Below are 109,553 nucleotides of genomic sequence, written 5' to 3'. Positions count from 1 at the left end.
TAGTAGTAGTAGTAGTAGTAGTAGTAGTAGTAGTAGTAGTAGTAGTAGTAGTAGTAGTAGTAGTAGTAGTAGTAGTAGTAGTAGTAGTAGTAGTAGTAGTAGTAGTAGTAGTAGTAGTAGTAGTAGTAGTAGTAGTAGTAGTAGTAGTAGTAGTAGTAGTAGTAGTAGTAGTAGTAGTAGTAGTAGTAGTAGTAGTAGTAGTAGTAGTAGTAGTAGTAGTAGTAGTAGTAGTAGTAGTAGTAGTAGTAGTAGTAGTAGTAGTAGTAGTAGTAGTAGTAGTAGTAGTAGTAGTAGTAGTAGTAGTAGTAGTAGTAGTAGTAGTAGTAGTAGTAGTAGTAGTAGTAGTAGTAGTAGTAGTAGTAGTAGTAGTAGTAGTAGTAGTAGTAGTAGTAGTAGTAGTAGTAGTAGTAGTAGTAGTAGTAGTAGTAGTAGTAGTAGTAGTAGTAGTAGTAGTAGTAGTAGTAGTAGTAGTAGTAGTAGGGTTACATTTTCCTCTAGCCACCAAGATAATTCTCCTCTGATATGTCATTTTCTTACATTTTCATATTAGGAGCACAGCAGCAGAGTATAAAGCGGAGATGCCTCAGATCATGGAGATCGTAGCGGATCACAAAGCAAATCTTATCCCTGGTACACCGCAGCTCAACATGTGTGATAATGCTGTCATGGTATGTACAGTCAAACCTGTTATAGCCACCACCTGTATAGAAAGACCACCTGTCTTTAAAGACCACATGTTCTGTTTCCCTTGAAAATGGTTTCTCATTGAAACATATAATAAAGGAAACTGTACATAGAGACCACACCTGCCTATAAAGACCACTTTTCTTGTCTTCCTTGAGTGGTCTTTATATACAGGTTGTACTCTATATACTAGAGAGAAATATTTCAAAGTGTGCTGATAATTATTGTTGATTTGCAGACAAACATTTTACATTTTTTTTGTTCTTTGTCATTGGCTCAATTTCAAAGCAGAGCACAAACTAAGATAATTGAAACATAAGAGTGGTGAAGCTCTTAGCTTCAATCTGACTACTGATAATTTTTAAATCTCAGGTAATCTTGATGGACCATAATCTAAATAATCCTTGTATGCATCTTAGTCTTTCAATCCTCTCTGTTCTGAAGTTACAATATTTGCCATAGTCAAAGTTCTAAGCCATGGTCTCGTAACACAAATGTTTGTAATCATTTGCAAAATGACAATGGCCAATGAAGATCATCGTTGCATGCCCATATTGTTCAATGGGCTGACCATTAACCAATCATAATCGTTGTTATAAATTTGCTATTGATCACTAACAGGCTTTGTGCTACAGGACCAGGAACTAATAGAAGTGTAAATGCTGTTCTTGCCTTGGACATTTGTTTGACTCACATTTTGATTAAGGGACTTTTTACTTTATTTACCGGTACTTAATTAACAGTACATTACCTCTGTACTACTGGTGGGATTTGACTTGTGTGAATTACAATTAACCAGTTTCTTGTTTGTTTCTCCACCCCCTTCCTTTTTAAATTTTTTTAATACAGAATTGGTCCCCTCCTGGTTGTGAGAAGCTCAACAAATGTCTGAAAGGACCTGCATCCGAACCACAAAAATGTTCTTGGCCTCATTAGCCTTTTTTCCAGACATCTAAACCTGGCTCCCGTCTTATAAAGAGTTGCGATTGATTCGCAAGTCTTCCAATCAATCACAAGTTTGCACTCTCATATCTGTTATGTACATAGTTGCGATTGATATAAATTGTAAAATTAGTTGCAATTAAATCACAACTGTTAATAAGATGGGGCCCTGGATTACCACTTTACATGGTGACTCTTGAATGGTTTTCTTGTAATTAGTGTTGTTGTCACTAAAATAGAATTTATTATACATGTGGTTTCTGGTAATCTTTATGAAACCCAATTGTCTGAAGACAAATTACTGTAAAATGATTGGCCTTTATTTTTGTCTTTTAATGTGTGCTTTCTCATTAAAAACATATTAATGTGGTATTTAGAAGTGTAATGTATATTGACAAATTATATTTTTCAAAATGTCTACTTCTATATTGTATTGACAATTGTATGTACAAGTCTTCTCTAATTTTATTATTTACATCAGAGCAAAAGCGAAGTTACAGTCTGTGATAGTCTTGTGATTTCATCAAAATTCATATTTCCCTCCTTTTCTTTAAGATCCTGAATGTAATATCCATCTGCTAACTAATAACGACTGTAAAAGGAGTCACAAAGTATGTGCTTACAATAATCTAAAAGTCTGTAAGTTACTGTACTTATATTGTATATTTCCCATGTTCCATTTTAAAAACAGTATTTTTGAACTCTAATCATATACTTGGAGATACCAAAGAGTACATTAATTGCTGCATATTGTTGTTCCTCTATGAATGGATAGATTCCATATCTATGCTGATATTGTAAAATGGGCTCGTGGTGACATATATTTATACTCAAATGTTGTTTTCAATCATTATGAACAAGTGTGTATTTTTTATCTCATTTACTGAGCAATTTACAATTGAATTATTATTATGATATAACATTCATAGATTTAAAGAATGATCAACTATCACTGTCATTTAAGAAAAATTTGAGGGTTATGAATATACAGTATTTGTAGAATTATATATTCTACCAAAAATATGTGTTATTTAAGAGGCTCATAAAATGTCAATTGAAAGAATTTCATGAATATATTTATTTAACAAAGCTATTATGATATCAGATTTTATAGAGTAGATATTCAATTGGCGAAGAACTGTTTCACATGAAAGCCAATTATCTTTGGCAGTATGTGATCAAAGTATACTTATTTTAAGAGTAATTATGTATGTAACATTAAGGTGGTGATATAGTAACTGACACTAGAAGTAGTAGGTATGAATATAGAAGTGTAGTGACCACTGGTTGATTCAGGGGGTGAGGGGGGGGGGGGGGACGGGGGCTAAACGGTAGCCCCCACCCCTTGATGCAAAATAAGTATACTAGGGTTGGAAAAAGTTTAAATCTTGTGGACCCCCCCCCCCCCCCACCCCCACTGACAGAGCATAGAACGAGCCAGCAGGATCTCCAAAGTCATGTTCCTGTGAAAATTGAATGGGGGCGGTTGTATTTTACCTGCAATAAGTTACAAATATCATTCCAGCTGTTTATCTGTTCGTTGGGTACGGACAAAGGAACTGAAATGGCAATAAATTTGGATAAAAAGTGAATAGTTACTTGTTTATTAAATTAGAGTGACCATTAGGAAGAGAGAGAGAAAGAGATATAGAGGGGGGACTGGGAGAGAGAGAGAGAGAGAGAGAGTCATAAAGAGAAAGAGGGGGAGGGTGGATAAGGGGAGTGGGTGGGGATAAACCCAATCTCATTCTATGTGAAACGAGGAAAAAGTGAGACGGTGGAAAGAAAAGCTCATTTTGCAAATCGAACAGGATAGCAACTTAACCAAGAGAGAGAGAGATAAAGGTATATATATATATATATATATATATTAGAGAGAGAGATAGGGGCGGGGATCGAGGTGGGGGATAAACACAATCTCCCAATTATCTAAATGACAAAGAATCAGATATTAACAGTGGTAAAGTAGAGCTAAATTTGCAAATCTACTATGAACAAGAAAGCAATTTAAGGGGAAGAGAAGAGATATGTATATATTGAGAGAGAGAGGGGGAGGGGCGGGGCGGGGCGGGGAAGGGGCGGGGGACCCCCCCCCCCTCAAAAAAAAAATGTACTCTCCCCCCCCCCCCTTTATTCAGCGGCTGGCTAAGTCTTTGCGAAATTTTTGGGATCAAAACAAATATATATGTTCTCCTGTTCTCTTACCCCCCCCCCCCCCCCCACTTATTCAGCGGCTGGCTGAGTCGTTGCGAAATTTTCGGCATAATTTTCAAATTTTAACCCCCCCCCCCCCCACCCTTGAAAAATCCTGCGTACGCGCCTGGGTTTCAAAGATTTTAATATCAATTTACATTCGGACTGTCAACGGCAGGCTTGGATGAAGGAGCGAACCGCGGCGGGAAGGGCATATGAGGAAAAGTAGGGGCTATAAATATAATGTGACTACCATAATTTAAATTTCCATGAGTTGATTGATACTAATTTTAATTATATAAAAAAAAGGGGCTTGGGCTATAAAACTATTGAAGTCATTTAATTATTGTACTGTTTCATAAATGGTTGTATCATAGTGTCTGAAGTAGCTAGCTAGAGCTTATTGGCTTTATTTGAATGTTTATTCACAGATAATACAGTCAACAGGTTGTTTTTTTTATCTCTGCTGACGGTATGTACGCTGTATGCCGTCTACTGCTCGACCAAAAACAAATACAATACCTTGGATGTCTACAGACTATATAGCAGATCGATCCACAGACGAGTATACATCTCATATGTTGCGTTTATAATTCTTCGAGCTGTAGATTAAATCAGAAATTGGACAATGTAGTGATTAGCCTGTGTTGAAGAAAAAAACTGAGATTGAAGAAAAATGGAGTTCGTCATGAGATTCAGACATGTGGGAATGGCCCTTCTTTTCCTCGTAACTTTGCACCTTAAAGATACTCGGTCATCAGAAACATTTCCCAATATTATCATCATGCTCATGGACGATGTAAGTCATAAATATTTCATAATATTCATCTATATTATATCCATTAGGCATTTAGACTTATACAAGTGTTACTAATACACTTGATCAAAATTGTCTGACATAATATACATTTTTTTTTTTTTTTAACGGAAAACGGAAGAAAAACAAAACGTAGGAGAAATGAGGAAGACGAAGAAGAAGAAGAAGAAGAAGAAGAAGAAGAAGAAGAAAAAGAAGAAGAGGAGGAGGAGGACCGAGAAGGAACAAATAATTAGAAGAAGAAGAGAATGAAGAAAGAAGGGGAATTATACGAAAAAAGGAGAATGAATATAAAGAAGAGAAGGAGGAATTAAAAGGAGGAAGAATGGTAGGAATAAATAAGAAGAAATAATGAAAAGAAGAAGAAGAAGAAGAAATACATGATACTATCACCCTTCAACCCTTGTACCATATTACCGTCATTACTATGCATTTTGAACATGTATTATTGTTAATGTACCTGGGTATCAATTTTTGTAAACATACATCATTTCATTTCTATACATATCATTAATATAATTAATTACATAGATTTCTTGTTCTATCGCTGAATTTGCTGATGTGTTTCAAAGAGTCATACAATATCTTGCAGATGGGATGGGGAGATCTTGGTATCTATGGTAACCCAGCTAAAGAGACTCCAAACTTGGATCAGATGGCAGCGGAAGGCATCCTTCTACCAGACTTTTATGCCGCTAACCCCCTGGGCTCCCCTTGTTAGTATAATTGATTAAATTATTGTGAATATATATTGTTGTTGTATGAGCTAATATCAACTGTTTGACTAATTTCAATTAATTACAGCTTACTCTGCTTGTAATCCAAGTGATACTCATTATAATCCTGCCGATATTGGTTCTAAAATGTCCGTGGTGGATCTTTTTTTTGTGGGGGGGGGGGGGGAATACCCCCGCCAAACTTTACTGTTAAAATACCGACATGAGGATAAACGTGGAAAAAACGTTTAAGACTTTTAGATCAAACTGCATGTCCCTACACAAGCTACATATGAGACCCCCCCCCCCCCCCACCTCTGTATTTTTGGTCATAATGTCGCTCCGTTAAAAATATGATAAGATTAGGATTGTTGGTTTTTGCAACATTTCTTTATTTCTTCAATACAACATTAAAACATATTCTTAATATATAAATGACGAGTAGTCAATATATATATATATATATATATATATGACAAACAATAAATTGCAGAATATAAAGCACAACAATTCAATTTGAATTAATTACTTCAGGAACAAAAATTGAGTCACACTAACAAGAAAAAAATAGTTAAACCAAATACTTAATCATGAAGAAGAAGGTGTAGAACACATTCAATGTACTTCTTACCATAAGAAGATTTTCTTTTTCGTCAAAAACTTTTTGATACCTGCTGCGTCTCCCCTTCTAAGAATATTGGATCTGCCAACAAAATGTACAACTGTCTCTGGAAGGGTTTTGACAGAAATTTTGAAGTCGGTTGGCCCAGGTCGGAAGGAGGGGGGTGTCACATCCAACCCTCTCTGATGTAAAAAAACGGAACAAAAAACGGCCCTGTTGAGTCAAAATATATATCCCCCATCTCTGTCTTTCTCCCCCTCTCTCTCCGCCCAATCACTCTCTGCCCCCCCCCCTCTCTCTCTCTCTCTCTCTCTCTCTCCCTCTTTCTACAACCCCTTGCATATATAGCTCGAGCCGCGCTGTTAACGGGTCGCCTACCAATCCGCAACGGTTTCTACACCACCAACGGCCACGCCCATAATGCTTGGAGTCAACAGATAGTAAAGGGAGGCATCCCCGATAGTGAAATACTCTTGCCTAAATTGCTCAAGTTGTCTGGATATAAGAGCAAGATTGTCGGAAAATGGTAAGTGAATGGACGATATTATATTATGCACAGCTAGTGGCTGCCCGAACCCAAAAATGCCCTCACCCCTCCCCCTGTTTTAACTTTTAATTCTTTAAATATACTTTTTAATGCGCATTGAAACCCTTTAATGTCACTTAACTACATTCATCATTAATTTTGTTTGCATTGCATTTACAGTTCATCTACCCTATCTTTTGTCTATATCTCTTTTTCTTTCTATCATTATATATATTCATCTTTCTTTCTTTCACCATCTCCCTATCCAACTCTCATTATTCCTGCCTATCTCAGTATCACCTATGTATCTAAATATCTCTCTATTATTTCTTTAATGACGAAAGTATTGAGTTTCCGGATTAAATAAAACGATGTCAACTTCGTTTCTTTAGATTTTAGAGCAATAGGGCGTCATATTCTTTTTTTTTAAATATTTATGTAATAGGGCGTTATATTCTTAAGGTATTTACGTGAATTTCGATTCCTCTGCCTTTGTCCCCTTCCCCTCTCACCTCCTATTATACTCCTCTTCTTCTTCTACTCCATCTGCCCCTTCTCAAACACACATCGTCCTCCTCCTCCCTTTTCTCCTTCCCATCTCCATGCAACCTCCTCTTACTCCTCCTCTTCTTTTACTCCACCTGCCCCTTCTCATGCATCCTCCTCCTCCTTTCTTTCTCGTTGCATCCTCCTCTTCTACCTCCTCTTCCCCCTATCCCTCAAATTGGTAGGCACCTCGGTCACCTCCCTCAGTACCTACCCCTCAAACACGGGTTCGACGAGTGGTTCGGAGCACCCAACTGTCACATCAAGAGCCTGCCTAACATACCAGTCTATAGAGATTCTGAGATGATAGGCAGATACTTTGAGCAGTTCATCATCGAAAAGAATGGGGAATCAAATCTTACTCAACTCTACATAAAGGTAAAAATGGCCATATATAACATTGCTAATAATGTTTTTTCTACTTTTTGTCAAAGCATACACAACGACACAATGCAAGTCCTTTACTTTTCTTATTTATGTTCCATATCGTGTTCTTATTTGTTTACAGGCCCCCGATCACAAGGAGAGTTCCGTCTTTTAGGGGTTCCAAAGATTTGAATTGAATTGAACGAAATAAAAGTTCAGTGTTTAACCTTATTGTCCCCCAAAACACAGTATTGCTTCCTTAAAGAAGCTATCATTTCGACATCTTTAAGGTCAAAAGTTGATTCTAAGCGTGCATTTCATGCTTTTATGCTTCCTTCTACAAAAGACGCAGCTACTAATGTTTTGTTTAGGCATATAGAAATTACTTTCAATACATACCTCTATTCGTAAAAAATTGCAGTAAGAGTTTAACATTTATACAGAATGAAAAACATGGGAATAAAAATTATATTATGCTTGAGTTTCAAGAAAGACTCTAGTCTTATCTAAAAGCAATTTTTTTTAAACATCTACTTTAAAAAGGATCACATCTATATTTTAAAGAAACATTTGATTCATCGTTTACAGGAAGGATTGAATTTCATAGAGAAGTCAGCTGAAGCCAAGCAACCATTCTTTCTATACTGGACCCCCGATGCGACCCATGAACCCGTCTACGCCTCCAAGCCCTTTTTGGGGCGTAGCCAGAGAGGACTGTATGGAGATGCCGTGATAGAGTTGGACGAGGGCGTCGGGCAAATCTTGGGCAAACTCAAGGAGCTTCAAATCGATACTAATACTTTTGTTGTCTTTACGTCTGACAATGGAGCAGCAACGTATGCCAAAGAAAATGGTGAATACATCATAGTTTAGTATTGTTAAGATGAAAGAGAGAGACAGAGTGTGTGTGCGAGTGAGAGAGAAAGAGAGAGAGAGAGAAAGAGAGAGAGAGAGAAATAGCGAGAGAGAGAGAGAGAGAGAGAGAAAGAGAGAGAGAGAGAAAGAGAGAGAGAGAGAAATAGCGAGAGAGAGAGAGAGAGAGAGAGAGAGAGATGCAGTTCAGTAACCCAGACTTTTAACATAAACTCTCCTAGTGTGAACACGTTTCCGGGGGGGGGGGGGGTATTAATAGGGTGGCCCTGCTTTCTTCCTCCTGGTAATTTGAATTTGAAAAAGTATAAAAACTTTCCCAGACTCGCTCAGTGGGGGGGGGGGGGGGGGGGATAGGAGAATGTTTTTTCCATAACCTTCATATTTGTTTGTCTTTTGTCAATTTAAATAGGCACGTGGCCCCTTCCACTTCAACCATTGCCTAGTCTCAAGGCTTCTGTAGTTTATAATAAATAAATAAATAGATGAATAAATTATCAAAACGGTTAAGAGTATATAGATCCGAGGTTTCACAGGAAGTATATTTCGTTCTCTTTTGTTGTATTCATTCAACTTCACCAGGTGGGACAAATGGGCCTTATTTATGTGGAAAGAGGACAACCTATGAAGGAGGAATGAGAGTACCAACTATAGCCTGGTGGCCAACACACATCAAACCTGGAAGAGTAAGCAGTAGCGATTCAAGGGGGTGGGGGTAGGGGAGCTCAATCCTCCCCCCCCCCCAAAAAAAAAAAATTGCCAAGGAACATGCAGAAAATGAATGCAAAACCCTGCAGGCACCCCCTCCCCCCGATAGCCTCCCACCCCACAAGAATTCATCTAGAACCACTCCTGAGAGAACGTTCTTTTTTTATATATGAGAAAACAGAATACTTCTCTGTCTACACTATGATATTCTTGTTTTGATATATACTACAATGCACTTCTTTCTTTTCTTTTTTTTGGGGGATATTTTGGACCTTCAAGGATCAAACTTTTTTCGTATAATTTGAAAGAAAAGAATTTATGAAGAATCTAAGAATTCAATTAGAACACAAACTACAACAAACAAATGTATGTTTTTTCACAATTACAGTGGACATAACAATACCCCATATATTACTTAAATAATCCAACATTGGATATTCATGTATTCAACTTGATAAGTTTTTGGAATTTAACTTTGGGCAAATTCAGAAAGAGCTACTAGCAGAGGCTGACTTTGGGGCCACTTCTTCTTGTGTTGCAAGATGAGAGTTTTCTGTAATTGTCCAATACTATTCGATGCTTCTTAATCATGTGTTGGCTCAGTCAGTAGAGCGTCCGCCTCACAACCAGGAGGTCGTGGGTTCGAACCCCGACCGCGTCATACCAAAAGACGTTAAAAGACGGGAGTTGCTGCTACCTTGTTTGGCGGTCAACAATAAAGGGATAGAGCAACATTGACCTGGCGCTGCTCAGTGGATGCCGGGCTCACGATCAATTGGGCAAAAGGAATTTCCATTTTCGGTTTAATATAATTTGGAGTGGACTTTGAAAGATTATTATTATTTTTATTATATCAAAAAGGTAACCCATCAAATTGGCAATATCATGGACCTGTTCACGACAGCCCTTAACCTGGCACACATCCGACCCCCTAGTGACCGCTTCATAGATGGTCAGAGCTTACTACCAGCCCTGCTCAACGGAGAAGAGGATGTGAATAGGACCATGTTCTATTACCGTGGCAACCAGATGATGGCTGTGAGGCTAGGCGAGTACAAGGCTCACTACTGGACATGGACAGACCCTCTTTCACAAGTTTTGCTTGTAAGTATGATCAAAGGAACTTGATGTTGTCTTAATTTCAATAGCAGCAGTAGTTCTAACAACTTGGACGGTTGGATAAGCTAAAAACCTTGGTTATCACTAATTAGTCTGAAAAAAGAAGACTCAGACATGTTGGAGTACTGTGTGTTAATCATTTATGGTAAAGAACTTTTATAAAATTGAGGACTGTTGTCTTTTGTAAGCATACCGTAGTTTATCAACAATACAGATATTCTCTCCACTCCAATAATTTTACAGGTACTTGACAAGAAAAAAATACCTCAAGCTCATAGTTCACAAATTCCATCAATGAAACTAAGAACACATGTTTCTCTCTTGAGAAGCTAGTAGAAAGGAGACTGGTGGTGGGGGGTGGGTGGGGGGGGGGGGGGGGGTGGAGGTGATTTACCATCCTTAAACAAAAATACATTTAACCTTCTAGGGATCGGATGTGTGCCCTGGGCAGGATGTCACAGGGGTCATGACCCATGACCAGGTTAACCACACCCTCTCTCCGCTTCTCTTCCATCTTGGACGTGACCCTGGTGAGAAGTACCCCATCAAGTAAGAAATATTCTCTGTGCATTATCAGATGCCGTCAGCATAATAGTTGTTCTTATTATATTTAGGAAGGCCATTTTGTGTTTGCTATAGCATATGGAATTGGGAGAGGTGCAATTCGGCAATATGAAAATAAAAAGGCGCATAAGTATAGGTTTCAAATTTACTAAGAATTAGGAATTTACCAAGAGAAATTTACCAAGAGAAATTTGTCATAAACTTGATCAGTTTTTGAAAAAGATATGATGAGCAATTATGTCTCCTATATCACACTTGAAATCAAATCTGTAAGGGAATTTTGTGCTATGTTCTTTACATGAGGGCAAGAACAGCTTTCTATAATAATCTCATTCTCAGTAAAGTTACACCAGCATGTTCTTCAGACATAATCCTGTATCATGGACATGGATACTACAGTTCATGATGTTTATTTAAGGCATTTACCCAATTTCCAATTTAGATTTCCAATTTAGATTTTCAATTTTCAATATTCCATATTCAATTTACAATTTTGATTTCAATTGTAATTTGATTCCTTTCTTCAGGAACACAACGGCAGAGTACAAAGCAGTGATGCCTAAAATTGGACAGGTCGTAGCAGATCACAAGACCTATCTTATCCCTGGTACACCACAACTTAACATGTGTGATGATGCAATAAAGGTAAGCTAAAAAAAGGTTATGATAGCGATGACAATTAAAAAAGACTACCTGGTACAACAGATGTTGTCTAAGAGTAGCAACACAAAATAGGAAGGCATATATCATAGTGTACTGCAGTTGGAAATTTACTTTGCCATGAATACAAGATAGTGGTAATTAATGTGAAAACATGACTACCTATAACAGCACCAGTTAACACATCAATAAAAAGACAAGGAGAGGGAGAGAGAGAGAGAGAGAGAGAGAGAGAATAAGAAGGAAGGAGGGGGAGATAGAGATCCTTGCCTTGTACATTCCTGACCAACTTTCTCCTGTACTTTTTTAATCTTTCCTCAGAACTGGTCACCGCCTGGATGCGAAAAACTCAACATGTGTCAGGAAGCCCCTCCATCGTACCCCTACAAGTGTATATGGCCTTTCTGAATATGAGCTTATCAAACCTCACACATACTCCAGAGTTCAGCCATGCTGGTTGACATTCTTCTCTTATAGACGTTCAAAATTTGTAATACCCTGCTCAGAAATAATATCACTACATCCCGAGTTACAGTACTCACTCACACATCAATTGCCACTATAAATATGAGTGATGGTTGAAATACAAATATATATTTTGGATATATTTCAATAAAGAAAAACTCAAATGAACAAACTCATTGATTTGAATCATTATCATTCTTAACATAATTTAATAATAATCTTGCAGATATATACCTTCAAAACACATTTAAAATCAAATTACAACCAGAATGATCATTCTTTTATAAAAGGGCATGATGCAGATGTGAGAACTAGTGTATAACATAATATTTGCTGATTATAACAACCTAAGGAAATTTGCTTTAAAGTTAGTACTCATTTTTCATTCATCTTTCGAATGGACAAAAAAATGAAAATGAAAATATTACACAGAGCTTCCTTTTCTTCCACTCTTTATATAATAGGAAAGAGAAATCAAAATTTAGTCTGATATTTGTTTTTTCTGTAAAACCACAGGAGTCCTGAAATATGAGTCCAAGCAAATACTGAGAATAAAAATTGTTGTTACTGAACAAATTAATTGCATTTAAAATACTGACCGGCAAAAGAAGACAAAGAAAAAAAACATCATTTGCCACTGTTGAACTAAATGTACAAACAAAATGTTCAGTACTGTACAATTCTCGTAAACACAGAAAAATATTTTCCTCAAAATAAATTCAAAACTAATGAATCAAGCATGCGATGCACACATAACTTATTTTTCAATGGTAATGACCTTAGTACCTGTGAAGGAAATTTTCAGGAAAGGCATTATCCTATGCTCTCTAACCTTTCAGTAATATATCCTTCTGCAAATGAATTATAAAATGACATGAATATATATATATTCTCTCTGCTCAAATGCTGACCTTATTACCTTTATCATTATGTATTTACATTATCATAACATACCTAAATTATCATTAAATATCTAAATTATCAGTAAACATGTATAATAGTTTTTTAAAAATAAAATGTGGATAACAAAGATGTGCGAGTAATACCGAAATCCCTTTCTCTGAATAATGGGATATGGACATGTCAAACGTACTTGACCAGTGTCGGCGATTGTAAGGCATCTGATCAAGTCTGCTCATTGACAAGATTTTCTCTAATGGTCTAAAGACTTGAATGCCTAGTTTCAATTAGAACATGTCGAGTATATTAAACTGGTGATAGAGTCTGGTATACAAGATGAAGGATCAGACGAAGGTTACTTTGCAGAGGTAGGGCAATGCTTGGGACTTTTTTTGTTGGGGTCCAGATTGAAATTTTGGGTTCTATATGCATTGAGTCCTGTGTAGACATGTTGAAATTTTGGGGATCCATACCTAGACTTTGGGCACCAACTTGTCCCGGGCACATGGTGGTGTCGAGCCTCGGGTAAGGACATGTTGGTCAACATCCATGGTCTTTGAGGATGCGATTGAAGACAAGAGATCATGCATCTGCCTGTTTGAGGACAAGATCCATCTAGATCTGAAGACTGGCAGATCAATATACAGTGTAGGTACATGTTGAATAATACACATGGGGCGGTGATAATGCTATGTAGATGTAATGGTCAGGCGTCTGGATTTAGTTGCCACTCGACAACCAAATTTTCTCGCCAGGTTTTGAAGGCCGGCCTACCATGGTACAGACTGTTCTTTCACGTAATGCACTGGTGTTGGAGGCTGGTGTAGAAAGAAGGTAATGATATCAGGCATCGGCGTTGAGTTGCCTACTCGACAACGCAATTTTCTCTCCAGATTTGAAGGCCGGCATACCGAGGTAGGGACACGTTGAACACCTGAACGCATCTCCCAAGTAGCACTGCATGTAAAGCAAAAGAACAAGTATTAACATGCATGGTTGGGTAAACACTGGTCATGCTGAAATGGTGCAGAAAAGGAAGAAGGGGGCATTCCGGTGAAAAACATAAAATCTACTGACTGAATCTACTTCCTACTTCAAGTTATAAGAGCAGAGCATTTATAATTCCTTGAAAAAATTAATTGATGTGGTCGCTGCTTCTTAATACTGTATCAATACCAAAGTAAGAATGGTCTCCTATAGCATTTGAACTTGTTCTCAATATCCCTTTGACACAGAAAGAAAATGCTAGTCTCAGTTTTAATAACATTGTTTTTAAACAATATTTCAAATTAAGAGGCCTTTAAATCCGTTCTTGAATCCCCGCGTCCTTACACATGGTTAGTAAACACGAATAGGAGTAAGAATGACAAACAGCTAAAGACAAAATATGAAATTCTTGATAACAATATCAGAGGAATACTTACACTGCCACATGATGATGTAACAGACTTTGCCTTGGCAGGTTTGCCTTGCTCTAACTCCTCAGCAAAACCACATGAACTGTGAAGCAAACAAAGCAATAAAACTCTGGTTTATAAAAAGGCAAGACTGTGCTATTTGTCCCATACGTGACTGACCACATCTAAGATTCTGGGGGCTGTTCCAAATTGTCTTACTTCTTGGACATCCCATTCAAACGTTTGTTATAGAATTAACATGCGTTTCTATGGGATGTCCACAAACTTAGACATACAACGGTTTCTAGAAACTGGCCCCGGGTCTATCTAATGATTGTATTAATTTGCAAGCCCTTTGAGTGGAGCTTGGATCAGATAAAAAAATATCAAGTAAAATTATTCATTAGGTGTCGTCTTATGTTCATAAAACCATACATTATGGCATTTCAGATGACAAAATATCTTGGACTTTATCTTATGATACCAAGAGTAAACTAAATAAATTTCTTTTGTTGTTGTTCTTGTTGTTTCTGTTATTGCTATTGTTGTTGATGCTGATGTTGTTGTACTTCCCTGCTAGTAAAAAAAATGCATCTTAGAGAACCCTGCCCTTTAAAATCTAGATGTTAAACTTTCCAAAACCATAAGCTAGGAGAGAATGTGTGGTAAACTAACAAAGTATCTACAGTAATTTGAAGAAAAATTACATCAAGTATAAATGGAAATACATGTATTATAGGAAATATAAAATGATATATAAATTAAGTATACATACCAGTTTTTGCAAGCTTTCCTCTTGCCAGAATTTGGACCACACGTGGCTGTACAGAAAGAAAAGAAGCACAATATGATAATGGCACGTCACAATCTAAGCAGTTCACTTTCAATCCATATATATTATTCTACTGCAAACAGCGACATCCAACTTCTCTTCATGAAGTCTGGAATTGGAGTAATAAAAAAAGAGAGAGATGATGTGAGAAAGGAGTTTAAAGACTGAGCCCCTCCCTCTTATGAATCTCAAAATCAGCCATTACACTTACTTAGCTTTGTTCAAAATCATTCTTGTCATCTCAACCAACTCATTCTAAATGAAAACGAAAACAAATCTTGTAGCTGCAGAACTTATTGATTTATGAAATATAGTTTAAAGCCACACTGTCCTGGTAGCTACTTGCTCCCTCTATATAGAAAAAATGCCTAATTGGTGACCATTGGTTTCCCATGATCCTCTTTTTCTTATGTTAATTGAGAGCTGAGTTGATGAGATAACCACCTGTCCAGTAACCTTGCAGGGCGGTCTAATCCCTCCTATAAACCAGTACAGATAAGCTTTAAAAGACTACGGTACATATTTTCACTTTTTAGTTTTACAAAAGACTTCATGTTTGGAATAATACCTTTTAAAGATTCTGGGTCTGGTTTCATCAAGTCCTCTTCCTCCAGAAGGGCATCAGAATCAATGATGTCCTATTAGGATACAAACAGTAACAAATAATAATACAAGAATTGAGAATAAGAGGACATATATATAAACTGGACCTATATGTATACTCTAAAATACTGATGATGATAAGTAGACGTACATGTGTACTCCAAAAATGTGGTTACAAAAACTTTTAAAAAGCAAAAATAGTTTTTTTTTCAAATCCTCTTAAAACCAACTTTAAAATTTCAATGAATGATAGAAGATAGTTCTGCATTTGTTGATGATTTTCTTTAAGGCGTGGCGTCAAAAATATCGATACCAGCAGACTGCCGCCTCACGTATTGGCGCATCGAGGCTGCAATTACGGCCGAAGCCTGGCTGGGGCAATTATTTTTCACTTATTAGCCCAGCCGGCTTGCGCCAAGCTGGGATCTGAGGCTCGGTTTCCATTCGAAAGGCGGCAGCCGGCGCATGCTTTTGAATGCCATTTCCTACCGCCAGCGGTAGCCGGCTGAGCTAATTTAAAAAATGCAGCCAGGACGCACAAGTGCAGTTAGCTGCCACTGGCTGGTATATTTATTTTTAACGCCTCGCCTAAACAAACTTGTCTTACAGAAATCTTTACAAAACTGCTTTCATTCAATCAAACAATGTTTTGAGGTAAAAAAAAAAGAAAATGAGACAACACATTTACTCAGATAATACTTTACCCATTCTAGACAATTTGATTATAGTTTGAAATAGATTTTTAAGTGGGTTTGAGTTTAATCCCTAGCTATTTTAGGTCTAGTTGTGTTTGTAGATTAGCACAACACAACAAATGATGTGCATATACCTGATCAAGTAACAAATGTGAAGCAATTGATATGCTTCAAGTTAATTTAATACCTCAATGCATCTATATACAATGTTTATTTTGCTTCAAATTCAATGTCTACCTACCACATCATCATCGGCCATATCGAAAGCCGACAGGGTCCAGACCTTTGCTACATCATTGCTCTTCTTTGCTGGCTCTGGAAGAAATACAAAAATCATAATCCTTAATGACATAGATAACTGCTAACTAGTGTACGATACAAAGTTATGGTACATGTCCCTTATTACCAGGATACCAGATGCCACAAAGCATCCTACCCCCCCCCCCTCCCCCCTAGTAACTGGTGAAAATCCCATTTGAATTGACAAATCTCATGTGGCTTTTGAGCCCCTTTGACTGACGAAAGTAGAATGCCTCGAAAACTTGCTTTATCATACTGAATGAACTACAAGTGTAAACGTGAAAAAATTATTCAAGATATCATGACAAGAAACTTAACGATGCTATCAAAGGCGATGTCACATGAACTCCTGTCTTTATTTACCTGTGACTTGAAAAGCATAGGGCAAATTCTGTGAAAATGGATAATTTGTGTGAATTTGAGCTAAAGTTAGGCTTATACTTAAAAGCCATTTTGTACTTGCTTTTAGGCTAAAATGGGGCATATTCTGTGGAATTTTGTTGTTGAAAATCTGCAAATTGAATCAAATTGAATTGAATATGAAGTGACCTCATCATAACGGTTTCGTGAAACTCTGCCATGAGGAACTAGAAGGATTCAAACCCCAAGTGTTAGATCATGCATTTAGTTGCATAGTGATTCAAGACAAAGTTTGATATGAATAAAGGTCAAAGGAGAGAGGTCAAAGGTGAGAGGTCATCATAGTAACATCTCATTCTTACCGGGTTTTGCTTTGGGGGCAAACGAGAGAGGTAATGCAGCAGTTGAGCCCACCTCAAAGTCTGGTTTACTGCAGGATACTTCAACCATCCTCAAACCATCGACCTCGGTCATATTTCTACTCTGGGCTATCGAAGCCAGCTCTGCGTCCTCCACTGCATTCTGTTCATTGAAATAACAAGATTAAAATAATATTATATAATATATTAATAATAACTTGACATATATAAAGCCCCTTTTCATTAGATACAAACCTCAAAGATTTAAATTCTTTTCATAAGGCATGTGCATACAGACTTTAGAAATCTAAATCCAGACCCCCTCCCATAAAGTTAGTGTGGAACCATGGATAAAGAGATAATAAAGAGATGATAAAAATAATCAATTATTAAATTAATAAAAACAACAAATATTTTACAAGTCAACTAATGCTCAATTTTCAGGTGGCATAGTTTTTTGTTTTACTTGCAACTATTAGGCAAAGCTATTATTCTTGAAACTATTACAAGACAGGTAAAACTACAGCCTTGTATAAAGAATGAATGATGGAAAAAATACATCAGTAGATCATTTAACATACATACAATTTCAAACATTAATAATTTTCAAATATTAACTACCTGATTAACGTTTATAAATCCACTGAGCTTTAATGCTGATCCAAGCTTGGCTGCTGTTCTGATTCCATTTCCATTCTCTATTACAAAACAAGAAAAATACATAGATATGTTTATAATGTATTCTTATGAAACTGAGGAATATATGTCTTGTATAATGTACAATGGTCTAGATATTTTTGGTCTATACCTTTATTTATCTTTTATACTAAAATGAAAAAGAAAGACAAAAGTAGAGAATGATGCTATATTGGGGTCTCAGTGATCACTAGAGAAGTATGCCACAATTTAGTCATTTTTCCATGTACATAATTATAGTCATATTTTAAGGTTTATATCCTATGCCATGTTGATATTTGATACTTTAAAATTATCTCATCCTTTCTTGAACATTAATGATGATGAATGCTAATAGCAGGGATACCAACCTCTTGACACAAAAAAACACAGATTGAGTATCCTAAAAAATCAGATTTTGGAGAGAAAAATTAGGCCAGGAAAAGAACGGTCAAGTAAAATGTTTGCTCTTCATTAGAATTTAAGGAGAAAATTGTAAAGCAAGTTTTTGCTGGGGTTGCGAGGGTTTACTTGTACTTTTTAAATATTATTTTAAAAAGCTTTTTTTAAAGATTAAAAAAAAAAAAAAAAGATTTTGAGAGGTGATATCGTATTATTGTATTTCACTCTTATTATCGCACTTAATACGATTTAATCATACTGGTTTGGCATCTCTGTAATAGTATCAGATTATCACCACAACCATGACCACCACCACCATAACACCTCAATTTCTACTTCTACTTCTACTACTACTACGACGAAAACTACACCTATTACTCCTACTACTTAAACTACAGTTAAGTCACATTCTTGAGCTTTTGATTTTGAACTGTTCATTGTTGGGCCTACTAATGGTTGTACACCGACCCTTCAAATCTATTAGAAAATGACTTTTGAAAAAAGGGGGGTGGGGGGTGTATACCTGACTCTGTGACAGGTTCACGTAAGAGCAACTGTCCCTTGGGCTTGAGGATTCTGGCTATCTCTGCGAGAGTCTCGAAGGAGTTAGTCTGCGATGAGGGCTTGATTGCTCCTACCAGTGCCACGTCAAAGGACGACGCTGCATGTGAGGCTAAGGGTCCGAGAAGAAAATAATCATGGCTCGTACAGATATTGACTCTATTTTATTTCTGCATTTTTCCAAATATATTTAAATAAATGAATAACAAAGAACATATAAATGTAAGGTATAATACAAATATACAAACAATAATAACTTCAAGTCACAATGTTTTTTTTTTACATATATACATATAATAACGAACTTAATATTTGTATAACATATTATCATAATTTAAAGTATTATCCGAACAATCTGTGGAAAAGTGCAGATGACTGCAATCATAAGCGATGCTTGACTAGGAAGGCAGTCTCAAAAGAAAAATCTTAAGGTGAAATTTAAAATGAAAATATAAACAATCTTTGTGTATGAGTTCGTGAGTGTGATGTGTGAGTGTGTATTGTGTAAAGTGGAAGTAAAGCTCACTTCTGTGTGCAATGCATAAGATTTTTCAGCAAGACCTAAATCCTTGTCATTTTGGTCACTCCAAAACCTAACAGCATACATTAATTCTTATTTAAGTACTACACAATCAACCTTTTTCCCTGGAGACGGTTTCAAACAGTTTCCTTCACGATGTAATCACATGACCTTTGGGTGGTATTCTGGAAAGCGGATTAAATTTATTCCATGGTTTGATCCTCTGACTAAATATGGAATGCCAATTGTCGGTATGAATATATTTTTGAATAATTTGATATGTAACTAAATTACCATGACAACATGATTATTTCATAGTTATATTGTTGTAATTAACTATTTCATTGCAAAATATTTCTTTAATGAAAACATATTAAATTATTAAACAACATATTAAATTATTAAACAACATATTCATATGGACACTTGGCATTCCATACTTAGTAGGAGGGTTAAACCATGGACTAAATTTAGTCCACTTTCGAGAATACCACCCTTTATCTTTAAATGGCCATATAAAAGATAACCAAAGGATTCCCATAAAGACGTCTTCATGTACGCGAAAATGAATACTTACACATGGTTATTCTCTCGTCATTCTCCACCTGGACGCGCCCACTCTGACTGACCTTACTGCTCAGTCTCTCGACTACTTCTTTGATTTGTTCCGGGGACTGTCCTTGACTCCATACGACCAACACTCTTTGCCCCGTTGAAACTTTGTCCTCCATCTTGGAACTGGCTTCAGGGTGATAAGTGAGAGAAAAAAAATAAGTTTAATTAAGTTAATTGAATTTAGGAATACTCGTAACTTTGGAGTTTGGAGTTCTTTTTAGAAGAGCAGGCAAATACATTGGGCAAAGGATCAAAATAGATAAGATATAGAAGAATGAAGAGGAGAAGGAGAAAAAGGAGGAGAAAAAGGAGGAGAAAAAGGAGGAGAAAAAGGAGGAGAAAGAGAAGAAATGAAGGAAGAAGAAGTGGAAGAAGATGGCAGATAATGATGTTGATGAAGCACTCAAAGCAGCATTACAATACTTTGTGTTTAAAAAATCTATCCTCCTCTAAATTGATTCTCAGAAGTTTCCAACACAAATGTACAAAAGTCATTAAAATACACTAAAAATTGGCACTTTAGTAAGTTTAGTTACAAATTATGACACTTAAATTTCAGGGGAAGAAAAGAGATAATTTGTAATTTTTTTGCGTCACCATACACACACCTATGATAAATCAAGGTCCAAATTCTCAATCCCTATCGCAAACACTAGATAAGGCAAGATTTTTGGAAGTGCGATATGGACAAAAAAAAATTTTGTGGGCAAAATTATTTTATTGACCAAACCTATTGCAAGTAAAAAAAAAATATATAAAAGACACATGACTGCAAAAATAATCAGTCAGAAAATGATTTTTTCAGTGATTTAATAAGTAGTCTAGAGTCTAGGCCTATTTAAAATAATTGTATTGCAATTTATCCCGTCTAGTTTGTACGATGGTCGATGGTAATGTGACAAATCACCAAAATGCACTGCACAGCATTGGACAACAAGGGTTTATATTCCATTACCTGATGTTAAAAAAAAAAAATGAAAAAAAACAAGTTGAAGATAGGAGGTGAAGAAAAAGAAAAAGAAGAAAGAAGAGGAACGGGAAGAAGAGAAGAGGGGAGAAGCTCGAAGAATTAAGAGTAGGAGGAGGAGAAAAAGGAGGAGGAGAAAAAGGAGGAGGAGGAGGAGGAGAAAAAGGAGGAGGAGGAGGAGAAAAAGGAGGAAGAAGAGGAGGAGAAAGAGGAGGAGTGCCACGAGTGACATTGTTTTAATAAAATTTCATTCAGAGTCAAGCTTCATCATCACTCCTTCATTCAGTTTCTCATCACATCAAAATTAGCTTGTTCTACTGCTAGTCTAGGATAGTTCAAATTTTGATGAAGAGTCTTAATGTACCTAATCTTTATGATATTAGAAATAAAACGAATTTATTAAAGAAAAGATTGGACCCCTACAAACAATATTTAGGATGGGTCGCCGCCGGTCGCCGACTTTGCTTCCCAGCGATCATTCATTGCCCACGTACGGTACATAAAACAATACATGTGGGACCAAACTGTACAAATTTGTCCTTTTGTTCACAGAAAAATCTGTCTTTGAAATTTGAGAAAGTGAAATGAACTACATTAATTTAAAATGTCTCTTAGCAAAGAAATCCCCTACACATTTTCAATTATTATAGAACTTACCTTGGACTTGTCTGACTGTTAAATTACGTAGTAGTAGTGCTTCAGATTCAGAGTTCATTTATAACACGACCACTCGTACTGGCACTGGTATTCGTAATCGTGTTGATCACATCGAGATGACGCAGCGCTGGCAGCCTGCAATGATGACGAAGCGAAAAATAGGGTCAATATAGTCATATCTAGGTCTAGGTTTTCTAAGTTTCTGTTATTGTTTATATAAGCGGATGTCCAGCGGTGGGTTAAAGCAGGGAGGTTGGAGATATTTTTAATGTTTTTTCCCCTCCCATCAATTATATGTAGTAGGCCTATACAATGAGTATAAGGGCAGTACAAGGACTTTAATTGGAAATGGGGATCGAATTTCGTTTTTGTAGGCGTCACCCCCCCCCCCCCCCCCCCGGCCCCCAAGAGGAAGCAAGGCCTGTGCGGGATTTTGATGACGTAATTGCCCGATGGCGATGTATATATTCAATTGATCATGTATATATTATAAGAACTATATCATATCGATGAAAATACAACAAAACTGGTATAGAGATAACCATCATGACAATTAAGATAACGACATTACTACTAATAAGAAGAAATATAATGATGAGTGATGATTAATGATGATGATTATGATGGTCGATGATGATAATAATGATAATAATATTAATAAACATAATGATAATACTGATAATAATAATAATCATCATAATTATACGACTACTATACTACTAATACTTCTGACACTATATACTATGACTACTAATAATAGAGTTATAAAATTGTATTACCTTCGCCTTTTTTCAACTAAAATTGTTAATGTACTATCGTTATTGATCCATTTATTACGTTTCTCTTTGTCATTTTGTTTTGATTATAATATATATATATATATGTTTTCCTTTAGCATAAAAACAAGACGAATCTCCATATATATGGGCCATAAGATTATAATGTTAAATTACTTTTACAACGAGGCTTTTATACACAACAGAAACTCGTATGTGTCTCCATCATTGGATAGAGCCCCCCCCCCCCCCCCCCCCCCCCGGACAATCGGTGTTTTGAGTATATGCCCATGCATGCATTCACAGATGCAGACAAGGAGAAAGGCAGGAAACTTGCAGCGGGGCTATATAGTTTATCATTGTTATCATTAAAGTGATCGTGACTATTATCATCATCATCATCAACTTCCTCATCATCATCATCATCATCATCATCATCATCATCACCACCATAATAATTATAGCTTGTCTCTTAAAGACACACTTTTTCTTATACAGTCCCAGAAAAAACGAAACCGAGAATTATCGATATTTTATCATAACTTAATCACATTTATAATTGATAAATAAAGTTCTGTTTGTTTAAAGTAGTGCTTGCATTTCAATAATTTTATCAAACGAATTCGTTTTCACTGGGTGCCTGCCGTAGCAACAAACAGGGTTGACAAAAGACTCAACTCCATTTCGTTGACAATCAGCCGTAGACAAAAGACTTCATGCATGGCTGATTGTCAACGAAACGGAGTTAAGTCTGTTGTCAATTATATCATCATTGCACGGCTTTCACCATTATCCCTACCACCCCCAACACCACCAACACCACCATTATGCCCGTACAAGACTTTTTTCAGAGGAGGGGGGGGGGGGTCGGGGTGATCGACAGGTACCTGGGAGATAGAGACTTTTTCCCCTCGGGATAGCTCTATGATTATGGCTATTGGCTGCTCGCTGGATGCGGATGATAATATAAACATCACGACAATGATTTGGCGGCGCATGTTCCAAACTAAACACGTTCATTACCATAACAAAGAGGCCATCACTGATTGGTCAGAAGATGAACATCTATGCTAGAGACAGTCGGAGAGAGAGAGAGAGAGAGAGAGAGAGAGATGAAAACTTCTCCCAGTGTATCTGCTTCCTCTACTGTATAAACTCTGTCACAAACTTGCGAATGACTAATTAGAAGTTAACTCTTCTTTCTGAGCTGCACATAAAGGAAGCATCGCAAAAGGATGGCTGACTATAACAGGTAAGCAATGTTACCATGAATGAAATATTGAGGGGGAAAAGAAAAGAAAGAAGAATGAAAGTGAGAAGTGTTAAATAGATTGTTATATTTGTTTATGATTTTTAAATATTTAAAACAAGTTTTGTTTCGTTTGGCCATGGTACTCTCTCTCTCTAAAAAAAAAAATCGAGTGATCACTGACGTCACTCCTCTGGAGAGTGAAAATGTAGTGAAAATAGAATGAACATTCACTCTTTTCTTCTAAATCTATCGATGTTCACTCCTGAACAAGTGATCCCTGACCGTCACTCCCAAGAAAGTGAAAATAGAGTGAAAATTCATTTAATTTTAAAGAGAGTACGTTTTATTTATTATTTTGTGGAGACAATTAGATGCGTTTTGTGGTGCCCGTTTGATGTTGCTCAGTTCTTACAACAACAAAAATAATGACAGTTCCGTCCGGCTTCTGAAAATGATCTATTTTGCCGAAACAAAGAGTAAATTTTGTCGCCGAGGCTCAAGGAACTCCTATGAGGAAACTGATAGAGGGCTACGTTTTCGTGGGATCTGCGTCCGTTTATTGCACCCTTAATATAACCCTTAACCAAAATATAACCATCAATATTTAATCGATGAAAAGGAGCCGAAATTGTAAGTGTGCGAAAGTTCGGATCTATTCTAAAAGATAACAACACATAGTGAATACAATCAGATAGACCATGGAGATAAAAGTGGATAGACCTATCACAAAGTCACTGAGTATCAGGTGATAAGAAACGAAAACAATATCCTATGTAACAAGAGAGAGAGAGAGAGAGAGAGAGAGAGAGGGGGGGGGGGGGGGGGGGAAGGAAAGATAGGGAGATTAAAAAAAACCTTTAAATTAGAGTGATAATAACTGCATGGAGATCTCTACTTTTATCTCCATGATAACTGTAATCGTCTCTTTTCAGGAGAATAATTTTTTCCCCTACTCTAAAAACAAAGAGTAATTTTTCCCTGCGTAAAGTCAAGGTTTACCCCAAAAAGATAACTTTTCTTACTAAATCGATAATTAACATTTTAATCCTCAACAAATAGTAAATGTTATTTTTCACATCAATTATCAATAATTTATAAGAATGTTTAAGAAAATCTGAGTAACATGGTGTTTACCCTCATCGCTTTATATTAGTAAGAAAGTTTGCTTCTTTGGATGTGTTGAACTAGTTGTGTGCAGTATGTTGCGAAGTTGATGTCCGTACAAGCCTATAAGAATTCACTTTACTCAAGAGTGTACATCGATGTATAGCCCCGAAATGATATACGTTCGCGAGGTCGAGGCACGTGGCCGTTTACCCTTTACTCTTAAAGGCACACTGTCCTACTTGTAGCTACTTGCTCCATCTATATAGAAAACTTCCCCAATCGGTGCCTGTTGGTCCCCCATGGTCCTCTTTTTCTTATGTTAAATGAGAGCTGAGTAAATGAGATAGCCACCTGTCACAGTGACCTCGCTGGCTCGCTGGGTGGTCTAATCCCTTCTGGCTGAAGTAGTAAAGTCTGCCTTTAAATTAAACATTTGAGAAATTTAATTGACCGTTGACATGAAATTGCGCATGCAGGCAAAGACTGGCAGAAGTTATAGACAAGAGAGAAAAACATGGATGAAGTGGGAAGCATTCTGACGAAGTGGGGGCTCGGTCAGCTTGCCTCGAACTTCCAGTGTAAGTACATTTTACTCAAAGACCCCACAAAAGCTGTTATCGAGAATGCACCATTTTCAGTGACTTCCCAAAATGATGGATTGATAGATTATTTGACTGTTTCTTTATTGCTGTAACACTGGACAATAAAGAATCAGCAATCAATTGATTAATTATTTAGACAACTGAAGCATTCTGGGTTAGAAGAGTAAAACTACTTTATTTAACTGAGTAGAATGTATTTCGCACAACATTACGTCAAAGTGAGGAATAAGGGAAAAGATTTTCATTCTCAATAATGAGTAAAATCATTATTTGCACAGCACATGAGTAAAAAGGTAACTCTACAGAAAATGAGTAAAACTATGGTTTACTCATTTTAAAATACAGATTTTAGTGACTTTTACACTTTTCTTAGTTACATTTGACACAACCACTTGGGTAAAATTTTTACCCAATTTCCTGTGAGTTACCTTTTTGCTCTTTATAGGTCAAAATTTTACTCTTTTTATTAAAGTGTGTAACAATCCATTTTTGTTTCAAACTTAAACTTTTTTTCATTCAATTTCGTCTCGAAATTCCGTAATCTTGCACCCATTTCATGATCAAATTTGTCATTGGTCATTTATTATCAAACTTTGTCCGATCAATTTCATTATTTTGCATCTAATATCGTCAAAAGTCAATTCTCGTTCGAGTACTTTATCTCTTTGTTTCACATTCTTCATTTTGACTATGCGTCCATTTTTCCAGATTTGACTGAGCAACAAAAATCCTATATAACATTTTTTGTCGTTTGCAAACTTAACTTTGAATTTAAAAAGTGACGGTTTCATTTTCATGTTAGATTCAATAATTGATTCAAACTGAAATTTCCATAGGTTATTCTTTTCTTGTGTAAACTTTCTTTAAAACGATATTTTTCAATTGAAAACAAAAATACCGGTCATAACAAAATGGAATCTTAATATGACCGATAATGAACGTGAAGGGTTGGGGGGGGGGGGGATACGGTATGGACTGTATAGACAGCATCGGTATCAATAGACTTTTGGAAATATATAGCCCTATGATAAGATCGAATATTTTTATTTATTCAACATAATTTAGTTTTACAGTTAACAGCTAAATTATTCATACCGTTACCCTATATGTGTTGTGATTTTTAAAGTACTGTAACTATGTGTAAACTGATTTGTCCCGATTTATTTTTCTGGAGAATGTGACATCTTTAAACTATTCATCAAAGGCCCTAATTCAACCAGTCCACCTTTCATTCTTGAGTTACGAATAACACCAACAACAAAAAAGTTAAATTTACAAGGAGTATATGAATAATTCAGTTGTTAATTAAGTGTATATTTGAAAGTTCATGCTGAAAGGACGGTTCACCTCGCGATGACACCTGGTCGTTGCTATGACAGTATTTGCGTTGGTCTGAATTGTTACAGAATTCGTTCGGGAGTACGTGAGGGAAATCCCCTGTTATTGTTATTAAGAAAAAAAGATATCGGTGAGGGGGAGCTGAAAATGTCTACCTTGATCGAGAGAACAGAGAGAGTGGGGGAGAGAGACATAGAGAAATTGTTGGAGCATTCGTTTGGGAGTACGTGAGGGAAATTCCCTATGTGAAAGGAAGATAAGGAATCGATGAGGGGGAGCTGAAATGTTTACCTTGATCGAGAGAACAGAGAGAGAGAGAGAGAGAGAGAGAGAGAGAGAGAGAGAGAGAGAGGGGGGGGGGGGACAGAGTGAGAGAGAAATTGTGGTAGAATTCGTGTGGGGAGTACGTGCGGGAAATCCCCTGTATGAGAAGGAAGAATAGGATCGGTGAGGGGGAGCTGTAAATGCTTACCTTGATCGAGAGAAAAGAGAGAGAGGGAGAGGCGGACAGAGAGAGAGAGAGAGAGAGAGAGAGAGAAGAATACAAAACGAAAATGAGTACCACAATCAAAACATTATTTCCCTCTAAACACCGATGCCCACGTTATGCGTTAACATTGTTCGTTTTCATGGTAACCGCTACGATGCATGCAGCTAATATGAAGGGGGTAACTCAGTATTAAATGGGAATTCCCCTACAGTTATCCCTCACATGACTCGTATCGGAAACAAAAGGTTATTCAAATCAACGAGATTCGTGGTTGGGTTAACATCAAATGAAACCTCACCCCTGGAGATAACTTCAGTTATTTCAAGGAGGTTTAAGTCTCACCTCCCTGGATATTTTGAGAGATGTAATGTATTCTTGCGCATTAATATACAAGAATCACCAAATGTACGAGAGAGATATAAACTAATTAGCAAAATGTAAAGTTTCTCAATACGGCATGGGCATCTTCTTTTTCTACGTGACGTACTGTGCGCAGTCGTGTATGATATTTTCATATTTATCGATACTCTCTTCCCTAATGGGTCGTAATGAAATATTTCATTCACCTGCTATTATATTTTATAGTATGATTGTCAGAACTTGTAAAGGTACAGCTTATTGTAAACGTAAGTTCTCTTACAGATGTGCTATTCAATTCAACAATCTCCCCGCAAATCTAAAACTCCCATGTAGTCTTAAAGTATTTTCAAAAAGGCAAATTGCCTTCGTCGTTCGTCCCCGATCTCATGTAAGCTATTAATTGGATTTATGATTCCATATCATCTTGGACCCCATGGAAGAACAGTCTTATCTTCATGGCTTGACTTGACTTGAACAATTGTAAAAAAAAAACATAGGAAAGAACGGAATAAATTAGCCTTCCATGATCATTTTCGTGACAATTAAGTATGAGTTGATGCCCAGTTCACATAGCTGTACGCACGATCAAACATGAAACGTGATTGGCTCCGAGTACATCTCGACGGTGATTCTCATTGGAGAATCAATGATAAATGGGCGTCTCGGGGACGTAACCTAAAAAAGGATAACATACTCTAAACATAGTTTTCAGAATACCGATCTAGCGGTATGTTGAGGGTATGTAGACTCTGGAACTTTAACAGAACGTAAAATAGAAGTTCACAACGTTTTCAGAATACCAACACGGCCATGTTATCACTTGCCATTTCTTGGGACCATCAACCCATCAAGGCTCAATTTGCTTTTTTAATGCTGGTCCCTCTTTAGGCTTGTTGTTTTCTATGAATTTGTTTAATGTACCTTGCATGTTTACCCTTGAAATGCGTTGTATATATTTCAATGTTCTTTAAACTGAAGAAAGAATAAAGACCAAGCTCGAGTCGGTGACTTCGTGATAATTATTTTGGTAAAAGACAAAGAGAACGAAAACATAACACAATGACAGCAAGAAGCACAAAACCATGTACTGTAAGGTCCTTTTAAAATATTAACAACCCCAAAGAAACAAACAAAGGCCCTAATTTTTGGGATACTCTGCATAACGATTTGAAAACTTCCCCTTCACTAATTGCTTTAAAAAAAAGCTAAAATTGTTTTTATTACAATCGCATAATATTTAAAAATTTGTTGTGGTAGAATATCTCCTTCTCACTTTTTTCTCCTCTCTTTTCTTAGTCTGCCCATCTCTAAAAATCCATACTATACTTGCCATCATGTTCTTTCTCTTTTTCTTGAAGCTACATGTATCTCTAAAATTTTGTGCTCTCCCTATTTCGTGCTTGATCTCTACAAGTTTCCTTTTTTCTCCTCTCCTTCCCTCCAAACGCAGCTCACATTTTCTCCCCCCCCCCTTTTCCCGTTCTTTCTTCGTCATGTAATTTTGTACGTCTTCACGTTTCCAGTCATTACGTGTTTAAATTAATGTTGTCTCTGTTGGTCGCTATTCGTCTTTGATTGTTTGTGTATTCCATACTTTTTACACTCATTATTATCAGAGGGGTCCACAATTTACAAGCTCTGCTTTTCAGTGGACCACTCCATGTCCTCAAAATATAAATGCACTTGAATTTGTAATTCAATTTTTGTCTTCCTCAAATGTATAAATTACTGTTAAGATTTGTTCATTACAAATGTAACAATGTTTTGAATACATTTTACATTGTATTCGTTATTATGTATGGTATTTTGTTGGAAATGAAAAAAAAAATGAAATTAAAAAAATGAAGATGAATTAAAAAGCTTTCATCTCTGCTTTTCTTTCTATTCACTATCAGGGCGGACGATATAGCATTTTTGCAGAATGAGTTGACGTACTACAAACCAGGGGACTTCATCGTTCTCAACAAGTCACCGGCCCTTCCCAGTCAAATTCGTTGTGCCGTGTTCGGCCACACGGGCGTTGGCAAATCGTCTTTCATTAACTCCATCTTCTATGCGTTAACAAACAGATGGGACGCTCCCGCGAAAGAGGGCTCGAGTGATAAGGGCTCGAGGGATGAGGCCTCGATAACGCCGAGATGGGAGCCGATTAACGTCGCCAGGAACATCGTCGTCTACAACAACCGTGGCACAGCCAATGTCAATGCAGACTACTTGAGAGAAGCCGAAAGACAAAACCGTATGACTTTTCTAGTTTTAATAAAAATATTAAAAATAACACCCAAGGCAATAAACCGTTCTTGTATTATATAGCGCATATCACAATCATGTATGATATCGATATTATTACCCTAGCCTATATACAGCTGCGGCTCTGGCAACGAAATGTTCTTTAACTCCCTCTTTTACAAAATCTTGCATCCAACTCTGTCCCAAGCAACCTTCCAAAATATTTATATATTCTTCAAGAACCGCACCCGACATCGAAACAAAAATACACACCTTATGTGACTTTATGTCATACCACAAAAGAGGGGAAAATTAGGGTCATCTGAGGAAGTTGTCTTGACTAGGGTGTTCCGCCCGTATGTGGAAATAAATAAATAAAATTTAAAAAAACACACTTGTGTATCGAGTGATTTACTATATATGATATCAACTGGAAATTGAAATTATGTCGTTCTGCCCCTTAAATTTTTTTTGCTGGTTTATAAAGTCTAAATGATTAATTCTTTCGAAATGGTGTTTGAATTTTTTGTTTGTGTTTATTTTCGTTGTATTAAACAAAATATTGAATTAACCACCCATGTACTTAACGGCAGAAGACTCTATTTTACTGTTCATGTCGTTTCTCTTTTGTAAAAAAAAAAATCAGGGGTTCGTGTGAGAGAAGACAGAGTTGATTGGACACCGGCATCGTATTGGGACGGAGTCAGAAAGAGTCTCGAGAATCACGCAAGAAATTTCACTATGACTGGTCCAAACAACAGTGAGATGCATTGTGTCGTCATTGTAGTGAGGTAAGTCGAGTCAGTGGTGGATCCAGGGGGGGGGGGGGGGTCCTCTCCTCTGGGAAAAAATACAGTTAATAACATGTTAATTTTACCTTTTTTTGGAGAAGAGCCCCCTCCCCTGGCGCTCAAGGAGGGGGGGGGGTGCGATTTTTCAAATTTTCGGGAGCAAAAAAAAAATCAGTGCTCACTTCCCCCCCCCCCCTGCCTCCGGCTGGATCTGCCCCTGAGTCTAGTAGAATGTAGATTAAATAGTGAGCCCTTCAAACTCAAAGAATTTGATATAACTATCTAAAGTCATTAGTGTCGTATCAAAAATTACGTTTCGCAAAGTAAAATAAGAAGAAAGTGCTATTTTGAACTCGAATGTTCACTATGACAGGCCCAAACATTATGTCATCATTGTAGTGAGGTAAGTCTTTTAAAATATTCCATTTCTTCTTCATTCCTTCCAACAACCAGTGCAGTGTCCATAATGGCTGGCATGAGAGCAGATGTCTGGAGTGATTTGATCGATCGTGTTGAAAATATAAGCGGTAGGTGTGTCACAAAATGGTTCCCCTCTTCATTCCCCCCGCCCCCCACTCCGTGAACGGAGGGATAACATGCGTGTTCCCAAACTCTCCAGCTCGTAGCAAAAGAAAAAAGTCTACCCGTATTGAATTTACACACCAGACTTTTGCTGAAAGGGGGGGGGGGGGGGGGGGGGTTGCTGGGAACACACATAATGCGTACACTAAATAACACTGAGTGGGGGGGGGGCGGGGAGGGGGTGTGTATTTCATTTTAAACTTTTTTGATTACAATTGTAAAGTTTGACATTATTGGACTCATGTTGTTGCAAGTAATCAATCTCAACAGGTACAAGCTTCTCCGACTTAATCCAATTGCAAGGGTTTCCTTGCACTTTTGAGCAAACTTAATAATAGTCACATTTGCATTGATCTTAAAACTGGTTCTAGGACACCTACCCCCCGGACATCCACCCCCAGTCAACTACCCCCTAGGACAACTACCCCCTACTAGGGCCCCTGGGACAACTACCCTTGTACAATTAATACCCCCTATGACAACCATCCTCCAGGACAACTACCCCTGGACAACTATCTAAGGGGGTAGTTGTCCCGGGGGTATTCGTCTTAGAGGGGGGTTGCCCTAGGGGGTAGTTGACTGGGGGTGGTGATCCGGGGGGTAGGTGTCCCGCTTAAAACGATGTTTGCAAAGCGCTTTACATTGTACGTAATTATTATTACCCTGGTCATTGGATTCCATTGCTGATCTTAATGTGATAGTGCAAACGCTCCGCTCCCTGTGGAGTGAACATAGTGTCTAATCCCGATTTAATTCACTTTCTCTTCGTAGGATACACGCCGATGTTTGTAATAACACACCATTTCGTGGCAGGCGATCATGGCAAGCCACTGGCCAAGCGATTCAAATCAGTCTTGGGTGCCTTGCGTATTGACGAGGACGACATCTTCTGTGTCGAGAACTACAGGAGAGAGAGCCATTCACGGGACGATAAGAGGCATCTGCAGTTCTTAAACATCTTGCGCAGGATGGTGGTGAATGGAGAAAAGGCGATCCACAAAGAGCATAGGCGCCCATCAGATCAGCGGTCACGAGCTGTCCATGGGGTACCATCAGAACAGCCGCCACGACATGTTTTATCTACACCTAGGGTCCTATTACACCAGCCTCATTATCACCAAAACAGCAGCCGTACCCAGAAATCAAGAACTTGCATAATCATCTAAGCAAGTAGATCAACACAGTGTCATGGTGATTCGTCTCAAAATCTGCCCCCTTAAAACTACTAAAGCAATGCCCTTGCTAAAGATGAAGTTGAGTTCTGGTCATTCGATTGCATTGTGAAAGAAACGGTGTGGAACCGACCAGAAAAGGTTGATCATCTAGCATATAAGAATTTGTGTGTATTGCAAGGTTCTGGAATCATCAAAATGATAAGAAATTTGGCCAAGTCTTGGTAAAGTTACAAACACTGTACACAGAAAGATGTATATGGGACTACACGAACACGTGGCGTAAAAAGCCGGCCCCCGATTTTTACGATGTTACATGCATATTTAGAATATGAAGGCATTTGAAGAGCTATGCTTTTCAGGGAACATGTCTTATCTGATGTTGTTCCACACTTGCATAATAAGAATGAGTAATGCTCACAAATTATTTTTCACCTCTTCCCAGAACTCAACCTTCTCTTTAAAGTATGTAATCACAGATAAACTAAATTGAGACAAGGAATCTAGTATTTGCACGATTGTATAAGTGTAAAGATGAACAAGGAGTCATGGTGACCCCTTATACCTTCCCCTTAAAACTACTAAAATAAAGCCTTTTCATTAAGAATTGTTTCACAGTGCTACCAAATGCCCCGACATACTAAATTTTAACTGGAAAAAAAAAAAGAAACCTGGAGGAACAAGTAAGAAAAGAATTTCAATCACATGTAATTCATAAAAGTCATGAGGGGGTAATAGAAGGAAAATCACTTAATGTAGGTTGGGGGCAAACAGAAAATTGTGAGAAAATGGATAACACCCTCCTTTGTAGAATTATATTTGAGGAACATTGATTATCAGATAGATAACAATGTTTTTAACGAGAGAAGAGGGGTATGGTACTATCCTCCCCAGAATAATTTTTTTCTGATGTCAATGAGAAGGCCCATAGAATGGGTCACTCTCAATGGCACTTCATATAATTTTGTTTGAGCCTCCTTCCGAAAAAAAATAATTATTCCTTGAGTCTCCTTTTGTACCAAACCAAAATAGATTACATTCATTTTAATACATTTTCTCAGAATACTCAAGATATATTTATGATTGTGCTTAAAACTGTGTGACAATATATGTTTTGAATTTTTTGAGTGAATAAAGATGGAGTACCGATGTACCAATATATCATTAAAAATACCCTTGAACATCATATCGACTGGAAATAATACTGAATGTGATGTATTTCATAGTGTACCTCATCCTTTTCTGTGAAGTTGGATCAAGAATCATTTTACATACGGTACTGAAAAGAACATTTAAAAATTAATATTTACATAATCAGGAAAGTGAATTATTGTGCAAATCTGGTTGAAACAATTTCTTTTGTAAAAACCAATGTTTTACCATCAATTTCAAGATGTAGTCCTCAACTCACATTTAATACAACTCTTCAATGAATTATGTAAAACCATAAAATGTAGCCATAACACAGTTTCTAATACATGTAAAATTTAAAAAAATATGTTCATATTGTTTTTGCAAACATTTTGTTTGTACAAATTATGCCTCTATGGCAGTGTCCATACAATTTTTATGTGAATACATAGTCTGTAAATATTTAAATCTTCGTGTCTATAAGGATATTTTTCCTTTGTGTTGTAAAAGAATATTATTGTACGGTGTGTGTGGTGAAATTTGTACAGAAAGAAAAGGAAAACAAAAACAAAACACCAATTACTGTTCATTTTGACATTTCATATGAAAATGAAGCATTTATTATGTTTGTGATCAAGTGATGTAATAAATTATTAATAAGAACCTAAACTTAAATGTCTCATTTTTCACCTAATGTATTAGATCTGAAAAGAATTGAAATATTTGACCCATGAATTACTCTTTGGAAATATTTACTCATCGTAAAGCATAGGTGAATATTTTCTGGGAAATAATTGTGTTTTCAAATTTGTTGCTGTTTGCCTGCAGTCTTTATGAGGCAAAATAATGTTGTTTTTTTGTGTGGGGGGGGGGGGGGGGGGGGGGAGGTGAACAGGATAGATGTTCTTCCTCCTCCATCCCATCCAGCTTATCTCCAACTGACATGAAGATGATACCCGCTACTAAAATTGTTTTCTTTTCAATAAAACAAAAATGTTTTGATATTTCTACTGACAATCAGACTATACATCAATCATGAAGATCAACTAGAATTGGCTAATGATGAACATATCATCATTTTTGTGTTCATCTCTTAGATTTTGGTTACTTCTAATCTTGTGCAGATTCAATTCTCAGAATTTGACAGGAATATGCAATACGACGCTTACCCATAAGAAATTCATTCTTAAATTAAAGACAAATTAAGGACAGCACATGCCAATAAAGGACAAAAAAATCAATGTTATTTGACCCACATATCAAATTTGGAATTTATTACAATTTATTATCATGTTCCCCTTTCCTATGACCAACCCACATTCACATGTGAATATGACACAAATTTAAAATGTTCAAAAGAGGTCATAAAAATGCACAAAACTAATCTTTTGTGGATGGGCACTACATCGCTCCAAACACCTTTGAGGATAAGGATATATGCTACCTCCTGATGTACACTATTGAGTTCCCTGCTTTCTTCCAGATCTTCTGTGATGTTTGGAATCGTTCTTTTGGCTTGATAAGATTTTAAAGAAATCGCCTTTCGGTAAAATCGGTAACTGATCTCCATCAGTCCTTAGACAGGCATGACCACTCATACACCATCTTGGATCAGAGTGAGTGCATCGTAAGGATAGGGCCTACATGTTGCGTGTTCATCTATTAAACCGTTGTCCACGTCATCTTCATTTCTCTGTTGGGTTTATGGGAAATCCCCTTCAAGAAGATCAGGAGTTCCTCTCCGGCCCTCCTCTTCAGACTGACATCACCATTCATACACCATCTTGGATCAGAGAGCATACATCTTCAAGATAAAACCTACACGTTGGTGTGTTCATCTAACCCAAGTCCATGTGATCATCTTTTATCTGTGTGGGTCTACAAATTCTCCCTTCCACACATCATCAGAACCACCATCTTGGATCAGGGAGCGTACATCTTCAAGATAAAGCCTACACATTGGTGTGTTCATCTAACCCAAGTCCATGTCATCATATCCTTTAACCGTTTGGGTCTACAAAAATTCCTTTCCTCACATCCTAAGGAAGATCACTCCATCACTATCTTGGATCATAGAGCATACATCTTGAGGACAAGTCTAACATGTTGTCCATATCTATAAACACAAAGTTCTGCATCATCATCTCTTACTCTTCTTGGAGTCTCCTGATCCAAATGCAACTCCAAACTCGTTCTTGCCGTACATGGCCGGTCTTGATATAAAAAAGAAAAGAAGAAAGGAATGGACGGTGTTAATAAACCTTTGATCCCTGAAGTCCCTTTTACCTATCGGTTTGGTTTAACAATGAACATGTTTCAAATGATAGTGAAACCTCACCTACATGTATTTAATCTGCTTTCTTTATTTTGCAATCAAGATGAATGAGATGGAGTAGTTCTCGCCTATGCTCAGGAAATATTAACTTTTGATCCCTGAAGTCTCTTGACCTATCCGTTTGGTTTAAAAATAAACAAGTTATAATATCTCATCTACATACACTGTATATTCAATCTGATTTCTTTATTTTGAAATCAAGATGAATAAGATTGAGCAGTTCTTACCTATGCTCTGGCCTTGTGTTTGATTTTCTCTTGTTACGATGATGAGGGAATGTTGGCATCAGGGCTTTGTCGCAGGCTATCCAAAAACCATAAAGGAAAACCATATATTATCAAGGGAGTTATACAAAAACATTACTCATCGACAGATGGTGAGAGAACATTGGCAATGACTGTAAAAATAGAATTTATGTACTGGAAAACAATCTAAATTTCAAAGTATACAGAAATATAATTCAGAGACAAGTCTCACTATGTCAATGTAATGCCCACCCCCTTAAACTATATCAACACGACTATACAATTAATGAAATAGTGCTTACACACATGGTATCTGAATTTCCACACTATCTTAATTCTTATAATGGGTATCGAAAGAATTTCGTTACACTGTGGCACTATTCATGTTTGAAGTGCATACAGGCAAACATACCTCATCCACAAATCCCTTTTTATGTAATGATAGCTCTTTTCTAAATAACTGGTACTGGTATATCCATTAAACAGTGTTTCCCATTGGCTACAATGATGAAGAGAGCTTCATAGATCAGCTGTTAAATATAGAGCCGTGGCTCTTTTCACTTCCTTTGAGTGGCTTTCATGTACAGATTGGTAAAGGTTTATGAAGGATATGTACATCTCAGAATAATATAACACAAATTTAAAGTTCTCTCCCCTCCCTCCCCCCCCCCCCCTCTCTCTCCTCCCTCCCCTTTTTATCTCTCCCTTCCTTCCCCTAATTCTCTCCTTCTTCCTCCCTCTCTCTCCCTCCCTCCCTCCCCCTCTCTCTCCTTGCCCAATGCTGACACTCAGAAGTCTTTGTATCATGTATAATAAAACATATACTAAACAGAGCATCAGATTGAAAGTGCCTTTACAAAGGCTTTAGGTGTCAAAACATGGGTCGGTCGGTTGGAACTTTTTTTTTTTTACTCCCTCTTTGGGTTAATATTTTTAAGTTTTGAATGCAGATTTCAACTGTAAATTTCAAGATTTTTGGGTCGGGCGCAAAGGGCAATACAATATTTTTTTAATTTTTAGGCCTAACCTAGTCCTTTGGATACAGTTGTATTATATGGAATATGTCGCTTGTTCTTCTCATCTTTTTCATCTGTTTATCAGGGGTGATAGTGAGCACTAATAAAAAAAAAAGGCATCTTACAAAAAATACCCCCCTTCGAAAATAGGGGTAAAATTGGGAGAAAAAAAAAATCTGGGAAAAAAATCAATAAATACAAAATCAGGAAGAAAAAAAAAAAATCAAAAAAAAATAAATAATCAGAAAACCGATTTTAAATCGGGTAATTATCAACCAGGGTAGCCACAGCAAAATATTGCTTTTAAACATGGAAATGAATTAAAAGATGGAATTAAGAAAACTTACGTAGTGGTTGTTCTTTAAAATAGGAACTCTCTAAGCTCTCCTCGGCTGTTGCTCTGCAATGAAAAAAAGAAAAATGAGTTCTAGATAATTATAATAATAATAATTTGTGCTTTAAGTGCATATCATCATCATCATCATCTAGTGCCGTCCATTTAGAAGGGTTTGGCAGCTATGCACCTTCATAGCTTCTGTCATGTACCCTTGTTCTAACCTCTCCGTAGTTAAGTGCATATCACATTATGATATAAAACATCCAGTGGCTATGCACAAACAAGAAAAAGTCAAAGGAGCTTTTTTCATCTTTTTCAACAAACAAATTCCAAATACCAACCTTTTCTTTGGATTATACATGAGGAGAAAGTTGAGTAGACGTAGACCGGACTGAGACAACCAGGTGAACTTGGCTTTCAGGTTGTTGTAGGGCTGCTTCTTCAAGGTGAAATTCTGGACCATAGGAAGCTCAGAAAATCCCTGATAAAATTTTTAAAAAAATCAAATTCAAATTCATTTATTACCAAATTGCTCATGGAAATGAAATAAATAGTGATTGGGCCAAAATTGTACATTGAAGATAATCATTACAAAAGACATCAACGTATCATAATAATAAGATCTGGAACTCCCTACCCCTTGAATTAAAGGAGTGCCAATCTCTCCCAACATTCATAAGGTTTCGCACACATTTATTTAATCCTTTGTATTTTATTTGTTCTCAATTTTTGCTATGTACTTTACGTTAATGCACTTTGTATCTCTTGAAAAGGCACTTTAAAAGTGAAATTTGTTTTATCACAATCTAAATACATCTGATTGGCTTGATAGGCCAGATCGAGTCGTTGAGGGTCCCTAGAAGTTAGATGATATGGTTGACCTGGTTAAGTTCTGGGCCCCGTTGCATAAAACTTACCATTGATGGTAACTTTGCCATCAATGGTAACTACCATGGTAACAGGGCTCAACAGCCAATCAGAATCAAGGTTTCCATGGTAGTTACCATAAAATTAAAATATCTGAAGAACAAAGTAATGTGTCATTGAGTCTCCATAGAAGGTCTATGATGTAGATGATTTGACAAAGCTCTGATTGAATAACAATTAGACATTTGTAGGAACCATAACAGTAGATATCTGATTGACAAAATAACTACTTTGTAATTAGAACAGAATTGTTTGTGGAAATGGTTTGAGGAACTCACAGGCCAGATGGTGTCATTGGGGGTCCCTCAAAGGTCTATGATGTAGATGATTTAATAAAGCTCTGATTGAATACAATTTTTGATATTTGTAGGAACCATAACAGTAGGTATCTGATTAACAAAATAACTACTTTTCAATTAAAAATGGTTTGTTTGTGGAAATAGTTTGAGGAACTCACAGGCCAGATGGTGTCGTTGGGTGTCCCTAGAAGGTCTATGATGTGGTTGATTTGATGAAGCTCCGATGCTCCCGGCATGAGCGGCTTGTTGACTAGTAGCTCACCCAGAATACACCCTGCTGCCCTACGATGTGACACAAGATCAATGATAAAGAGAAGTTGGGAACATTCATGAAAAAAATCTCCACTGATTACATATCTTCCGTTTTATTAACTCTAAACAAAAATGATCGCTTGTTGGATGAAGGCTATTTCGTAAAGTGGGTGGAACAGCCAATTCCATGATTAATTTTACACTGTTCTGTAAATTCACTTCCTAGCAAAAAAACAAGTGGCAACTGATAATATGATTCACCAGTTGTATTAGAAAGAGGTCTTGACTTTAATATAATTCAACAGTCTTTCAGAAGGTGCCGAGTGTACAAAATAACTTTCTCTGGAAGCAAATCTGAATATATTTTAAAAGCCATTTTGATCCTTTTGAGAGATGACTGGGATTATCTAGTATTCTTAATGGTTTCTAGTTTATAGATGCAAGTTTATCTTTCTTAAATGTGCACAAAACGTGAAGCATATCAGCAAAACATACTGCAATGCAATGCCAAAGAAATGGTACCCCAAAAGAACTTTTTTGCAAATAAAAAGACCAACTTTAAACTGCAGGTTTAATGAATAGCAAGATACCAAGATCGTGAAAAAAAGAAGATTTTTAGAAGTCAATTTCCATAACTTAAAATCATCCAGATCATGCCGTATGTCCTCACTACTCTGACATTCTGAGGTACTACATGTACATTGTGTATGTGGTTATTAAGAATTCCGTACTTACCACATATCAATGGCTGTGGTTTGCTCCAGTGAACCAAACAAGAGTTCTGGTGCCCTGTACCACAGGGTCACAACCCTTGGGGTCATAGGTCGAACAGGGAGCCCATAACGCCTTGCCAAACCAAAGTCAGCTGAAGAGATGAATTTTGTCAATATATTCAATTTACAATATTAATAAATAGATATTTGTAAGGACAAAGAACAGCTCTTATTTGTGTTTTATAGTCAGAGTTATACTTCCCAACACAGAAAGACATTGTTCCAAAAGTGATGAGTGTTTATCAAAGACATTATATTGTAAGGGAATTCTTGGGTATAGTTCCGCTGTGCATTAAACAAAGAGGGAGATTTTTCCTTCTACATTTTCAATGACATTTTCGAGGTGAAATGAACATACGTGTACCTGGTAATCTTATAGTTTAAACAATATATATCTCCCCAATATTGACTGCAGTATCTTAGATAAAACACAACCCTCTTCAGAAGAAAAGAAACAAAATTAAAGTTGATGATGATGATAGTGATCAATGTTAATATCATTCATAATGATGATTTTCAAACATCTGTATCCCCCCATCTAAATCATTTTCAAGGTGCTCATAGAGAGAAAGAGAAGAGAGATAGAGGAGAGAGGAGAGAGAGATAGAGGAGAGAGGAGAGAGAGAGAGAGAGAGAGAGAGAGAGAGAGAGAGAGAAACATTGTCTAAATGAGTGCTGTTTCCTTCAAACATTGTACATTATACAGAAAGGGAGATTTCTTCCGTTTCATTTTCAATGACAGTTTCCAGGTGACAATGGCAACAATATCATGATGATCATCAAACATCTGTAGTGTACCATCTAAATCGTTTTCAAGGTGCGCATAACACGAAAGCGAGTGAGAGAGAGAGATATTGTCCGAATAAGTTTCCCTTAAACATTAACAAATAGATAATTCACATCTCAGCTCAGTAGTGTCCATTTTGAGCAGCTCACCTATTTTGAGGCAGCCGTTGTCCGCCAACAGGAGATTGGAGACCTTGAGATCTCGGTGGATGACGAAGTTGTCATGGAGATAGCGCAGACCTCGTAGCATCTGGAGGGCAAGGCATTTGACCTGGGTCTCTGTGAATGGGGAGGGCATGTTATCAAGCAGGCTAGCGAGGTCCTGCTCGCAGTACTGCATCACCAGGAATATACTGTGGAAGAAAACAGACATTAACAAATTCCAATGATTCTATGGTATATTGATTTGAGGAAAAGAAAAAAACTGGGAAGACACATAAAATCTTTTTTTCAATTAGAAGGTATGGAACTTGCTACTCAAAATATACTATGGAATGAAACACAAGGAAAAATATATGTATGCAACATCCTTGTGGCACTGCTTCCACTTCTAGAGATGTGCCGAGAGATTAGAATAATGAAGAAAACAAAATATTAAAAAATGTCATTATGGAACTATGGTTACAGATGATGCTATCGGTCATATACTGAGAAAATTTTATGTTGGAAAATTGGCTAATGAATGATAAGCTTATGAGATTACCCGGTGCTGGAATAGACTTTAGAATGAAAGCAATAGAAATCAACAGTACGTACAATTTTACATTAAATTCAACGAATGACTAACACTAAGTCAACAAGAAATATGAAGCAACGAGGGAAAGATTCACATACTATAACTGTGAATACCACTTCAAATAAAATGGGAGTATTGTGTTTGTTAATACAATTTTACAGAACTCTCCATGAATACTCATCTTGCAATAATATCTGTGGCAGACAACAAGCTAATTGAGCTTTTTTACATTCTCATACATAAAGCTAGAGATGGGTGTAATACTCTATATTATCTTTCAAATTGATTGTACAGACCAACTAGAACCATCAGTAAGATAAAACATATGAACCCGTTTCTCAAAGCATACTACAAGCTAATGGAGCTTTCTTACATTCTCATACATAAATCAAGAGATTGGTGTACTGCTCTACATTTTCTTTCAAATTGATTGAACAGACAAATTAGAACCATTAGTAAGATTTGTAAGAAAACATGAACCTATTTCTTGAAGCTTTTTATCAATAAACAAAAATGTCACAATGTTATCACAAATTTCTTCACAGCCAATCTAATGCAACAATTTCAGTAGCTTGTAACAGTCGCTGTATCTTTAATACCGATAACATGTGTTATTTCAATTATTAGTAATAATAGTTCTCCAAATGATTTTCATTTCATCCGGTTGCTCATGCTCTTTACCTCCTTTCCATTTTTCATCATCAATAGCAAGTAACAATAACAGGGGGTTGTTTCATAAAGCTGTGCGTAAAGATACGAATGACTTTACAAATGATTTGAACATGAAGAGCCAAATGGGATGCCCAAAGTTTTTCCTGACATTTCGACAAGGTGTAACTGAATTTCCCATAATCTCAATTAAATCGTAGCCAAAAATACACTTTCCATTAAAATGTTTTGCTAGTAATGATAAGGTTAATCTACATCTGCAGCTTAAATGCAATTAAAAGGATTTGAGAATCCCATTTAGCTTTTCATATTCAAGTCATTTGTAAAGTCATGCGTAACTTAACACACAGCTTTATGAAACGCCCCCCAGGTTACAATAACAGGACCCGTTAAGAGATCTCACCTGTCAAGATGCTGACCAACTACCACCTCATGGAGTTCCACCACATTCTCATGCCTGAGGTTGATCAGGAGGTGGATCTCTCTCAGACCGCTGATGGGTAAACCTGCCAAGGTCAAAGGTCAAATGAACATCAGATACAGCATGAAGTAGCAGTTGAGGAGATGAAAATGATTTTCTTGTAACATACTACTGTACTTAGGATAAATAACAAATATCATGACAGAATCAAAATTTCAAAATATATGCTGTTGGATAAACTTAATAGGACTTTGGCTGGAGCAAAATGTGAATCATACGAGAAAGATAAAGGAAGTTACTGTGTTGAATTATAGCAGCTTGGTTTTTTTTTTTTTTTTTTAGGGGGGGGGGGGGGTAAATTTTTCACTAATATGACAACATTTACAAACTATTTAGGAATGCAGAGTTCTCTTTTAACTACCATATATAATTTATTGTTCAGCATTGTGGTTAATGTTGTACAAGTTTACATGGTTCTCATTTCACTTTCAGTGTTTATTCCATAAGAAAACGATTCAATGACTTCCTCCAAGGCTCATGAACAAGTACTCCAAACCCAGTTCTCCCGATATACAAATCACAGTGTGTAACAGAAATATATTACAAAAGACATAGATGTCTAGACCTACCATCTTTTTCCTTCTCCATGCGAACTTTCTTCAGCGCCACAATTTCCTTGCTCTTCATGTCACGGGCACGATCTAGAAAATACAAAGAAACCAAGAAAACTTGAGAAAGAATAGGAATTGGAGTTTTGAAATGACAGAAACACTGTCACTGTACTGTGCTATATTCATAAATTAAATCCATGATTCTTCTATAATTCATTCATGAGTCCGATTAACAAAACCATAATAAGTCAAGAATAAATTTTGGATGTATTTGCATGTAGAGTGCTTCTACATTGATACAGTAATGAATTGATTTTTTAAAATTAATTGGTTGAAGTTTTTTTTCATCATTTCAGTGCAGCCAGTGTCTGAATAGCAAAAGATTCCAACAATGAAAATTTACAAACTCGAAAATACTTCCAAAGGCATAATGAAGTCATATAATTTATCACTTTGATCTTGCATTATTCTATAAAAATTATGTAGTTAAAGGTACTTTATCCCATTTGCAGGCCAAAAAACTAAAAGTTTGAATTCCAACAGCATTTGAAAGATAATACTAATTTAGAACTTCCCTTGAAACAAAAGGGCTTGAAAATGTCTTGAATTTAGGGATCATGATCATTTAATTAAATAGACTGATTTTCAGACCCTTGTAGTATGCACCAAATGGTTTTGTGCTGCGCTTCATATCACTCAATCAGTTTAATTTTGGCCATTACAAGAAGTGGGGAATTGATGTGACAAATGAAAGAATAGTCGGGTGTGTTTGTTAACTTTGAATAGTAGAATAAATTACTGTAGAACACCATTAGCTACAGTATTGTCATGAGCAATGGAAGGCAACAATGCATGGAATAAAAAAAATTCATGTTAAAACCATCATTATGCATACAAAATTTACTACAAACTTACACACAATTCCATAAGTTCCTTCTCCAACTCGATTCAGCTTCTCAAACTCAGACACGCTTCTACACAGGCCCAGCTGAAAGTAAAAAGCACATCAATTCATTTGCTTATCACCTTCATCATCATCATCATTAATGAAGTAAATAAAAGCCCATGGATCACTCCTCTAATGAGTGACCTGTCAAAACTTCATTTAAAATAATTATTATTACCGGTATTCAACTTTTCAAAAGACAGGTTAAAAAATCAGTCTCAAATGTTATAAAAACCGAGAATATATGGATGATGACGTAGATGAAGAAAAAGAAGGAGAAGGAGGAGAAGAAGAAGAAAAAAATAGAAGTAGATAGAGTAGTAGTAATAGTAGGAGAAGTTCTTAGAAGAAGTAGAAGAAGAAGTAGACAAAGAACAAGAGGGATAAGAAGTAGAAGAAAAAGAAAAGAAAAAGCAGAAGAAGAGGAAAAAGAGGAAAAAGAAGAAAAGAAAGAAGAAGAAATAGAATGAGAAAAAGAAGAAGAAATAGAAGGAGGAAAAAAAGAAGAAATAGAAGGAGAAAAAGACGAAGAAGAAGAAGAAGAAGAAGAAGAAGAAGAAGAAGAAGAAGAAGAAGACGGAGAAGGAGGAGGAGGAGGAGGAGGAGGAGAAGGAGAAGGAGAAGAAGAAGGAGAAGGAGGAGAAGAGGAAGTCAAAGTTATGTACTCACCCTGTCCTCTTCTGGTATCTTCATAATTTGACCTGTGGCTATAGAGGTCAGATGAGTGACCTTCTCTGAAAGGCGGGAGGGGACCCAGAATTCTCAGATGATTGTCGCCTAAGCTGGCTTGACAGTTGGCCATCTCCGGTGCTCATTGTTACAGTTGTATCCTCAAAATCTTCAAATTATCTGAAATAAAATACCAAAAAGTTTGTAATCATTGTTCAGAAGAGATGATTTGTTATGAGGAATTTTTAAACATATTTATATTTTTAACTGTGGTAATCCTTTTGCAACAAATTGTTCAGGAAATTGGTATCCCAAATGAGAGACTGAGACTGTATCCCAAATACACATACAAGTATCATAGGCTACTAAAAATCTCTACATACATTGCAGTGAAAATGATTGCACATACCGGTACACACTCAGTTGATTATTTCAGGAGTATAGGCCAAGAATTCTTGGCATCATCGAGAAATTGGAAAACTCCCATTCACTCCGCATAGTGATAGTACTACTACAAGTAGAGTGCTTCATTGCATCACATGCATTGCAATTAGTCTCCTTTCCCCACCCATCACAAGCCTGGGCGTGCTGACGAATGAGTATACATGTAGCTTCAAAAATCATGATACAGCCAAATTTTTGGAGTTCTTGTGAAATAAGCCACTGAAGGCACTGCTCATTCACTTTGTATGTAGCAGTTCTTTGTGTGTAATGGCTATGGGGAATCCAAATTCCACCTCGTAGTTCTACCCCATATCACGTCTTCACTTCAGTTCAAACTTCAAGTTCAAGATTCAATTTTTTTTACTTTTAGATTGTAGGCTACAAGTCACAACTTACAACATTAACGAGACACAAGTTCATGTGTATATATGCGGCTATGCATGGCTATTCGCACACTCAATCAATCAATCGATTCCATGGCCTATTTGATGAGAAGGCCAAATTCCCCTTCCCAGTGGATTCTCTCCAGTACCACGCAATACAAGCACTGAAAAAGAAGTACTGGTAAAAAACTGAGCTTATTCATGCACATGTACACACAATCTAGTCTACCAGTACCACTTCATACACAAATCCGGGCTGGCTGGGCTAACTTTAGACTGAATTTTCCATCTCTTTCGTTCGTTAAGCCTCTTATTTGGGTAGGGAAAACTGTGATTGGGTAGGAAAAACTGTGATAACGCCATTACGAACGTGTAGCTCGTGCACAGTTTTTCTTCATAATCATTTTGCCTTCGGCGTAGACTAGAAAGGATGAGATTTAGATGACGTCATGCGCTGCGAGAGCTAAAACACCGCTTGCAAGGTTTTCAACATGGATATCGATTTTGACCCATAATTTCCTAAAAAGGGACCATTAAACGGATTATTTTAGTCAAGTTGGTAAGTGGAACCGATGTATTAATAGCCTAGGCCTAATTTACAATTGGATATGCACGAGGTAAAATGACATTTTGGGGGATTTTCGGGGCAAAAAAATATGACCATAAATGGCCTTGGGGTTAGCAAGGGAATGCATATAGTCGGCTTCCGTCTCTAAAGAAAGAGCCGACCCTACCCAAACAAGAGGCTTAACGAACGAAAGAGACAGAAAATTCGGTCTAGATCTAGGCTAACTTGGAGTCGGACCAAATTAAAGTCACAGACAACTCGGCGAAGCTGCAGAAAACGGCCAGTTTTTGTCATTTTACCCTAACCCTAACCTTAATCCAAACCTAACCCTATCCCTAAACCTGCAAAAACTGACCGCTGAGCCGAGTTGTCTTTGGTCCGAGTTTAATAGCCCAACTCCTCATACTCATACACGTTCACATAGTACACACATATTACCACCCCACCCCAGTCGAGTCACCAACTCCCAGGGGGGTTCAACTCCGCTTCTGCATCCGTCTAGCCATGGGGAAATTTTGGAGGGTCAAAAGTGCACACTGCTTCCACTTATCGTGTATTAGCCTACGAAGACGAAAATTTTTTAGTGCACCAGCGAAATGGGGATTTTGGACTGCGCGCAGCGCGCAAAATATTTAAATCAAAATTTGGAATATTCATGAGCTCTTTTCCACTTATTAGCATATTATCGCAATAAAATAAGACAATGCGCATGCGTTACTATATCGACAGAATCCTTAATTGGGCCGATAAATGTAGAACAAAGGTCAGAGTTGGGGAGGTGTGTGTGTTGGGGGGGGGGAGGGGGTAATAAACTTTCAAATGGTTGACTTAGTTGGGGCCACAAACTTCACTGTCACCAGGATGAAAAGTACATTTTTTTTAAATTCAGTTCAGTTAAATGGCAAAAATAATGACCCCATTTCACTGTGGTACCTCAATTCATTTTTTACCTCTTTTTGCTTTTTTTCGTTTATTAACTTAAATATTTTTTTAATCAGAAAAATTGCACTGATCATTTAGCCCACTCAACAAGTCATATATTCATATTTTTAGTGTCCAAATAATGAATCATTCTCACCTCGACTTCAATGATCTTCATATTGTGCCCCATCCCCAATGAAATTTCTATTTTGTCTCGTTCTTTTCATTCTTGCATTCGTCGCCACTGATTTTTTTAAAATTTGCCCCCCCCCCCCCCCCCCATCAGTAACATTTTCAATACAGGGACCCCTTCCAATATTGACATTTCCATAGGCTCTATTACCCTCCCTCCCCCATCCACACCCCAATTACCTATGCTTTCATCATTTTGGCATTGACTTATTCTTTATTTAACCCCCCCCCCCCTCATCTTTATTGTAAACCATTTTTTATACTATATTTATACATTAGTCTTGCCCACTCTCTTGTTACATTTCCGCTTTCTCTCTCATTAGGAAAGATGGTTAAATCTATCTCGCTGATGCCAGATATAAAAAAACATATCAAAAGGTCGAACACCATACTCAATTCTACACAAGACTGCATCAGCCCCCATCTCACCTCAGTCATAGAGCATTATCATTACAGAGTGCCTACATCATCATAATCACCAGCATCATCACATATATTTCATAAAATAAGAAAATGAAAAGAACAGAATTAAGCAGTATTAACTAATTTATTAATATTTATGAACTCATGTATCAACATATTTTGTTTCTATAAAGATCTTTTTAAATCCAACATGACATCAACAAAAGGGTGACAAAAGGATGGGGGAGGGGGGGGGGGGGGGTGCTGTCTCTTGAATTCAAATTTTTCAGTTGTAAAAGTTTACTGTAGATTTTGAGAAAAAAAAAAATCAATAATATCAACATGCTACTTTATTATGTAAAGCACAGGTATATACTGAGTTTTATGAGTACTTTATCTTACATTGGACATTATTGTTGTTTAACTACTACCTGTATTATCATTATTATTACTGCTATTATCATGACCATTGTCATTATTGTTACTTTTTGTAATATTGTTATTATTATTAATGTTATTAATTATATTACTACAGTATTACTATTGAACTACATCATTTTATTCCCCCCCCCCTTCAATTTACTATCCAGTTCAGCATCCCTAATATATTTGTCAGAACTTGACTTAAGATTAAATATAAAAAAACTATGTTACATGTACACGATTTAAAAGAACAAATGATTACTTTCGTGATCCTCGATATATCTTCTTCTTCTTCTTCTGGTAATCTTCAAAAGGCGTTGTAGCCTATCACGAAGATGAATTAATACTAAAGATTCCAAGTGGTGTGAGGAAGATAGATTGTTTCTAAGTGGGATAAGGAGAGTAGATGCCTCAGAAGTAGTCCCTGGCAGTTCTCTGGACTGTCAGCATGCACTATATTTGCTGGAAGTAAGTTCCATTAACTTTGGGACAGAGTGTTGGGCAAATACAAACTTGTCTACGTCGCTTCTGGCTTGGTGCAACTGGAGGGTCATGTCATGGTACTTCCTGCTCGTGATTTGTTAAAGCCCGTCTGTACTAGTTTGGTCAGGGGGATTAGACCATCCTGCAAGGTCACTTACAGGTGGATATCTCATCAAATCAGCTCTCAATTAATATAAGAAAAAGAGGATCATGGGGGACCAACAGGCACCGATTAGGCATTGTTTGCTTTATAGAGGGCGCAAGTAGCTATAAGTAGTGCAGTGGGAAAATTTTCAAGGGAGAGCGGGGAGACCATTGACTATCTTGTGCATCATTCCCAGTCTTCTTGCAGAGTGCCTTGTAGTTGTAGATATAGTAGGCAACTAAAAGGTGCTGATCATCTCAGTCAAACTGCTGGTTCACTTGTGGTCCCCATTGTGAAGTACCGTCCTGGACATCTGAGATGTTGTAGGGATTAAGGCTGCGACGGGTAGTCGAATGCTCGAGTACCCGCACGGTTGACAGCTACTCGGGTACGATTTCTTGTACCCGAATATTCGGCCGCAAAAAAAAAAAATGTCCAGGCCCACGCTTACCCGTGCCAGGGAGAGCAGCATCCGCTGGCATGGTACCGTCGGTAAAAATGTTTCCAAACTCAAGCACTGTCAAACTCACCTTTCAGAAACTGGGACCAAATGTCCAGATTTCTGTTTGGACTTGGAGGAAAATGGATTATTCTGCCATCTTTGGTTTTTAAAACAGCATTGTTTACTGTTATTATTCTTATTAAATCGGCGCCTTCAACTGCAACTCAAAGTAAAGTTGCATGCGTTTTCAGCGAGCTGCGCGAGGGACCTGAGAAACTGCCGAGTGGTATGGTAGTGGCAAAAAAAGAAAAAAAAGGAAAAAAATCCAAAAATCCAAAAATTCAAAAAAAATCAAAAAAAATTCAAAAAAATTCAAAAAAATTCAAAAAAATTATAAAAAAACATGGCGTCCGAATACTCGAGTATTCGCCTGTGAGCCTGGGAGTGTACTCGGGTACCTCATTACACTGTTGTGCACAGCCCTAGTAGGGATCCCAGACACCGGAACAGTTCTCAAGATGAGGGTGGACAAGGGACTTGTACAAAAGAAGCCTGGGTATCAAACCTTCTGCAAGGGACAACCTGCATAATAAAAACAAAAAGAGAGGAGAAATCAAATAAGATTAAAACTGCTGCATTATATTGGATTTTCAAAAATAGATCTAGTACCTCCCCACTTTTTTTAGGTCTTGCATTTTAATTTATTAAAAAATGATAAACTTATGTCTATCTGATAGGGCCTTTTTTTAAAGAAGAGCAAAGGTTTAGATGTATTTCCAATTATTTTAAAAGTAATTTCCAATTTATTTTTAGTTATTATTTGCTAGACTGCTGTGAACAAAAGTTTGTTAGATATAATGTAATATTTAGGAAAAAATGCCTTTGGGTACGTCTTTTAATATGCTGAGAGAATAAACTGTAGCAACACCATAGTTTGTCACCTAAATAAAAAGCTAGAGAATAAATGAGAATTACTAGATATAATGCAGTTCCCCAAATCTTTGTATATAGTCCAAGTCGAGTGCGGTGTTCGCATGGCCTGAATATTTTCGAACTTCATACAAACATACCTTGCCAGAGTTCAACTTAGGTGTCCTGTTCCAGATTAGATCTACACCATAACATTTGATGATCAGGTCCTGGTGCGCTTTGTTGCACTTGTGTGATCCTTATCTGCTTCTTTGTTCCATAGGATCTACAGTTTAAAGAAAACATAAACTTAGTAAGGTTCCTGTTAATATCAAATGCATGCATTAGTTTTCAATTTATAACTTTGTTCATGTCCTTTAATAGAGAAAGAAATATCCATATCATATGTAGGGTTGGATCCAGAATTCTCACCAACATAAAACTAAAAGGGGTGGCATAAAATCCTGAAAATAAACTAATTATTTCAAACAAGGCACAATGACATAACTAAGAGCAAGATCAGGGAAAGTTGGGGGGGGGGGGGGGGGGAGGAGACACCTTTTTTGTTTTGTTTTTGTTGTTGATGGTAGATCTATCCTAGTAGTAGATCTACATTCAAACTAAGCTGAATCTGGAGCTGGATCACAATAATGACACATATGCACGAGTAGTCTAGTCTAGACATAGTAGTGGAGCAAAAACAAGACTAGACCCATGGCTATGGAATTCTTTGCTATGGCATAACACAAGCTATAGATCTAGATCTAATTGCCTATTTTTAATATTATTAGTAGGTGGCTCTAGACCTAGATCTAGGCCCGTCCCTATGCCACATCTGAAAAAGGGGGCACAGAATGATTGTGCACACCCCCCCCCCCTCTCCATAACTTCAACATCATGTATTTGATCCACCTACACCAGGCATTTATTTAGTCCTTCTTTATTAGAATGCATTAGGCCTAGAATCTAGCCCTAGATCTAGGCCTATACTAGATGCGGGGTTAAATGCTGTTTATATTTTTATTTCTGTTTGATAGATCTAGATCTAGACTAGATCTAGATCTAGGCCTAGCCCTAGGCTCTGCTTGGGCTCTGCTTAGCCCGAATGTAACTTACAGTGTGTTAGCCTACTGTAAAGCCTAGGGCTAGGCTAGTATTCATAGCATAGTCTGGCCTGAATTTTCTGTCTCTTTCGTTCGTTAGCCTCTGATTTGGGTAGGGTTGGCTAAAGAGAGGAGCCGACCCTACCCAAATCAGAGGCTAACGAACAAAAGAGACAGAAAATTCAGGCCAGACTATGCTATGAATACTAGCCTAGCCCTAGGCTTTACAGTAACACACTGTAAGTTATAGCCGCGCCAGCTCAGGAAACGCAGTCGCTTCTTGGTGGAGTGTTACAGCCGGCTAGAACCGGTGGATTGAAGATCATAAACCGCTCGACGAGATCTCATCGGCTTGGACTAGCACTGAGCCATTTGCGCAGTCTCCAACAGGTCCACATCTACGACCGATTACTATCGGTAATCACGCTATGAACTGAACTTAAAATTATGAGATGTGCTCTAATGAAATAACCTACGGTAAAATCCTGATTGTTTCTAAAAATATTACCGTCGATGACTTAAATTAGAGTTCATTCAATTAGTTAATATTCTTTGGTCAGAAGAAAGAAAAGAGGATGGGGTAGGGGGTTAACCGGGTAATACGTTGTGACAATGCGGAGAGCCGCTCACTGCAATGACGAACACATCACAATCATTTCAGAGACCTTGACACAAAATGGATCTTTACTTACTTTTCTTGATATCATAGGGTATCACTTCGATGTCAATGTTCGCCTGAAGATTTTCTGCTTCACTGAGATGTACTTGACAAACTTCTATTATAATAGAAATTCACTTTAAAAAAAAATGTTTCATTGTTCGTAATTGAATAACTTGAAAGTTGCAGTTCATACAACCGCCATTTTCGTGCTCAAATCGTAGGGAATTCTGGGAATGAAAAAAATGTTTTATGCATGACCTAATACATAAAACATTTTGTCGATGGCCAATCAACAAACAGTAGTTGGCGTATTTTTTACGTCATTGCTCATGAATATTCATAGACCCTCCAAAACCGTCGTTCAAATCGGACAAAACCCCCATAGAGGTCTAGGCCTAATGCATCCAATGCAAAACCTATGAAATGTCAAAGGTCATGATTTTAGTTGGCCCTCTAGTCTAGTCTAGTTGGCCCTCTATTTTAGTCCTCTATTTTGGCCCTCTATTTTAGTCTAGTCCTCCTACGGAGGACATACTATGTATGATCGAATCTCTTTGCCAACTCCATGGAGCTCCGCCCCCGCCGGGCTGGGACCGAAATCGGCAGTCATACCTATAGTACTCTTACACGTGCAAGAGTAGTTGAGTTGACCGGTCGAGTATCAGTTGCGACTAGGAAGAGGTAGTAAGTAGAGCCAAATCTTGTATTTTTATAATGTTTCTTAGTTTATTTAAATAGTATAGATCTCTTACCTGATTTCTACTGATTTCAGTTGTAATTAGATGCCGTGTTTTTCAGCCTCAAACGTTAAAACAACCTCAATTATTCTTTCTCAAAAACTTGCACAAGATTGTTTGTTTTTCTGTAGTTTTTTGTATGGTGTCTTCGAATAATACAATAATGGAAAATTTAATGCATGCATTGATCTTTTATTTTGATGGTGTGATGCTGATGGGGGATCATGCATGCATAATTGCATAAATAGACTCTATATAGATGTATTGTAGATACACATACATTTCTAATGTAGCACACGTCCTGGGAATTTGGAAACAAAAATACATAATCTTAATTATACCAAATGATGATAAAAATCCAAATTATACTGTTTGTGTGCAAACAAACCTTTTCAAATCTTAACATTGCAATGTACATGTATTAATCCCCGGCCCCCCACTCAGTGTTATTTAGGGTACGCGTATGCATGTTCCCTCCTTTTAAAAGCAACTCCCTAAGTCCGGTGTGTAAAGTCAATACGGGCCGATTTTTGTGTGTGTTATATAAGCCGGACTTTGCTGCGTGAAAAGTACCCCTTTACCGGACATTTTGGGAACATGAAAGCGGTCCCTCCTTTCCCGGAGTGTACGGGAGGCAATGTATTAATTAGTATATAGTCTAGACCGAAAGCTTCAGTCTCTGATATTGATGGTTGTTCCGCTGAGACTAAGTCTGGCCCCCTCTACACTATGGAAGGCATTGCATGCATAAAGTTTTAACCTGAATGAATTCCTTATTGTCTTGTTTTTCATAGTTTAAAATCAAGATGAAGATCCAAGGCGCTGTTGCTCTTATTACTGGTGCTGCTGAGGGTTTCGGCAAGGCCTTTTCAGAGGAACTACTCAAGAGGAGTGCTAGGGTGAGTTAATATATATTTTTTTATAGCTCCAAGTCCAATAGACTCCATTAATAGTTTCAGTAGGTATGTCAAATCTGTCTTAATGGCCATGCACCTCTCTTCAAAGACCACCTGGATAAAATGGCCATGTATTTTTGTCTCCTGTGAGAAAAAAAAATGTTGTAGAACCTGTTTAGAAACTAGAAAGGCTACTTGTTTCAGTTACAGTGGTCACATTTTCTGTCCCTTTGGTGCATATGGCCTTTATAGATAGGTTTTTTTGTATACTTTTTGTGAACTGAAAATGTATAGGTCCTATATGTAGGGTCTGTATAACCTCAGAAACAGGCCTGGTTTGGTGGATCCAGTGATCTATAACCTTAGAGTTAGGTATAGGGATACACAATTCTTCATATGCTGGGAATCAGAATATATGATATTTGTTTAAAAGATTATAGAACTTGACTAATACATGCTGGGTTGAAAAGCAGAACTTTGTACTCTCTCAAGAGATAATTATGCATACTACTATGCAAGCAGGGAAACACCTTCCTATGAATTGAACTTTTATATTAGGGGGAAAGAAAAAAGAGTCCAGTCAAGGTTTTGGCATTGGCATTGCCTACCATGTAGGATATATTTTACATTGCTTATAACAATTAACTGGTTGCAGACTTCTTAACCCTCCCTTCCCCACCTCTGTCTGTCTGTCTCTCTCCTTTTCCCCTCTCTCTCTCTCTCTCTCTCTCTCTCCCTCTCTCTCATATTCACACCTCTTCATTGGCATCTTTGTCCTTTTCCTTGATTTCATGTTATTTTACTTGTTGTATTATTCCTTGTAAATGGTTCTTTTGATATACTGGTATACTTTATCTCGTATTAGATAATGGTAATGATGATGATGATGATGATGATGGTGATGGTACTAAATTGATCAATCAATACTCATGGAAACAAATAGATCAAGAAGCAATAAAAAAAAAACCTTTCAATCCAGTCAAAACAAGATGAACACAATTATACAGACAATTTTACAGGATGTTTATAATGATTGAATGATTTATTTGTCTGTTTTTATATTGTTTTTTATAACATTAATTTCTAAATAGTTCACACCGATAAAGTCATGTGCAGTTTTGATATAGACATAAACATTCCAGGATAGAATTTGGAATAGACATATTTTTAATTGACTAATTGATTCTTTGGTTGATTCAAACAGGGAATCGGTATTGTTGATTTCAATGCTGCAAAGGGAAAAGCAACAGAAACTGAGCTAAACAAGAAATATGGGGAGGATAAAGTCCGCTTCTTTCAATGTGATGTATCTTCAAAGGACCAACTAGAAGGTAAAATTCTTGCTTGCTATCAGAAGAAAATAATGTATTCTATTGTCTGTTGAGAGCCAGATGGGCATTCACTCATATTTTGTTCATTTTTTCTTCATGTTAAGTCTTTATTCAAGTTTTCTCAAAGCATAAAACAATATAAGCTAATTACAAAATGATGGATACATACATTTGACAAAGAAAGGTACAATGGAAAAACAAGATTATAGTATTTAGATAAGTTGGACGTGCCTCCATAGCATCAAGAAATAAAATAAACCTATCTTGTTGCGCATAGATTGTTTGTTTAACTTCATAATGATATTTCAATTTCTTTTGAAAACATGGAAATGATAAAAATCCCTTCAAACATCTATTTGATTAAATAAAATATTCTGCATACAAAATAACCAAATTAAAAGAGGAATAATATCCACCTGGGATGCCAACGATGAAGTCAGTACAATAGTACATGTTTACTTAGATTTATTTTTGATGGTATATTTTTCAAAATCTTCTAAGAATCTGAATGAGTTAAGGGGCATTCCCAAAATAAATGTTAAATAGATTCAATATCCATCACTTTTATAATTTTATACAGAGTTAAAGCCCTCCTGGGTATCAACATATTCTTTGTTCCTTTAAATGGTCTGACACTTTGTTGCTACATAGTCTATTGTGAATTAGTAACTTGCTATGCTTCTCAGCAGTTGTCTTTTATGCCAAAGACTATCTTAATTTGGACCACCATATTTTACAGTTGAGCTATAATGATAGTGTTGGAATTTTTTTGTAATTATGGAGTACACTGTGATAGAAAATAAAATAATACTTCAATCATATATATATATATATAATGTAAAGTCAAAATAGTAATTTCTGTGGCACATGCATCAAGATAATTGTCCATACCATGAGAATTAATTAATCTTTGATAATGTTTATATCTAGGAAAGCATGAACAAAGTACATGTATATTCAATGACTTAAAACACAATATTACAGCAATTATTATTAATAAAAATGGGAGATCATTCTCTTATGGGCTAGGGGGTAGGTTGAATTTAAGTTTGTAATAATTTTACAAAACTTAAGCAATATTTTCTCCTTTTATTTTTTTTAAATATACAGATGCTTTCTCTAAGACCCTCGAGCACTATAAGGGTATAGATATTGTGTGTAACAATGCAGGTATAGGAGATGAGCTTAACTGGGAGAAAACAGTTGATGTAGACTTGGTAAGCTCCACTTTCGAACATTAAATTGAAGTTTTAGATATTCTGTTCTCGAGAGTAATTTACAATTTTTTCTGTTTGTTTTCAAATTTAATTTTAATATTAGTTATGCATTAATATGATTTGACATTTGTACCAGATAATTATTTAATTATGTCATTCATTCATGTAGCACTGTGCCATATCACCTCCCTTTATATTGCAAGTTTTGTACTTTTTTAAAGTTAAAGAAAGAAAAATTACTTATAAAGTGCATCAAAATACATATGTTATATATATGCATATACTGTTACTGTTGTTGTTATTGTTGTTATCATTTTCATTATCATTATTGTGAATATTATCATTATTATAACTATTATAATAAGCCAGTTCATAGTTGCAGTCTGAGCATGAACAGAGACAAAATACTGGATACGTGCTCATGAAAGTTGTGTAATCATTATTCATTTATGCACAAGCAGTGCACTCCATGATACACAGGTGGAAGTATTCTTTGAAAAGGGGAAACGAAGGCAATTTATGTAACACCTCCATTGCTGTAGGAGTGATTATTTCAAAATGTACCAAGTGGGACCTCTTCATGTTTTTAAGATCTGTGGATATTCAGGGTCATTTGGGACATCATGTACTGGTCTATTATCATAATCATTATTGTCATTGTTGTACAGGTAGCTGTAATGCGAGGCACCTTTCTTGCCAAGCAGTACATGGACAAGAATAAAGGAGGACGGGGAGGTATCGTCATCAACATAGCATCTATGGCTGGTAAGCATTTATAATATTTATATAGTTTGGTGCTTCCTTATTTATTTCTTCATTTATAATGTATTGCCTGCATGAGCCACATGGATCAGTAGTGTATTCAGTAGTCAGTAGGTATTATGTCTGTAATTTCAGGAAAAGAGATTATGAAAATAACAGTACTCTGATAATGTTCAGAGTTTGGGGACATACATGTAACAGACAGAAACAGCAGCTAAGGCCTGGGGAAGAAATGCGTATTAATCTTAGGAAAAGAAAATGTATACACAATCAAGAACGGAACATCAGGACCCCCTGAAAAACAGTACTGTGATAACTGACGGGGCTACCGTGTTTAAATAAATGAATGATAAATAATTAATAGAAAAGAAAAAAAGAGAAATCATTCTGTGGGTTTAAAATACTTGTACTCCAGACCTGATAATTACCCGATTAAAAAAAAAAAAATTGTGATTTTTTTTCCCCTATTTTTCCTTCCCCCCCCCCCCCCCCCCCCCCCCCCCCCCCCCCCCCCCCCCCGATTTTACCCCTATTTTCCTGATTTTTTGCTTATTGTCCCTATTTTTTCCTATTTTTTCCTATTTTTTTCCTATTTTTCCCAATTTTCTTACTCAAAAGGGGGGAATTTGTTAGAGGTTGAGGAAAAAAAACAAACTATCACTATCACCCCTGGTACTCTGGGAGGCGTGTCCAAAATGAAATAATGAAAAGCAGTCAAAAATGGCCAAACAGAATTATCAATCAAGACACGAGTCAGTAATTGTATATAGGAGATTATCTCAGAAAAGGGACAGATATGAACAAGATTATGTCAAACAATCTCTCCTGGCAAATTCATCAATAAAAACAAGAAAAACTAGACCCCGATATCCTTGTGCAGGTAATGTACCTTTAATATAGATAGTGAAATGTTTTGGTGTTGTTATTCTCTCTCTTTTAATAAAAGAAATATATTTATGTATGTTTTGTCACTGCATTGTATTTTGCAGGTTTGTATCCTATGCCCCTGGCCCCTGCATATTCTGCTGCTAAGCATGGTGTACTTGGCTTTTCAAGGGCCCTAGCGGTAAGCACAACCTTTAAAAATAAAGAAGCATATACCTCTAGATCAGGCCTTCTCAACTAGCTTATTAGAAGCGCCAAAATAAAAATTTATTGAGGTTGAAGTGCCAACCTCTATGTTTGGTGACTGTGTTGCGAGGGAGCGTAGCGACCGGGCCGATACTGGGTGGGGTCCCGGAAGCTAGTGGATTTTAGGGCTTTTTTAAGGCCCAGATGTGGCATTTTTAACACCTTTTTGTTCCATAAAACATCAATCATAATTTCATATTGATGTGAAATAATTAGTACAATTCCTGGCTAAAATCTACACTGGAAGTTAATTTACATGTATTATTTTGGTGCAATAAACACGGAAAATGTCAAAATGAAGTGCAAATCAAACAAACAAAATGGCTTGCTTACATTTTGGGCTCAACTTCGACTGCGACTTTTTGATTTTGCTGAGTTTTTTATTTTAAAATATAATTTTATGATTTTTTTTCTTTCTTAAATTTTATTTTTTAATTTTTATTTATGTTTTATTATTTTTTTGGAACAGCCGCGCGCCACTCTGACTGACCGCAAGCGCCACGAGTGGCGCGCGCCGCCAGTTGAGAAGGCCTGCTCTAGATCATAATGTCTGTTTGGAGCCAGAAGGGCGTACCTCACATACTTTAATACAGAGCTGATGCTCTTCTGGCCCTGAACAGACGATATTGAATTATTTAAGTACACTCTATATAATGTATACAGATTATGATAGCATGTGTTTATAATATTGTCAGTAGATTTGACAGCATAATGCTTCCATTTCTTTTTTTTCTTTTTTTACACCCTGTAGTTATTGCGTCAATATCTATTTCCAAAAGGAGTAAAAATTAATAATGCAGGCCAAAGAAATCAATCTCAGACATTCATGGTACATACATTTACCAAAGACAGATAATGATCAGAACCCCTTTGCTTTGTGCACCCTGTATGAAAAATGACCCTAGTTCACAGGCTCACACAGAATTTAGTGTGGAGAAATGTCCGGGCATGATCAATACTATATATGAATAGTATTACTTTACTTTGTAGTGTAGAGTTCAAAATAGTTGGATATCTATTGTTAGGGTCCAGGTTTCTAGCATTACTGCAAAATCAAAGGTCATTTCTTTATTTAACAAGTATCACAGTGTTTAAACAAGCAACCGCTGGAGGGCATTCAGTGAGAATGAAAATAGCCCCGCGATGTTTGCACATTTGAAGAAGTTGCCCTTTACCCTAGATGATTTTTTCTGAGATATTCTCGTCAGGATTCCATGGTTTTGTGTAGGCCTACTCGCAAATGAAAGCTTATGATAATTATTACACCATGTCATGATGTGGTTGTCTAATGGAAAAGCTACCACTTGGCAAGAAATTCTGTTAGACTCTGTATTTGTTGAATATCAAACGACCCTGAATGGCCAGGGATATGAATGAGATAGCTGAGAATATTTCACAAGGTGGCATGACTGAGCGAAATATTCAATAATTTCAAAAATATGTTGTTTACATTTTAGTCCCATGAAATAAGAGCCATTCGGTATTGTTATTATTAACATTTTTCTTTAAAAAAAAACATGAATGCATTTTCCTTTTTTTGATAAAAACAAATTTATTATTAATTTTTTGCATATTGTAGATAGCAGACAAAGTTTTCAACCCCGAGAATGTTCGTTTAAACTGCCTTTGCCCCAGCTTCAGTGAGACTGCGATCCTGCAACAAATGAAAGGTTTAATAAACCATAACCCTGTAGCAGAGGCCATCTATGGTGCAGAACTACAAACTGTTCCGTGAGTATTCTAATATTCTAATAAAAAATTTAAAAGACTTGTCCACTTAAAACTCTCTTTGTGAATGAAAAAAGGGCACATATTCTTAGTACTGTGAGGGTTAGACAGACCCGCTTAATTTTTATGACACTGAACTGTTATTACAAGTATTATTCTCGTCTAAAAACAAATTGTATTGCATTTTCATAAGCAATCATTTATAGATACAACTAATTTGATATGTTGTGTATCATATTCATTAAAAAAAAAAAGTTATATAAAATACATGTATTTCAATTTCCTTTTTATTAAGTTATTGCATTTCTAAGAATAAAAATATCAATTTAATCGTAATGTTTTGACAGTGATTTCTTTTTTATAAATATTTCTCTAAGAGGGTTATATTGTGGCATTTAAAGCCTTTATCCTTACTTGTTGAATGAATTTTTTTTTTTTAAATTGATTTCTTAATACCTGTTGATTGTGTAATGAATCTTGTTACATCTCTTTCTGAATTTCCATTAAAAAAAATCTTTACTGTTTTATCTTCAGCGTTTCCATGGTAGCGGAGGGTTTCATCCAGCTGGTGGAGGATGACAGCAAGCACGGAGAAGTAATGAGATGCACTCCACAGAATGGCATCGATTATAAGAAGTTCAGGGACATAAGCAAGCTCTAAAGGGCCGTTTACATATGGCATGGTAAATCACAACAGTATTTCAGGGGAGTGTTTCACAAAGACTAAGATCAACTTTAAGTTGGACTTAACTATGGCAGGTCATTTATGCCACTGTTTGTTCTCACCATTTACTGGTATTGGCCTCTCAAGCATGGGCGTCAATCCTTACGTAATACCTATTGTTCAGGGGGGGGGATGAATGAATAGATCATCCCCCCTGAACAATAGGTATCAATTACAGATCTACGCCCATGCTCTCAAGGGACGTACAAATCATGGTCACAAATCTACAAAATTTACATTTGTTGAAGGACAAAATATCTAAAGATTATGATGGTGATATCAACCAGTGGCATGAATGGCCTGCCATATAGATAAGTCCAACTTAAAATCAATCCAAGTCTTTGGGAAACACTCCCCTGTTCTTTGTATAAATGAATGGCGAATGGGATGAGCTAAACGTATCTACGTGCAACAATGGTCCTACGCATATACTCACTTGCCAGTTTGTATACGAGATACAGAAATATGAAGTTTGTAACGCTCATTCCATTTAATGTTTAGCCATTTGTGGTTTACCGCGACATGTAGGACCATGATTACGTTCCTCTTGTCCGTTGAAAATTGACCAAAGATTTAGGTGAAATTTGTCTGAAATTTCTTTAAATTGCCTTATTTTTGTATGTATACAATGCAAAAAGGATTTGAAATTAATTAATTATTTAGGGTGTATATGTTCATGGATTCTACCTCTTTCCTTTATGTTCACAGTTTTACTATCAAGATTGAGAGTGCAGGGGAAAATTTGTATTTTCATTTCAAATTGAAGAATGTGTTATTATTTTCTGTTTGCTAGTACATGTATAACCTTTATTGATTGATCTCTAATTTGTGACTGATAATGCAAGAGGTACATCTAGATTATGATAGTAATGATTCTTCCTGTTAAAGATGCTATATCCCTTTTGCAGCCAACATCAAATTCTGTAGAACTTTGCAAAAATTATGAGTATGTCATGTATGTCCTTTCTGTGAAATTTAAACATTAGCAGTGTCATAGTATTCAAATTATGCAAGGAAACCCTATACTTGCTAGACTTCACTGTCAGACACTATTGAGTGACTGACTGGCCTTTTCTCTTCTTTGGTAAAAACATACATAAAATGAGCTGTAAATGGTACATGAGCATTTGTCTACAACAACAACCCACTTCTTGTAATGGCTAAAATTAAACTGATTGAATCTTTGCGCAGCATAAAACGTACGACGATTCAGTACAATGGTCTGAAGATCAGACTATTACTATTACGATTCAACAACTAATAGTCGTTATTTTCCCACTTAAAGACATTTTCGAGCCCCCTTTTGTTTAGGGAAGTTCTAAATTAGTATTATCTTTCAAATGCTGTTGGAATTTAACCTTTTCATTTGTTTGGCCTGCAAATGGGACATAGTACCTTTAAAGGAGAATAAAAGTGTTTAAAATAATGATTGCGATTTGGAAAAATATGATATCAGTCATTTGAAATCATTTAAAAAACCTCAAATCATGTTCATCATTTTTTGAAAAATCGAATTTTAAGAGGTCATTTCATCAGATCCAACAGGAATCGGGCTGCCGCCATACTTTTTGTCCTCACCGGAGATCGTGACGTCAATGCGCTATATATATATATAATTGGCCAACTATATCAATCATACTTATAAATATAATTGCATGTTTTTATTCAGTCTTCAAAAATTATGCTTGTTAATACATGTGACACTACTGTAATGATAACTATGTAGTCAGATTGTTAAGTCTGCATAAAAGCCATGGCAAGGTTTTTGCTCTCTGCTGATGTCAATTCTTTTGAAAGTGCAGCAAAGTATTTTGTAACTTGCCCACCACTAAAATTCACTTGCCCAACACCAAAATTCACTTGCCCACCACTAAAATTCACTTGCCCAACACTAAAATTCACTTGCCCAACACTAAAATTCACTTGCCCAACACTAAAATTCACTTGCCCAACACTAAAATTCACTTGCCCACCACTAAAATTCACTTGCCCAACACTAAAATTCACTTGCCCAACACCAAAATTCACTTGCCCACCACTAAAATTCACTTGCCCAACACTAAAATTCACTTGCCCAACACTAAAATTCACTTGCCCAACACTAAAATTCACTTGCCCAACACTAAAATTCACTTGCCCAGGTGTAAATGTTATTTATACCCACCATTGCACATATGTGTTTCCCAAGGAATGTAGGCAAATGGTGTAATAGTTGTATCAAGCTCTTCTGTAGCTGATCGTAATTTGAGAGCTTTTTTCATCTGGTTTGTGACACGACATTGCTGGAAAATCAGGGAATTGTATTTAGTTATTTCCAGAATAATGCCGCGAAGGAGTGATGATCGATACGCCAAGTTCCTTTGGAGGGAAGAAATAAAAGCTTTAACAAATTATGAATGACACAGTATTCAATACTGAAATATACAATGTAAAGATATATTTTCAAAACATTTATTTTGATGTTCTTGGTGATTTGATGAGTGTAGTTTTAATGTGCTAGTAGATACATGGGTAATTTCCTGTCGAACTGATTGAATTATTATTGATTAATCAAGTTTATAACTCTGATTTTATAACTCTGAATGTGTATAGAGATAATTTATATTACAGGATTAAACAGCAAAAATATATAAAATGAATCTCAGCAGGCTACTTTCCTTTTTTTGCTTATACTTTACATAACACACAGTTGGATAGCAGGAGAGCTATGGCACCTTATTGCACTATTTAGATTCAAAATATCACACAAAGTGGTTCAGAATGCTTAACAAATACTGGCAAAAGAAAATGAAATGAGAAAAGGGGGAGGGAAAAATGAGAGGGAAAGAGAAAGAAAGGAAAAAAGAAAGGAAAGAAAGGGTAGGAAAGAGAAGAGAAGAAAGAAAGAGAATAAAAGAAAAAGAGGAAAGAGAGGAAAGAAAGGAAAAAAAAAATGAAAAGAAAGAAAAGGAGAAAAGGAAACAAAAGTAGAAAAACGAAAATGAAACGAAAGAAACGGGGAATGAAAGAGAGAGGGGAGGGGTTAAGAGCCTGAGAGAGGAGGGGTGGGAGTAAAAGAGGGAGGGGTTGTTGGGTGGAGTCATCTCGTCGAGGGAGCATGAAAGATACGCATATATTATGTTGCTGTGTCGGGTCAGCTGTGTTGGTATTCTTGCTCGATCCTCGTGTACTATCTCAATGCAGAATTTTGAAGTCGGTGATATGTAAAATGTCGGCCGGCCGGCAATTTTTTCCCCCTACGAACTCAACTGACTCATCCGCTCTGATGACATCGAGAGAGACTACAACTAGTCTTGTATTTTCTCGAAGTTTCACCTTCCTATAATATCAGCAAAAGAAATCAGAGGTTTAAAATTTTCGGGGAAACTGAATTTAAACTAGGATTAGGAATCGAGAACTGTATCGTCTGCTTTCTCCTATAATGTAAGAAAACGTCAAGGCTTCCGCGCTTTGCGCGTTTTGTTGTTGTTATATTCTCTCTTTAAAAAAAAAAGAAATATATATTTATACATGTTTGTTATTGCATTGTATTTTGCAGGTTTGTTGCCTTTGCCCCTTGCCCATGCAGGCATATACTGCTGCTAAGCATGATGCACTTGGCTTTACAAGGGCCACAACCTTTTAACAAAAAAAATTATATACAGTTGTGTATTGGCCCTCGATCATGCAGTGTCTCCTGTTACATAGGTGTCTGGAGCCAGAAGGTCATTAACTCATGAACTTTAAGACAAAGTGGATGTTCTTCTGGCCCTGAACAGACGATATTAAAATATTTCAGTACACTCTATAGCTACTTGTATGATTAGCATGTGTTTATTCAAATTCAAATTCAAATTTATTCGGCAAAAGATAAAAAAACATAAAAATGAAATCATTACAAATGAAATCATTATAAATACCGGGATTGCTAAAATAAGTTAAAAACTTGTAAACAAGCAACCCCAAACATAAAAACATACAGATACAATACAATACAATACGATGAAATACGATACAATACAATACAATAATAATAATGTTACATACTAACGAAATTTTATGAATCAATTATGTATTTCAATAAATCAATAAGTGGCAAGTATTGTTCTTTTCAGTAAGTTTAAATGCGTTATGGTTCTCAACACCCTTTAAATGACTTAACATGGAGTTCCATTTGTGAGGACCTTGATATCTAATTGATTTATTTCATGATATTGTCAGCAGATTTGATAGTATAATGCTTCCATTTCTTTTTGTTTTGTTTTTAACTTCAAAAGGGAGACAAATAATAATGCATGAAAAGGCCCAGGAATTCAGTCTCAGACATTTTTTTTTATGGCACATACATTTTCCAAAGACAGATAATAATCACAACCTCTTGCTTTGTGCCCCCCTTTGAAAAATTACCTCTCGTACAGAATTTTAGTGTAGAGAAATGTACAGTGCATGATCAAAAATATATATCAATAGTACTACCTTTAGATGTAGTTTAGAGTTCAAAGTAGGTTGGACATCTATTGTAAGAGTTCAGGTTTTTAGCATTACTGAAAGCTCAAAGGTCATTTCTTTGAGTATATAAACAAGCAACAAATGAAGGGCCGCATTCAGTCAGTATGGAAATAGACCCGCAGTGTTTACACATTTATAGAAGTTGCCCTTTTACCTAGATCATAGTAATGTTATTTTTCTGAGATATTCTCATCAGGATTCCATGGTTTTGTGTACTCGCAAATGAAAGCTTGTGATAATTATTTCACCATGTGGTAGTCTTATTGAAAAGCTATATCACGCGGCAAGAAATTCTCTTGGACTCTGTGTATATGTTTAAAGTGCCTGTTCGAAGAAAATCACAAATATGGCAAATAACGTATCACTAGACACTGGTGAGCTAACAGATGGCCATCATACAAGTCTTAGGTCAACTACATATAGGGTGATTTATAAAAATACAAATAAAACCACCTCCATAGTATATGGGATATGCGAGAGATTCGCTAGAAAAATAACGATATTTTAATGCCGTCACAATATGAACTAATCCTGTCCAAGCAGACGAAATCCCATAAAGATGAACATAATTGCAATGCTATTATTTCTCAAATTATAACGAGTTTAGTGTTTTACACCATTCAAAAAGGGATATAAAACCGATTCTGATAACTAAATTCTTTGTTTGTAAATACACAGGATAGGGATTAATTAACAATAAAAGAAACCAGACTTTCAACTTGAAAACCCCCCGGAATGATGATAGCATGGTGCGTTTGTTCCCTCTCGAATCGCCCACTAACATACCGCGGTGTATGTAGCTGAAAATACAACGGTGTCTTATTTTGTTTACAATTAACGACGGATTTCTTAACTTTTTTATCCTTGCATTTTCATCAAATAATACTATGCGTGGGGTTTAGAGTGAGGCAATATATTAAAGATTTAGCCTGAGGGTAGTGAAGTAAGAGAAATAACTGAAGTGAAGATGACAAAACAGGCACTGAAAATGTGTGAGATGTCATGGGACATCGTCTGCTTGTGCAAATCACGTTCAACATGTGACGTCACACATCTCAGTAGCGGTTGGAGAGCTTTTTAGGTGCTATACCGGGGCTGTATTTAAACGTCAGTTTCGTAATTGATAGCAATCATTACCACTCCGAATTTTTCCAAGCATTGAATGTTGATAACCTTGTCCAATCAAAGTTTTACCTCCGCAAAAACGACAATAAAGTTAGTTTTAAAAATTAATGAACCTTGAATGGCCTTGAGTGGCCAGTGACTTAAATTAGCTAAGGATATTTCACAAGGTGGCATGACTGAGTAAAATATTAAATAATTTAAAAATACATGTGGTCTACAATTTAGTCCCATGAAAGAAAAGCCATTCAATAGTATCAACTTTTCTCCTTCTTTATACCAGATACATGTATACATTTCCTCTTTTTATAAACATTTTTTTTTACTGATAGCAGACAAAGTTTTCAACCTTCAGAATGTTCGTTTAAACTGCCTTTGCCCCAGCTTCAGTGAGACTGGTTGGGATTCTGCAAGGAATGAAAGATTTAGTAAACGACAACCCTGTAGCAACGGCCATCTATAGTGCAGAACTACAAACTGTTCCGTGATCATTTGAAAGTCCCCCCCCCCCCACAAAAAAAAAATCTTGTCCATTTAAAACAACCTTTGCGAATGAAACAAGGCAAATGTTCTTAGCATTGTTTCGTTTATTCTGAAACAAGGCACAAAAAACCTTTGCAAATGACACAAGGCACATGTTCTTAGCATTGTTTTGTTTATTTTGAACCCCCCCCCCTCCCCCCCCAAAAAAAATATTGTCCACCATTTGCAGGCCAACAAAATGAAAAGGTTAAATTCCAACGGCATTTGAAAGACAATACTAATTTAGAACTTCCCTCAAAATGAAATGGCTTGAAAATGGCTTTTTAATAGTGGGAAAATAAAGACCATTAGTTGTCTAATCGACTTAAGTGATTGCAATCACCTAGGTTATAGTCTGATTTTCAGACCCTTTTACCGAATGGTCGTACGTTTAATCAGTTTAATTTTGGCCATTACAAGTAGTGGGTTATTGCTGTAGACAAATGCTCATTTACCTGTCACAGCTCACCTTATGTATGTTATTACGAAAGAAAAAAAAGATGTCAGTCAGCCACTCATGTGTCTGACAGTGAAGTCTAGAAGATAAACGGGTTCCCTCCCAAGACGAAAATCCCATTGAAACCAATTGAACACCAATTGAAATTTCAATTGGTTTCAATTGGTTCCAATTGGTCTCAATAGGTTTTAACAGGTTTCAATGGGACTTTAATAGGACTTCAGATGGTTTCAATTGGTCCAGATTGGCCCCATTGGACAAATTGGCCCCATTGGCCTAGGCCCCATTAGACTTTAATGGGTCCCCAATTGGTTTCAATTGGTCCAGATTGGCCCCATTGGACAAATTGGACCCATTGGCCCCATTGGCCTATAGGCCCCATTAGACTTTAATGGGTCCCCAATTGGTTTCAATTGCACCAATTGGCCTTAATTTGGACTTCAATTGGTCCAATTGAAACCAATTGAAATTCCATTAAAGTCTAATAGGGCCAATTGAAATCAAGAGAAATCAATAGGACCAATGCTAAATAGAAACCAATTAGACCAATATAGAAACCATTAGGACCAATAAGACAAAATAAAAAACAATAGGGACCAATACTAGGACCAATAGAAACCAACAGAAACCAATAGAAACCAACAAATCTAGGCATCTCATGAATATTCATTATCATTTTACACGTGTCACAGAAAAATAAATTCATCATGATTTGTAAAGCAACTTATGATAATGCACATCAATTTTGTGATTTCTATTTTCCTTCGGCAATTATTAACCAATAGATTATTTTGTCCGATCATGTTACAATTACATTCACGTTTTAGCAATAGATATATTGATTATATGATTACTAACCAATAAACAACATGCATATTTAGTATATATATGTGTACGAGCCTGTGTGCACTGTAAATGTAACTCTTGAATTCACTTCAAATGATCTATGTGATGAAGATAATGCAAATGAGATTGGAATATACCTAATTGGTGGACAGTTGCCAATATAGATTATGAAGTATCAGTAATTTATCACGGGTTCTTCTAAGTGGATCGATTTACCAATTGAATCCCCATTGAATGCCCAGTGGCGGATCCAGGGGGGGGCCGAAACGGCCGCGGCCCCCCCTATTGGCGGCGCAAAAAAAAAAAAAAAAAAAGGAGAAGAGAAGAAAAAAGGAGAAGAGAAAAGAAAGGAGAAGAGAGAAGAAAGAAGAGAGAGAGAAAAAAAGGAGAAAAGAAAAAGAAGATACCCCCCCCCCCACCTCACTCCCACTCCGGGGTCGGAGGGATCGAATTTGTGTTCCCAAAATCTCCGATAAAGGGTTACTTTTTACGCAACAAAGTCCGGCCCGTAATACACAAAAATCCGGCCCGCACTGACTTTACACACCGAAGATGAAGGGGGTGCTTTCAAAGAGAGGGAACATACATGTACATGCGCGTACCCTAAACAACACTGAGTGGGTGGGGGGGGGGGAGGGCGGAGAAAAGTCGGGTGAGAAAGGGGGAAAGACAAGGAAATGGCGCTAAGTGACAGTAACGACGAATAAGGGAAAAACTGTAATCGGAAGATTTGGGGTCATTCCAGAAGGCTTGGGAAACGTTATTGAATAGAGGGGGCCGGGCCGGCCGCATAAAATTTCGAGCCACGGATTCAAAGTAAAACGTTAAAAACAGCCCCTGCTTTTGAAAAAAAATTGAAAAGGGCACAATATTTTGGATGTCTTTCAAATAGAAGCTATATACTCAACAGTCAAATTTTAAAATAAAGGTAGGGCCGCTTCACAACTCTTATGTTGCTCTTCAATTGGATTCAGCTCATACCAACTCGCTTGCGCTTATATTTGAACTCATGTTGGTAGTAATCATGGACAGGGGCGGCGATCCTGGGCCCGATAGAGGGACACGTCCCCCTGGAAATTTAGATAGATAGCTAGAAAGAAATGAAAGAACGTACATATTGGGCTGAGGGATTTTCTAGAATGCATAATTTCAGCATTCTACATGGCAAAATCACGCTTGGTCGCTACACCCCGGCCCTCGCCCGAAAACACAAAACTATGACATGACGCTCCCGGTCGGGATTATTCCATGGTTGGTGTAATAATTTTTTTTCCCCCTTCCATTTCTACTGACTTAATTGTGTGCTATCACAATCATGATTGTTTCATTTTCCCTTTAAAGCATGCGCAGCTAGGGGCGGCAGGGGCATTAAAAGGACATAGGACGGAAAAGGAGCAGACAAAGAAACAATTTTGAAAATTCTGACAAGTCGAGAACGGTACAACAAATCGTCTTCTTTCTCTAATAATTTAATGAAGTTAACGTTAAGTTTCTGCGCTTTCCGCCAGAGGGGGGAACTGAATTCAAACAAGGATTAAGAATCGAGAATGGAACAACGAATCATCTTCTTTCTCTAATAATTCAATGAAACGTCAAAGCTTCTGCGCGGGGGGAAGAAACTCAATTCAGACAAGGATTAAGAGTCGAGAATGGTACAAAGAATCGTCTTCTTTCTCGAATAATTTAATGAAACGTCAAAGCTTCTGCGCGGGGGGAAGAAACTCAATTCAGACAAGGATTAAGAGTCGAGAATGGTACAAAGAATCGTCTTCTTTCTCTAATAATTTAAGGAAACGTCAAAGCTTCCGCGCTTCGCGCAGAGGGGGGGGGGGGGGGGAACTGGATTAAGACAATGATTAAGTATCGAGAACGGTACAACGCATCGTCTTCTTTCTCTAATAATTTAATGAAACGTCAAAGCTTCCGCGCACCGCGTGGAGGGGGGGGGGGAACTGAATTCAGACAATGATTTAGTATCGCGAACGGTACAACGCATCGTCTTCTTTCTCTAATAATTTAATGAAACGTCACAGCTTCTGAGCTTCGCGCGGGAGGGGGTGGGGAAACTGAATTCAGACAATGATTAAAAATCGAGAACGGTACAACGAATCGTCTTCTTACTCTAATAATTTAATGAAACGTCAATCTTCGCGCGGGAGGGGGGGGGGGGGGGACTCAATTCAGACAATGATTAAAAATCGAGAGCGGAACAACGAATCTTCTTCTTTCTCTAATAATTTAATGAAACGTCAAAGCTTCTGCGCGGGGGGAAGAAACTCAATTCAGACGAGGATTAAGAGTCGAGAATGGAACAAAGAATCGTCTTCTTTCTCTAATAATTTAATGAAACGTCAAAAGCTTCTGCGCTTTGCGCGGGAGGGGGGAAACTCAATTCAGACAAGGATTAAGAGTCGAGAACAGTACAACGAATCGTCTTCTTTCCCTAATGATTTTAAGAAACGTCACAGCTTCCGCGTTTTGCGCGGGAGGGGTAGGGGAAACTGTGTTCAGACAATGATTAAGAATCGAGAACGGTACAACGAATTGCTTCTTTCTCTAATAATTGAATGAAACGTCAAAGCTTCTGCGCTTCGCGCGGGAGGGGGAGGGGGTCTAATTCAGACAAGGATTAAGAGTCGAGAACGGTACAACGAATCGTCTTCTTTCTCTAATAATTTAATGAAACGTCAAAGCTTCCGCGCTTTGCGCAGGAGGGGGGGAAACTCAATTCAGACAAGGATAAAGAGTCGAGAACGGTACAACGAATCGTCTTCTTTCTCTAATAATTGAATGAAACGTCACAGCTTCCGCGCTTCGCGCGGTAGGGGGTTGGGAAACTGTATTCAGACAATGATTAAGAATCGAGAACGGTACAACGAATTGCTTTTTTTCTCTAATAATTTAATGAAACGTCAAAGCTTCCGCGCTTTGCGCGGGAGGGGGGGGGGGAGCTCAATTCAGACAAGGATTAAGAGTCGAGAACGGTACAACGAATCGTCTTCTTTCTCTAATAATTGAATGAAACGTCACAGCTTCCGCGCTTCGCGCGGTAGGGTTTGGGAAACTGTATTCAGACAATGATTAAGAATCGAGAACGGTACAACGAATCGTCTTCTTTCTCTAATAATTTAATGAAACGTCAAAGCTTCCGCGCTTTGCGCGGGATGGAGGAACTCAATTCAGACAAGGATTAAGAGTCGAGAACGGTACAACGAATCGTCTTCTTTCTCTAATGATTTAATGAAATGTTACAGCTTCCGCGCTTCGCGCGAGAGGGGGTGGGGAAACTGAATTCAGACAATGATTAAGAATCGAGAACGGTACAACGAATCGTCTTCTTTCTCTAATAATTTCATGAAACATCAAAGCTTCTGCGCTTCGTGCGTAAAGGGGGGGGGGGGAACAGCGACCTGCCCGAATATGAATTTTTTGATATCTTTTCTCGTATATTTTGGAGATAAATAACACTTTCATAAAATACATATTATCCTCAAATTTGTGCTCGCTCGCTTCGCTCACTAGCCGAATTGTGAAACCAGAAAATTATTTTTTCGGGAAAGAGGCTTCAGCCCCCCCCCCCCCCCCCCCGATGAAAATGTAAAAAATTATACCGATATGGTGCTTCTAATATGACCTTGTCAGTATTGGTATGTTGAGTTGAAAAACGGTCTGCGCAATTTTTCAAATCTCCGGCCCCCCCTATTGGAAAATCCTGGATCCGCGCCTGATGCCCCCATTGAATCCCAATTCAATACCCATTGGCAATTTGGAGTACATGGAAAGTGAAACAACGTACCCATTGAAACCAATTGGCAATTGGTCCCCATTGGAACCAATTGCCAGTTGGTTTCAATGGGGACCGATTGCCAATTGGTTTCAATGGGTACCCATTGTTTCACTTACCATTTACTCCAAATTGCCAATTGGGATTCAATGGGGACATTCAATGGGGATTCAATTGGATTTTCGTCTTGGGCTTGCATAATTTGAATACTAGGACAATATATGCTACCGTTTAAATTTCACAGATAAGACATACATGACATATTCATAATTTCTGCAAAGTTCTACAGAATTTGATGTTGGCTGCAAAAATCTTACTGTTTATCTTCAGAGTTTCCATGGTAGCGGAGGGTTTCATCCAGCTAGTGGAGGATGACAGCAAGCACGGAGAAGTAATAAGATGCACTCCACAGAATGGCATCGATTATAAGAAGTTCTAAAGGCCCCAACACATTAGAGCGTGGTAAATCGACAGTTTTTCAGTTCTCTGTATAAATGAATGGCAAATGGATTTGCGAAATGTATCTACATGTAACAATGGTCCTTATATGTATACTCACTTGCCAGTTTGTATACGAAATACAGCAGTGTGAATTTGTTACGTTTATTACATTTTTTTAAAGCCATCATGATGGTGGTTTACCGCAACATGTAGGACCATGATTACGTTGCTCTTGCCTGCTGAAAATTGACCAAAGATTTAAATGTGAAATATGTCTGATTTTTCTCTTTTTTGCCTTATTTTTGTATGTACGTATATAATGCAAAAAAAAGAAGAAATAAATTCAGTTAATTAATGAGGCTGTACTTGTTCATGGATTCTACATCTTTCCTTTTTATTGAAGAATGTGTTAATAATTTCTGTATGCTAGTATAATTATGTATAGTATAACCTTTATTGATGGATCTCTAATTTCTGTCTGATAATGAAAAGGTCAAATTCCAACGGCATTTGAAAGATAATACTGATTTAGAACTTCCCTAAAAAAGAAGAAAAAAAAAGGGGGGGGGGGTTGAAAATGTGGGAAAATAACGACTATTAGTTGTCGAATCGACTTAAGAACTTTTCCTGTCGGCAATGGGTTAAAGGAGAATAAAAGTAAAAAACTAATAATTGCGCATTTAAAAAATATGATATCGGTCATTTGAAATCTCTTAGAAAATCTCATATCTTGTTCATCATTTTTTGACAAATCAATATTTAAAAGGTCATTTCATCACGATCCAACCGGAATCGGGCTGCCGCCATACTATTTGTCCTCACCAGAGATTGTGACGTAAATGCACTATGTATATATTATGATTGGCCAACTATATCAATCATCAGCTAGAACTCAGCTTAGGATTAATACACTTGCACATACTGGACCAAAGTATTGGAACTCTTTAGACTGTTCTATTAGGCAGTCTGTAAGCTCTTCTGTCTTCAAACGTAAGCTGAAATTTCATCTACTGTACACCTACAGTGAATAGATCTGATTTTTATTAGTATTCAATATAGGTAACTGGAATAGCATTGTCCCCCCCCCCCCGTGTTGTACATTATCCTCCTTCCCCTATTTCTTTACTTTTCCATTATCTTTATTCTGTTTTCTTTTTTAGTCTACCATATTTTGTAAATTAGTGGTAGATCTGATATTTATTTATAGTCTGTATAGGTAACTAGATTAGTATTAGTCCCCCTCCCCCTGTAATATAACCTACTTCTTTAAAAAAAAATGTTGTTTCAGTAAAGGTGATCTGTGTTTTAACAAGCTGTGCTTTTTTAACAGACCACCTCTTTTTCCACATTTGTTAAAGTCTTTATAACTGTTTCATTGTTAATGTTTTTATGCTAGTTTACGATGAACTTGTTACTACTGTTACTGAATGAAATGTTTTTTTATGCAAGTGGAAAGAAATAAACAAATCTTGAATCTTGAATCTTGAATATAATTGCATGTTTTATTAAATCTTCAAAAATTATGCTTGTTTAATCATGTGACATAAATGTAATGATTACTATGTAGCCAGAGTTTTAAAGTCTTCATAACGCCATGGCAAGCTTTCTTCCTTCTCTGATGTCAATTCTTTTGAAAGTGCTGCACAATATTTTGTAACTTGCCCAACACTAAAATATTCACTTGCCCAGGTGTATACGTTATCAATATTTACCAATTGCACATATGTGTTGCCCATGGATTGTGGGTAATGGTGTACGTCATATCAAGCTCTTCTCTTATTAATCGTAATTGGCGGAGAGCTTTTCAGGTTTGTGACATGACATTGCTTGGAAATCAGGGAATCGTACAAGTCATTTCCAGAATAATGTCACAAAGGAGTGATAATACCCGAGCTCTTTTGGAGGAAATAAGCTTTTTAATTTTTAAATGACACGTTTTTACTGAAATATACTCTTCATACTAACGATATAAAGATATATTTTTAAAACCTCAATTTTGATGTTCTTGGTGATTTGATGAGTGTAGTTTTTGATGTGTAGATGTATAATTTCCTATCAATCCAATTGAATTATCATAAATGAATACAAATGTTATAATGTATGACGATCAATTTTAAATCTTTCAACGTGTATAGAGATATTTTATATTACAAGTGGATTAAACAATAAAAAAAAAATCTATAAAATGAATCTCAGCATGCACCTTTCTTTTGTTTTACTTCACATTGTAAGAGTTACACTCGACATGACACAAAGTTAGATAGCAGGAGAGCTATGGCACTTTATTGCACTATTTAGGTTCAAAATATCACACAAAGTTGTTTAGAATGCTTACAAATATTGACAATGAAAATGAATTCCGATTCACATATTCATACCTGTATGTAATTGTAAGTTCATTGGCTATACATGCATACAATTATTATGAATTTAGAGCAGGAAGGCATGACATTGCAATGATTATTCATCCCTTGTATCTAATTGTACTTTAGACAAAAGTAAATTGCACGAATTGTTGGATAAAGATAATGATAATAAAAGGAAAAAGAATGGTGAGTTCTTGATGTGCGATAATGTCTGCCAGACTTGAAACTCCAAGCCATCCACAATTATTAGCGTGGTTGCTCTACGCCACTCTAGCATTTTAAGGAATAAGTTCCTGCCAGGTTCGGTATCCCTTTACCTCACCTGGGTGGAGTGTGGCAAATATTGATTAAAGTCTTGCCAAAGGATGTTAATGATGCAGCAGGGATTCAAACCTCCTACCTTGTGGTTCACAGTCCAGAGGCTTATCCACTAGACCACAACATCTCTACATAGACACAAAGAAATACAGAGAAACATATATATCACACACAAACTAATGGATCAATAAATTCATGAAAAATTTAAATTTTCATGTGAATTCTGACATATAACCAGACAAGTTATTCCACAGAGCATTCAGATTTCAATAGAGCACCCTGAAACATCAATTCAATTTGATACAAAGAATAAAATTACAAGGAATGAAATGAATAACGCACACTTTTGCCTTTTCCATGTATTAGTTATCAATTCAAATCTGCAGAAAAAAGTTGATATTTCTTTTTACCATTCCTTTATAGAATGATAATCAGTCCTGCACTGGCTTTTTTCTTCATACTGCAAAAGTAGTAGGCTAGAATTCTAATCAAAATTATTGTAATCAAAGTTATTGTACATCACAATTCTCAAACTATCTCATGAAAGAGATGATAATATAATAGACAAAAATGAGTATGAATTGAATCACCACTGTAATTAACACTATATACAATATCTTTATCAAATATACATTGTACATGCATTTATATACATATATCCTTATATATACTATGCGTTCAAGGTGGCATATACAATATTTGGCAGTACAGTCAAACCTGCTTTCATGTCCACCTGTACAGTAAGACCACCTGTCTATAAAAGACCACGTTTTTCGTTTCCCTAATTAAATACGGTTTCTCATTGAAACATGTATCAAAGGAACCTGTACATAAAGACCACCTGCCTATAAAGACCACTTTTCATGTTTCCCTAGAGCGGTCTTTATATACAGGTTTCACTTTACATATAAAGGGCAAAGAAATAGCTCTCATATTTGGACAAAATCTAGCCATCATCAAGAAAAAAGAACATCATCAAGGTGCCATATATACATGTTTTCAAGTCATCAACACATGATTTCTCACATAAAGCACACAGTCACAACCATTTCGAAAATATATACATGTATATCTGCTAAAAAAGCATTAACTCTGCTTGCACACATGCAAAAGTCATTCTATGAAAGTATCAAAATATGTTTAGATCTGACCGACTCCCCAGTATATGTTCTTTTATATTTTCAAAGAGTCAATAACGCTATTAGAATTGAATTATTACTTTTCTTTTTATAAGAACAATAAATCATAATTTGGGTACATTTTACATATACACAATATGTACTTGCATCAAATTGGATCATCCATATTAAAACTATATTAAAGCAGCAGATCAGTCAGTCAAAATAAGTTTGAATCAATCCATATCTATAAAGTATACTACAAACAAGACATGAACAAGAACGAAAGAGTATCCTACACCGTACTTGTGTATTTCACGAATACCCTTTGATCGATTGCCCACATAGGATGGGACTATTGCAAAAGTAATTAATTACAAATCCTTATAAATTAACTTCCACAACACTTCAAACAATTGCAAATAAATATAATTTAAATAAATATATAGCTCTGAATTACAGCAAACATGCATGTACTTGAATTTTGCACGCAGTTGTTATTGCACTGGTAAAAGCATGCGCATTGTCTTACAGATGGCATGATTAATACTGACCCTAAGTTGTCCGATTGCACTTTTTGATCAATTTCAGATATATAAACTTCAATAAATAGCTATGAAATCGATGGATTTTCAATATAACAACTATGTTCTTCGAAGTGCAGATGTTTTTTGCAAATCAAAGAATGATTTACAAATTCTTTTTCGTTATTTTCAAATCACCACTTTATCAATAGCATAACTGTCTCTGTATTCCTATATTCATTTCTCATGATTTTTTAGTCAGTTAGGCACCTAAATAGGTATACCTTGTACTGCTCATTCAAAGTGTCTCGAAATACTATGATAAATAGATCCACAACATGTTTGTATTACGTTATCCACTCATAGCAGATATGTAACAACTTTCTTTTCCTTATCGGCTTTATTGCAGAAACAGATACACCAGTCTCCCAATCCAGTTCTGAAAACCAAAATTCTGCATCTACATGTATATCAACATTGCTTTTTATATCTAATTAATAATTTGATACAAATTCTATGTCATAAATATCAATAGCTTTTATACAATTTTACTTCTAATTTGTATACAAATTTATACAGTATCTCTTTCCCCCTATTTGGAGGTACATCAGAGGCAGATGCATTGTCAATATATTTTCTCCATTTGGAGCACACACAGATGATATAGTTACTCCTTCTTCTGCTTATCTCCATGGCTATGTTTCTTGCCCTTCCCTGACTTGCTTCCTGATTTGGACTTTGGTCTGGGAGAGGAAGAGAGCAAGAAGGTTCGTTGAAAACAGAGAAAGAGAAGGAAAAGAGATTCAAATATGAGGTAGACAGAAGGGAAAAGATAGATAGACACATATAAAAGGTATTAAAAGAAAAGGAGAGGGGGAAAATACAAATGAGATAAAACACGTTTATCAAACATAATGTTTGATCGCCAAAGCAAGCTAATATATGTTTACATTCATTATTGACAAATACTGGTAAGAATTTTCTGAAAATCAAAATCAAAGTATTTATTTAGTATGTAAAACCTACATGTACATAGACAAAACTATATCACATTGCAATCTAGGAAATTTGATAATGGAATAGATTTGGCTAGTCATTAATGTATTTGCCACTCATTACCCAGGATATAAATACAAACATGCCAGTTAAAAGAAATCTTTGGATACTATACAAATCAATCAATACTCCGAATGAAGTGATTTCTTTTGAGTCTACACTTTATGCTAGCTTCAAATCTGGGGACAGCAAAATTCAAAGTACAGATAGAAAACATTCATTTCAAAAATAAGCTCTGTACTAATGACATGTATTCACCATCAGGCTTTAAAAAAAAGATGTTGAATTGCTCTCTAGGTGCCAAAACATGGGTCGGTCGGTCAGGAATCTTTTTTTTTTAAACTCTCTCTTTGGGCTGATATTTCTCAGTTTTGAATGCTTTATTACATTTTTTTTGTAAACAGTAAAAAAAAAAACTTTTTTAAAAAGCTGACCGTATTTTTCGAGATTTTGGGGTCGGTCGCAGAGGGCAATAGAACATCTTTTTTTAGGCCTTATCAATCATTGGATATGGAAAATATTTGTGGTATCAGAATCCTGGAGCAAAAGAATTAGTTTTTTACCTGTCGGTACGTGCTGATGAGGCGTAGATGGACCGAGGGTTGTACTGGATGTTAGGTTTGAAGGCCTTTGGCTGACTGGACTCCCCAGATGACCTCTTGGATGTCTTTTTAGAATGTGCACCACTTGCTTTATTGTCATCATGTGGAGGAGGGTCAACCGATGACCCCTCGTTCTCTTGGGTAGGTACTTGATCTAGAATTGGAAAGAATTTGCAAATATAAGACTGTCAGCTGATCTCACATTATTATTTTTTTAATATATTTTTTTTTATTGCAACCAAAACTTGAGATTAGATTTCAAATACAAATAAAAATACAAATAGATAAACAATGTTAAAAATAATATACACAACGTGAAATAAATTGTTAAGTCTGTACTTCTTTGACCATCCAACTGATAATAGAACCCGTGGCCATCAATACAAGATCGTTAAGAAGAAAGTCTACTCGAAGCTTAGACATGGATCATTTTCACAGAGATGTATCAATGAATGGAACAACCTTTCCTCTGTAGTTGTGGAGAGCAATTCACTAAACAGCTTTAAATCCAATTTGTTGAAATTTTGGTCGTCAAGAAAAGATCAATTTGACCCAGAGGAGTCCTTCGCTTGTCCATGTTCGTCAATTGCTGTATAGCGCCACTAAACATGTGCCAAAATATGGATTCTTCATCCGAATGTCAACGAGAGGCAAATAAGTTTTTAACTTTAAATGCCTACTTTCCAAGGTATATATGAATAACAACATGCTACAATCAAACTTTTACACACTATCATATAAATTAATGTAAGCTCATAAGTACAATATTTCATACTGATTGCATTTCACATCATTAGTAATTAGGGTAATAATAATTGATGAAAAAAGAAAAAGAATAGGTCACAAACATTATATTGTATGATTTGGTTTTACAAAACAAGCTCCTTAAACAATTGCATGACCAAAAGTAGCCAAATTTTGAACTTCATCCATGGCCCAACAAACACTAGCCCTACTCCATAATTTACCCCACTTGCAACCCTAACCCTATCCTTATCTTTCAAGAAATAAAGCCCAAAGTAATACCTTCTTGTTGCTCATCACTCTTCTTTTCCTCTTCGATGTCAATAACTTCATCCTTTGTGCCCATCTCGGTAGTATCTACATCCTCCTTCCTGGCATCTTTCCCACTATCTTCACTGACTCTCCTCTTTGTTTCTTCCTCCTCCTCCTCATCTTCTTTCTCACTGCTGGAATGCTCTATCTTCACCCTGAAATCTTTATCCCTCTTTTCCGGGTTGCCACGGTGTGCCGGTGACCACACTTGTTCGGGTTCTGCTGCCGGTGTCGCCTGGCGCTGAAGCAGCACCTTCGGTATCTGTGACGGGCGCTGCTGCATCCACGGCTGCTGCAATGGTGAACCCCCTGTTGGTACTGCTGGTGTTGACTGGCGCCTCAGTGGTACAGAGGGTTCCTCTGATGGTGTAGTCTTGCGCCTCAGTGGTGCAGTCTTGGTGGGGCTGGGTGTGGTAGTCCTGCTTTCCCGATGAGATGGGGTGGACCCATGTCCTTCTTTGCTTGCATCGATTTCTTCAATTTCATCCTGCTCTGCTGTGGTGCTTTCATTATCCCTTGGTGTCTGTTCCTCATCATGGGAGAGTTCTATCTGAGGCTCACTCCTGATGGGTGCAACCTGTATTTTCAGAAAGAATTTACTTTTCATGAACGGTAAAGGTCAACATTTACAAAATGCACAATAATTCCTAGGTTGTACCAATGCCATGGCAACTTCCCAACATTACATATATATATATATATATATATATATATTACTCATAAAATGAAACGAATTATAACCATGTTTGGACAAAGTTACAAAGTGAACATGATTACTTAAAATTCAATTTGATTCCCTTCAAAAATCTTGAAACTATTCCAAACTTTCGAAAGTGACTTGAAATTTATCAAAATACTGATCACCTCTTCATGCATTTGAGTTTCATATACATGTAGAGGAAGATTCTTGAATAAGGGTTGATATTCTCCAAATTAATTTATCTTTTATTTATTTTAATCATCATTGGTTAATGGTTGCACAAACAGCAATCAAAGTTGAAACTTTAGTTCTTTTATGACTGGGAATGGGAATGGACCGTAGGAATGGGGCATTCATTGACACTCACCTCTGGTCTGTCTGGAGGGTTCACATCCTTGCGCCGTCCAGGAGGATCCAGGGCCAGTCCATCAGGCTCCCCAGGGTAGTCAAAGCTGCCCCCTGTCAGCGCCCCAGCGCTCCCATCCAGGGGCACATCCACCCCACTGTCATGCGCATCTTCGTCGTCCTCCAGAGGGTCATTGTCCGTTACCATGGAGGAGGAGAGACCGGGGGAGGGCAGGGCGTGGTCAAGGTACGGGAGGGACAGGGGGAAGGTGTCTGGGATCTGGTTGGGGAGGGTAGGGGCACTGGTAATGTTGGGTTGCTCCTTGGGGATGGGGTGAACGAGCACAGACGTAGGCTCAAGGCAGTCACTGTCTGATGGGCAGTCCATTGAAGAGCTGCCTCCTCCTCCTCCTTCAGTACTGCCAAGTTTGAGAGCATCTATAAATTAAAGATAGATGATCAATTTCGAATTATCTGATCCCAATCAAATTGAGGAAAAAATAATCAACATAAAAAAAACTTGCCCTAAATGTCTTCTTTTCTGCACAAGGTAGGCCTAATAGCATGATACTGCTCTTTCTTTATTTAAACAATCTTAACAATTTTACAGCACTGTAAACCTTGTACAACTCAATGAAACCCTCTTTAAAATTGGTCATCCTGCCTTGTTGGCTTAACTGAAGTTTGGAAGTCATCCTTTGCACCTATTTGTCCATGCAAGCACCAACCTTTCAGTAGGCCCTTCTTCTTGAGGAACCTAGGCCGCTTTCTCTTCTTGATAGGAATCTCTCCCTCCTCATCTGTAGAGATGTCACTGGAGGAGTAGAAGGCGAATCTAGACTCGTCTTCTTCGTCTTCATTATTCATGTTGAAGGAGCCCTTGAGGATGGTGGCAGTGATGCGCTTGTTGCGAGCGATCTGCAGCACGGCGTTGAAGAACGTTGGCGTGGTTTCTGGATCCTATGTGTTTTTCGGGAGGAAGGGCAAAGATGAAATCAATACACATACAACAGGGTCTACCATTTGTTCAAGTTTGGGAGGTACTGAAAATGGATCTTTGAACAAGTGGAGTAGTGATTGTTAATATTGTGAATTTAAGAGGGCCCCTAGCCTTTGGGTGCACCTACATGGATTTTTTTGACAAACCCTACAATATGAGATCCTGATACAGGATTTTATAAAGTTATGTTCAGGGTTTGAAATAGAAGTGAACTACCGTCAAAATAATCAAACTGTAATAGAGTTAGAAATGCAGCTCATGTCAGATGATTCTTTTAATATATATCTTCATGATGTAAACTTACCCTGGTGAGAATGGACTCGGCAATCAGTGATTTCCCTCGCCTCTTTTTGTTCTTTGAATCGCTTGCTTGGTTCTGTTTCAGGATCTCCCTGTCAATTATTAGAAAATGCAATAAATACATTTGAGCAACACATCTGCTGTGAAGATGTGATCAAGTGGCCTGGGGCAGGCAAGCTATTTTATCCAGTCCTAACTTGTTATGTAGTAATTACTCAGAAGCCATTTTAAAGACAATAAAAAGTGAAGAGGTTTCATGGTGATACTAGCTAATCTGAGTTAGAAAAAAGGTTTTGTCTTGTAAAGGGTTAGGAAATTACCCTGTGACCTGTAGAGGGCGGAGTGCTAAGACAAGCCGGCACTCTTTGCTTGGCCCTCTCACAGGTGAGTTGACCAAACTTGAACCACTGTTATGTTTAGTAAATATTAATATTGTTATGCTAGAGATTTGTTATGTACATATGTGTATTGTGTCAGAACGATTTCAGTAGTTATTTTGATGTATCATGTGGGTTGATATGATTATATTGGAAACGAGGATTTAATGTTAAACTGTGTGATGCTTAGCGCTTTGATTTGTTATATGCATTTACATTGTAGTACATGGTTATGCACACTAATAAGTTGAACGCGCGGTACCAAAATTGGGTGTAGTGCGTGCGCGCTAATGTTGTGCCTGGTCCCAGGGCCAGGACCAGGACCAGGGTACGCTCTAATTGATGTGATGAGTATAAGTCTTGGTTTAGGAATGAGGTCAGTAAGAACGGAAGGGAGCATAGAAAAGAAGTGCTTATGATAGAAGTTGAGTGTTTAAAAGTATTGCATGTTGTTTGTATTTTGGTTGCTAAGCGAGGGGATATTAATTATGGCACTTCAAACAGTGAAGATCGAGCTTTGTCTGACTATGTAGCCATTTCAGGGTTTCTAGCGCCCTCTATCATTGTAAACCTTATTTCTTATTTTGCAGATTGCTATAAAAGAATATTGTTACATGTTAAATTGAGATGGAATAATAGGAGTAAGAGCAATGTTTAGGGTTAGACCAGGGGGGTGTTTCACAAAGATCCTAAGTAGAACTTAACACTAAGTTGGACTTAAAAATTATGGACAGCCATTGGAGCCTTAAAATGAAATATATTCAAAAGCAGAAATTCAAGTATTTTAGACATTTTAAAAATTCCACATCAAGAACATAGAATCTCCCATGATAATAGAAAATATGAATGATTTGAATCAACATTTTATGCCTTTTAAAATAACTTTTACAAAATGTTATCAGGGATGCTAATGGCTTTCCATAATTTTTAAGTCCAACTTAGTGTTAAGTTCTACTTAGGATCTTTGTGAAACACCCCCCAGGAGATTATTAGAGTTTGTCTGTAAGTAAGAAAAGTATGGAAGATAAATATATGAATGTGTTGCTTTATATGAGGTTTATATTGACTGTTATTTCTAGTTGTTTAAGTATTTGGGTCAGGTATTTACCTGTGTTAATATTGAGAGTTTCAGCTACATTGTACTGTGGCAATTGGTTTTTAAAGGGCAAATTTACTCGTTTAATATTTGATAACATGACATGTTTTGGGGAATGCATGATCTCCATGATTATCGGCATTAGTGATATGTAATGTGTCTGTTACTGCATGGTTACTACTAATAAAGACTCTTTGCTTGGCCCTCTCACAGGATCTGTCTGTCATTGATTTCGAGTTCTCGACCACCTCACAACTGGCGACCGAAGGATGGGATTCGAACCCAAGTGGATGGCGGCGTGTGCAACAGCAACATCATCGACGAGGGTGACAAGACCATGCCCGGAAGACCTCGCAAAGAGTCAAGTAGATATGTACGTCAAGAACTCGTATAGTTTTAGAAGGAGTGCTGTTCATTGAATAATAGTCGTGGAACGATAATAGTTAGCCTGGACACATTGAACATAATTTAGCAATGAGTGATAGAGCGACGACGATGTGCATGGCAAGGTGGTGAAAGAACATTGCTTCAAGAACTTGCTTCGAGAACTTACTTTAAGAATGTATTTTAAGTTTTAAGATAGTTGTTTTTATTAAAGATTGATATTGCTACATGTAGGTATTGGGGAAAATGTTTTTAACTGAAGTGAGTAGATGTGGTTGAAGAGTATTACTTTTATGGAAAGGTAATTAATTATTCTTGATATTGATGTTATTGGAAATTTGAGAGTCGGTCAAGTTTTGAGAATGTTTAGATTCAATAGATTTATTTTTTTGAAGTCGGTTTGGAACATGTGATAGTACCTTGGTTATTGATATTGAAATCCTTCGGAAGGTGTTATAGTTTAAAGGACTAATTTCTAAGTGAATATATTTCATGATTTAAATCGAAGTTTTTGAGACTAAGATATATATTAGGAAAGTTCTTGTATGCAATTGGAACATAGCTTGTTAATTTTTTTGTTGATACTCGCTGATATGGCTTTGTACGTTAGGATTGAAGAGGGGGGAAGGAAATTAAAATTTCCTTTGACGGGTATTGATGGGCCCCTTAGCCTAGAAGCATTACAAACCAATTTCCCCAAGGCCAAGGGGCTGGTGTATTTAGACACAGACGGGATGGAGGTAGTTGTACCTGCTATCGGGGGGAAGATCCATCCAATAGGGGAGTGGGGTCATGTCTACCGGCCACTTCTCCAACCTAAAGAGGACAACAGGGATAGTGTCCAAGAACAGTTGGAAAAGTTGCTGTCCCGCCCCCCACCCCAGATTATTATGGCACCTGAAAGAAAGCTGCCCACATTTGGAGGCCGGCCAGGAGAGGTTGCAGATTTTGTCAACTCCATGAGGAGTGCTTTCGCCAAGTACGCCATTCCTGACCAACAACAAGGGGCATTCATCCTAGATTATCTCAAAGATGGACCGAAGATGGAGGTGAAGTCGCTAATTAGAGAGGGGAAAGGCATCGCAGATATCCTCTCGTACATTCAGGACTCGTATGCGGACCATGTCCCGGTGGGGGAGCTCCAACGACTATTCCTGGAGAGGAAGCAGCAAAAAGGAGAAAGCGTCAGAGATTTCGCGTTGGACCTTGAAAACCGTTTTCTCCGCCTCACGAGCTGGAGTGGCCGACTATATTCGGAACCAGAAGCCACCCTAGCTGAACAGTTTATCGAGGGAATCGGCGACCGATACCTTAGGAACACCCTCCAAGATAGGTATGAGGGGGGAACATCAGTTCAATTCCGGGAACTCAGGGAGGTTGCCATTAGGAGGGAGCAGCGGGAGGAGGCCCGTTTCAAGAGTTCCACAGGAACAGTACACCAGACGGCCTTCCAGTCACAGCTACAAACACAGACGAACCGGCCAGATGTAGTAGAGATGATGCGGGCAGTAAAGGAACTGGCCGATCGAGTCGTCGGAGCAGTTAGCGACCTAGTAACATCGCTGAAACCACCCTTGGCTCGCAATGCAGAGAATGTACAATGCTTCAATTGTAGCGGTTGGGGACATTATGCTCGGGAATGTCCACATAAGAGACAAGGACTTCAAGATACCAGGGCTCGTCAAGACAGGGAACAGGGCCCCCAGTATACAGAGCAATATAGACGTTGGGCACCGAGAGGGGGACCATCTGCACCGCCACCGTTTCCCCATCCCGATGGGTGGGCATCTCATCCTGGGCAACCACCTGGCGGCTGGGTACAGCAGACCGGACCCTTACCAGTACCTTTGCCCAACCCAGGGGTATGGATGCCGCCATCAGAAGGACCACCAATTGCCCCATCTTCGATCCCTGTGGAACAGACGCCACGAAACGAAACAGCCCGTCTCAGACATGAGGGAAGTGTTGCGATGTCTGCACGTCAGACAGTGGTGCTTGAAGATCAGGAGGCATCCCCCATTGTAATCCGCAATAAGGAAGATGAGATTGTGATCCCAAAGGCTGTCCAACTGGGTGCCCTTTGCGGCAAAGCGTCAGTCGTGCGAGAGACGGAGCAAGATGAACTGTCAGTCGAGAATCATGAGAATCCGGTTGATGTGGACTGGACGAGTTTGTCTCTTGGAGAACGCACAGATCTAGAGGGTCTTCCGGAGAAACATCGCGAAGTGTTTTCAGCTCGTGGTCAGTATGAGCGCCTGAACCACACTCTGCACAACATGCTGGGATCTCTGCCTGAGAGCAAGAAGCGACGCTGGAATCGTTACCTGCCCTCTTTTGTATATGCCTACAACAGCACTGTCCATGCGAGTACTGGTGTTGAACCCTTCTACTTGATGTCCGGGAGAAATGGAAGGCTTCCCCATGGTCTGGTCCTAAGTGGGGAAGGACAACCAGGGCGTCAGAGAAACGTCAAGTCGTATGTCCAGCAACATCAGTCAGAACTACGAACTGCTAGGCCGATAGCAAGGGCCCCTGATTGAGTTTGAGTCATTTTGCTATATTTTGGTCTTATAGTTTTGATTGATAGCGTTATAGAGGATTATGTTTTTGTTTAGAGACAGGATATGACTTTTAGCAACAATTTTTTTTTTTGGTTTTTGATATTTGCAAAGAAGAAAGATATGCGATAAGATATTGCATACAATTTTTGTATATCATGTACACATGCCTTTTTATGTACTTGTTAAGCTTGTTTTGGGGTCTGGTATGGATCCGTCCAGCATTGGGCCACCCCCTTCATTTTTATTGAGGTTCAATTATACTTAATTACCGCTTGTGATACGTGGTTGACATTTGGACATGAAGCGCTGATTTATAGACATTATGTGCGAATTTAATGGCGATAGATAACATGATTAGTGCATTCCTATTTGAGTTGTAGGTTGGGAGATAACTTTTTGGTGAGACGACTTATGCTGGGTTTGACGTCTCGACGCTAGTAACAGTCAGTTAAAGTCACTGAGTAGTCGGCTCTCATGGGGAATTCGACACCGTTCGGGTGTTTACCCAATAACAGGTGTTGTCAATCACCAGGGTTAGCCTTGAGTTTTATGACCATTGGACCTTATGTAATGCTTTGAATTGCCCGAAGACTCTCGAGCTCTCCGAGAGATTAGGGGGTAATTCTTGACTGGACTATGGGTTTGCTGTGTGCAAATTTGTACCCCCATTAATGGTATTTCCACCAAGTCTGGTGTCAGCGAATTATGGCCTTCTGCACATGGAAACTGGCGATCCACCCCCTTTAATTAGCCATGTTGGGATGTCTTTATATTTGTATATATGTATTTATAGTGTATACTGTGTTTTTGCGAGCTTGCAAAATGACTCTTAAAGGGGACTGCTGTGTAGTGGAAAGATACAGGTAATGGTGCAGTTAAATATAGGTGTTATGTCGCCACGTGCTATATTAGTGGCAAGTTAAATTATGTGTTATACGTTTGTTGGTAGTTGATGGCTTGAATATTGTTCCTTCGGTCATCGAGGTCGATGACGTTTTAAGTGGGGAAGGATGTAAAGGGTTAGGAAATTACCCTGTGACCTGTAGAGGGCGGAGTGCTAAGACAAGCCGGCACTCTTTGCTTGGCCCTCTCACAGGTGAGTTGACCAAACTTGAACCACTGTTATGTTTAGTAAATATTAATATTGTTATGCTAGAGATTTGTTATGTACATATGTGTATTGTGTCAGAACGATTTCAGTAGTTATTTTGATGTATCATGTGGGTTGATATGATTATATTGGAAACGAGGATTTAATGTTAAACTGTGTGATGCTTAGCGCTTTGATTTGTTATATGCATTTACATTGTAGTACATGGTTATGCACACTAATAAGTTGAACGCGCGGTACCAAAATTGGGTGTAGTGCGTGCGCGCTAATGTTGTGCCTGGTCCCAGGGCCAGGACCAGGACCAGGGTACGCTCTAATTGATGTGATGAGTATAAGTCTTGGTTTAGGAATGAGGTCAGTAAGAACGGAAGGGAGCATAGAAAAGAAGTGCTTATGATAGAAGTTGAGTGTTTAAAAGTATTGCATGTTGTTTGTATTTTGGTTGCTAAGCGAGGGGATATTAATTATGGCACTTCAAACAGTGAAGATCGAGCTTTGTCTGACTATGTAGCCATTTCAGGGTTTCTAGCGCCCTCTATCATTGTAAACCTTATTTCTTATTTTGCAGATTGCTATAAAAGAATATTGTTACATGTTAAATTGAGATGGAATAATAGGAGTAAGAGCAATGTTTAGGGTTAGACCAGGAGATTATTAGAGTTTGTCTGTAAGTAAGAAAAGTATGGAAGATAAATATATGAATGTGTTGCTTTATATGAGGTTTATATTGACTGTTATTTCTAGTTGTTTAAGTATTTGGGTCAGGTATTTACCTGTGTTAATATTGAGAGTTTCAGCTACATTGTACTGTGGCAATTGGTTTTTAAAGGGCAAATTTACTCGTTTAATATTTGATAACATGACATGTTTTGGGGAATGCATGATCTCCATGATTATCGGCATTAGTGATATGTAATGTGTCTGTTACTGGTTACTACTAATAAAGACTCTTTGCTTGGCCCTCTCACAGGATCTGTCTGTCATTGATTTCGAGTTCTCGACCACCTCACAGTCTTAAAGAAGAAATCATGTGAGGATCAGTACTAGACATGTACAGTGAAGTTTTAAAAGAAGAAATGGCTTTTAACACATGGCTTAGAATTTCATACTGGACAACCAGTTCTCTTTCTTGTAAAGCAAATTGGGGCTAGTTTTAAATAGCCCTAGGAAGCAGTTAATGTTGACCAGTACTATAAGAAGAGAGCTACAGTTTCTTATGAAAATTACCTTGCTTTCCTCTTCAGACTCTCTTGGGCATCTGGGTAGTTGACTACCACTTCCTGGAGGTCCTTCTTGTCCAACACAAAGAGATTGGCGAAGCCAGGAGCAGCAACATCTGCTGTACGACGATTACCATGACCAACACTCAGGAGGCTACAGCATCCAAGGGAAAATAGAGAGTTACAGTTAGGGAATATTTAGAAATAATGGTGGTGTTTTTTTACCTGACAGCTAAGAAAGCAATAAATGCTTGTTAGTAAGCAACCAGAAGACTGACGGCTTAAGGTCCTCTCCGAGGGAGCGACCTGGTAATGAGGATTAATGCCTTACCAAAGGGCACTAGCGCATCGACTTGGTTTCGAACCCGGGTCACCGGATTATGAGACCACTGCTCTACCGACTGAGCTATTGCGCCTCCTGTCTCAGTGACATTTTCTGACATCTTCGATTAAAATACTTCAATAGAGAAAACGCATGCATAAGACAAACACTGACTGATGTATCCCACTGCTGCCACCAGTTTAATACAACTTAACATTAACCTTTTTACTCCTGATTTTTTCCAGTTCCCTGGGACTTCCCATTACAAGGGCTTTAGTAGCTTTAAAAATCAGCTCACTGACAGGCAGAAAAAAAGCCATGGAAAAAACACCTTCTAAATTGCAGATCTGAACGATCAACGAGGTGCATGTACTAGTATTTCAGGGTTTGATATATTTTTAGGGTTTGGAAAGATTTTCACCTGATTTCACCAAACACACTGCCAGGTTGAAGGGTAGCAAGCACCTTCTTGTCCCCTCCAAGGACTTGAACACTTCCATCCACAACGATGTACATCTCTTTCCCAACGGCTCCCTGTATGAATCACATTGAGCCAAAGATGAAATTTTTATTGAACTTTATACAATCTAAAGGGACTACACTGCCCATCACATTAATGTATTAAACCTCCTGCATGAACTGCCCTAAATTGCCCAAAAATATATCAGCTGAGGTACAAGGTTTTGTAAACATTGCCACACAGTCGGTTATTAGGCAATGGAGAGAGGAAAGAGAGGCAGTAGAGATGCTCAATGCCTTAGAAACCATATTCAATCGAGTTAACTATCAAAATTAGGGATGTAGAAAGAAGGCAACACAAGTGATGCAATATTCAGTATACCGTTTTCATTTACTCATTCAATAGAAATTTTAATATAAAAATCCATCTTTAACATCTTTTTAATTGAACACTTTTAAAAAAGAATTTGGGACATTGACATGGACAGGTATGAAGGAAACCTGGGACTCACTTTACGGCAGATGTATTCATTCGGCAGGTACACAAGAGGTCGAAGCTTGAGAACTAGATCACGGAGCAGCATCTTATCACAGTCCTAGAAAAAATGTCGATGGAATCCACAATGAAAATTAAAGTGACATGATAGTGATTTTGTAATCATTGATCTAAGAACAATATTGCTTCAATTATTACATATGAAAGGAGATACAAATTTCCGAACCACAAGCTTTTGATATAAACAAATTACAGGATTAAATAGGACGAACAGCTTTTCGTTAGGATTCACCCCTGAAAAAATAACCCCATAGAGATACCTTAAACCAATCTATTTTCCACAAGTAAATAGAAATACTATCCATGGATTATTAGATGTCCAAACATAGAGTACATTTCAATTTAATGATATTTCATGAACATTTACATTTCAATTAGAATGGATAAAATGGTGTGAAAATATGGTCCATAGCAATTAGACTTATTTAGTACTATATGTGGTAAGAATTATGACCAAAGGAAAATGTCATTTCAAGAAACTGGGTACATGACAGCTATTGTTTATGCAAGGTAAATCTATCTATTTATCTATGTCCCATAGCTTGGAGGCCGTTGGGGCGAAAATGAAATGGACCTTGAGTTACAGGTTCTTCACATCTTTCAGTCTTTATAGCTTTCAAATAAGCTGACCAACTGACATTCCCGTCCACTGCGAGATGTTATGAGTCTACGTCCATGTTGGTCTGCCCCTCTTTCTTCTACCATAGTTGTGGGCTGGTCATTTACCAGAGTGAGGTGTGAGCCACCTATAACTCCCTCAGCTTATTTTCCTCCTTTTTTTCTTCTTATTTTTACTTCAACATCCAGTTGCCAAGGGACATATATTTATCCTCACCATAGGTTAGGTTAAAGGCACCAACACCAAATCAGGGCACTTAGTACACACAGATTCCTGCAGTGGTGGCAAAGGCGGAAAGTCATATGACTACGTATGGGAGACAACTGGGTCAACTCTTGATCCTCTATCTTTCCTTTCTTTTTGGGTATGCATTACTCAAGAAGTATTACCCTACAACTCATATATGTTAGGCTTACAGTCGCTTCCTTTGCTTATAATGACTAGCAAGACTTGGTGGGTAGATGGGTACACCAGGGGGGGGGGTGCTATTTCACAAAGATCCTAAGTTGAGCTTATCTCTAAGTCAGACTTAACAATGAGGGAAAGCTGTTAGCATCTATGACAATATTTTGTCAAATTTATTTTAAAAGGCATAAAATGTGGATTAAAACCCTTACTATTTCCCATTATTAAGGAGATTTTTATGTTCTTGATCAGGAATTTATTAGAAGTCTAAAATACCTGAATTTTCGCTTTTGAATATATTTCATTTTAAGGCTACAAAAAGGCTCTCCATACTGTTTAAGTCTAACTCAGAGTTAAGTTCGACTTATGATCTTTGTGAAACACTCCCTAATGTAATAGGCTTACCTACTGAAACAACGCTAAGTAAATACCATAAAAGAATATATAAAGATTACTATTGTATGGAAGAGGAGATGAAAGCCGACAGGGAATAGCATGATTACCTGAAAGAGGGAGACCCGACTGAGAGTATCCATATGAACATTGATGGCTATGTCAGTCTGCATACGGATAGGTACACCAAGTAGAAGATCTCTCTCATCTAAACAATAGCAGTATCACAAATATGACAATAGTAAATATTAAACAATAAAATACTAATGGTGTGTAAAATGGTGGTTACCTTGCCCACCTCTTGTGTGAAAGTTCAATGGAGATGCATACAAAAAAACAACAACTTTGGTACAGGATTTTGCTGCAGCACTGCTTTTGGATGATTTTGTGACGGATAATCTCTGATATATGAGAAAGCGGCAAGTGCGCATATTTGAACATTTTGTGCTGCCTCATGAGGAAATGCATTCTAAAATGAGGTTAGCATACTGTAGCTTCGTAAAAATTAAGTGGCACTGAAAATTGCCCATTCATTGCATCTATGTAGACCCATATCATTACCATTTTAGGAACCGGTAGTACATACTACTACTACCTTGATGAGGGTAAATAATGTTGAAACTGTCATTCAGTTATGTCTCTAGTTATATATTTAAATTCATATACATATATATATATATCACTGATAAATGGGTCTTCTGTGCACACACCACTACATTTCATTAAACTACTCAAGCACAAGTGATAGTGGTACAGGACTGACCTAATACAGCTCCTTGATCCCAGGAGTAGATGTAGTACGTGCGGACTCTCTTCTGTACTGCTTCTGGAATCTTCCACACCTGCAGGAGGCTCATGGTGTCATCCATCTGGCGGCGGAACTGATCCTTGGTAGCTCCGGCCTTGGCTGAAATGTCCCTCATCTGACAAAAAGGTATAACAACATTATGAAAAATAAACATGGCAGCTCTTCTAAAGTTGTATCACCACTGGACGAGTTCTGGAAGGACCACGTGCATTATCTGAATTCTACTTTTCACGCAGAACTATTAGAACTGTTATAATGACCACCACTGAATACTCACTAGAACCGAAATAAATTAGCTCTCTTAACGACACTGTCACACATCAGTCCTGATGATCAATTAATAAATTATCCTTGTTCTGTACAACATTACGTGTTCACCTTTATTACTATTACTTACCAGCAGGTAATGCCATATTCATTACTATCAACATGAAATAAATACCATTACTAATACAAGGTTCAACTATTCTTCACTAATTGACATAATAAAAAATCACATTATGTATTTCTTCCAAAACTTGTACGAAACAATCAAGCAACATGCTTTGTGATCCAGAAGCAACATCTACATTTACGTACAATTTCTTATCATTCAAGTGCTGTTTACTCCTATAACAAAATTACATATTATACAGCATGGAAATATATATTTCACATTTACACTAATTAAACATTGTCCTATTCTTCCTTCATGAACTCTTATTGGCTGTCTTACCTGACCAATCATGGAGGCAAAGACGAACACGCCCACTATGAAGTCAATGTTCATGAAGATGATCTGGGAGTTGGTATTTGGTGGGGGCAGATTGCCGATAACAATGAGCGTCTTCGCCGACCGGAATAAGCATTTTGTATACCTGGATATACGGCACAATAAAGTAACAATTTGTCAGCTATTTGCCTGTTATTAAACATGTATCCTCGGAAGAGGTTCCGTTCCAACTGCTTTCCGTCTAAGGAACTCTCAACCTACAAATGTTGTTTGAAGCATTTCGGATAAAGAATTTCAAGCTTTTACATTTGTAATATATTGATACTGCCTTGATGTGACGTAATTTTTGTTTTTTGGGTTATATTTTATGTTTGTATTAGTTTTTTTTGTCTTTGTATTTCCTTTTTTCGTAAAAAATTAGTCATTCTGCATTGTTTGCTGTATGATTTCTGGAGCTAAATAAGTATTTAAAAAGAACTTCTGAAGTACATAGAGACATACAGTTCATAATGTGATATGCATCATAAAAGAATGTACAGTGATAGGCCTATCATATTTTATGTGACAATACTATCATCATTATATTCTATTACATGACATACCAGTATGATCTACTGTAGATGAGAAATATCGACCCCAGTTGGAAATTTACTGAATGTACTAAATGTATCCCACCGCTGCTACCACACAAAGGAAGCACCAGGGACCCGTTTCACAAAGCCTTTTGTCAATGACAAATGACTAAAATCAGTGACAAATCTGCAGATAACCAATCAGAAGCAATGATTTCAGTAGCTTATAACAAAAACTGTCATTTGTCACCGATGACAAGTTTTGTGAAACGCCCTCCAGGATTGAGGTCCGAAATTAACTTATCTCTGATCGGATACAAAGAGTAAACAAATATTTTCTTGCTAAGAGAGTTCACATCTTCAGTAGATCGTGAGCAGCGTTTGTAGCATTTCACTGGAAAGAGAATTTCCTGACTTTTCCTTGATTTTTCCATCATGGAGTTTCGAAATTCCAGGACTACTCGTAGAGGGATATTACACACCAACATTCCACCATAGTAAGTACACAGTCTAGAAACAGGACAAAGTGTAAGAGACTGAACTATTTTCTACGAATGAAATTCTGCGATTTTTCCCTGATCTGGTGACTTTCATCATTAGCATTTCACTGGAAAGAGAATTTCCTGACTTTTCCCCGATTTTCCATCATGGAGTTTCAAAATTCCAGGACTACTCGAAGAGGGATATTACACAGTCTGGAAACAGGACAAAGTATAAGAGACTGAACTATTTTCTATGGCTGAAATTCTGCAATTTTTTCCCTGATCGGGTGATTTTCTCAAGTTCCCTGACTTGAAAAAGGAAACTCCAGATATTCCACTATTCCCAGAATAGCTGGAACCCTAATCTCATCTTAAATTCCAACCGCAGCATGGAAAAATCCTGTCAGAGTGCAGTCTCAAGTACACTGCCCCCCCCCCCTGATGTAGTATTCTAAATGTAAAACTTACACATCTACTTTTGGATCCAGGTAGACCCAGTAGTCGTTCGCCATTGCTATATCGTCTTGTCGTATCCCTTCCCAAAACAGGATGGCATAGTAGAGGCAGGTATTCAGGTGGATCATGTACAGTAGGTACATGACCATACGAAATATCCTGAGGAGAGACGGTAAGATTATTGCGATTTACATTCTATGATGTGACAATCGCCAAAATGGCTTCTTCTGGGGAGTGTTGCATGGTCGGCTAAATTCAACATCAGCTCACCACTACATGTCTGAGAAAGTGTCTGAACAATATTCATAAAGTCATTTTTATATAGCGCATACTAATAAATTCTCTATGCACTTTACAACAATCAATAATTTTTATTCCATGATTAATCTAAAAACGTTGAAATTGTAAATAATTTAAGATGTGTCACAGAACTTATTCTTAATCCTGGTTACTTTCTTTCATTTCAGCACCTTCAGCATTGAATACTTTGATCTTCTGAGCATTGAAAATTGACATGATCCTTTCAAACAAATTCAAGCTAAAAGACTGAAAATTTGAGTTAAAATTACTGTATTCCAATTACTGACTCTGCAGCTTCATACAAAATTTCTTGAACCTTTAAGAGTCCATTTGAGTTTCAATTACTGTACTCCATTTACTAATTCTGCAGCTTTAAAAAAAAAATGTTGAACTTTTCAGAGTCAAATCTGAGTTTCTTCCATTTACTAATCCTGCAAATAGAGTAATTATTCAAAGTGTGAACAACATCATAAAAGGGGCTCTTTCGTCATGTATGTTTCTGAATATCAACAAAAAGTATGTAATCTCATAAAACAAAAAATATTAATATCAATCCCACTTTGATTGCCTTATACAGTCAATCCTGCTTTAGCAACCACCTGTCTATAAAGACCACATTTTTTGGTTCCCTTGAAAGTGATTTCTCATTGAAACATATACTAACAGAACACTTTTCTTGTTTCTCTTGAGCAGTCTTTATATACAGGTTTCACTTTACATCTGTGTCCATACCTGATGCCATGGGCTGACTTGGACTTGTTCTCAAACTTCTGTGAGAACTCCAAGTAGGAATGGAACTTAAAAAGGCGTGGCAGCCTAAGGAGTGGTTCCACCTTGTTGAGTGAGAAGTAGAAGAGGTCCAAGGGCAGCAGGGAAAACAAGTCAAACTGAAATGAAAGAAAATGTACACAGAATAATATGAAGTCAGAAGCTTTTTGGAAATGAATGAATGATGTAATTTCATAACAAAGCAACACAATAAAGTTTCATGACTTTAAAATACACACCACTGGGAAAGGGTGGGTGAATTCTGTCCCCTCCCAGCCCTGTTAGGGGTAAAGGCATGAGGACTAAGGAAAACAAACTTAACCCACATGTCCTACAATCAACTAATTCCAAGTATGAACATTCTAAGTATAAAACGTTTTAAATTACGGAGAAAAAAAAATAACGGCTCAATTTCCAGTTACTATGGTAGATTTTATTAAAGAGATTTCCTTTGGTTCCATTTTCATTTTTTCGATTTCGATCCACTAATTTCAGTTCAGTTTTAGTTTTATTTTTCTTTCTGACAGAATAATCAATATAAACAATTATGCCCCCAAATAAATGTATATTAATATAATGCATTTTGTAAATCATTATTAAATTGAATGAATACAATTGCAGTAAATTGTGTATGTTTGTTTCATGAAAAACTGTAAAAATGGAGGGATCCACTGAGAAGCAGAGTGTGGATTGCTCAAATAATCATAATCATAAGTTTACTATCCGGGTCTATATATTATGCAATTTCATCAAGGAATTTACTCACCTTAAAAAGTGTAGATGATGTGTAGTGTGTCAACATGCATCTCTTATCAGTCTGGGGAAAGCAAAACAAAATATGATATCTTTATGCATGTACGCAGCAGTATTCAAAACCACTTACACAAGATGTTATATTTTGCTACCCTTGAATATACAAGCTAATATTTTTATCATAATTTTCTCTCCCTTTTTCTTTCATTGTCCCCCCCCCCTCTCTCTCTCTCTCTCTCTCTCTCTCCCTCTCTCACTCAGTATCAATGCCGTCCTGTATGTCTGTATTATAATGTCTCAATATGCTTGCTGTAGAATGCCTGCTTTTTTGTCCCGCTCTTTCTTTTTTTCTCTTTCTCTCTCTCTTTTACAATCTCTTTTTTGTTTGCTAATGGCACCTGTGCCCCTTCTTATAAACGGATGCAACAGATTAAAATCAATCACAGGTTGATATTTATTGCAATGATAGGAGTTTCAAAGTTGCAATTGACTGAAGGACTTGCCATCAATCCCAATGAAACATAGGTCTTTATAAGATGGGCTACAAAAATGAACGCATAAATGACTACATTAATGAACTTATTTCTATAGAACAGTACCCATAAATTTGCAAAAAATATATCAAAAATAAAATTTCGAGTTACAACTTTTCAATTGTATAGCCTTTGATCACAGTTCATGTTGGAAATGAATACAAATTTTATGATTTCCCACTTCACTGATCAAGATTCTATTTTGAATTATGTGTCAAAAGATATGCTTTAATTTGCCCCAAATATCACATTCAGCATCAAAATATGGATGGTTTAAAGTGTCTATAGAACTTCATGGCCCATATTTTGCTAAAATGATTTCGTTAGAAACTTAGTTAGTTGGTCTGGGGTCTATGTTTCGCTTTGTTAAATGAGATCTTCGGACAAGGGTCGGGTTTCAATGAATTAGCAGAATACAGATCTCTGGGTAAAACAAGATATGAGAAACTCACAATGCCCTGACCAGCCTGAAAGAACATAAGCCTAGCCCTGAAGAGCAGCATGTCTATGATGTAGATGAAGTCGCACAGGTAGTCGCAAGTCAGCCAATAGCCTAAGTTGTTTTTGTTCTGGTACTTTTCCTGGAATGCACCACGGAGGAAGATGACGATAGCGTTGTAGAGGAACGCCATGGTAACAACGCTCAGCCAAAACAACCATAAGCCACCTAAGGGGAAAGACAGATAATATATAGGGAACCTGTTTTGTTTATAATTACAAAGATTGACTACATTTTATTTGTTTCCCTCCAGTCATGTTCCTCAATGAAACAAGCATTATAAGAACCTGAACATAAAGAAGATGACAACAGTGTTGTAAAGGAATGCCATGGTAATCAACCAACATAAGCTACCCAGGGGGTAGACATACTGGCATGAGAATATGTAAAATTTATCGCGATACATGATAATATGGTGGAAGAATTTTTTAAAAGTTGCCAATTTCATAAGGAAAGGCCGATTAATTTAGCTCTTTACTTGTGTGGACATGTCACATATCATTCCCACATTAAGCTACCTCAAAAAGAGAGAAAGAAAAACAAAACACCTAAAATAAAAACACAAAACAAAAAGAGACGATAAAAAGTGTAGTATCATGGCTTCCCATTTCTGTATCCCATGACTTAAGTATGTGAAATGCTTTGGGGCATTTGTAATGTACAATTTTCCTTCTTATTTTCACTTCCATCTGCCATTCAATTACAGGGGGAGGGAGGGGGGGGGGGGGCAATTTATACTCTGTCATATGAGAACGAGGTCAGTCTAGGAATGTACTCACCGAGAGGGTCAAAGTACTCTGGGAACCTCACTGATTTGATTCTCTCCCAGCATCTCGTGATGAGTCCAAACCTGCTGGTCTTGAAATGGATCTCCTCAGCCACGTCTCCGATGCTGCTCGGGGCAAAGGAGTCCAGGCGCCTACGAGTGCTGGTCGGCTTCAGACCTGAGGATTGGTAAGAGGGGGGGGGGGGGATGGTGACATACCATCAGTTTAATCATAATGATTGATAAATTGAATTACACGATCACATATACAGTTAACAACTAATTTGAATTGGATGTTTTTTTGTGTTTTTCATAACTTAAGAATGAAAGATGGACTGGTTGAATTTGGGCCTTACTTGAATACTTGTAGATGTTAGCTTTCTTTTTACTGAAAAATTGTAAAACTAGGTAAGGGTATGGATGATGATGAAGATGATGATGAACAGCATTTGTATAGCGCCATTTATCTGCAAAAGCATTCAAAGTTGTTAACAACTGTATACTACTTCACATGTACCTGGCTATAGACTAGTCTAAAAAAATGATTTACATCTCTTTTACAGCAGTCGTACTCTTTATGAGCTATAAAGTTGATCATGCAAGGATTGTCTGACAAGACTGACATAGCAAAATCATATTCTTAAAAATAGTGACTTTAACTTTGGCCTGGACCAAAGTATTATACCTAATCCTTACCCTCACCCTTATTCTTACCCTAAAATCCAAGCCAAACCTGTCACATCCTGACCTATAATCACAGGCTTATATGAGAAATCACTCCAGATCTATTACTCCATATTTGTCGTTCTGTGAACGCTTACACTGTGCACATGCGATCTGACCCAGAGGTCAACTGGTTCATTTGCATTTATAATAATACGATGCAAATTCATGAATATTGATGTACATCAATGTAGATTAATAAATACAATACGATACATGACAAAACCCAATCACAACCCTTCCCTAAGCCAAAATCTTAGACAAAGGAGCAAATACTGAAACACAGAAAAAGGATGAGGGTATTAATACACCAACTCACTATCATCTGCAGTAGCAGTGGGCTCTGGAGGAGCTAAGGTGTTCTGAGGCATTGGTGCCACTTCGTTGTTCTTGAGTTTGCTAACTCGTTTTGTGATGGACCTGGCAAGATTCCACAGCTTGGGTTTCTTGTTGTCTGCATCATCGTATTCAGCGCTTTGGGATTAAGAGAGATGGAAGAAGGATAGATGTTGCTTATCAAATTTGAGGTTTTTCCACATGTTAGCACAAAAATATTATCATCATCCTCATACTATTTTCATAATTTTTTCATATTAATTATATTATCTGAAATAGTTTTCCCAATTATCTATCACCAATGCTATTAAACACTGACAAAGTTTCAATCAAACTCACCATCAGCATCGTCATCATAATCACCATCCCTGAGATCACTATCATCAATGTATCTTAATTTAACAATGACATTTCAAGCCTCTTTTTCACCCCTCCCCCCCCCCCCCATTTTTTTTTAAATTTAAAAAAAAAAAAAAAAAAAAAAAATCAAGTCATTGCATCAGTCACTCCAGCGAATCATAGAGAGTCAATATGCTAATGCATTGCAATGCACTACGTGCTAATAGGCAGCAATTGCACACATGAATATTCAATACACACATAACACACAAATGCACACAATGAAGACAATGTGGCTGTTAGCAAGTTTGATGTTAGACACAAGATTTGAATTTTCAAATTATTCTTTCTAACATCGGTAAGTTGAATTTTTTTTATTTTACTGCTATTTAGGTGTTATCAATTGTCACTAAAGTACAGATTGTTAGTGAAATCAGTTGAGTTTTGTACAGTAGTGTTTGAAATGTTGAGAATCAATAGAACAGGTTTTAATACACAGCCAGGATACTATAATGCAGCTATGTGTGGCATCAGCAGCCTACAAGCAATTCAGTAACCACCACCCTCCTTGATCCCGAATGCATTACCTGCTCATCCAGCTTGCATCACTGAAGCTGCTCTGCTCACTGCCCGCATTGGAAGGCTTCCTCTTGAACCACCGTTTCCATGGTGATGCGTTGCTCTTGGTTGGAGACGGCATGCTGTGGGGGAGCAGATTCACACTATGGGTGCTGCCTCCATTCCCCAGTGTGATCCGCTGTGGTGCGTCTGCCTCATCATCCTACAAAAAAAAATGGCGTTTGAAAATTGATAAGGGAAAGGGTTTTGTTTCGGGCCGGCCTGTATTCAATTCAATAATTCTATTTTACTTAGCATTTAGCTCCCCTAACTAAAATAGCTCAAGTTGTATTCTATTCAGATCACATCTAAATATTTACTTTAGTATTAGAGATTTAGATTTAGATCTCTGCTCTGCTTTTACCAGGGTCTCCTCGTGTTTCTTTTAGCTAACTTTGTTTTTATCATTGCCATAATTTGTTATTTTGCATTGTAAACGTGTAATGATCCAATGTTATGTTACATATGTCATTTGAAAGAAAGACGGATAAAATCTTATCTTATCTTATCTTAGGCAACGTTCCCGGTTTTTAGTTTTTTGGGCGACGGTCAGTGTTTTGAGGGGAAAAAAAAGAAAAAAGAAATTCGACCAACTGACCCAGGTTCTGGCACCTAAAGGGCAGTATAACAATTTTTGTTAGGCCTTTTCAACATCCTCTGAAGATATACTATCTGTTCGGAGTCAGAAGGGTGTTTAAACACAAGGTTATGGCCCTTCTGGCTCCAAACAGGCGATTTGAAAATCAACGATAACTCACTGATGACTTGAGACTGCTGCTTTCCACAAAGCCGGGCAAGGGCAGGCTGTGTCTCTTGGATTTGGATCTCTTGGTTGGAGGCATCAGACATTTTGATATCGAGTAAGCTCCATTCCTAAAGCCAAGTTAAAAGCACATCATGTCGTTGACAAGGTCATGGGGTGAGCGAGAAACTTGTTCACCAAAAGCTGATGGAATACATTATAATATCAGCTGTACAGTTTATATCTTGTACGATATGACTTTAGCTATAATAACAATTTCATTGCTTTTAATAGCATTTCAATTTTCGTACACTTGAGTACATTACAAATTGCAAAAAGGGAGCATTACAAACAACCAAATGAAAAATCATAATAAAACAAAAGACAATAAAAGTCATCAAAAGACTATCATTTTCAAAGGGAATATAAAGTAATTTATATTATGAATAGTTGTTGGTTTCATGAATTCAAAGAATAAAAACCATTATAATAATTTACATGAAATATTGAAGGGAATGATAATAAGGTTTAAAAACAAATCTGTTGTAAGTACCTCTTTTATTAAACAGAATGAAGAAAATTAAGATTTGAGTTTCAAATAACATAGTAATCTATATAATACTTTCCCTAAAGTAGTATTTATTTCAAAATCTGGTACAGAATCAAAGCCCAACACACAATCATGTCAAGTAAATTGATGTAAACAAATTTGGCAAATTTGCAACATACTTGTTTTTGTGATTATGACTGTTGTGGACATCCCCGTTGGAGTGGTTGCTGGCTGGTGACACAGACTGAGTCCAGGACTCCACAGGGGAGTGGCCATTGCAGGGCGGTGCACTGTTAGCTCCTCGGCTCGCATCAGCAGCTTGAGAAAAGAGGAGTGATGAGAAGAGGAAGAAGGTAACTTATTACCTGCTTTGGTCGACTGATGAAACAATCAGTGGTCCACCACATTCAAGTTTGGTCACATGTACAATGTGAATGTGTGTATTAGACGTACTCCAAAAAAAAAGGGTTTTCAATCTGTTGCAGAAATAGAGGGTATGAGGCAGGGAATAGAGTCCCATAGGGGAGACACTGGGAGATATTGCCTTCTCAACACTACAAAAAAAAAATTATCTGACAAATTCATTGTTATGCTGATAAGGGGAGATGGATATGAAAGGGGTTTGGATTGGGAAAGAATAGAGAGAGAGAGAGAGAGAGAGAGAAAGAGAGAGGGGGGGGGGGGGAAGAGATATAGTATGTGGTGGGAAGAAAAAATAAAGTAAGAGATGAGAGAAATGGAATGAATATGAGAGATGAAAAGAAAAAAAACAAAGTGTACAGAAAATAGAAAAGAATACTGAGAAAAGAGATAGAAAATATAAAGATGAGTGACAGACAGATAATAAATAGAAAGACAATAAGTCATAGATACTTTATTTAAAATAAAAAATGAGGTCAATGCAATTATTAAGAATATATAAGCAAGTAACTTTGTTGCACTGCCCAATGAAAAATAATTGAAATGTATGCCAGAACATAATTCTACTTCAAAATCAATCTTCATTTTCCCCAAAGAGTGCATCAAGGGTCCAACTTACCTCCATTTCCATTCTGATGCTGATGCTGCTGATTGTTTGACACTTTGTCGTTGGTGATGAACCCACCATTAACCAAGTCTGCTTCCTCGTTTGCATTGACGAACATGTAGGACAGGCTGGATTTGCGCTCGATGCTGCTGCTGGGAGGTCGCGAGAGTTTGATCGTCGGGGTCAGAGGGGATCGAGGGCTCGTCTCGCCTGGCTTCAGCTGGAGATTATTCATCTCCAGGCCGTCAGGTTTCTTTCCTCTCGGCATGGTGGAGGAGATGGATGATGGTTATGATGATGAAGGAAAATGCTTTGCCAAATCTAAAGAAGCAAGACAGATAATAATAATCGTAGGCATTTCTATAGCGCCGTCTGTCTAGAAATTCTATTCCGAGGCGCATTAATTATTACCCCGGCTTTAGCCTAGCTGCCATTACAGCGCTCCAGCAATTCAAGGAATTAATTTGTGCCAGGTACCCATTTACATCATATACAAAGGATGATGTAAATTTGATTTCATTTACTTTCGTATTTCTCATGTTACATATACATTTAAAAATAAAGTACAAGTTTAATGTTTGTTTTGTGTGTGATAAAATAACAATCAATAATACATAACATAAAGATAAGTGGTCAATATAGAGTACTGATTTAACTGAAAGAAATATGATGGGACCTACATGAAAGCAAGCTTGTAAAGCTGTGTGTCTTTACATTGAATGTGAAGGCAATAATTTTTGGCCACAAAATCTCACTTTAGATTATACCCATTTGCTCACCTGATAAGCCGGAGATTGAATAGGCTGTTCATTTATTGATCAAACTAAAGCAATGACAGTTAAACTGTGAAATCTAAAAAATTGAGCTTTAATGGAAACTACAAAAATCACAAGGTCATTAAAATGAGAATGATGATTTAATATGAAACACAAGATGTACAAAAGTGAAAGTCTACTACAGTGGAACCATGATAATCATGTTCATGTCAGGCATAATTGAAGAATGTTGATGATGATAATGATGATGATGATGATGATGATGATGATGATGATGATTACAGAGAAAGCAATACTTAAATAAATATTGATTATGAAATAATATAACCATATATATAACTAAACAGGCATATACTGATCTTTACAGGCAACGGGACGTGTAATTATATGTATCAATTAATTAGAAATGATAATATGGTGTATAATTTTCATGTATGTATGAAAAGTGCATACAGTGATAAAAATGAAGGCCTTTTTTAAATGCCAAAAATATAGATAAACACAAAAGTAAAGATGACTACCTTTACAACGATACTATTTTTATAAAATATTATCACTTGTGTGGGTTTGGTTATCATCTTCATGATCATGCATCATCATCACCAACTATTAGGCATCACCAGCATCCTCCTCATCAATATTTTCATCATTAATAACCACCATAACCACCATCATCATCATTGTTATCATCATCACCACTATCATCACCAAATCATTATCAACACTCTTGTCTCTTCTAAGGAAAAAAATGATACATTTCCACAAGATGAGCCATTTATATACAACTCACAATTGCTCATCATGTTTATCAATTATCGCAACTCAATACGGATTCGAGGTAAGGTAACTGGGTAAAGAAAAGAGAGATTCAACTTCAGGAGGAATTGGCGTAACAAATCCAACATCAACATCATCCCATATTCTTACCAAATATTAAATATTCTTCCCGAATATCCAAAACCGATGACATCACATATTGGTAATGCTCACGTTCATCAGGCTGGCGTAAAGAGTAGCGTTAATAATGGCTTCAGACTGTTTCAGTGTACATTTTCAGTCCAACATCTACGTGCAATAACATATACAATCCCATACAATCCCAACCGGTCTCGATGCAAATGATTCGCTGTCGTTTCTCAAGAATTTTTGATAAGTCACGATGAGCAAAAGAAAATCAATCTCCTCCCTGCATCTGCATCACCGTTCCCGTTTAGCAAATGTAAACAGGCTTGAGGCTCCGGCTCTGGGAGACATTTTGTTCGTGTGATTAGAGACACGCGCGCTGTATGTACAAACTGAGTAGGCCTAGGTTTTATCGGTGGTAAGTGGTTGATTGGTAATGAGATGCGGTGCAGATAGAGAGCTCTAGAGGACTTGGGTAGCAACGTCATGCACATGCCTAGCTACGGCCTTGGATACCAAGCTCTGTACTGTACGGTACGATGTCGATGGTTATGATGATGATGAGGCTCGCTAGCATACGATGCGCGCGCAAAGGGATCGCATCATTATCATGTAAGATTGTAAGATCTTATTGACTCTATCGAAACCCTCTCGGGATATGAGAGTACAAACATGTTTACAACATTGTATCAATATAACAATAGTATAACATAATTTTTGTTTTGTAGTATTCTTTATTGACATTCAATACAGTCATGTACATCATACAAGTTATTTCAAATTGCATTACATAACATATAGAGTACAACATATACACAACAGTTATTTTGAAGGAATAAATCTTATCGTAATTACCCCTTCCCCATATTAAAACACAAAACAATGACATAGCCTTTAAAATACCTCCAACCCCCCCCCCCCCAAAAAAAAAAAAACAAAAAAAAACACCCAAATATGGACTCTCACTTCAGACCTAATTAATTTTGCAATGAAGTTCGATGGGGAAATTAAGTCGGGTTGCAAGAAGAGTGATGGAACAAGAGGAGGGAGGAAAGAAGGGTGAGAAAAAGGAGTTAACAAGTTGAGTCGATTTGAAAATACGAGGAAAGGGTGACAAAGATGAATATTTTGAAATCTTAGGAGATAAGGAGGTGCATGGGGGGGGGGGGGCGACTGTATGTATCTTCTTCGCCTCCATGATCAGGGACCCGTCAGTAGCTTCAATGACAAATGACAAAAATCAGTGACAAATCTGCTGATAACCAATCAGAAGCAAGGATTTCAGTAGCTTATAACAAAAACAGTCATTTGTCACTGATGACAAGTTTTGTGAAACGCCCCCCAGGCCCCTAGTTAGGATGATATTCCAATGCAAAGAGATGAGAACTTGTTATGGTGAGAAAAACCCGGAAGGACAATAACGCTTTTTAATCTCAGCCAACACCCAAAGTGTTATTGCGCCATCACGCACCAACACTTCACCATCTGAAGAGCGTGGAGTTAGAAGTGGGAGGTTAATAAGATGAGCACAAGAAGAGCGTGTCCCAGATTTTTGTTGGATGATGAGGATGGTGATGAAGATACTGTACTGACATCATCCTTAGTTTAGATCCCCCTCTCTCTCTCTCTCTCTCTCTCTCTCTCTCTCTCTCTCTCTCTCTTTCTCTTTCTCCATATTAATTTAATGTTTGTACCTAATTTTGAGCCTCAATTAAGGCAAAACTGCATCTGAATCAGATGGGGAATTCGGTTTCTTCTTTCTCTTTTTTTTTTTCTTTTTCTTCTTCTACTTTGCATTGTCAACTTGTGTCAATGCCTTGTTTTTGTACGCATTCTGAATTCTTCGTCTTCTTCTTAATCTTATTTTTTCAAAATCGCATTCGTTTTGCAAGTAGTGCTTGTGAGCCCTATTCAGGTCCCTTCCTCCATTCCGATTCATTTCAGACTTAGGAATAATCTCCGGCATTCGATCAAGGTCACGTGACTTTTCGTTTTCCGAAATCATTCAAGCGTAACCGTCCAGGCGCCCCTTTGTCCGTTTCTGGTCCATATTAAAAAGGAAAAGAAAGAGAAATAGAGAAATAAATACCATAAGTCACAGCATTTGCTACTAAAATATTAGATGCAAAATAATTGCTAGACATGAACAGTTAACACTAAATATGAAATTTGCAAAATACATCATTAACTGAATATAAAATGTAAAACATAAATAACACAGAGTACTATATGGATTATGTAACCAGAAATATTAAAGCTCAATGGTACTACTCAACTTTTTTGAGCGGTTAAATTGTGCATTGATATATTCTTTAGTGCTTGATTGCATATTGTAAAAGCTATAAAATGACATGTTGTCTTGTTTCTAAGTAAAACAATTTTATTGGATTTCTTGATGTACTAAAAACTTTGAATGTTCCTTCGAAGTCCCAAAAATGTTGAATAGTTCATTTGACTAAATATAATATGTTTAGAATATGGTCTTTTTATGAAACTGGTTAAAAGTATTTCAGATTTGGGTATATTTACAGTATTATTATAACAGGATTACAGCCCATTTTGGGGTGCCAAATAAAAAAAAAACCCTCATAGAAACAATTTGGTGCTGGGCACAGTTTTTCCATCTCTTGTTATGATAAGCTTTAGCCGGTTGCAAATTAATTTGTATTAAAGGAATTGCAGTGACGAAATGGGTTAAAACCTTCACGAAAGAGATCAAAGGTAACATAATGAGAATCGCAAAAACGTGAATGGATGAGAAACGTATCAATAAATATTATTCAAATCAGGGTCAAATGATGTCAAATATTCATAAAATTACAAGTCCACTCATTTAATTCCAGAGGCAAATTGTCCGAATCCATTTCTTTAATTAACTTCCGACACTAATATGATTTCTGGATTTGGATCTGTATTTTCTAATAATTAAAATTGCTTGAGAAGTATACATGGAATGCTGCAATTTCTTTCCTCACACATTTTAGTCCTTTTAATCATTTTGCTTTGCACCATGCACATTAAAATCTTTGAGGGGAATATTAATTGCTTTTAATTATGGCACTGTAATCTATCATTCTGAATTAATGAAGAGAATACAAAACAGTAATCCACTAATTAGTACCATGCATCCAAGGACAACACAGGCAGGCATCCACCATGCATACACATACATGTACACCACAACATATAATATATGCTGCTCTTGCAAAGCTTATACCCGAGTCTCACCGACAAGGCCGACACCAGGCGACCAAAGAAATTCCATGACCCCTATGGCAAAAAATAAAGTCGATCTGGAGTCAGTTTGGCAGTGTGACTGAGGCACTACAATATTCAAACATTATTTCGATGCAGTTATAATAAATTATAGTGCACTTGACTTGAGTGGCCCGGATGAAGGTGAAATCGATCTATTGTGTGCATAATTTGGAGATGTAACATTGCAAGTGACAACGGTGCAGTTTGGTTAGTGCAAATGAATGACTTGAAACTGTGCATGGGGCTTTGGGGCTTTTGTAAAAGTCATGTAGCCAATTATGTATGTGAAACACAAACTATTAATTTCCTCGTTGCCTGCAGGCTTCAATAATGAGAGGGTTGAAAGGGGCAGGGTGGTTGGAAGTTTTACTTAGAAACCAGACTGAATGCGATACTTTAATATTGAGCTAAATATGAAGGGGGAGCTTTAAGCTTAGAGGTTAATACACTGCATGGTAGCACAAGAAGAATGGATATTCTTTATATCATGATTAAACATCGTTTGAATTATATCACTACATATATAAAATTGTTCGTCTAAAGAATTAAAAGCACACCTCGATACGTATAATCTACATAATAAATTACATGAATCATAATTTCTATAAATTCAACGATACTGATGAAAATTCTACAACAGCTACTCAATGTCAAAACTAAGGGGAGGGGGGGGGGGGGGGGCGGGTGGAGTGAGATGTCAACCTTTAGGGCTTGTATAGTGTGTACAGTATGTACAGGCCTCACTTTTCTACCCTCGCATAAAGTTTAATGCACAACGCCATGTCATGTCATGAAACTTGCCAACAATGCATATGAATTTGTTGTGTTCACTTATACCCCGGTCATACATAGACGCCGCTTCTACTACGATGGAAAAGTGGCCGAGAACGTGGTAAATCGGCGCAAATCGCGGGCCAAACGTGGGAGGATCCCCATGAGCGTGGTTTGGATGGGATCTCGGTCAGGAAGTTGCAAGCTCTCCCCACGCTTATTTTGAACGTGCACAAAATAAGCGTAGCCGGTTCGTGGCCAACAATAAGCAGAGCAAAGTCTAATTAAGAAACGTAGTGGGAACGTCATTATCGTACAAGCATCGTGGTAGCATCGTGGTGAGATGCCTGCTTGGTCTTCTTTAGCCAGGGTATAGCCATCATCAATTTATACTTTTTAATAAAATTTGTCCCGACACTTCCTAATCTTGCACATTTCATAGTCATTTTCGCCTTTGGTCATTAATTTTGTTAAAACTTTGTCCAATCAATTTAATCATTTCGCATCCAAGTTTGTCGAAGTCAAATAACATTCCTCATCCTCGGCTGCCACAATTTCATTTTTTAATGTCTTATTCATTCTATTTTCAATGTTTTCTAAATGTTTTCAAGACAATATTATTGTGTCGATCATATTTTATCTGGCTTTATGTCCCCAAAGCAATCTCAGCGATGATTGTTGCTGCATTTTAGCACTAATTATTCGCCATTGTTGCTCTTTAATACAACCATGACACTGGTGCCATGCCAATCATGTAGGTCATAGTTTACACGTACAGCGCACCGCTCCAACTGTGGTCCTCGTAACTCGGAACATGCTAAAATGTCCAATTGAGGTTATTAGTCCATCTCGTGTGGATTCAATTCATTTCAATTCAATTCAATTCAAAAATGTTTTTTTATTATAGCACAAACATGGTTCATACAAACTAAATTTTACACGAATACAGCCATGGCTGGATTATTCATGTTCACATGTACATGATAGGCACAATAGATAACACGTTTAAAGGTATAAACATGTTTTTTAAAAATTAGCACTATGCAAAATATGACTTGGATTCTGTAACTAAAAACCATTAACACATTGCACAAATTATCAAAAATACAACAATTACAAATGTCCTATTATGTGATAAAAGTCAATACAAGCATGGTGAAAGGATGAAATATGGTACATATAAAACAGCCGACTTTTTTGTTTAGGGGGGGGGGGGGGAGACAAGCACACATGCAGTGTACCTGCAATAACAATAAAAGTATAATGTAAAAAAAAAAAAAACATTAGTAATTAATGTCTGAGAAAAAATGTGTTTCCTGTATTCATGCTGGGATCATGGAGGTGCTAGAGTCAACCTGCTGGGATTCAAATTAAATCAAGTGATGGTTATTATTCATGACTAACGTTCTCTTGGCACGGTATAGTATACATCAATTCAATTCAATTCAAATTTAGAATTTCCACGTGCCCATCCAATTCAAGTTCATCTGCACTACTCAAAAACTAAAACAAAATAAAAATACATGTTTATAATGTATGACCAATAAAATCACTTAATTCCATTAAAAAATTAAAATTAAAAGCCAAATTTGAAGGGTGTCGCCAAAGGTACAGGCAAAATTAAGAACAGTTCGATAGCATGTGTGGTTGAATAGGCCTATTTAATTAAGGGGAAAGGTTAAATTTCCTTGTCATTGTCATATTCTTCATACACAGATTTGTAAGAGGGGAATCTTGTAGTGTATCCCCATGCATCCCTTTCCATCCCCGGGATTTTCACCCATGTCACTCGTTTATGATATTTGTCGTAGTAAATTATTTTTGAGATCCTCCTGTTTGTCGTGTACATCTTTATTTACATCCGATCACAAGATAGTGCGGTCAACAAGCTGCACTTTGACCCGTCATAATTATGTACATTAAAGGCATCGTTAAATATGAGATGCACGGCCCTACGTGTTATCAGTGTCTGTGATATGGTGTAATATTGAAGCCCCCCCCCCCAAAAAAAAAAAAAAAAAAATAGCGCTTCAAAATGATCAAGAAGTACCTCAATAAGTAAAAATCTTTGAATGACCGGTTTTTACTATACTCGTTTCCCCAATAGACTGTAGTGTTATGAAAACCGTTAGGAAAACGCAAAATTTGATTTCGATTACCGATCATAAATATCTTGATTATCAGACAGGCGACCGGCTTGTAAAAGTCATGGGCTTCC

The 109,553-nt window shown here is 37.1% G+C and overlaps 7 protein-coding genes across 12 annotated transcripts in view; 4 read left to right on the top strand and 3 right to left on the bottom strand.

Moving 5' to 3' along the window:
- LOC588014 (N-acetylgalactosamine-6-sulfatase) overlaps window positions 1-3,218 on the top strand; it is a 19,779-nt gene extending 16,561 nt beyond the window's left edge. For both annotated transcript variants that reach the window (XM_030975538.1, XM_030975537.1), the window contains exons 9-10: window positions 551-668; window positions 1,534-3,218. In XM_030975538.1, the coding sequence (XP_030831398.1) occupies window positions 551-668; window positions 1,534-1,620 (205 nt within the window). In that variant the 3' untranslated portion in view covers window positions 1,621-3,218. The remainder of the gene's footprint in view (window positions 1-550; window positions 669-1,533) is intronic.
- Window positions 3,219-7,244: 4,026 nt separating this feature from the next.
- Window positions 7,245-11,805, top strand: LOC579130 (N-acetylgalactosamine-6-sulfatase-like). The gene is made up of 7 exons (XM_030975608.1): window positions 7,245-7,424; window positions 8,001-8,265; window positions 8,865-8,968; window positions 9,852-10,094; window positions 10,537-10,658; window positions 11,201-11,318; window positions 11,655-11,805. The coding sequence occupies exons 1-7, from the start codon at window positions 7,350-7,352 to the stop codon at window positions 11,739-11,741; spliced, it is 1,014 nt and encodes a 337-aa protein (XP_030831468.1). The 5' UTR covers window positions 7,245-7,349; the 3' UTR covers window positions 11,742-11,805.
- A 169-nt stretch (window positions 11,806-11,974) lies between these two features.
- On the bottom strand, window positions 11,975-21,764 carry LOC579077 (anamorsin homolog). 2 transcript variants are annotated; one of them, XM_779211.5, is made up of 10 exons: window positions 21,642-21,764; window positions 19,980-20,144; window positions 18,845-18,994; window positions 17,866-17,942; window positions 17,248-17,407; window positions 16,467-16,540; window positions 15,496-15,565; window positions 14,871-14,916; window positions 14,123-14,198; window positions 11,975-13,655 (listed from the first exon to the last, which is right to left on the bottom strand). In XM_779211.5, exons 1-10 carry the CDS (start codon window positions 21,697-21,699, stop codon window positions 13,542-13,544), a joined length of 990 nt encoding a protein of 329 aa, XP_784304.2. In that variant the 5' UTR covers window positions 21,700-21,764; the 3' UTR covers window positions 11,975-13,541. The 2 variants fall into 2 exon arrangements, with proteins under 2 accessions (XP_784304.2, XP_011676401.1); XM_011678099.2 differs by having other exon boundaries at window positions 19,980-20,140; window positions 21,642-21,727.
- Window positions 21,765-29,645: 7,881 nt separating this feature from the next.
- LOC105446330 lies at window positions 29,646-32,385 on the top strand. The gene is made up of 4 exons (XM_030975926.1): window positions 29,646-29,805; window positions 30,442-30,586; window positions 31,040-31,113; window positions 31,940-32,385. Exons 2-4 carry the CDS (start codon window positions 30,537-30,539, stop codon window positions 32,332-32,334), a joined length of 519 nt encoding a protein of 172 aa, XP_030831786.1. The 5' UTR covers window positions 29,646-29,805; window positions 30,442-30,536; the 3' UTR covers window positions 32,335-32,385.
- Window positions 32,386-34,068: 1,683 nt separating this feature from the next.
- LOC578167 (cyclin-dependent kinase 10) lies at window positions 34,069-52,445 on the bottom strand. Of its 2 annotated transcripts, none has more exons than XM_030975598.1 (12): window positions 52,322-52,445; window positions 44,494-44,673; window positions 43,794-43,866; window positions 42,897-42,968; window positions 42,250-42,352; window positions 40,592-40,794; window positions 39,618-39,747; window positions 38,789-38,912; window positions 37,746-37,885; window positions 37,415-37,467; window positions 36,034-36,109; window positions 34,069-35,684 (listed from the first exon to the last, which is right to left on the bottom strand). In XM_030975598.1, the coding sequence occupies exons 2-12, from the start codon at window positions 44,515-44,517 to the stop codon at window positions 35,612-35,614; spliced, it is 1,071 nt and encodes a 356-aa protein (XP_030831458.1). In that variant the 5' UTR covers window positions 44,518-44,673; window positions 52,322-52,445; the 3' UTR covers window positions 34,069-35,611. The 2 variants fall into 2 exon arrangements, with proteins under 2 accessions (XP_030831458.1, XP_011681273.2); XM_011682971.2 differs by lacking the exon at window positions 52,322-52,445 and adding an exon at window positions 46,244-46,278.
- LOC591898 (15-hydroxyprostaglandin dehydrogenase [NAD(+)]) lies at window positions 52,133-66,183 on the top strand. 3 transcript variants are annotated; one of them, XM_011682969.2, is made up of 8 exons: window positions 52,133-52,253; window positions 53,101-53,205; window positions 54,407-54,533; window positions 55,644-55,750; window positions 56,419-56,515; window positions 57,502-57,578; window positions 59,223-59,374; window positions 59,906-60,135. In XM_011682969.2, the coding sequence occupies exons 2-8, from the start codon at window positions 53,113-53,115 to the stop codon at window positions 60,030-60,032; spliced, it is 780 nt and encodes a 259-aa protein (XP_011681271.1). In that variant the 5' UTR covers window positions 52,133-52,253; window positions 53,101-53,112; the 3' UTR covers window positions 60,033-60,135. The 3 variants fall into 3 exon arrangements, with proteins under 3 accessions (XP_011681271.1, XP_030831459.1, XP_011681272.1); XM_011682970.2 differs by having other exon boundaries at window positions 52,168-52,250; XM_030975599.1 differs by lacking the exons at window positions 59,223-59,374; window positions 59,906-60,135 and adding an exon at window positions 66,034-66,183.
- A 9,785-nt stretch (window positions 66,184-75,968) lies between these two features.
- LOC594100 lies at window positions 75,969-102,012 on the bottom strand. The gene is made up of 22 exons (XM_030975468.1): window positions 101,640-102,012; window positions 100,780-100,918; window positions 100,067-100,181; window positions 99,278-99,471; window positions 98,335-98,489; window positions 97,306-97,470; window positions 96,480-96,694; window positions 95,508-95,558; window positions 94,706-94,860; window positions 93,686-93,832; window positions 92,167-92,308; window positions 91,407-91,566; window positions 90,754-90,851; window positions 89,183-89,266; window positions 88,633-88,745; window positions 87,897-88,043; window positions 81,145-81,232; window positions 80,569-80,800; window positions 79,863-80,278; window positions 78,766-79,372; window positions 77,701-77,893; window positions 75,969-76,824 (listed from the first exon to the last, which is right to left on the bottom strand). The coding sequence occupies exons 1-22, from the start codon at window positions 101,893-101,895 to the stop codon at window positions 76,749-76,751; spliced, it is 3,948 nt and encodes a 1,315-aa protein (XP_030831328.1). The 5' UTR covers window positions 101,896-102,012; the 3' UTR covers window positions 75,969-76,748.
- Between the last annotated feature and the right edge of the window lie 7,541 nt (window positions 102,013-109,553).

The sequence above is a fragment of the Strongylocentrotus purpuratus genome, unplaced genomic scaffold (genome assembly GCF_000002235.5).
Source record: "Strongylocentrotus purpuratus isolate Spur 01 unplaced genomic scaffold, Spur_5.0 spur5_scaffold_8, whole genome shotgun sequence".
NCBI lineage: Eukaryota > Metazoa > Echinodermata > Echinoidea > Camarodonta > Strongylocentrotidae > Strongylocentrotus > Strongylocentrotus purpuratus.
Note: the sequence above shows the minus strand (reverse complement) of the source record. Positions and strands in the feature narration are given on the sequence as shown.

Coding starts and splice junctions, on each gene's coding strand:
- LOC579130 (XM_030975608.1), top strand. CDS start 7,350: ATGATAGGCAGATACTTTGAGCAGTTCATCATCGAAAAGAATGGGGAA. Junction 7,425..8,000: donor TTACTCAACTCTACATAAAG/GTAAAAATGGCC, acceptor CATCGTTTACAG/GAAGGATTGAATTTCATAGA. Junction 8,969..9,851: donor CACACATCAAACCTGGAAGA/GTAAGCAGTAGC, acceptor TATATCAAAAAG/GTAACCCATCAAATTGGCAA.
- LOC579077 (XM_779211.5), bottom strand. CDS start 21,699: ATGAACTCTGAATCTGAAGCACTACTACTACGTAATTTAACAGTCAGA. Junction 14,917..15,495: donor AGACCCAGAATCTTTAAAAG/GTATTATTCCAA, acceptor CTTTCTGTACAG/CCACGTGTGGTCCAAATTCT. Junction 13,656..14,122: donor TTACATCATCATGTGGCAGT/GTAAGTATTCCT, acceptor CTTTACATGCAG/TGCTACTTGGGAGATGCGTT.
- LOC105446330 (XM_030975926.1), top strand. CDS start 30,537: ATGACTGGTCCAAACAACAGTGAGATGCATTGTGTCGTCATTGTAGTG. Junction 30,587..31,039: donor TGTGTCGTCATTGTAGTGAG/GTAAGTCGAGTC, acceptor TCCAACAACCAG/TGCAGTGTCCATAATGGCTG. Junction 31,114..31,939: donor TCGTGTTGAAAATATAAGCG/GTAGGTGTGTCA, acceptor TTCTCTTCGTAG/GATACACGCCGATGTTTGTA.
- LOC578167 (XM_030975598.1), bottom strand. CDS start 44,517: ATGAAGATACCAGAAGAGGACAGG. Junction 43,867..44,493: donor AGATACCAGAAGAGGACAGG/GTGAGTACATAA, acceptor TTTTACTTTCAG/CTGGGCCTGTGTAGAAGCGT. Junction 42,969..43,793: donor AGGAACTTATGGAATTGTGT/GTAAGTTTGTAG, acceptor TGTATTTTCTAG/ATCGTGCCCGTGACATGAAG.
- LOC591898 (XM_011682969.2), top strand. CDS start 53,113: ATGAAGATCCAAGGCGCTGTTGCTCTTATTACTGGTGCTGCTGAGGGT. Junction 56,516..57,501: donor CAACATAGCATCTATGGCTG/GTAAGCATTTAT, acceptor TGTATTTTGCAG/GTTTGTATCCTATGCCCCTG. Junction 57,579..59,222: donor GCTTTTCAAGGGCCCTAGCG/GTAAGCACAACC, acceptor TGCATATTGTAG/ATAGCAGACAAAGTTTTCAA.
- LOC594100 (XM_030975468.1), bottom strand. CDS start 101,895: ATGCCGAGAGGAAAGAAACCTGACGGCCTGGAGATGAATAATCTCCAG. Junction 98,490..99,277: donor GATGCAAGCTGGATGAGCAG/GTAATGCATTCG, acceptor TTAATCCCAAAG/CGCTGAATACGATGATGCAG. Junction 95,559..96,479: donor TTCAGGCTGGTCAGGGCATT/GTGAGTTTCTCA, acceptor TGCTTTCCCCAG/ACTGATAAGAGATGCATGTT.